The sequence below is a fragment of the Gavia stellata genome, chromosome 17, assembly GCF_030936135.1.
Source record: "Gavia stellata isolate bGavSte3 chromosome 17, bGavSte3.hap2, whole genome shotgun sequence".
Lineage (NCBI taxonomy): Eukaryota > Metazoa > Chordata > Aves > Gaviiformes > Gaviidae > Gavia > Gavia stellata.
Window position 1 is genome coordinate 13,508,034 of NC_082610.1, and position 144,179 is coordinate 13,652,212.

The following is a 144,179-nucleotide window of genomic DNA, read 5'->3' on the forward strand; positions in this document are numbered from 1 at the left end:
CCTTGTCTCCCTCACACTCGTGTATATACAACAGCTTCTTAAGCGTACATGAAATGTCTGTAAAGTATCAAGTGCTTTTGACTCAATGGAAATGTAATAACAAATGTTAATTTCCATTAGTTTTACTCTATAATATGCTGTAAGTTTCAGAATGACTTCTAGATGTAGTTCTTCAGAGTGGAAGGAGTAACTTCACTTGTTCAGGTGCATTCTGGCTATTTTATAAACAACAGCTGCTAGTAAATATATGTGGAAATTTATTTCTGAAGCAATGTATCTCTTAAGAAAATGATAGATAAAACATCATCGTTGGCTGAAGGAAGTGCTGCAGAGAAGAGTTGCCACAAAGGCAAGAAAAAGCCATGGAATACTGATGTTCAAGGATGTGGCGCCGTAAAACCCATCTCCCGCACCAAAGCTGTTTTCCTCCATCTGCACTTTAAAAATCTGAGTAGAAAGCTTTTAAGCATTATATCGCCCACGAACATGTCGTTCCAGTTTTTGTAATGTGAATCAGAGAGTACCAGAGAAGGTGAGATCACGTTTCAAAAAATTTGTAGGTCCCTTCTTGATACTCAAACTATGGCTACATAAAACAATCCTGGTGTTATCCGGAAGTCTGTGTTTGAAAAGATCAGATGAATGAAAAATAGGAAGTGTATTATTTTGCCTTCTATATTAGTTGTTAAAACTAATGGTGTTCCTGAGCATGGAACATTACTAGCGCATTGTTTAACTGAGAAGGAAATCCTGAAGAACAACAAATCCAGTACTGAGGCCTGTATTTTAAATTGGTAAAGATTTGTTTAAAGTCTTATGGTATAAAACACATTAAAACCAGTAACACTCTAGGAATTGTTACTCTAGTGTGGCAGATAGTTGTGTTTAAGTACATAGTATTTATTTTCCCGTTGTTACCGATGTTTAATGAAATGACCAAGCTTCCACATTTTCCTAAATTCTGCTCGAAATCCTACTTTCGCTGCAGATGGTAGAGGGAAGCGGAAGCAAGCCGTGCCTGTAATTCAGCTGCAGCAGTACTTAACGCTGCCTGCCCACGGGTAAGGGCCGCGGTCCCGCGCTGCCCCTGTGCCGTTGCCCGGCCAGCGCGCCGCAGGCGCGGGGAGGGCCCGGCAGGGAGCTGCAGCAGGTAGCTGGTGCGGCGGCAGCAGCCCACGGCCCGGTGTGTCCCCTCTGGAAGCCGCGGGTGACCGGAGAGCTACCGGCGAGCTGTGCCGGCGCTGCGGCGTGAGCGACCACAGGGAACGGCGGAGCGCCGCGCTTCCACACCGCTCACGCTTCAGATACCGCCTGAACCTCCGCCGAGGCGGCAGTCGGCTCGTCCTGACTGGCTGCCGGCGCCCGACTCGCCCGCGGGGCCTCTGCTCGCCTTTAAAATCGCGTTGCTCCCCCCCCCCTCCGCCGAGCCAGGCTCCCCAGCCCCTCACAGCCAGTAACGGGCGCCCTCGCCGCGCGGCCGATCTCGCGAGACTCAGCCCCCGCCCCGGGCGCCTCAGCGAAGCTTCGCGAGAGCTTGGCCCCGCCCGGCCCCCACTTCCGCCCCCGCCGTCCCTTTCCCTGCTCTCGCGAGCGCCGCCCTCTTTCTCTTCTCTCGCGCACGCTGACAAGATGGTGGGTGCCGCCGCCGGGGCTGCGCCGGGCCGGGCCGGGTCGGGTCGGGTCGGGCTGGGGGGCCCGCGGCCGCGGCCTCTCGCTCCCACGGCGGGACGTGGCTGGGGAGTAGCGGGGCGGGGGGGGGGGGGGGGGGAAGGCGCTTCTCCGAGCCCGCGGCCTGCTGAGGGCGCGGCGGGGGAGAGCGGTGCGGGGAGGCCGCTTGGGCCTTCGCTCGGTGGGCCTGGGCCGCCATGGCGCCCGGCTGCGCGGCCGCCGGGGGGACTGCGGCCTCGGAGCAGCGCCGGCCCCGGTGGAGGGCGGGTGGTAGTCCGGCCTCTTGCTGCCCGTTTTGCTCATAGCAGCTTTCCTGCAGCCTTCCAGACTAAGGAAGACCCGGAAGCTGAGAGGACACGTTAGTCACGGCCACGGCCGCGTTGGTGAGTGGAAGGACGGCTGCTGGTGGGCTGAGGCCCTTCAGTGAGTGCGTGCGCGTCGGTACCCCTCCAATACTGAGGGGACGCTGCTGTTTTTCACACGTTGCAGAAAAACGCGACTGGGGGCGCAGGGTCCTGCGCACACTGGGTAGTAGTGAGCCGTACTGAAGGCTGCAGCGTGTGTGGGTGATGCTCGCGCTGGGGGGGCAGATGCCACAGTGATGGGCTGATCAGAAGCCTTGCACATTCTTCTAGTCTTCACTGGATTTGTAACTTGGCTTCAGTAGCGCTCAGGTGATAGGTACTGGTTGTGTGGTATCTTAAGGACACGGCGCAGTGCTGTGTCCCTTGTAACTCTTTGGCCATGCCTCCCTGTGCTTGTCACCCCACTTGTGCTAGCACTGGTGTCTGCTTGTACTCCTGTAAGCTAACCAGCTAACCAGAGGCATGCTACGGTTATTTTTTTTTCTCCTGTAGGGTTAGTTTTTAGTTGGCTCAAGTTGCTGAATTGAGATGAATTCAGAAGAGGGAATAGAATCAGAATAATTGGCTTAAATTGATGTTGAACTTACATCTAAGCTCAAGTATTGTATGTAGTAGTCTTAGTGTAACAAACTTAATTTTTTCTTTTTAGGCAAACACAGGAAACATCCTGGAGGGCGTGGTAATGCTGGTGGTATGCACCATCACAGGATTAACTTTGATAAATAGTAAGCTAACATTTTAAATATATACTAGCAAAATGTATGTTTCTGAAGTAGCAACAACTAACTTTTATATGCGAATAAACAAAATTCCCTGCAGTCCTCTGTGTTTTTTCCTCTAACGTGAAGTGTGGCATTACATTCAACTGATGGGGCCATTTACCCTAAAATCAAAGGCCTTTTCACTTAAACCACGCATCTTTAAGAGTTCAGTGCAGCTTTTGGTAAACTTGACCAAACTTGCCTGTTACAGTGTGGTTCCTGCTTAACAACACACACACAAAATGTTATGTTAAATCCAAACTGCATCCTGTTTAGCTGCATACTGTAAAGGTAAGGGATGTTGTCTTTACTTATTGCCGAGACTAGAGTCACATCTGGATGCTGCCTGTTGTCCTGGTGTGCTAGAGTACTCGGACAGAAACCACTAATCTATATTCACTGGCTGTGACGGTTCTTGACTCAGTCAGTCACCAGGTTAGTGACAGGAGCGCTGAAACTCCTCAGGCAGTGCAGCCCTCCCTGGATTCATGGAGTTGGGGTTGCCCTGGAAATACAGGGCTGGACCAGACTCACCAATGAGCAGGATTGAAAGTATTATGTGACATTTTATTACTTTGTTCAAGAAAAGATGCTTGTTTCAGTGTTGATTTGTAGTCCTCCCTGTTTGGGATGAATTAAAAATATGATCTAATGAGGAATGTGTTTCTTTCACAGTCACCCTGGTTACTTTGGAAAAGTAGGCATGAGACACTATCACTTGAAGAGAAACCAGAAGTTCTGTCCTACTGTCAATTTGGATAAACTGTGGACACTTGTCAGTGAACAGACAAGGCTCAATTATGCAAAAAACGAGGCTGGACTGGCCCCAGTCATTGATGTTGTGCGCTCAGTAAGTTTCTGCTCATGTTCAAACCTGCAGTTCCTGGTCGCTTCACGTGTAACTTAGCTTTCTGTATCCAAGTAGGAAAATGGTGAACTGCAAATAAGCTGCAGTGCTTGAATATTTGTGAACTTCTCAGGACAAATATCTTGGCATATAAGTAGTTACACATGTACTTACGCTGTTACGCTTTTTCCTATAAGAACTTTTTCTCATAGTTGTGTGTGACTGTGGACAGGGACTTCCTTTATTTTGGAAGGTGGTGAAAGATTACTTGTTTAAAATGTTACTGAAAGCATGTATAAAAACATGGCAGAGCTAGCCTCATTTATATAAAGTCACTTCTCTAATACCGAGACTAGAGTCACATCTTAACATGTTTGATTGTCTTGGTGTGCTATAGTTCTCGGACATAAACATCTGATCCCTATTCACTGGCTGCGATGTCTCGTATCTCAGCCAGCCACCGAATCAGTGACACTAACTGGTCTGCCAAGTGGGTATGTTCTGCGTCCCAAATTATGATACCTGTGTTGGCCAGTTATGCCACTTCTTACAAGCAATGATGTCAACGGCTGTAGTATTAATGGACCTTGTGCCATGATTGTCCTTTTAATGTAAAGGACAGGAATGAAATGAGAGGATTGCAGTGGTAGAGAACAGCTATTGCTGCAAAAGCTTCAGTTGTACATTTAAGACATGCAGAAGAGTCCTCTGCTGTGTTCAGAAGTACCAGACTGTCCTACAGGTAAAGAGCACCGACGAGAAGTCATTGGGCAATAGATAGTCTTGGAAGTGCAGCCAACTGCTCTCTGCTTCGTGAAAGTGGGGAAAGGTTGGGGACTTCTTTACCAGATTTCACAGTGTTTTCTGTATATGGAGTGTGGGGAAAAAGAATCCAGCTTCTAAATTAGCTCCATTTTTCTCTGAACAAACGCAACTACACTCAGTCACGCAGGGTATTTTTCTTTCGTTCCTACCAGTTTTATATTGGAGACAGACACTGAATGAGGTCATGGTGATCATGGTTTTGGTTTTAACTGGTGCATGCTAAAAGACAGGTCTGAATGCCTGCAAGCTGATTACAAACACTTAATGGGTTTTTTTAATCTTTCTAGGGCTACTACAAAGTGCTGGGCAAGGGGAAGCTGCCCAAGCAGCCTGTAATTGTGAAAGCAAAGTTCTTCAGTAGAAGAGCAGAGGAGAAGATCAAAGAAGTTGGTGGTGCCTGTGTGCTTGTGGCATAAAAGCCTTTGTTTTATTCAAATTTTTTGAATAAAGGCAATATGTAAAATGTGCTGATTTACAGAATTTTCTGCATTTTTTTTTCCTGACTTGTACAGACACTGTTCACACTAAAGTCTTGTCTGCTTAGTTATTTCTGGCAGTTTTTGATTAGTGGTTTGACTGCTCACTATCTTTTGAAATTGCCTGGCTACAGTGACCAGCATTTGGCACGTACAGGAACCTCATTTTGTCTACGGGGTAGCAAAATAGATAGGTTCTTCCTGTATTTGTGCAGCTCTTTCAGCTGGTGATCTTCTTTACAGCTGTCTGTGAAAAGGTGACTTCATGTTCTATTGATGGAGATTTTTGTACACTAAAGTGACATCTAGGTGAAGTCTGTGGGGATACTGCCTTGGCCTGTTGCTTAAGGACTGAACTAATACAGCAACTGTTCATGAACTTTTGCAATTGATACCCTACTCAAGTATGGTACACAATTCCTGAAGTTACCGTGTGTGGGATAGAAATGGTGCCAGCTAGCTTCAGCCTTCCTTACAGCTAGTATAAAGCAGTGCTACAGCTCTAGAACTGCACTATACGAGTTTCTGATGTACTTGGCTTAAAATGACTGCATAAAATATTGCTTGCTTAGTTGTAACATCAAAATAAGCCAATGCAAGGCTTGACTCTGCATGCTGAATCAGAATCTTTATCTAATTGTAAAAATCAATTACTTAAAGCTACTGAGCTAGCTCTTGTTTTAAGTGTCAGACCAAAAGCATAGAGACACTGTCACTGATTATTTTTTTTTTTTATGGTCACTGCTAGAAGTCTTGAATTATTGCCAATGGTTGAAAATTACTTTCTAGTACATGTGATATGATTTGTGATAAGATCCTAATTAATGAACTCCTAACCTAGTGTTTGGCAATAATTAAATTTAGAGGGCTTTTAGGGTAAAGCTGACATGCCTTGCTTTGATAAAATAGTTCATCTTAGCCAGTGGTACTGCTAGTTGTGAAGAACTGTAACTTAAAAGAACAGTTTGTAAAATACTGAGGTAAGAGTATGGGAACTTTCTCTCCACTGCTGGGACCACTGTCTCCTAATATGCAATGCTATTTATCCACTGCCAAAGCGAAGTAGTTTCAATCCTCAAAAGCAAGTTGTGCAGTACTGCAAAGTAAGGAATGTGGTTACTCTCTCATGTCAGTAACCTGATTGCTGACCAGATCATGAAGACAGTGAAAGGCTCTATTTACACTGAAGCACCCTGTGCACACATGACAACAGGCAAGTGACGCTAGCTCGCTGGCATACGTAGCAGACACCACTCTCAATTCTTTGCTATTTAATGCCTTAATATATTATTTCTTAAGTAATTCTTTCGTATTTTGTATGTCTTACTTTTGAGTACAAAAAGTTCTTTGTGAGAAGCGTGCAGGCCCCACCAGCTCTGGTCTCTGCTCCACTGAAGGCCAGCTTGGGTATTTTGTGTGGGGTTTGGGGTTTTGGCATAGCTGAGCCTCGTCTGTAACGTACAGCACTGCGGCTGGGATAGGACTTGTCCTTCCTTGGTGCCTGCCTGTGCCTTGTGCCGACTCCTGAAATAACGGCCTGGAGGAATAAATCAAACTTTGGTTTTGAGATGGAGCTGTGAATCGAGTTTTGTCTCCGCACAGCCATTTTCCCAGCTGACTGCCAGCAGCGGGGCCGGGGCCGCTCCTGCCACGCCATCCAGCTGTCGGGCACCGCTGGCGCAGCCCAGCCAGCCATCCGTCGGGCTGCCCAGCAAGCGGGGGTGGCTGCCGGGGGGCGCCGTACCGGGGAAGGAGGCGCCGGGAGCGGCCGGCCCTGCCGAGCGCTCCGGGGAGCGGCGCTGGGCCGGCTGGCCCTCGCCATGGCAACGGCGTCCCGCACCCGCCGCCTGGCGGCCCCTCGGGGAGGTCGCTGACGTGCCGCGGCCCCGCTCCGAGCCCAGCCGCTGGGTCCCGCCTTAGTCCCGCCCCCCCAGCTGTCACTCATGGCCGTTGGGCGCGCGGGGGCGGCAGTTGGGCGCGCGGGGGGCGGCCGTTGGGCGCGCGCGCTCCCCTCACAACCACCGCCGCCCTGGAGTCGTGCTGCCTCAGGGTAGCTAGCGGGCGGCACAGCGGGCATCGGCACCGGCAGCGGCGCCGGTGCGGTGCCTGGGTCTCGGTTCTTCGCGCCGGAGGGGTTTTGAGGGGCTCGGGCAGGCTCTGCCGCCCGCTCGCCATTCCGCCGTTTCTGAGGGTAAAACACTGGCGGGGGGTATTTCCCAGGTGTAAGAGGGCTGAGTGACCACAAACAAGCGACATTTACCGGCTTAACGAGAAGCTCCTGTGAGGGCTTACAGGAAACCCTCGGGATGGCTCTCCACGATGTCCGAATAAAGGATTTCCTGTACAAAAACAGGAAAAATGAAGACGCTAAATGAAGATCAACTAACTTCTTAAATGTAAAATGTCTTCCTTTTTATTTGTTTGGGGTTTTTCTTAACTGATAAACATGCTTTGGTAGATGGGGATATTTTTATTTTTATTTGGTGTTTTCTGAATTCTTGGCAACTTACAATACTGCTAATGCAGCAATTATAGACAAAGCTGGTAAAGTTGATGTTACAACATTTGAAAATGCTGTAATGAGCCTCGTGTAGCAACATCCACATGTAATGGAGGGAAGAAGATAAAAAAAAAATCATCTGATCAAATCTGAGAAAAAGGAACACAGGAAATCGAAAGACTTGCATAGCAAGTTTATCCCTAAAATACAGAAATTATAAAGTTATGAGAGTGTGTAATTACAAACAACTCTTGTATGAAACGTATCAATGCTTTACTGGAAGTTCCAGTCCTGTGGTATCTGGATGCTTCCCTGCGATTTGCACTGGGGTGGCCATTGCCTTCCCGAGGCCACGACTGATCTTTTGGTCCTGAGGCAGCCCCCCAGCACAATGCCTTTCCTTTGCCCTCACCTGGGCTGACACACCAACAGCCCAGCACTTTTCTTCCTGTTCCAGGTGCGACACAGCCTGCCAGCTGCCTCCCCAGCTCTTCCTGTCTGCCTTCATCCATTTGTCCTGCGTCCTGCCTCATTACCCTCACCACACATCTCCAAATGCAATTAAGTTTATTTTCTTTGTAATCACTCCTGCTGGACTTGGAGTTTCCCATCACTGTAGGCAAGTGACTGGTAATGTAGCTGCCTGACTGCTGATTTGCATACCTGTCTCAGCAGGAAATTTTAACACTTTTTATCACTCTCATCCTTCCCCCTGCTACAACAAAACTTGTATGTAGTTTCATGTGTTATGCAAAACACATAAATTAAAATGTATGGTAACCCGCTTCTCATTCAGCGGCAGATTTGGCCTTTATGGTGATACAGCACTTCCCAGCATTAGGCTTTGTTTGCACTGATTCTCTGTGCATGGATGCTTTGGTCCTGGGCTGTGGTTTCTCTGTCTAAACAATGTGGTAGTCTAAGACCTCAACTTCCTACTGCAGAAATCACATGTTTTTGTAGGTGCTGGTTTGTCTTAGCAACAGTAGTTGCAAGAAACTAGAGATGGAGCGAGCTGAGAAGCTGTACTGCTCTAATGACATTTGCCTCTGAAAGTTGGTTGATGAAGATGCACTGTAAAAAGTAAGCTCATTTAATAAGCGCTGGTATAATGTTTATTAGTTAAACCACAGGTACAATTAGTACAGCTCATTTCTAGAGGGATCTCTAGTTTTGAAATGACAATCATAAGTTTTAGTGGTAGGTTTGAATTTGTCTAAGTGAATTCAGTAAAGTTAGTGGATATTTACCTATTTTCATTTGTTCCTAGAATGGATCTTGGCTATGAAATATGACGCAGACTTTAACATATGGTCCATTTTTTCCAAAATATTTTAAATAGCAATGACTTCATGATGCAACACTTAAAAAATTTCTGGTTGTGAATTTCTGAAACAGTCGTAATTTTTTTGCATTGTAGAAAAAAAAAAAAAGACCCGCTTACTAACCATCTCCGCTGGAATCTGCCCCGAGACAGAATCCCTCGAGAAAATACATAGCCCTAAGATTAGAGCTGCTGCTCTTCTGTGCTGGGGAAATCTGAAGATCACAGCTGCAAGTTACATACTGCTGGTAGCAAGGCCACCATGCCAAGGCACTGGGCAGCTACATGGGGCTCTGGCCCCAGGAGGTTCAGGTAGCTGGAAGGGTGGTTCCAGGGGAGACGAGCCTGCATTTGCTTTTTCTCCTCTGATGCAACTTGCAGAAGTTTTCCTTTGCAGGCTGTATCTGTCCAACATCTCTCCAAATCTTGGAATCAAGGATGGAACATGAACTGCAAAACTCTCAATTTACCATGGGGAGCTTAGGTTGGCAGGAGGAACACTGTCCTGCTTGTGGGAAGCACAGGTTTGGTCTATCATTTGATCTGTGGTCATTTTGACAGTTGAAATTTGATTACTGCAAAGTGCATTTTATTAAATTTCTATAAAGATTGGCAGAAGATGCTGTACGCTTACCAAGGCAGCTTTCTAACATGCATTGCTGAAATGATGGACGCATGATCAGTTATGCTTATTATTTGCTTTACCTGAAAACTATAAAATATTGAGGTGATATTGTAAAAGCAGTCAGAGAATATCGTAATTTTTATTGCAGTTTCAGTGCTTCTAGCAGGAAATGTACAGCATGTGACAATTCAGCCTGGTAGCAGCTTTGTAAGTAGATCAATAGAACAGATTACTTCAGTTGTTAGAGAAGTTGCAAGTACTATAGAGAGATAGTGGGCTCATGGTTTGTAAACCTTAAACCACACTTTCCTGCACAACAATCTGCAAAGATACTCTTTTTTGTAAAGCAGGTACGTGATTTTCAGCTGCAGGGAACTTCCTCTTTCTTCACTAGGACTAGATAAATGTTGTTTCTGAGAACGTGCATCCCGTTGTTGCCTTCTACTTTGCGCTTGAGCGATCAAGTGTTTTGTCAAGTGAAGGGGTTGTCATGAGCCATTTTGTGAGTCTTCGTGTTTTCGATGTCAAACTTCAGCCAACAGAAATGGAGACCCTGGATCTGTTGAGGAATTGTTTGGTATGCAAATGGGACCTGCGGAGGAGAGACCCCAGAATGCTACCTTGCCTTCATTCCTTCTGCAAGGACTGTCTTCCGGATTTGATTCAAGGCTATAGCTGTATTCCCACTGAGTATGAAGTTCTATATGAAGGTAATATTTAATAATCTCTGGCTTCTGCTCTTTGTATTACAGTATTATAAAAATAGATGGATTGAGAAGTACTTTTTGTAGCCTATTCCTTTACGGTGCTACTTTAAAAGAATGAACTATGAGACTCAGGATTTGTATGGCCAGAGGGTGGATTGGGAACAAGCCTCCTTCATTATGTTTTTCATCCAACAGCAGTGTTTTGAAGAGAACTGACACAATCAAGCAACATTTAACATTTTCCAGAATAGGCTAAGTTTCAGTTACCAAGTGTGACTTTATGACTATTTGATTTGCTTAGCTTAATAAATGAATAAATGCTACAAGGTAGTTTCTAGGCTACATCTTCATCTAATCTTTTGGACATGTTGGACCTTTCTATGGTACCAGTTATGGTGATAGTTTTATTCTTCCTTCTATCCCCCTTCCTTGCATCCCCCCCAACACCAACACAAAATCATCCGGTTCTTTGTTCCTAACAGAGGTCGTAGTAATTGTTATTAGAATATGTGTATTGTGGTGCACTGAAACTCTCCTTTTATCTCATTGTAAATGTGGCTTCTACGATGTGAACCCTTCTGACTGTAGGATATACTGTAACTCACCCTAACAAGCTGGGTAAACTAGTGAAGATGAGATGCATTTTGTGACTGTGGCTTTTGAAATCCTGAAGTTATTTGTACAGTTTTTGGTAGTGATGTTAATAGAAAAAATGCAACTATTTTGGAGTAAGACAGGACTTAGAATACAGTCATTTTAACTGAATGAATCTTAATTGCCATGGGGAAGCATTCCAGACTCATTACTAATTTATAAGAAGAGCAAAGGCATGTAGATTACTTGTATTTTCACAGGCTTTGAACTTTAGATGAGTAAGAGGCATCATTTATTATCTCTTCCATAGCAGATTTTAGAAGCATGTAGGAAGAGAAGATACCTTCCCTGAGGTGCTGGTAATCTGAATTGACGAGATAACATAAACCAGACAAGTTCAGGTTTGAGAACAAATGGAAACAGTGTTAGGAGATCACTGTTGAAAGGCTAGCAAAACACAAAAGATAAAGGAGAAGGGAATAACTTAATGGCAAAGGAGAAAGGCTATTCATGCGTAGGGTACAGACAGAAAAAGACATAAAGGTAGGAGAAGACGACAAAGAGAGCAAAGCAGTCATTTCAAGTAAATGTCTCCTTAAAATTTTTAATGCCCAATCATAGTGGGCTTAAAGTCTGAGGGACCTACTTTATAATAAAATGCTGTGGGAAACAACCACTCCGTTACTTTTTATGTATCCTCATTTGACATCTAAGCCATTTCTCTCTCCTCCTTGTTTCCGTTTGCCAAGTGGAAAAGTGAATTTATACCACTAGGTGATCTTGCATGAAGTGCAGCTAGAGGGTCTCATGAGCTGTTAAAAGATTTAAGTATTTCTTCAAGCTCCTGAGTGGATTGGGAATTATTTGTCTATAGCGAGTTGGAACAAATACTATTTTTATTTCTGTATTCTTGAAGTCTCTCTGTTTACTTCCTCATTCTCTTGTAGATAGGGAATTTCTATGGGAAAGAGCGAGATTAGAGAAAAGAAATAATGAACAGTGATGACTCAGTAAATGAAGTGAGACACCAGGTGCAGAGACTGAGTTAATAAATGAGCAAGGAGAGCAGCAAAACCAAAACATCTGTGTCTCTTACTTAAGTCAATGACTGAAACTGCAACCACCATAGGTCAGCCAGGATAAATTTGTGAAGTCTTCTGATGGCATGATGCTAAACGTTGCTTGTCTCATCTGCACCGATTGCTGAGTTAAGGGTAGTACAACACGAACTCGATTTTCAGTGTTATCTTTAAGTATGATCGCATATAAGTGCCAATGATAAACTGTAAATACAAGTGCTAAACCATTTTAGCTGAGTAAACATGAAATATTGTCTGGTAGAAAAATGTGTTCCTTACTCACTGTGAATTCTTTAAGCAAAGTAGAATGGAAAAAGTGAATGTATTTCTAAGTGAAGTCAATCTGACTTTTGCTACAAAAGTATACTTGAATTTGTGGTTTTCAGTATGCTTTACTGTAAATAGTACTATACTAACATAAAGCTCTTTTCTGGTTTATTGTTGTATTAAGATTGCTGAGAAGATGGAGGTAAGTGGTCCTGATATTTGGTGGGGGTTGATGATGGAAACTTGCTTTTATACCTGTATGTGTTTAAGATGACTCATGAATGAAAGCTCTGAGATAGCCAGCGCTCTTACAGAAAAGCTGCATTCACATCAGAATTTATTCAAAGCTGTGAGAACTGAGAGTTTGGAAGTGAGTGGAAAAATAAAATTATCTTTGCGAGTTTGGCTCCTACCTATGCTTCTTATATGAAGGGTACTTTAAGATTCTCAGTCTTTCTTTGCTTTTTCTGCAGGCCAGTGTCACTTTCCTTTTTTTATTCCCTCTCTTTGTGTAGTGCAGAATCCACATTCTTCTCCTCTGCAAATCTGCATGTTGTGTGCTTCCAGTCCGTTTAGTGCATGGGAAGGAATAATTTTAATGAGAGGGATTGGGTAAGAAAAAGAGAGAGAAAATTCCCCCATATCTTGAGGTGGAAATTTCTCAGATGAGGACTTTCCCAGGCTCCTACCTGTGTGAATTGCCACTCACAATACCATGTGAAAACATACAAAGTTGGTTCTTGCATGCTGCCTTGGCTTCTTGGGTCTGGCTCTTTCTCCCTGAGTTCTGAATACATTCAAAACCAGATTCATCCTGGTTCCTGTCCTTATCCCTCCTTTCTGAATTGGAGGTGGGTGCCAAAATAAATGACCCTTTATCTGCAAATCTTCCTCTCCATAAGATGTTCAATGATTTAAATTGGTTTAGTACTTTAAATATCACCAACATACTAATTTCAAAAGTAGCTAAATGAAGACCAGTGGAGGTGCATTGTTGTGAGAAGTTCATGTTTTTGCAAGACTGTCTCAGCTCGAGGGCTGGCTTTTTTTTTTCCTTTAAAAAAAAATATCACAGGTAATCACTGCTCAAACACAGTTTAGACCCCTTAGAACAAGGCAGATTAGGGAAGATGTACTGGAACACCTTGCAGATTTCTGCTAACTGATATCAAGCCCTGGTATTATTTACATTTTGTGACTGAATTGAGTAATTTGTCTAACCTGTAAGTTACGCTTTATGTTTGTGAAATGTGATTAGTAGTTGCCCAGCTTTGTAAATTGCTTTGGGAAGTGGTAGATTTAATAGTATTGTGTTTTTGTATTGAACTTGTGTGTTGAGCTTTTTTTTCTGAAATGCTGTTTTTTAAATGTGCTTTGCTCTTTCGTGCTTCTTTAGGTTGGATAACAAAAATCACAAAAACTGACTGCATAACTTCTATCCACATTCCGTGCATAAGTCCAAAACCATCTATACTTGCACTATATTAGCTTCCCACATGCCAGGGAGGGTCTGAGATCCCCACGTAAATGCTAAGAAATGTAACAGGGTTATGTATTAGAGAAATGCGAACTGGTCAGATAAAACTAAGAGAAAACAGACTATTAAAGGGAACAAAAGTGACTTCAATTGTTGACAGATGTCGACTTGCTGCATTTTGTTTTTCCAGCTGAAAATATACAGTTCCCTTTAGCTTGTAAGGTAGGTGCTATATATAACCATGGATCCCTAATTGTGAACACTTGTTAGCGAGGCACATCCAAAACTCAGACAAGTGTTGGTCACACTTGCATTTAATGTGTTCAGAGATATCTTCAAGGGGGTTTGTTTCAAGAAAAAGATTGAGCTCTAGGACTTCTTTGGCTCTAGGCTCATTTTCAGTATGACATTTTGGCCTAAGAAGTATGGTGTACTGGCTTAAGGAGACTCCAGTGTCAACACACTTGTGCTTATCTTGTACTAAGTCTGTATGAAAAAAAAAAAAAAGCACATCTACAGAGTTCTTTAAACCATATTTAGGCTTACAGTGGAGTACAGTTTGACCACCTTGGTGTTACAGCTGTTATATCTCCAGGACCCAAATAACCTTGTTTTGATGCAATCGTATAAGGCAAGTGATGCAATGCATCACATCTATTAATTCTGAAGGACAATACCCATTTGCTTTAATTAGATCCACTTAACACCAAATACATGTTTTATTTCTAAAAAGGGAAGTAGAAAGGTAATTCTAAAGAGGAAAACTGTTCATAATCTATATATTTAGTCATCTTAAAATGGATTTAAAGTTACTCAGCCCTTCTCACTCTGTTGTTCAGCTGCTAGATCCAAAAGGCAAGTGAAACAATGGGGGGGGGGTTAGTTATACAAATATGAAGCTGTAGAGTGGGAGGTTGTCTTCAGAACTGTTTCCTATAACCTATAATTGGGTCTCTAAGGAAGTGTAAATTATGCCTGCAGCTTGAGCTGTAGCTAATGCTCTCTGAGAATAATTATTCTGATGGTTGTTGGAAGAAAAAGAGCGTCAGTATAGGTGCAACATGTGCACAGGAAGTATAAATGTGGTGTGTATGATAGCTCCACTGTTTGTTTCTTTATGCTAATCAATTCTCATGATGATAATAGGTTAATTATCTGCCTTGATTTATTTCCGAGACAACCAGCTTGAGGGTTCTTTCTGTTTAAACCTGACCAGACTAGAAGACCTTGAAACAAAACTGTGAGCTGTGGCTTTTGGTGTTCAAAAGGTCTTTGTACTCCGTTTCCATACGTGGTGGAGAGGTTACAGTTTGCACTTTCAGAGATGATTACTGCAAATCATCCACAGCTCTGTCACTTACAAATTAGATTGCTACAATATAGGTGGAGTAAAAACCTGAGAGCACTCAGAAATTGTATTTCTTTCTTTATTTGTGCTTCTACAAAGCAACACTCTGTATGAAGGTCATTACCTTGATGTCTGCTTACTATCCCCTGGGTCTGATGCAGCGTGGCAACTGTCATTAACAGAAATGAAAGTGCTGTGGGATGTGAGAGATCCGACCTGTGGGGAACTAGGGCTTGAACAGTATATGCCAGAACCGTGGTTTTTTCCTGAAAGCTGGTTTTTGGATATCCCAGGTGTGGTGTTGGAGTGTCCAGACTGGGTATCTGTGTCTGACTATTGGATCCCACTGCCTTTGAATTTCCATTTTCCCCAACCAGCTGTCTAGTTACTATTGCTGATGGGAGTGTGAGAGTGGAAATAAACACGTGGCTTATGAAAAAGGGCTGCAAAGCAATTCCGCAAAGTAAACATCCACTGCTGAAGCTCAGAGATGTGTGTATATAAACATAACACACACACAGAGATATGTCCGTGCGCATGTCGCTTTCTAGTGCTGGTGGCTTTTGTAGTGGTGTTCAAGTGCATTAGCCTACTATGGGTGGTAGTTAAAGGACTAGTGGAGTCCTGGAAGGATGTAGGTGTAGGACTATTCCTCCACATCCCTCATGTGATGAAGCTTCATCTGAGTGTGTTCAATACAATGTGGTCTTCAGTGGTTGTTCAGTACTAGCTGATAACTCAAATACACTGAGAATAGCTTATATGTGGTTTATCCTGCATATAATTCTGAAATAGGGTTTTATTCTGCATATCACAATGAAACGGGGCTTAAATTCAACATTAGGGTCCTTGCTAGCCTTTCTAAATTCATGGTCATCTCTTTAGCAGTGAAATGTGATGTCATAAATAATGATTTCAAATGATAAACAGCAGGAGGTAATGAACTTCTAAAAATAATTTATGCAAATGTTCCTACCTCCTTCCTACCAATATAATTTCCATACAAAAATAGAGCATGTCAACAGTTCTCTTAGCTTTTTGCTACTTCTAGAGGTTTTGATAACAATAATGGACTTCATTTGGGCATCACGATTTCACCATGGCTGAATTTGGCTTCTGATCTCTTAATATGTAAACTGTTGTTTGAATCCTGTAATTCCATGTTGAATTGCTATTTAGATCCAGAAATTGCATCATTCTCATGCGTACAAACAGTGAGTCTCTAGGGCTTCTGACTACTCTTCCCTTCACCCACAGTGCTGTAATGATGATATATTTAAATGAGCTGTCTGCAAAGTACAGGTTCTTAAAACAAATTAACAATGTTGTTTAGAGGCAGAGGTAAGGTAGGAAGGCAAGAAAAACATTTAGGGAATGGTCTGCAAAATGTACCATGGGAGTGAATGGCGTTTTAAGACCTGCTGCTACCTGCATCTGGAAAAGTTCTTCTCTTTCCTTCTGCGCACTTGCTCCAGGTTACTCTGAGGACTGAGTGAAGACCCAGACAAGAAGGGAAGTAGGATGCTGCTATTCATTCTCACGATGGGATTTTATTCCACCACTTCAGGAAAAATACAACCAAGGCAAGTTAACAGAGGTCTGAATGAATCTGAGAGGCAAGGGCAAGAAAGAAGGCAAGAGAAAAAAAAAAATGCACCTTGTAGTGTCCCGGTACATCTTTCTGCCCTGCTGATTTGTCAGCATTTCTGGCTGAAGAAAATATAGCCCCAGAAAATAGCCCCAGATAGTCTGTGAAAGGTGTAGCGATTTCAATCTGCAGTACGGCAAAGCCTGATTCCAGGGAGCACATTGTGTGTGCAGTTCTGCTTAATAACTGCACGCTCCCCGACACAAGCGACTTTGCGTGTAGCTCTCTAAGTGACTGTTTATCCAGAGGACAGGTAAGGGGTTTCTAGGAAATTGTACTTTACTGGTGATGTGCACTCTGAGCACAAGCACAGCATATTGCGCTCGCTTTGTATTGTTGAAGTAGCTGCTGCTTGTGGCTATTTGTAAATACGTATGTAAGGTTTCCTTAATTTCAGGGTAATTGCTTCACAAACCATTCTGTAGTGTATTTATTATGCCAAGCTATCATCAGATTCTTTTGGGAATTTATATTGAAAAAGGTTGGGCATTTCCAGGGAGCACAGGTTTTTATTAAATAGAAAAGGAATCAAATAAGAAGCCCAATTAGCTGAACAAGTATGATCTCCGAAGCTACCACATTCAGGGAATCCCTCTTTTAGCAAGATGCAAATCTGTCTCCTGTGCTTTTAATAAAATCTTAAATATAGAATTCAGTATTGGGACAGGCAAGAAGGTGCTTACTGATGAGTCCTCCTACAAGCAGAAGACTACTTCCAATACAGTATTGCCATGGTGTCCCCATTATTTTTCCTGTTAACTGTTACGCTCTTTGTTCTGATTTTTTTATTAAGCTGAAGGCTATACATGTCTTATGTTCATTTCAAGGGAGTTTTAGATTTGAAATAACTATAATTCAGTTACTTGGATATTCGAGACGGACTTTGACGTTTACACAATCAAAGCTGTACTTGATGGTCTAATACAAAGTTCTGACCTCTGTGTGTGCGACTTGCTCCCGGTGTATCTCTGGAACAACACTGATTTCAGTAGCATAACTTGGATCTAAAACCTGGGAAAAAAAATGTCCCATGGCATCCAGGGCATCAATTTAGATATTTCCTAACATTAATCAGCAGTAATGTCACCTACCTCCAAAATCATGACTGTTCCATATTTCTTAATACCACTGTATTTCTCAATATATTTAAGGAGGCTTTTGTGCAGAACTGAAATCCATGCATTTTGTACTTCACTGGTTTGTAACAAATTAGCAGAACTTAAAGTTCACATGAACGCACCTGAGGCCACGAGCATTCCATTAAATATTATTCAGTTGGTATAATTTGATTTAACATTCTGCACTAACTGAATAGTGCTGAAATGTAATAAAATAGTAACTTCAATATTAACTTTTTTTACCTTATGTGGTGTGTAGACAGAAGTTGTCCTTGCTGTGGCAAAGTTCAGAGCACTGCTTTTGTTTCCCAGTAAGCAGCTGTTCCTGGAAATGTTTTGTGCAAGACTGTGTGCTCACCCATGTGGCACGTAGATGAAGGAATAACTGTGAGTCATGCATTTCTTTCTTCAGAAAGTAACCTGTTGATAATTTCCCCTTTGGTCAATTTGTGGCATATTATGTAGTCCCAATATAGAGGTTTTCTCTCTGTATTAGCCAGATCAAGAACTGGCACTGCTTGGGCAATGCGGTTTTGGGAGTAAGAAACTGGTTCAAAGTCTCAAAGGGCTAGAGGCGATTCCCTGTGAAGTCAGTAGGTGGTTTCCTATCGACTGCACTGAGAATTAGAGCGTGTCCTGTGAGACCTGTTTGAAGTAGGTATTTTGCTTCCTAGTTTATCAATCAAAATGTATCTGTCTTTTTATTTCTGCTGCTGTTATAACTGTGTTGCTTTGTAAGGTGCTCACATGGAAACTTGGAAACTGTTTCACCTTCTAGGAATTAGCACTACAATTCACTGATGCTTGTAGTATGCACTATTTATGAGGAGTAGGAGGGCAATGTCTGTATAACACATCTTGTGTTAGGTTCTGCAGTGCTCCTACTGTTTTTACATTTCTATAGAGAACCAAGCTGTTAACGGATATCTAAAAGACACACACAACCATAATTTGGGAGAGCGTGGAGAGGTTTCAGTGTGACTAATATAAAAGAATTCTGTTGTCCTAGAGTGTAACATATGAAGGTGATTAGCTACAAATGTTGTAGGTAAATAAGATACCTTTTCAGCTGCGTTCCTTATATTAAAGATGCAAAGTAGAGGAAGAGTTTAAAAGACTTCTACAGCTTTCTGCCATCATGGGCATCTTTATCAGATGAATTTTAACCTCTTTGTAACTCCTGTCACCAGAACACACTCAAACAAGACTCAAGTTATGCGCTCAGAAGACGAGCAAAGCATTGGCAATTGCTTGCATTCCCTTTCCCTTGGGGTGACTGGTAGCTGAGTAGCACAGGCACCTGCAGATACCACCTGTTCCTTCTCATGTCTACCTGAACACTCAGTGTTGTATGAAATGCACAGTCCAAACAAGTGTGAGGTAGACCATAGTCTGCCACTTGGACCCCCAGTCACAATTCTGTTCTAAATACCACCTCGGAAAATAGTGAACAATGTACTTTTATAAAAAGATTTGGGCTAAAAAAGACCTAAACCTCATGGAAGTGGTTCTTAGTAAGATGTCCTCTTCAAGGGAGATGTAACAGAACTCAAAGTTTCTTCAAAACATTTATGAATGAAAGTGAATGTATTCAGACATCTGACTCTATACTGCGTTTGTCAGAAGTGGTAATGTAGGAAGGGTTTGGGGTTTGTGTGGCTCTGTCAATGTAAAGTGCTGCTGTTAAAATAACAGTAGCCCAGTTCTGAAAATGGGAGACATTCAGGGTTAAAATTGTGCACCTGGCCAGGGACTGCAGGAGCCATGTCCGGAGGGCAGGTAATACTAAGCACCTGATAACTGTCTAATGCAAGAAGTATTAGGCATAGTAAGATTTAATTGATCTACAGGCCACACTCCTCATTAAAAATAATTTTAGTTAAGGAAAAGAACACATTGAACGTTGTCAGTCTAATAGAAAGTTGTCACTGATCTTGCTTTTAAAATCTTGCTTTAAGTGAGTTTGCATCATTTAGTCATGGAAAATACTGCTGTTAGTTATCATAAACAGATCACTTGGCAAGGTGAGCATAGTACTGAAATTACGATCTCAACAGAATGGAAAAACTTAGATAAAAAAAAGATTTGATAAGATAAGGTAAAAATAGACTGACACACTACCACCATCTCTAAAGGACTGGATTCACATCTACAGTAGTTTGCAGAAATATGGTCAGAAACACGCACACTCCTTTTCAAAAAATAGAAGCACTAGACCTTCTAGAAAAATGTAAGTTCTAGCCCAAGAAGTCTTGGAGTGAAATAGCAGAGGTGCAATAATGCAGGTATACAGTTATGGACACCTTCTTGAACTGTTAGTTCTCAGCCCAGGCAAACATTAAGATTCATTACAGTTGGGCTCAGTAACTAATGAAGGTGGAGCCAGGTTTTGCTGCTCGTGCTGCTTGCTTCGCTTTGCTTTGCTTTAGGGGTGATCACGTTTTGCCACCTGTGGATTTGTTGTAATAGATGGTTTACAATTCTGACTTTTATTTGTGAAACTTTTTTTATCCTTTACCTTTATTCTGACTTGTTGCTTCTGCTAGCAGCATGTTACTCCTCTTTCACTTCACTTGGATAGCACACTGCACTGTAAAACTAGTATTAGGCAATGTGTGTTTTATGGTTTGATATACTGCTGGTAGTGTAAAGCTGGTCTAGAAGAACTGTAGCAAGTATCAGAAAGCACAAGTAGATCTGTAACAAGGAAATACAGTTTAAAGGGCAGCTCAGTTTTTATCAAAGCTGTAAGCCCTAATGAATTCATGGGAATTTGGACATGCAGATATCACTGATAAATACTGAAATAAGTCAACTGAACTATACTGTATTTCTAGGGATTTTGGTTTTTTGTTTTTCTTTCCTATGTATTGAACTAGATCTAGCCACAAGTAATTTATGGCTTGAAGAATGCCTTAGTTTCCTGGAACTAAGTGTGTTCGTGTGATGTAAAAAAGACAGCAATACTGAAGTGTGGTTTATATAATTTCCTGGTTCACATGGCTGGTGTGCATTGTTTTATTTGTGGTGGTTTTGTTTTTTTAAAAATTCAGGTATCCTTTCCTGCCCTGTGTGCAAACAGACCTGCTTTGCAAGGGATGTAGTTGAAAATTTCTTTCTCAAGGACTTTCCCACTGGTAATTCAGCTATGGCAAAGGTAAGTGAAAACCACTAAGTTGGGTGCCTTGTGAGTTGTTGAAACACTACCAAATGAACACTTTGAAAACAGAGCAAACTTTGTATTGAACAACAGACTGTCTTACAGTTTGCTTATGCAGCACTGTAATTACTTCACTCCTAGAGATGGATATGCTGCCTTCATAGCACTTTTTAAACTTTATTTGAAGAATGAGTGATTATATATACTTAAAATAGAGTCGATTAAAAAATATTGATACTAGTGGTGTAGGACTGGATCTGTGATGATCAATATATTAGGAAGATACTGAATTTCTCAGATTCCTCATTTGTCCCCTTTCTGCTCTCAACACAAAGTAAACAGAAGCAGGCTATTGGCTGAATGGTTACACCAAGATTACCCATTAGATCCTGTGGGCAATTATAATTTTCTGATTATCTGTTTTAATGGTAAAAAAGGTCACATCATATTTCAGTTTCCCATTGGGGAATGGATGCAAAGGGTAATTGGAAGGCATAGGATTACTACCTTGGCCTTGTGTTGACACTGCACATAGATGGATTTCACTTCTGTTAAATACCCAGTTAACAGGCAGGACTATTCTCACAGATTTTTAGTTGTTACTACTTTGGGTTGCGAGGGAGGGACAGATAAAGGTGTGTATTTCTGCCCCCTGTTACAAAACAATATTCTATTATTTGCATGAGTAAGATTGATTTCAGAATATGGTAGTATTACCTGTATCTGGGAGTTAAAAAGAGGTGAAAACTTGTCAAAACTATTCTGTAATCTGCTGACTGCGTTATCCAAAGTGTGATCCAAAACAAGGGAAGAGTAACAAAGAAGCAGGGATGCTGGACTTCACCTTCTGAACCAGCTCCTGGATCTCAGTCTGTCTCTTTTGCACTTTTGATTCCTAAGTAAACTAGATAGCCACATTGGATATTCAGTTTCAGGGCCTTTGGGTGGAGTGGAACACTTTTTCCATAATGTAGGACAGAAGATACATCTTTTCACTCCTCTTAACTCCTGTAGGGGCAGCAACAATTTGTAGGTCAGTTCTGTCCCATGCGGAAGGCTTGAAACGGCTTTAAAATGTGCAAGTGACTTGCCCAGTGACATCATTGCAAAAAAGTAGGAGGGGATGTACTACTTCTCTGACAGTCATTTCTGTGTTTCATTTTCTCCGTTGTTAAAAAGAAAAGAACATGTAACCTAATACATTGGAGGGTTCTGGGGAAATTAAAAAATTAATGCAAGCAAAATGTGTTGACATCTTCAGGTGTAAGGTGCTTGAAGAGTGCAACATAACTTTCAGACTCTAAAACAGTCTATTCACATGCACTCTTCAAAGAAACAAGAAAATTCATACGATATTGCTGAATGTTTAGAATGCATTTATTATACTGGGATTTCTTAATTACCATTACCTTTCAATGAAAATTTGTGTAGAAAGGAAATTAAATGAGAATATCTGATACCTTCAAAAGCACTAGATTATTTTTTCAAACCTTCTTTAAAAGAAGGTTTTTCTTTTCTGTAATCCCTCAGGAGTCCTAAGAGCAGTTCAGTAAAGCAGATTTCTCACTGGAGCATAGGAGTATCCTAGAGGGACTCGCGAGCCTTCCTCATAGTTTTTGGCTTACTTCCTTTTTATTAACAGTTAAGTCAAGTCATGTACCAGTGAAGGTTGCTTACTGTCTTTTAACCACCATTGCCCCCCCCAAACTAAAGCCACAGTGTCACCATCAGTGATATCAAAAGGAGAAGCACCAGCTCATCCAACTGAGACACAGCTGAACTGCCATAATTTTCTTAATTTACCTCATACGTTCAAATGGGAATCTGTCAAGGCTTGTAACAAAGTGTTTGGAAGCAAGATGTTTCTCAGTGTGTGAGATAGTGAAGCATAAATGATAGAATGTGCTATATACCAGCAGCAGGAGTTTCAAAAATATGCAATTCAGAATCTCTTGCGCAAAAGCCCATTTCCACATCGTGAATAATGTAACTCTGGGAACACTCTATGCTCTGCAACTTAGAAGTAATGTTAACACAGTACAGTGTCAATATAAGTTCTAGACAGACTGACAGCTGAATGGTTACAGGTAAACCTGTGGTTAAGCACTTTTGGTTATTGCAGGCAAGGCAGAGCATCCCTCAACTTTTAACCTGTTCCCTAAGCTGGCCCTTCATGGGTACATTTTAAATTAGGCACTTCTTTTTATATAACAAGCTTTGCTTCCCAGAATAAATACCCTTGCATTTTGGTTATATAAATGAGATTAGGCTTTTTGGTTTAAATTATTACATGTACCTTTTGGAAAACATAAGCAAATGGCTAAAATAGCACAAATACTTCCCTGCCTAGACAATCAAACACATTTAAAAATTTGCTTTGTTGTTTATTGTCAAGAATTGCCCAATCTCTTTGAAAAAGATTGGGAATACTTAGAAACTCTTGAGCAATGGGTCGATAAGAGACCTGTTGTGAAATTCTAGCCCCACTGAAAGGAATGCTAAAATTTAAATTAATTTCAGCAGAACAAGAATTTTTCTTCTTGTGTTGAAGTGAATTAGAACTTGACTCACTTGTGTCTCAGAATTTAGGTGGATATAGATGTTCCACTTAATGTTAAAGCCATGATTTAAAACTAAGATGACCAGTAAAGAACTGTGATTGTTCTTCCTTCAGGCATTCTATTCTCTGAGACACCGTGAAGAGAAACTCTTCTATTAAATTCACCAAGGCTTGCATCAGGGCCTATGTGCTGAGCGCATGCTGCTATATCCTTCTCTTCTTGTTTCCCATCAGAATAGTTGGGATGCAATCGTAACTGAACTGAATTGAAGATAAGCTGATGCCCAGCAGAAAGGACACCATAGGAAGTAATTTTGCCATCGATTATTAGTTGCTTGAGTAGCCCTGAGCAGTAGCAATATTCAGGAACTATGCATAAGTACATTAGGTATATTGTAACCTTGTAGGAAATGTTTGAATTTTATAAACTGATGGCAAAGTTTTTATGCTTTGATGATAAAATTACATCACTATGTTCACGCTGCCCATTAGTACCTATCTGTGGCTATGGTAAGTCAAAAACATTAATATTAGGAATTTTCAAACAAGGTATTTTATGCCTAGTGCAAATCCTTTTTAAAAGAAGTATCATTATAGCTATCTTGAAGTAACTCTTGAGTTCATTCTGGATACCAAAGATCAAATTACACACTTCATTTACATGCTGCTTTATTCATTTCCCCCTTAGTGACACTTCCAGACAGCATGGCCTATATAACAAAGGGCACTTCCTAAATTGTTGAATCAATAGAGATGATGATAGTTAAGGTTTCCAGTTATTCTCATGTTCCCGTGTCTTATGTTTCCAGTTCAACACATGTGATATCAATACATAAATTGAGCTCATTTCTTGTCAGGTCCATAGAGAATAGGAACTGAGTTTTTATTTAATAGTATGTGGCTGTCCCCATATTGTTATCTAAATTGCCTTACCATTGGCATGTTTTATGTGTTTTTCTGACAGTTACACTGTATCAGAGTGGTTCATACAATGCTAAAGCAAATAGAGTAAGCTTTAATTTTAAATAAAGAAATGTCAATTTAGAGTAGCTCTGTTGAAGTTGCTCTGATTTATGTTTATACACATGAAAGCAGACGTGGATTCTGGCCTATAGATTTTTTAGTTTGTTAATAAATAATTAGTAACGGACAGAAATTAATGAATGACACTGAAATAATATGGTAAGAAATTAATGAATGACACTGAAACGATATGGTAAAATGCTTCTGTATAATGTGATTAGAAAGGATATGGTAGTTAGATTAAAAAACTTCTTGATGGGCTATATTTGACTCTTTAACATTTCACGTATTTACTTGGCAACCTAGATTATCTTTTCTGAGGTAGAAAATATATCCATCTGTCTGAATATATATACATACATATATATATATATAAGGTGTACACTCATTTGATGTGGTAAAGCCATCAGTAAGTAGTACAACTCTAACGGAAAGGGATTACAAAGCACACCACTCATTTTCAAAAGTAACTTTTAACCTAACCCTCCTTAACTGAAATCAGAGAAGTCTTATTTCATAGTTTTATGGCTTTTTCAGTTCACAAGAAACAAGTCATTATGATTATTTCTTCTGACTTCACGTGTAACATGGACCCTAGAACTTTGCTGAATAATTCTTGCATCATGTCATAATTATGCTTGATTTTGCTAGAGCAAGGAAAGAGAACAACAATAACCAGACTCTTAAAATCACTCGAATTGCATTAATCTGAGGAAGAAAAATATTAAGTTTACCAATCTGAATCAATCTATTAAAGAACAGTTTGTACAGCTAATTTGTTATCCTTGTATGTAATTGCACTTTTTGTTCTTAGAGCTGCTCCACATGTAAAGAGAAGAGACCTGCTCACAGTCTCTGTACAAGCTGCAATAAGTGGTTATGCAGCTCGTGTACAGAGGAACACAGACATGGCAAGAAAAGTGGAGACCGCTTCCTGTCTGTATCCCTGAAGGGCTGCACAGGTACTGAAGACACACTTTGAAATTTTGTTTCTTCTCATATCAGTTACTCAGTTGAAAAAGGAGCAGTTGCAGGCTCTGTGCCACAGACACTGTGCTCTGTGTGTGTGACTCAGAAGGATATGTATGTGTCAATGAGAGATTATGTAAACTTTTTTTCTATAACTTTAAGCCATTGCCACAATCAGCATTCCACAGTATTTGAAAAATCTTGTGTTTCACAGAGACTATCTTTTCCACATGCCTTTTCAGTCTGCGGAATGATGGGCTATGGTTTGTTAGGCTACAACAGCAACAGGCCTTGCCCTTTCAGTATTTCTGTCCTCTTTTCGGTAATTTCCTTTGGGAAACTACCATAAAGCAATTCCTGTACTTATGGAGAAGGTGCGGGAGGGAGAGTCACAGACAGCAAAAGGCTGTGATCACTGTAGGATGTTCCTTTTCTGGAGTGAAAAACGTTCCTGAGTGTGACCACTATATTGCCATCAGCAAGCTCAAATGAAGCCCACTGGCAAATATGTCTCATCCGTATACAATGATGATCCACAGAAAGGATTATCATCTCGTATTACTGCTCATTATTTTCTTGATTTATATGCCAGAAATCTGCTGAGGAGTATGCTAACCCAAATTTGTGTAAGCAATTGTAACCTAAAATAAGAGTTTTGCAATTTTGTACAATGATTTAAGTTTACACTTTGCTCACATATGAAGTTGTTTGTGCTGCACTATCATTATTCTTCATAAAGAAGTTGAAGGACCAAACAAGGAATAAACATAGGTGTAGTCCACTGATAATTATTTTTTTAATTTTTTTTTTATGATTTTGCTTGTAGAAGCCTATACTTTGGGCTTGCCATAGATGGAGTTCTTTGAAGTCCTGGGTGTTCATATCAAACAGAGTTTGAGGCACTTGAGACATGATACGCCGTTGCCAAGTAGAGTGTAAAAAAAAAAAAAAAAGTCTGTAAGAATAGTAATAATAAAAAAGCACAGATGACATTTAAATGTTTTCTGGGTCTTTTCTAGAGAATAATATAAACTGAAGTCCCCCCCAGTGCCCCCTCAAATGCCCTGACTGGATGGACAATATGTTTTTCTTCTTGAGTTGATTGCAAGATAAGGACTGTGGTTTTGAGACTGTAACTGTTTATAATTTCATTTCACTTTGAGTAGGATTACCAGCTCATGTTGTTGAGAAATAATGGTAAGAAAATATACCTGTGGCTTACTTGTGGTTTTGTGTGTACTATACAAATAAAAAGGTGCAAACACACAAACTGAAATGCTTTCTTATCTTTTTAGTCCTAAATTCTGTGTGCTGAAAAAAAAAAATGAACAAGGAGGTTAGTAGTGTGTATATAGGCTAGATAATCTAAAAAATTATTTTGGGATGTAATCTGTGCTTTTTAATTATTATTATTTATGTATATATTATTTATTTAGGACATAGATATCCCCTCAGGATATTTCAAAGAAAGCAAATGCTAAGATATACTAGAACTCAGGCTGACAATTTTTTTCTCTTTTCTTTTCTGGAAATAAAGCATCCTCTGCTTTCAGATTCAGTAGCCACCTTCAGTCTGTGTATAGTGCTTCTGAACAACAGCCACCTTCTTTGTAGGCCCTTGTAACCATTAAGAGACTCTCTATCCCATTGATCTTGCACCTTTAAGCTGTTCTGTCTTTTGCCATTTGCTTTACAAGGGCCAGACTTTCTCTTGTCATCTGAAAACTGTAAGATCCCCTGGGTCTGAAATGAAGTAAAGTAGAAAAAACCCCCACACTAAACGCATTCAATCCTGTTTATTCCTATTAATTTTGATAAACAATTTCTTCCTTGAATGGCAGAACTAACGGAGCCTGCCTTCACTGGGAAACCTTTCTTTCTGCTTCTTCCTTCATGATACACACCTGATCATCCCCTGCCATGCAGAGCCTGCAGCTCCCTGTCACAGCTCCCCATCCACCTGCCCTGCACATCCTCTTGCTTTCTTCCTGGGCCATTGGCTGCCTGCTGGGTGAGACCCAGCTCACACAGCTGAACAGCTGAGCTGGCTGCCAGACAGCACCCTTAGCCTAGTGACTCCTGAGGTCATGCTACAGACCAGTGTGCCAAATTAATGTGATTTTTGAGAACTTTACCCTTCGTTCATATTTGTATTTAGAAGTTAAGGCCATGAGGAGGAGCAGGACTAGGCTGGGACAGAAGAACGCCATATTGTATAAGAAGAAAATAATTTTAAAGTAGCCAGATTTCTTTTTCCTACTGGCTTGTCCTTTGTGAGTCTGAAGTAAAGGCCCATAAAACGAATGCTGCTGGTAGGGGATTCCCTGTGAGGGCTTCTTGGTATTGGAAATGACTCCATTCTTGTTTGGAAACAGCTTTATTTTATTCACCTCTACAGCATTCTGTAACATCTGGTAGCTTGTGGAGTAGAGTGGTTGTGATAGTTAAATGTCATTGTTTTGAACATGCTTATTGAGAACTGGAATGGAACGGGAAGTTATGGGAGTGGTCTATGGCACAATTGTTCAGCTAAAAACTGTTACTGAACTCCTACATTGAAAACCAGACCTTATTTTTTAAGCATAAAACCAGATAAATAGCACACAGTGGACATCACTTTGATTCACACTCACCACCACCACATTATTTCCCACTAAGTTGTATGGTTGCTCCAGTGTATTCTTCTTAGCTGAACCACTTCTAGAGGAACTGTCAAAAATACCAGTTCTCTCGTGAGTGCCAGACTATTACTGCTGGTTATGAACATGAAGAGATGCTGAGATCTGGTTCACAGATTGGTTAAACTGCACTACTTGCAGTTTTTCACAGACACTGATTTTTCCTAGCAGTGTTAAAAAAAAAAAAAAGGGCAACCCAAGAAAACCCTGAAAACTTTTTGGATCTGTGACCACAAGATGTGAAAATGTTGAAATCTGCTTCTGGAATGAATTTGCTGAGCACTGGAGAACTAGGTGCTGGGAACATGGGCCAAAGCTTTATGACCGGTTAAGCAGCAGTCTTGGAGAAATAATCTCTGAAGAACAAACCTTTCACTGGAGGGCTCTGCATTAGCACTAGGAATAAGTGAACTGTGTTAAGTTCAAAGTTTTGCAGGGCTCTTGAACCGCTTAAAGTCATAAAACCAGAACTTCTTCCTCCTTTAGTCCCAACTTTCTTAAAAGGACATTCAGTATTAGTACAGACTCTTTCCTTGTTAAGTGGAAATCTGTTCTTTTGCCAAAACTATGTTAGAAGTAACTGATCTGGTACTGACATACTATTTATAGGCTAGTGCACAAACTGAATAATTTACTCTTTGCTATACCATCCTTTTCTTTCAGTCTCTCAAGGTTAAGTATGAACCTATAAAATCAAAGTTTGAGTCATTGTGAATTATGCAAGTTGAGGGTGGACTCTTAGCCAAGATGAAATTGCTTTTCCAAAGTTGACATCAACTCGTCAGAGGAACAGAGATTTAAAACTTTCTGTTAATTATTCAAAGATCCACCTGAGATAAAGAAATTACAAGCTGTAGAAAATGGTGACTCAAGTGATGTTAATTCAGAATTTAGGGCAATTGAATTTTCCCCATTCTTCAAATGAGGTTCTTTTCAAGAAGTTAACACGGATAGTTGTGGTCAAGATGTCTGCTCCTAGAAGAAACAGGCTTGTGCTCTTGTTTAGCATCTGATTTGTAAGAATTCAATTTATTTTACTAACTGAAGAGTGTAGGTCTGAGCTGAGTATAAAGTAGGTCAAGAATACCATGGCTCAGTGGCAGTTCTCACTGATATGTCAATTGAATCAGGGAATTACTAGTGGCAGAGGCTGTGGGTCTGTGTTGTAATTAGATAGATAACATTGATTTTTATCCTTAGTTTGCATTTGAGATCTGCTTGTCTCTTAAATCTGACACAGTACTAAAAAGCCCACTGATTTCTCTGGGATGATTGCAATCACCCAAAGGCTAAAGAACCCTTCAGAGAGAGAAAAATGGAGAAATCATTATATAAGATTGTGACTAGGCTTCATTATACTTGGACCTTAAAGACCGCATCTCATTTTAAGTTGGAGTTTAATATGGATAATTTGATCCTGAGTTTTCAGAAAAACAGCTTGCATGCTCTACAGGTGCTGAACACATAGAGGAGCTTTTCCGACTCATGAAAATTGAGATAGTTGTTATGGCCTTTCAATTTTTCTTTTAAGATGTAATATCTGACCCCATAGGGGAAGAATCTATGATCTTTGACATCCATCTTGTTTATGTATTAATTGTACAACCTGCTTGGTTACATATTATCTGCGTTGTCAGCTGCAGGTTTTAATGCAAAAGCGCGTATTTGCAGTACAATCAGAAAAAAATTGCTGTTGAGGTGAATTCACTTTGTACCTTGATAGAAAAAAATATTGGAGTGGGCTAAAAAAACTTCTGACCCAATTTCCTCTTTTAATAATGCTACCTATTAACATTTGATTCAATAATAATAAAAACAATAAACTTTCCTGAAGAATAAAGCTTGATACTGTAGTAAATAATTCATAACAATGTAAACTGTTCCATAAAAATCTTGGCCTAATCTATTCCAAATTGTGTGCCTTCTTGCACATTATGTTAAGAAGGTGGAGGGGAAAGGCAGTTGGACTGGAGGAAGTAAATCAACCATCTTGAAATATTTAGAGTAGATAGCAATCTAAAAAGTAGGAAATTGGGCATATTTTCTTCAGAGCATGGCATGGATTTTCTCCATGTTTTCATTCTCGTTGTCAGCCATCAGATTTTCTTAGCCTTTGTACTTCCATATTGTGCATTTGAAAATAAAGTGACTGAATGAGTATAGCTTGCTGTACTCTGTGTGTCTGTGTTACTGTGATAGTATCACTTTGGAGGCTTGATTCTATAAAGGGCTCCATTTTGCTACAGGATGAGAGCGTAATCCCTGCCATAAGTTAGTTTCTTTAAGTGTTTAGACAAGTAAGATGGGTTTGGTGTTGGAAAACTGAAACATTTTTCTCATTTTATATGAGCAAATAATGATATATAAAAAAGTAATGTTATTATTTCATTTAAAGTTTGTATCAGTAAGTGTTATCGAACGATGATGGTTTTTTTTAATTTCTCATGTGTTGGTAAAGAATAATGGGATAGTGTTTTCGTAGGAATACTTTGAGGATACAATCATGTACTTTTTTTATTGGTCTTGTATATGTCCCTATGTGCTAATAATGTTGATGGTTCTGCGGACAGAGGATTTGAACAGTGACCTGCATAAATCTGTCACTGTACTCTAGCATTGCTTGTGCTTTTTGACCATTTTGAGAAAATAATGTTTTTCACCAGTATTTAATGATGGGTGATCCTTACACTGGTTAATAAAATAAGGCTCTGGAGTCTGCATTTTTTGGGATCCAAGAAAAGAGCTTCCATCTCCCCGCCTTAACTGTTAATGTAGATGTACTTGTGAATGTCTAACTTCAGTGGAAGGGGTTTTGTTTTGCCATGGTTTAGCGTTTTTGGTTTTGGTTTTGGTTTTTTTTGCATTCTTTCATTGACAGTGTTCCTTCTTTCTAAAACAATTGTACCATATCCAGGAAAGAAGGCAAGAATACATTCTACAGGAGCAACACTTCTGCTTTACATATCCACTGTCCATTCTTACCTTTCATCACATTACTCTTTAGAAAATACTTTTAAGAACAGGTTTTAGTGCCTAATATCAATATCCCCCTAGCTGCTGAAGTTTATGTACTGCATTTATGACAAACAGAAGTTTGAAAAACAATTCCCCGTGTAACTTTTTAAGAACAAAGGATTTCCTTGCTTCTGCTGTGACTTCAGGTTTATTTAATATATTTGCTTTTCTACATTTTACAATACAGTTTTGTTGATTGGTTTGCTAGACCAAGGTGTTCAAAGTCATGAGGTGGGTACCCAAAACCATGAGAGATATTTAAAACTCATGAGAATTTAGAGGACAATATGAATTTGATTTGATGACTTGTTTCTGAACCTCTTCGATGTGCTCAGTTTGTAGGATGTATAAGGCCAGGAAAAAAATATAAACAAACCCTGCTTCATATAATTGGATGGTTCCAGGGTCTGGGTCTTTTAGAAATAACATCAAGACTTCCAATAAAATTGTGAGATTTTGGCAACTCTTTTTCTCTTTTTCCTTGTCAATGACACCATTGCTTTATATTCCTCAGCAACTGAAGATGAAGCAAGTGTGCTTTCCTTATTTTGTTCAGTGCACACTCAAGAACCACTCAAGCTCTTCTGTGAGACCTGCGATACCCTTACGTGCCGCAGCTGCCTTCTGACGGAGCACAAGGAACACAGGTATCACACACTGATTGCTTAATCATAATCCTGTCTAAAACTGTAGCTAATTTAGATTTAAGACTGTTCATTTGCATTTCCTGTCAGCTGAAGTTGCAGGCTAGTCCAACCTTAAAAGCCACAGCAAAATCAGTTCAGTTTGTCTTAGGCCCAAGCAGTGTAACACATAGGTTACTGCCCTCACAGAATCACTCACTGCTCTCAGCAGTGTGTACCTTCCCAATTGTATTGTCTGCCCAGATACTATGTATGTGTGCATATAGTTCCTCATGATTATGCTCAAAGGCAGAAGTTGAACTCGATGCTTACTGTGGTTCAAATAGTTCTGTTTGTCTTTATCAAAGACAGCGTGACTGTACAAGACTAGAGTTACCAACTCTTAAGCATTCTGCTTGCCTGTGGAAGTGTGTGAGCCATGTAAGGAATTGTCTATATACAGTGGCACTTTTTGTGAGATGAGCCTGCCTATATAAGGGGCGATAAAGTTTAGCTGTCACAGAGAATATTTGTAGTAGGAAAGAAGCAGGGGACCGTGTCCAGACAGTGTCCAGCTGGTCCCCTGAGCTTACCACTGGTAAGTTGATTACTTATCAACAGAAAAAAACATGCTGTGAGAATTTCCCCTTCTTTCACAGGTTCAGACATCTTGATGAAGCTTTGCAAAATCAGAGAATTATCCTGGAAAATGTCATAACTAAAGTGGAAGAGAAAAAAAATGGGATTCAGGTTTCAGCTAAACAGATTGAAGACAGGTAATTGCTATGCATTTTTTTTCATTAAAGTGGGCCATCAGTAGAAATATTATTTTCACTAAATGTCACTGAAGTAAAGGCAGATGCTGTATTCTTTTCTTGGAGGGTAGGAAATAATAGGAAGATTAAAAATATCAAATCCATGTTTAAGTGGTACTGACAAGTCATGGCATTGTAATACATGATTCCATAGTCCTTGTAAGGCATGTGACAGCTGACTTCAGAGTTAAGATTTCTTTGTATAATCTGTTTCTGAACTAGAATTTGAAAAGATTAGAAATAAAGACTATTTTTGAAATACCTTATTTCTTCAAGAAACCTGAAAACAAGCTGCAAGTCAAGACTAGTATAAAAATGAAAATATTTCATTGTATGAACTGGATTCCAGCTACTGATTATGCATTTGTTAGCTGTTGGATCTCTCTTCTGCATTAATAAAACCATTTCAAACACCTTGAAAAAGTATAAATCTATTTGTACTATTTATACTCTAGTATAAAGTGAAAGTTTTTTGGATATGGCTTCTGTGTGTGTTTGTTGACAAAGAACTTAAGTCTGTTCTTGGCATGACGTTTGAGAGAGTCAATCAGCATTAGCATGTCACACCAGAGGGTAGTGGTCAATGGCTCAGTGTCCAGATGGAGATCAGTGACAAGTGGTGTCCCTCAGGGGTCTGTATTGGGACCAGTACTGCTTAATAGCTTCATCAAGACAGTAGGATTGGGTGCACCTTTGGCAATTTTGCAGAAGACTCCAAGCTGAGTAGTGCAGCTGACATGCCTGACAATGACAGGATGCCACCCAGAGGGACCTGGACAGGCTTGAGAAATGGGCCCATGTGACCCTCATGAGGTTCAACAAGGCCAAGTGCAAGGTCCTGCACCTGGGTCGGGACAACCCCCGGTATCAATACAGGTTGGGGGATGAAGGGATTGAGAGCAGCCCTGCCGAGAAGGACTTGGGGGTACTGGGGGATGAAAAGCTGGACATTCACTGGCAATGTGTGCTCACAGCCCAGAAAGCCAACCCTATCCTGGGCTGCATCGAAAGAAGTGTGGCCAGCAGGTTGAGGGAGGTGATTGTGCCCCTCTACTCCGCTCTGGTGAGACCCCACCTGGAGTACTGCGTCCAGCTGTGGAGTCCTCAGCACAGGAAAGACATGGACCTGTGGAGTGGGTCCAGAGGAGGACCACAAAAATTATCACAGGAATGGAACTCTTCTCCTATGAGGAAAGGCTGCGAGACTTGGGGTTGTTGGAGAAAAGAAGGCTCTGGGAAGACCTTATTGCAGCCTTTCACTACCTAAAGGGGGCTTACAAGAAAGATGGGGACAGACTTTCTAGTAGGGCCTGTAGCGATAGGAGAGGGGGTAATGGTTTTAAACTAAAGGAGGGTAGATTCAGACTAGATATAAGGAAGAAATGTTTTACCATGAGGGTGGTGAAACACTGGAACAGGTAGCCCAGAGAGGTGGTAGGGGCCTCATCCCTGGACACATTCAAGGTCAGGTTGGACGGGGCTCTGAGCAACCTGATCTAGTTGAAGATGTCCCTGCTCATTGCAGGGGGGTTGGACTAGATGACCTTTAAAGGTCCCTTCCAACCCAAACCATTCTATGATTCTATATTTGAAGAGAAGTGTGGGAGAACTTATGGGAAATGGTACAACTTTCATTGGAGTTCTCTCTCAATAGTTAAATCAGTTCTTGTAAGAAATAACTGCTAAGCTCTGAATAAATGACATACCAGTTGGCTCATCCAGGGATATGTATCTCTTACCCATAGGTTGCTTGAAGTAAAACATTTATACAAAAAGGTAGAAAATCAAATAAAAATGGCCAAGATGGTTTTGATGAATGAAATCAATAAACGAACAAACATCCTTCTTGAACAACTTGAAGTAAGTAAGGCTTGTTTCTTTGATACCTTGGGGAATTGAACTGAATTAAATTTAATCCCGTGCCAATGGAAAGAATATAGACTGTAAGAGTTATTGTCCCTTTGCTTATGTTTTCAGATATTTCCTTTCTTTTCTGCAGAATTTTATGGGCAATCAATGGTTGGCAAAGATTCAGGATGAAGTGGCAATATGTTTGCTTATCATGAGTTAACCACATTTTCTAATGCAGTTACAGAGTTGTGTGTTGTAAGAGACAAGAAAGCGGTTCAGGTGCAAATTTGATCCAACTTCTACAGCTTTCTTGGGTTATGTTATTCTGTTAAACCAAGGCCAGAATGATGTAGGTTGTTTGCTCCTGATGAAGTCATTGTTCTTTCTGAATTCAGACATATCTGTGGAATAGAATTTGCTTTTTTTTTTATGATTGGTGGTTTAAAGAGATTCTAAAAAACAGTGTCCCTGCAAATAATGCATAATGTAGTGCCAATGATTGTATGCATTATGTGTGTCTGAAGAGTGAAAACTACATTCTACTGATTCACATTACTAACAGAAAATCACCAGTGAGAGGAAGCAGAAATTGGAGCAGCAACTGCAAGGTGTTGTGGTGTTAAGCAGACAGGTAGAACACGTGCAGAACTTCATCAGTTGGGCAGTATGCAGTAAAAACAGCATCCCATTTCTCTTCAGTAAAGAACTGGTAAGAGCAATACTTATTTTCTCAGTAAATTGAAATTGTGCAGTAAATGTGAGAACTGTTTTAAGGATTTAATGTTTCTCAAATAAAACATTTTTCATGATCTTATAATTGTGAATAGAATCATCATCCTTTGATTTGTCACCAGATTGTATTTCAGATCCAGCGCTTGTTAGAGACAAACTGTAACACAGACATAGGCCCTCCTCTGAAGATCAGATTTACTTGGGATCCCTCCTACTGGACTAAACAACTGTCCAATTTGGGTAAGCAAAATATATTGTTGTTTATTAGGCAAGTGCCTAAAGCTGGACAAGACAGATAGAGACAATATAGTACTTTCCCAAAAGTCCTCTCCTTTTTTGTTTTGACTGCCAGTTTTGCACCTCTTGTCACGTTCTGAAGAAAAGCTAGTATGGCTGAACTTTCCTGGTTTTCCCTCCAGTTGTATCAATTCACCTGTTAAAAGACATTACCTAGAAATACACTCTATATGGTCTTACAAAATCACAATGCAAGAACACAACTACCTGTAGCGTCACTGGCTATCAAACAGCCTTGACTTTGCCCAATGTATTTCAAATTCAGTTCTGTCCCAGCAAGCAATAGCTCTGTACAACACTGTGACTCTGGCAGCCCTGTAAGGAGTACCCTGGGTGAAATAGAGTAGCTGCAGTGGGCCTTGTGCTATTTCCTCTGCCTTAGCCAGAGGCAGCTAGGATCAGTCATGCCCGCGCTCCTCAGATCCTTTACTTTCTTTGTGACCAAGGACCTGAATAGTGCTTGAAACACTTAGAATTAACAGACACAAAGATGTATACTGTGACTTTGTTTCCCGCCAGCTATAAATTTCCCAACTGCAGTGGGTTTTTACGGTAAATTCAGTCTGGTGGGCCGATCAATGGTCTAAACAATTGGTTCTCTTCCCATTTTAAGGTATTTAAAACTAGATGGGGTAAAACACTGTCAAAAGTATTACAGGGAATAAACTTCTCTTGACTAAAAGCATGGACAAGATCAGTTCATAGGTCACTTCTATTTCTAGCTTTTATGATTCTCACCTACATAACATCAATCTCTCTTATTTTTGTCACTTTCACCCTGGAAGCAGTCTTTTGTACCTGTGCTTATGGATGAGAAGGTATGCTCATACTTTAGTAAAAAATGAAAGTATAAACCATATCTTTCAGTTAAAATAAAATAAGTTGAGGTCAATTTTTCAAACCGTTTGCTGTTAATTCAACCATGAGTTCCGCTGACATCAGTGGGAGTTTGGTGTGATTTCAAATTCCTGAAAAATCTTGAAAAATTTGTCTTGAAGATATGTTGAAGGACTGTTTGGCTAGGATATTTGAGTATCGTTTATACTTGAAATGAAGACAAGGAAATGGCCGTCGTTCACAGTTTTTATTGTGTAAATCTCTCAAGATCATAGGAGGGAGTAAATTTTCTGTTTTTTCCAGGAGGTTTCACTATGGAAGGTGGACACATTTCTCACTCAGATGTGCTACTCTGTGGAAATGTACAAGGATTACAGAGCTCCTTGTATCATGGGCACCGTTCAGCAGCATCACAGCTGGAGCCTGAGAATAGCCAGCCACATCAGTTTCCACCTGCAGTTCAGTGTCCTGTGCCTGTGTGTTGCTCACACTGCCTCAGCGTACCTCACCCAAACAAAGCTCAGCCTTCTTACCAAGACATAAACCACCATCAAAATTTTCGACAACCTCCCGAACTGCATCAGCAGCACTTTCCTCTGCAGTACAGCATGCAGCAAGATGACAAAGAGCAAAGGGGTGCCCCCCAGCCTATGAAGCTAACACAGTCTGGGCTGGAACAGCAGTCATGGTCAGAGCCAGAGAACGTGTCCGGGAAGTTGGGAAAGCACTTACCATCCCAGCAGTTGCAGCAGGCTGCACCCCTGAGTTATGCTGTTGTATCACATGAAGCTCAGCAAGTTCACACGAGCCATCCACAGCCATTCCGCACACAGGCTTCTTTGCAGACATCAACTGTGCAAGTGCAACTTGGTCATCTCCAGAAGATAAAATCTAACCACTTGCAGCAGCCACCACAGCAGCAGCAGCTGCCACCAGCATCACCACCGTCAGGTCAGAATGAGAATACCCACAAACAAGTCATCCAGCAGAGCCTGGACATAATGCACCACCAGTTTGAACTGGAGGAGATGAAAAAGGATCTGGAACTTCTACTGCAGGCCCAAGGACAGTCCAGCTTGCAGCTGAATCAAGCCAAGCCACCTCAGCATGTTCAACAGACCATAGTTGGTCAAATCAACTACATAGTGAGGCAGCCAGCCCCAGTTCAGCAACAAATCCAAGATGAAGCACAAGTAAGTTCTCTAAAAGTTCTTTCCTATTGTGTTTAGTCAATGTAAGCTCAGAAATGGGAGACACCTTTAAGATTTCATGTATTTAGTTGAACTTTCTGTTGTTGTCTTGTCTATGTTTTTATTCAGCCGAGGCTTTGTGCCTCATGCAGATTGGGCCAAAATTTTCTGTAAAGTGCTGCATAAACAACCTGGATCCCAAAGATCTGAATCTCTAAATAGACAAGGTGAGCAGCAGGTGGGGGAATAAAAGCATTATCATTCCTCCTTTGTGAATAGGTAACTGGAGGACTGCCGTAGTCTCTCTCTCCATTTCAACTCCTTTTTACTGGAAATTGTAAGGCCCGAGTCCTTGGAAAAAGATTCCCTTTTGATTTTGAATGATTAGTGAAAAAAGAGTGAAGAAAGCTTTTTTTGGTCTGAGAGTTATTTCCCATTCTACTAGTAATTGCTCTTGCTGCTGCATCATGTCCTTTAAGATTTTCATCGGTATTCATACATGCTGTTCTGTTACAGTTTTGTCAGCAGGGCTAATTTCTCCCCTTTTCCTCTGTTGGTAAGAGTCCTGCTTTTGAAAAAGGGACAGTGCTTGGGTGTTGAGCAGCCAAACTACAAGGCAGATAAGGCGCACAATAAGGTGGCTTTGAAACTCATTCAAAACAGTGGGGATTGGAGCGGAAAAGTGGCTGGGACTTCCCATTGTGTAAATTCTGCGGAGTTCCCACCTTGAATAGCTCTCAAAGTGGCTTACCTGTAGGGGCAGACTGCAGGCTTTTGGAATAGCTGTACATTTCAGCAACTTTATTGATTTTTTTTTTTTTTAATTCATTAACGTTTGAGAGAAATCTTTCTCTATTCATTTATCTCTCTACTTAGGGTTACTTTGAACATCTTTGTTGTTTTAAAGTCTTTCAGGTCTTGTCATATTGTGTATGCTGTGAGTTGATGTGAATTTGTTACCATTTTTCTTTCTGAGATTTTGAAAACACAAATTCTTAATTGTGATTTGTAGGTCTGTGAGAGTTCCACTGAACTTGATGCCCAGAAACCTGTAATTCCTCTTGGCAAAAGCGTTAGTCCCTCCCTGTCACAGTCACTAGATGAAGAAGCCAGTGCCAGCAGTCACTCCCCTGAGAGCACATTGCAACAATCAGCTTTCCATCCAGTAAGAAAGGTATAAAGAACTCTTTTTTAAAAAATATTTTAAAGGGAAAACATGATTTGATAATATTGAATATAATATAATATGGCATTGGAATTTGCAATCAGGTTGAAAAAATTAAAATACAGTAAAAGTTGACAAAATGGCTTGTAAATCTTGGAAGACAGTTATACCCTACCCTAGTGCATCTCCCAGTAAGATGCCTACATCCTGTGCTATAGCCAGGATCAGCAATTGTTCTATAAGTTGGTAGTGTTTAGGTCTGGCTGAGATGATTATTAAGCATGAACTGGTAAATAAACAGAAGACCTATTTCTCCACTGAGTAAATTCTGTCCAGTCCCTATCTCTAGGGATTTAACTATCAAGACTTGCTAACTACCATACTAGCAGCAGTTAATTTGGAAAAAAAAAAAAAAAAAAAAGTCAAAAATTCTGATGAAATCAGGCCTGAGAAACATCCTTCGAAACAGTTGCCCTGGAAATAACAACACTAATTATTACTGAAGATGTGGTGTCTGAAAGGGATATAATTCTGTTATACTCCTTCTCCTTGTTTGTGTATAACCAGAGAAATCATAGATTTCTGTACCTCTAGAATATTTCAGCACACAATAGAGCCATGCTTTGATCCTTCCATCTACTGCGAGGCCCTAACTATTGAAGAAGCAGCACAAACAAAACCAGGAGGGCTTATCTTTATCAGTAGATCCTTGCTGGCTCTGGATATCACCTGTGCATTTGAGGCAGAGAAGCTGCCTTTTACCTCTACAATACAGTTTGTTTAAAACACTCCACACAGCACTTCATATTCTGCTTGCTCAAATCTGTTTGGTACTTCTGTGCATGACTCATGTTGTGTATCACGTAGAAGTCTCTCATGGATATTTTTTCTTGTAATTTGTGTGTGAAATATTGTGGAAGAACTTGTCTTTCCTTACTAGCCCCAAAAAGGAATTTATTTTATTCTTCTTTAGTGTGTAGCTTTGTTGACCCAAGATATTTATGATGCAATACCCATTCAGAGAGTTGTTGGAGATCCTTTTGGGAATTGTAGAGACATAGAAAGGTAATGATTACTAAGGTCTGGAAGCAGCATGCAAATCAGATTTGGAAGCCACAAAGAAATCTGCAATTGTTAACTTAATCCTGTAGATGCGATGGAATTTCTGGATCAGGCTGATGGTATCACAACATTCTGAGATGATGCTCTTTGGCTCTCAACTTTCACATGTGGAAGCAGATCTCCCTTAACCTCTGATGACAGCGCACAGGACTGAGGAAAGCTATGTGAATTTTCTAGGATAGGGCTACCTTTACTTTAGGATATGAATGTAAAATTGAAGATGTGTATTTAAGACCTGAGCACATACTTTTCTTGTAATGCAGACACACCCTCAAAGTTATTTGTGAAAATGAACAACGATGCTAACCAACTAGCTTTCAGAGGCTTTTTCTACATGCATGTTGAAGAAGCTGTCCTTTGCCTTCTGGACCTATAAAGGAAGGTAACTCCCAATGGCTTAAACATGAAAATTCAGAAAGAGGGAAGAAAATGTCAGCAGATGTGCAAGAGAGAGACTAGTGTAGTCTGATGGGCAAAGGAGGAGAAAAAAAGGAAGAAGAACTGATTCGTTGCTGTACAAGTTGAGAAGGTGGCAAGAGGAGGATACTCCTAGAAAAAAAAATAAAAATGGAAATTTTTCTAATGGTGCTGAGAAGTGTATGCTCTTGTGCAGAAAGCACAGGTGTCTCTGGTTTTTTACTAGTTTCCTGACACCTCTGCAAGAAATGAGGATATTCAACAGCTACAGTACCCCATCTTTGCTTGTATTTATCTCTTGTAATGAGCTGTTTGGGATGAAGCCATAGTGTACTGACAGCTCTGGCAATGGCTAATTAGAAATGATGAAGGGAAAGAGCACAGTAAGGAAACCCTTGAAATATATTCTTCATGAATGTTTTTTAAACATGTCTGACTGCTTTTGCTGACAATTAGATTAAATGTAGATTTAAATGGGACATCGGTTCCTATTTAAGAACAACGGGATGTGTCTATTCACGCTCATCTCTGTTTCACCTGATTAAATATTTTCACGCTCATCTCCAGACAAAAACTTCTGTATAGGGGTTTGTATTGATCTGTATTCAGAACATTTCATCTCTCTCAAGTTCTTGGAGGACATGGAAAAAGTGAATGTGGAGAAGTATAAAATACTGCACTTGGAAAATATGGTAGAGAAAATGGCTAGAAAAACCTTTTGCTACCTGGAGAAGAACTGTATTCTGCCTTTTGGAGAATAATTGGTGTTGGACTTCTTGGCCTTGTGTTGCAGTTCTGCTGAACTCTGACGGCCTTCATTGTGTGCAGCATTCCTAGTGGAGTAGGTAATTCTCTGGCTGCTGAGATTCTTTCATTAAAGAGAAAGCAGTGTGAACCAGGATGTAGCAAAACTCAGAATTAACTGTTTAGTGATATGTTTGCCAAGATCTGTCAAAAAATAAAAGCTTCCATTAGCCTAGTGGTTTCCTTTATTTTGGAGGGGGGCAAAGCTTGATTGCTCATGTAATTAAACATCTGTGCATTAATTTTGAAACATGTTTGCGGTATGCATTTGATACTATTGACTGATAACTAGATGAATTGTCTGCATATGGCATCATATCTATGTGTGAAGCAATATAGGGCATGTGCTATTAATAGTTTGGGATCACAACATTACGCGTAAACAGAGAAACCACAAGTACGTTATTCAGATCATCCTAGACAAGTGCTAGTGCAGCCGTTACACCACGGTGTGAAGCACTCAAATGCCATGTGAGCGCCTTTGAGTTCAAAGAACGCCTGTTCAAATTATTCTGATGAGTACTGTTCTCTGTCCCTCATCTTTAAAGCTGGTTATTGATAAGCAAAAGTAGAGAAGCAAGGATGAAACACTTCATGCACTTGTAAATTGTCCTCGTGTGTTACATTTCACCATCTATCAGGACAAAAAATAAATCTAGCTTCACTGAGCAGACAGAATTTTGGCTTTCCAGTCATATAAAGTAGGGTTTTCTAGCTGGTATCAATCAGAAACATTGGCATCAAGGCTATTGCTGTCTTAAAGTTCAGAGTAATTCCTGTCTGTGCCCACCTGGTCTGTATGCATGTGTATATTATAGGCTCTAAACATGTAACTTCAGTTATGTGTGGGCTTGTTTTCATTTATTTCATTGGTTTTGGAACATTAATGATGATATTTTGTCTGCCTTTCTGTCTTCCTGTGTATTCCTCTAACTATTCTTTCTCTGTGAATTGAATTTCTTGTGCAGAATAAATGTTTCTATACTTAGACCATTGATTGTTTGATGTAAGTCAAGTACTTCACTTAGCATAACTTTGGGCTTGATTAGCACCTTTTAAGAACGTAACACTAGAAATGGAAGTTTTCAGTCTATGTGCAAAATGGATATAATTTTCTCTTCACACTCCCCTGTCAGTATACTTCACTCATGTAGCCAGGATCTCTGTTTTGGATTGTGGAGTTGTTCCGTCCCCATGCCTATCTAACACCCAGCCTCTCCAGTAAGAATGCCAGCAAGACAGAGGACAAATCTCAGAATAACTTTTGTGATACGTGCACTTTTGTTCTGGGGAATCATGCCAAGCTCTAGCAAACAGATTTTATACAAGCTATTGAATTGCTAAGTTGCAGTGTGAAGGAATGAATACTCAATTAGATTAACAATTTTGTGGAAAGGGTTACCAGCCTTCTGCAATGATATGGTCCTCTTGTTGCTTTTGCATAGTATGACACTGAGTTATTAATTTGCACACAGGACTGGAGAGATCATCTGTTCTGGAGCAGAGGCGAGAATAGTAAGATATTTTTGGACTAATTCTGTTTTCAGGAGTAATAAAGGGTGTACAATCCCTGTTTTGCTTACATGTACCTAATTGTCATTTGTGGCTGTGATGAGCAAGAGGTCTAAAGGCTGTACCTAGCATTCGAAGAAATGTCATAATTACTGTACATCTATAGCACAAATTTGTAGTTTGAGCCTCAGGTACTGCTGCAACACACATCGGCATTGTTGCAGGGCCAGCTGGACATCTCTCCTCCTCAGACTCCATAACTGCACCCCTTTCTCTAGCTAGGAGCAGGGCTTTTACTTCTGGGAGGGAGGATTCCTTGTCTTGTCCAGCTGTTGGGTTGGGTCCTGGGCAGTGGAACACTCTGTACCATCCCCACTCATCCTAAAAACCTAACTGGCTTGGGCACTTGTGGTTCTGCGTTCTGGGACACTGATTGGTTGTGAGTAGGTTGGACAGCATTTGGTTATGTTCCTTAGCAACCTTTGAGGGTTTCTGCTCTTGAGCTATTATTTCACCTTCTGCTTAAAATAAATCTGTGAATATGTCATTCACTGTATTAGTAAATTATTACTGAACAGCTGTATCTGTTCATTTATAGCTGTAGCCAATAGCAGATGCTTAGGAAAGGGTATAAGAAACAGACAAATATAAACTGATCCTTTGATGATACACTCTCCCAGCTTCTGAAAACCAGCACTTTTGGGACTTTCTGAACTGAAGGTTGTACCCAGGCAATTGTGTTTTGCAGCTCTTCATGGACCCTCCTCTGTGAATTTGCCTAATCCATTTTTTGACTCCATTTTAATACTATTGGCCTTCTCAGCATTCTGCAGCAACTGACTTTTGCATTGCATGAGAAGTTCCACTGTTTGCTTACCTTAAGTCTGTTGCCTGATCATTCAGTAGGATGCCTTCTAGTTCTTGTGTTAGGAAAACCAGTGAATAATCACTCTGTATTCACCACCTTCATAACATCCGTATTTTATAGGTCTATATTGAATTTCGTCTCAAACATTTCTTTTTGAAGTTGAAAAGTGATTGCTGGTCCCTCTAGTGTCTTTTTTTTCATGGAAGCCATTCTATACTTTGGTCCTTTATATCTCTGGCCATTTTCCCTATATTTTGTGATTTTGATAAATCCTTTTTGAGACGGGGTGACCAGAAATAGTAATCAAGGTGTGAGCACATGGAAATTTTGTATAGTGCTATAACGCTGATTTTTGTGTTGTTCTTTTTGGTCTGCAGTAAGTCCCAGCTTCTTAGTTCAAGAGCTCAGTTTGTCTCAAGCAGCATGAAGTACCTGAAACAGGGAAATCCTAGAAAGTATTCCATGCCATCCAAGGAGCACTCTTGAGAGCACTCTGAGAGAGGCTTCCGTTTTATTCCAATTATATGGAATGGTGGCATTTCATGCAAGACTAACAGTGACAGTTCATGGTGGAACCTCTCAGCCTCTCCTGGGACTTGATGCATGTGAACTTCTAGGCTCTGCCATGCCGATGCTGCTGTTACTACAGGATTATCAGAGCGAACAGTTGATCTCAGTCTGCTGTAGGTAGCATTCTTGGGTATTTTGCCCCAACACATTTGTCCTAAGCTTTATTAATGACAACTCTTCCATCCTGGTGGCAAGTGCTTAACTAATGGTGTTTTTTTTTTCTTTAAAAGCATGTGAAATTTGTGGGAGGGGGGTTGGGGGGCACAGTACAGGTTTTATTTTTGTTAGTATTCCACTGAGCATGTCGTGATTACTTAGTGACTGAAAGTAATAATTTAATACCTGACCCTAGGTCTGAGCTTGGGACCAGGGTGGGCTTGTTGTTGCTGGGTTTTTTTCTAATTACTCTTAATTTTAGGGGGATTAGAGGTGAAGGAAATAATGATAACACCCTGGAATTTAGGGTCCTGCAAATTCCTAAAGCATCAGAGTATTTTTTGACTTTAAAGAATTGAGCTGCTTACAGCGCAAATGCGTTCATGCTTAATGCAATTAGGTACATTTCCCAGAATGTTAATTTAACAAAACCTTTTCCTTTGGCCTGGAAAAAAGGATAAATAAAACATGATGCTGCTTGCTCCATACATTCTCTTCTTCCTTCTGCTTTAAGCCAGCTCCAGTTTCTTCAGACAAAATGTTAAGGAAGATTTGGATTCTTTTTTCTCATAAAACCAGAAAGGAAATCCTTTCGATTCTATTCTGAAATTGGGAAATACAAATAGGAAGCATGTATAGACTGTGTTATCAGTGCTGCTGTGTGCGGTGAGTTAAACAACTGGATTGGAGTAGTACATTTGTTTAACCTCCTAGCATAATGAGCTGCCAGGGGGATTGCTCCACTTAATAGCAGCCGTTCATTACTCTGCAACCATTTGCAGCGTGTTATTTCTTTTATAGCAAAGAGAATTGGCAGTTCCTAGTTTTAGCTTTCTTTATCTGTGACACTTAATGTCAACAGCCTTGAGACTTGGCCAAAACAATCCTAACAAATCCTAATCCCAGTGTTTCAAGGTAAGTATTTGCTTCTCAGAATTCTTCTGTATTAGTGCTGCATGTTTACACTGGACCTTTTTAAATGCAACAGTGATCAAAGAAATATTTGAACTGAAAAATATGTTTATTTTTTGTTCTCTGAAAGCACTTTGCATGTTCTTTCTTCTTACCTTTCGCTACCATAGCTCTGAAATTTGTGGTAGAAGGCATTTTTGGGTGGTGATGCTGCTGCCATTATATTATAAGGATCATCAGACCAAAATTAATTATGAGACAATGAGAATTCCATTTATAATGACACAGATGTAGTTCGATGTGCCAGGCTGTACATTAAAATGTCAAAAGTTTCAAAATTAACCTAGAGCTGAAGCCAGGCTCTACCCAAGAGCGTAATTAATGCTTGTTGTTGTTCAAAGGGTGCAATGTAAAAGCAATAGAGCTTTTGTAAAGCAGAGATCAATTTTTAAAGGCATCCCATTTGCAAAAACTAGCTGAACTGTCATGGGAAAAGAGAAATTTTTGCTAATGGCAAAAGAAATGATTATTTTAGGGAGTGAATTAATAGGCTATTAATGAGCCTTGTTCCCAGTGCATTGTTCACTTCACACTTGACAGCAGCTCCATGGATCAGAATGGAATGTGTCTGTTCTTAACTGTGAGGTTTAATATTTTGCACTGAAAGATCATAATGTTGCTTCATCATTAAAATAACCACAAAATTAACTTTTGCCCCAAGGGAAAGACAGATGGCAGTTTGATGGCCTCATTATTCTTTTTTCTTTTTAACAAGAGTAAGGTTTTATATTGGCTTATATAATCTACAAAGATCTCTGAAGAAACTGATGTTAGCTAGAAGAGTAAAAAATATATAGCCATGTAATACAATTGAATTTCACCTTTCTAAAAATTTTAGTTATAACGAAGTCTTACACGTATGTCTATTTCTTTTTTTCTGCAGTAGGAGTTGTCCCAGCGACTACTCCCAGTAAGTGAACTTGTGTCACTGAAGCCAGGAGTAATCCTCCCATTGTCTTTGTAGGACTAACATTTTGCCTGTGGTGTATACAGTTACACACAGATGGGTTTTCACAGGGTCAGGTCTCAATACGTAATACATGATGGCACGCTCTTGTAACATAAGTAAAGGAAGATGCATGTAGGGATTAGAAGAAGTGAACAGCCACAAGGACTCCAGTTAACTTGCTATGCAGCTTTGGGTGGTGTGCCTACCACGTGTGTGCCTCAGCATGCTCATTACCAATGGAGCACGGCATTAGGTAGTTCCTATTGACTCAGACAGGATTTTGTGGATGCTTCGTGCTTTTGAGAATCTGACTAAATAAATATTTAACTACCTCACAGGGGCTTAATGCTCACAGTGGACTTTGAAATAAGGGGAAAAGACGAGGCTGATTACAGTCCATCTGTTCAGTTCAAGCACGAATTCTGCATATTTGTTCTATTATCTGTAAGTGATATGAGAACAATTCACATGTTTATTCTGTCATCTGAAAAAGGCTTCTGATAAAAAGAGTGATGGAATGAACAGGAAAATGTGTACTCGATAGGCCACATTTGTCACTGCGTGTGCAGGAACCTGTCACAAGCAAATTATGGCAGCAAATAAACATTTTTGATCTTTGTGGACTTCTTTAGGATGTGTGACCATGAAAGCTAGATTCCTTTCTGACCTACATATATTCCTTTAGTTTGAAACCTAAGCATTCTTAGGAATGCTCTGTCAGGCAGAGCATATGGAAAATTGTGTGTCCACCAATGCATTTCCTCATTTGCTGTGTTCTAGTTTTTAGCTCAAATGTAAGGTAGGAAGAACGTGTTTGACTAGCTTCAGCTGGTTCCAAGAAGTTATTATTGCTCAGACAGCTTAGATTCAGGGACATTCATTTGCCTCAAGAGGAGGAAAATGCAGAGACCCAGTACTCTCTGGGGTGCCTTCCACATGAAAGGACTGTTTAAAACAGACTTACTAGAGCCCTGTGTGGTAGAATGGCACAAGCCTTCCCTAGCACTGCAGAAGAGCTGACCTCTTTCAGTCTCAAATGCAGGCTATTTTGTCTCATTGAATGTAAGTGGTCACTGTTCAGGCAAAGCTCCTGCTGCAAATTGAGGAAAAGTAAATTAAATTACATCCTTAGGTGGAAATTAATGTCTTTGGGCAGTGTTCTCTTAGCACATAGGTGATATGCATTGCAAGCAGAGGAATTCAAGGCTGACTTCTTTGGCATTATGTAGGATTTACATAGGCACAACTGACAGTTCGATTTAGGCTACTGTCTTTACCACTGTTGGATTAAGATGGACAAAGGTATCAAAATCCAAAATGGAGCAACAGTTGAGAAAAATACTAATTAAATCTAGGAAATGGGTCCTGTCTCAGATTCACTTCTAAGTCACAGGCCCCTAGCAGAAGAATAAGTACAACAATGAAATTAAACTCTAATTTAGATGCAATCAACACATTTCTTTTGTCTTGATTTATATTACAATGAGTGCTACTTATTGTACTGTAGTCAAATGAAAAGGATTTATTCATTAAATTATCAAGGGTGGAACACCAATGAACTATGATGAAATAAATGGAAAATTCCATATTCGAATGACACAGATCTGCATACTTCTTACGACTGCTTATATTTGCTTCATATGGACACTAGAAGAGTCCTGATTTCAGTATAGTCACACATTCCTGGATGTAAGGCAGCTTAAGCAAGTCACCTAGATGGGTGGATTTGCTTTGTTTTGCATAACAGTATTTCTGTGGTTTTGACAGTGAGAAATCATGAGACAGTAGAAAATGCATGTTGCTGAGGTTATTTCAGAGACTTTGGTAAATATTCCCATTCTTTGGAAACTGGATATGTACATCCTTTCCTCATTAGTACATGTAGGATGCTTCTGGATTTACACTATGATATTTAAAGTGCAAGTGCCTTAGGTTCTAATGGGGCAGACTCACTAACTAGCATAACGTTTTCAGCATCATTAACAGTAACAATAGTTTAATCCACTTGTGTCAGATCTGAATCTTATTTCTTCTGAATCTTCTTTCTGAATAAAATGATCTGATGACTTTTGAATAAAATGATAAAATTTCTGATCTGAATGTTATTTCTTCTGGAATAACTTAACAGAAGTTAATAGGGTTTATATCAAGGATTGATTTAGTACAATATTCTACGTGCTTAGATTTCCCATTCATTGTAGGGATTTAAAAATCAGGATCCTTTGGACTGATCAAAGGAAGATATTTTTTGTAAATCACAGAAGAGTAACTTAGGTGTCTCCTTTTCCAGTTTTCAATTTTAATGGTGGAAACTCTAAAGCTTTTGGAAATGGTATAAGATTACAATAGATACTTTCAAGCCCTTGTGACACAACTGGTTGATTATGTATAGTTGAAACAGAGTATCTTATCCATTATAGAAAGAATAGTAGCATTTTGCTGCTGAGAAGCTTATTAACATATTGGGTTTTTTTCTTTTTTTCTCTTCCCAGCATTCAGCATCTTTAAGCATTGTGGACTTTTCAAACGGTTTAGAAATGGAATTACCTTCAACAAGGTTATCTAGCTCGGCTGACCCACAGATGCAAGGTGCAGCCGCTCTAACACTTGGCCCATCCACGAATGCCCTTTGTGACTGTGATAGTCCACCAGAGTCGGTGCCCAGCTACAGCTTGGCGTTGGGCAGAGCTCCAAGTGACCTGAGCCCAGGGACTGCCACTGGCCTCACAGCAGGTGATGCACTCCAGGGCAGTACTAAGTGCAAGGTAGGAATCACTGAAACTCCTCTGCTGAAAGGCAATCCACTTTCATTGATAGCAAATGTTATTGTTAGTCAGTCAATCAAAGGCAGCTATTTCAGTAGGTAAAGTTTTCCTTATCTGGTATTTGAAGACTGAGTACAAATTATTTTCTTAAGATGAAAAGAAAGAAAACTAATAATAAAATTTGATTTTTCCCCCCCCCCCTTGAAGCTGGAAAATGAAGACTTCAATACTGTAGATCATCCTCTAGAAAACAGCTTGGCTACTGCTGGGCAAGATGTAGTTAATGAATTAACACTTTCTATGCAAAAAGTGCTGGAAGAACCTATTAATCTTTCAATCAAAAAATCTCAGCATTGCACTTCTTCTGAACTGCTCAGCAACACTTCTTTCCTGCCCATGAATGCCGGAATGAGACAACTAAGAAGCAAAGAAGGTACCAGGCTTTTCATTATTTCATTTAGGTTTTTGGTCTTTCTTTCTTTCTTAGCACGGTGCATTTCAAGCATTGCAAAGCAATATGCTTATTAATGTACGTACACATAAATATGCTCTTCCAACAAGTTTGAAATATTATCAGAGTACTTAATCCAATGGAAAAGCATGTTTGATCTCATTTGTGGAGGAAAAACATGGAAAAGATATGCCTTGAATTTGTAACATCCTTCATCTATGAACCAGAAACGAGCATGTCTGTATGAAGTACCTGGAGTATTAGTTCTCTTAGAAGCACTCCTGTTAATGAGACCTGCAGTTATGGCTACTGAAGAGCTGGTTTGAAGAGTCCAAATCAAATTTAAAAAAAAATTACTTCCGAAATGTGATGGGCCTTCTGCGAAGTCCTTCACATCAGTAGCATAGCAAATTTTTGTTAGGTTAATATATTGCACAGTATGTGCTTTTGCTTGGCTCTGTCTACTGTGGAACATTCCCTTCAGCCAAGGCCTATTTCTTCAGCTTTAATGGAGAATTAGACCTTAACTCTTTTCATGGGCAAATTGCCAGTGTCCTTGTGCTACACTTTAAAGCCTCATTCCTGCAAACTCTAAAAGTCAATGGGACTATTCACGCAAGCAAGGGATTGCAGGATCAAGCTGTTATCCTGTGACTTATGCCAATATTTGGCTGCTTTTTTCTGTAAAAGATGAATTAATATTTCTATCTCTGTGCTGTATTTTTATTCAGAGAATTCTAATTAGTACAAAGGAGGCCTAGTTCAGTGAGCCAAGGATATTTATTTGTCTTCTTTTAGATGTACTATGCCAAATTGTGACAAGTATGCCACAATCATTTGTGTGAAATGTAAGGAGCAGGCGCACCCCTAAAAAGCTGTACTTCAGTCAGGCTTAAGTGTCTCTGAGAGGAGCAGCTTTGTAGTATCTGGTTTGGGTCGTGTGACACTACACACAGAGAGCAGCCCCACCATACAGGATCTCACTATCTATAACAGATGCTACAAATTTGCTCTGTGCAAAGCACAGGTCCTGTTGTGCAAGAGGATCGAAAGACTAGAACGTTGCATTTAATACTGCTTCCTTTTCACAAGGAAGGATCAGGAGTGAGCAATTCCCATCCTGCTCTCACTGTTTAAAGGTGTGCAGTGAGGGGAGACCTGAGGAGATACAGTCACCATATGCAGTGTGCACCAGCGAGAGAGATTAACTCTCTTGCAAAGGCAACGTTATCTTTGCTAGTGGCTCTCAGTAGGACTTGCTGGCTTCAGCAATGCTGTGCTGCCAAACCCCACTGCTTCTGGTATATATCTCCAACGACTCATCCTTTTCTAATATCAAATCTAAACATTTCAAGCTTAATTTACAACAAAATACTTCTTATCCTAGCCCCAAGGGATGTGGTAAAAATTGTACATAATTTCATCATTTTCCATCTTACAGCCACTTTTCTTCTTATCATGGCTTGGGTAAACACCCTCCCCTCCGCTTCTCTTTCCTAGACTAAACAAATCTGATGGTTTCAGTCTCAATTTTTTTAAAACCACCTCATTCCTGCTGTGCTATTCTGGGTTCTCTGCAATTAAGGAGTGCTGCCCACAGCCAAAGGCAGTGCTGCAGCTGAGGCCTCTGGGGTGCCATGCAGAGCCAGGGTATCAATTTCTTGTGTTTTACATTCCTCACTGCTGGTAATACGCTGCAGGATGGCATTCGCCTTTTTTGCAGCAGCAGCATTACGTAGTTGACTTGCATGTAGTGAATGGTTCACATTAACCCTTAGTTCCTTCTACAGAACAGTTCCCTAGTCAGTTATTTTCCTTTGTGATTACATTAATCTGATTCTTCATAAGCATAATCCTTACAGTTATCTCAATTCAGTCTTACTGTTTTAGGAGATTTCTTTATCTGATATATTAAAGATAATTTTTTAATTGTAAACATTCTCCTCAGTGGTTGAAACCCTTCTAGTTTGGTGTTTTCCACAAATTTTATAGGACTGTTATTTCATCAGCCAAGTTGCTGATGGAAATGTTGCTTAATATTAGGATTCCAGCACCACTGGAACATCCTCTGGTTTGACAGTGTGCAACAAGAGCCGCTCCTTCAGCATAGTGTGCAGTTGCCCTTCAGTAATTCTGTCCAGAGCCATGACTACCACCCTTCACCTGAGCAACAATCACAGGTGAATAACACTTTAGAGGTGACGTGAAATGCACCTTTCCTTGTCAGTCGTGATTGTATTGTGTTTCCTGTGGCTGGGAACAACAGATTATCTTATAGGCACATTGCTTTCAAGCCATGGGTTAGGTACCATTGAGACAATCTAGGTTTTCCTTAAAAAAGCATTTTTCCTGGCACTCACTTATCTCCAGATAGCCGTGATATTTGGTTTGTTTTCTTGTTAGTATTGTCTATGTCAAACTAATTCCTAACAAAAGAAAGACTTACTATAAAATTTGTCAGCGGATTGGTATTTACGAGGGCATCCACTGGGGCATTCATCTCTACCCCATCCCATCCCTCAAAAGTTGTTTTGTTACTCTTGTGTCTAGTATCAGTCGAGAGCTACAGTTACTTGCATGCTTATACAATGGATGGTTTTGAATTCGTATGTTTATATGTTACATATGTTGGAGGATAGAAAGGAATCATACAGTGTAGCTTTTGTCCCTCAGTGGCAGATGGGAGACACAATTTCCTTCCTGTTTTCAAGTAACTAGAATTATCCAGAAGCTTCTTAGCATGGAGCAGGAGACCGCAGAGACTTCCTGAGCTTCAGGGGTTCAGACCTCAGTAGGTCTGTTTTTCTCAAGTGAAGGCTGTATAGCAAAGAGGATTAATTATGTTGTTCCATGTATACGGATGAATGTGGCATGGCTGTGTACATATATAATTCCTGGGGAATGTAACCGTTTTGACAAAATATTGTGGAAAGGCTCCTCATATTCAGTACAGAAGCTGTGGTTAAAAGCAAAGAGAAAGACAAAGACTGTATCCTAGAATAGAAAATAGCATACACATTTTCTATACATATAGATGAAATGATTCCATAATTCACTTATGATATCGTATTAAACACGAGTCAGAAGTACATTAATATTGAAGTACTTTCTACCCTAATCTGACTCTGATATTAGAAATATTTTATTCATTTTCTTATCTTCTGTTCCAGATTCCAATAACTGTGAAAAGGAACATTTTGAAATGGATATGAAAAGCAATCAGAATGTCAGGTAACAGAGTCTTTTTTTATACAAAAGCACTGGCCATGAAATTTTATGCATGTATTTAGAAAATTTGTCATACTAAATGATAATGGAGATCTGAAAGTTGTAAAGTATTCTCTTAAACTTGAAAACAACAATTTAAAAGTAGTGAGTTCATGTATTTTTGTTATTCTGTGTAATTTTCCAGAATGAATAAATATTTGCAAACTTATCTCACTTGAACAATTAGAAACTCTTTAGCCCTAATTAAACCTGAAAAATATAATGGGAACAGGATTAACATTATCTCAACAATTTTATAAATTTTTGTTTTCAGCTACTGCTGTGATAATATTTTAAAGTAAAGTTGATGATGTGCTGTGTTCCTGCTTGAAGCCAGCCACACTGAAAAGTATCAAGTACGACTTAAATTGGAATAATTAAAACAATAATATACAGAGCAGGGCGAAGTTTTAGCACAGACATTAGTAATGCATTTACACATATGATTAATTTAAAGTGATTGCATTCACATTTCTTAAAGAATCGGCATGTGAAAAAATGTCCAGATTTTCAGCGTTTAGCCAGCAGTCACAGTTACAAAGGAAAAGGAGCACAAACAATAGCGTGTGAAAAATGTTGAAACTGAGCAGGGAGGAGAATTTTGTGGACTATGACTGCATTTAACCGTGTGTCATTTTGATTGTAGAGCTGGCCCTAAGGAGCAGAAGATCCCCTATGTGCGACTGGAACGTCTAAAAATATGTACATCAGAAGCAGGGGAGCTCCCAGTTTTTAAGCTCCAGCCACAAGACAATGAGCAGGAGGGCAATTTCCTTCTGATAATTGAATGTGGGACCCAGTCTTCAAGTATGTCTATAAAGGTGAGTGGAATTTCCTTGAGGCTTTACTTGCTTTTTCCCCTTTATCTCACTGGCTTGTACCCACAGTTTCTGAAAGTTATTATACACTAAACAAGTCTGCATTCAGACACTTCCGTGGTGGGTTGAAGTCACAGAGAATGCAGTTTTTAGTTTGCTGTGTAGCTCCCTGATACTTCAATTTCTGAGAAGTCTGTCTCTAGGATTGGATAGCTGTAGTGTTTTTGTATTCGAGCAAACAACCTGGCTCGTCTGCCTAGTTACAAATATAGGATAAATAGCTTAAAACTGATCCAAATGCATATCTGTGTGATAGGAACTGATTCCAGAAATCACAGTGTAATAGATTTTTAAAAGCTTTGTATTCTATTGCTTCATTGGAGTCTTGAGTGTGAACTTCTTTCCACAGAAGGAAATGGCAATTTCTGGTGGGAACAAAAAACTATACTCTTTTTTTGGGGGCTGTTTACTGTAAAATTTGCAAATAAGATTCTAAAGTATCCTGTTTCTATCACCTGTGATATGAAATCTATACAGCTCTCTCACAGTGCTATTACATTGTGGTATATGGAGGAAATGATTTGACCAAGGTAACCTGGCCAGCCAGCAGCAGGCATTGGGCTGAACGTGGGCCTGCTGAACCCCAGCGCCCTCTCCAGTAGAGTTCACTGCAGAGAAACCATTTTGTCTGCAGATAACCACTGCTGTTACATACTTACATATGAAAATGATGGTTGTGTGATCCCAGATTTTTCTTCCTTCAAGATAAATAAAGATAGCCCACCTGAAGGACTGAAGTCCAAAGAGCAGAACTCAGAGGACAGGAAATTTCTCATATCCCAGGCTGCAGGACAGACACGATCTCCTGTAGATACTCTGTCTGTTGATCAGAAGCTCAGCAATGGCATCTCCATCATGAAAAAATCTCCAGTTACTCAGGAAGTCAATCCAATTGAAAATGAGGATTTCTGTGCTGTGTGTCTTAATGGAGGAGAACTGTTGTGCTGTGATCACTGCCCCAAGGTCTTCCATCTCTCCTGCCATGTTCCAGCCCTGCTCAGCTTTCCAGTGTGAGTATGTATGACATTTCGCTAATGTGCTCAGTTTCTGCTCACTGCCTTGAGGCAGAATATATCCTCAGGGATGTATGTGTCAACCTTGCACAAGGGCAAGGACTGCATCTCTCACTTACCTTTTTTGTTACTGTTCTTGCAAAGGGAAGAATAGTCTTAAGGACTAGGAACTAGATGAATTATTAACAAGAACTGTTTCCAGCCATGTATGCCCTTTCTGCAGTTAGCTGGCCTGTACAACAAAGGAGGTGGCAGACCTGAGCTTTAAAAAAAATTCTCACGACTTACTGGAGAAAAATAAAATCCTAACTCTCATGTAACATCTGTGGTATAGATGTCAGCTCTTCTCTGCAAGAACAGTGACTAGCACAAGGAAAGGGCAATCAGTTTTCTAGCCAGTTTTATGGGTTTCCCTAAGACACACATTCCCTAGCAACTTGTCACAGATGAATTGTATGTGACAAAGACCCAGAATTAGGTACATGTCCACCTACCAAACTTTGAAAGTGAGGCTGAATAATGTGCATTGCTGGTGGTGTATAATTCTGAATTCTGTTACAAATCATTACCAGGTGGGTAATGATTTTTTTGTGCCAAGCCCAAATAACTGTCTCAGCTGAGAAAAATATGCTGTGAGATACTGGTTTGGAGATTCTGGTTTGTTCTTTCTGTTCAAAAAGCAGGAAATTCTATCTCTTGGCTTTTTATTCTTTTCTCTAATAGCTAAGTCATTATTAAACCTCTAGTTTCAAAACAATGTGAAAACCAAGTTTTCCTTTTAAAATAAACTTCCTAGGCAAAGTTAAATTCTAATGATGTAAATTAATTCCCTTAACTAAAGTTCTGTATTCATAGTTCTTTAATATACCTTCATCTATCGTTATTCAGGCCTGATGTTGCAGACTTTGTATCACTGCCTTCATGAAATTCTTCAAGAGGTTTCTGAAAATGGGTCTACTAGGAAGGACACTTATGACCATGCAGAATTATGTCTATTTTGTTTGGGAACCTGTGTACTAGCACACACTATGACCTTTTCTGACAATGTTGATTTCTTAGATAAATATGTCAATTATCATATGAATTGATAATAAATATAACAATTTTCTAACGGATCTATCTGGTTTTGTCTTATGACCCAACTGTTGGCTATTTTTACTTAATATTTTTTTTAAAAAAACAGCACTTGAATCAATGTAGCTGCACACACTGCTGGGACATGATTTCAAACACTTACTATTTTGTCTTTTTCTTTTCCTCTGTGACAGAAAAAGTGCAATGAGTAAAATCTGAAATTATTACACTTCTAATGAGATTCAAATCTCTTGAAGGACATCTAGTACAATGGGCTTCAGATTGCCTGCTATTGAAATACTAGTTAAGCATGAGACTTGTTTCCAAATACAGTGATTCCTGAGGTTTGTTATTTAACAAGGTTGCTGACAAAATTTGACACAAGTTTTTGGTTTCTTGTTTTGCAGTGGAGAATGGGTGTGCACACTTTGCCGTAATCCAGTCAAGCCGGAGGTAGAATATGACTGTGAAAACACACGCTACAGCCACAGCTATAATGCCCAATATGGCCTTGATGACTATGACCAGAAGGTGGGAATAACTATATATTGTACTATTTAGAAAAGGACATATGATCTCAGTTATGAGGCTTTGCCTCTTCATTGGAAAGGTGATTGTTTTGACTTGGTTGCTACTCAAATGTTTCAGAGAGTAGTAAATACAACAAAAGCATTGTTAGTATTCAGTTATATCATTCTCTTCTATCTAGACATTGCTGTTCATGTTATAGAAAGATGAAACGGGCAGACCTGGAATTTCTTTCTCCTTTGAACAGGGAAGTTGCACTCAGCGGCAAAGCAAGCTTCCCTGAGTCAACTTTGCCTGGCTTTCTGCCACTGAATCTTTTTCCTTTAAGACTTGGCACCTTTTCAGACATCTACTTAGGCCAGTCGCAATGACATTTTTGTGATATAGATGCTTTTTGACTTTCAGTTGGATTGAAGTCATCATACAGTCTTCATATGTACCATTAATCCCCTTGAAGATGACATTCAAGCACTGTTAACTCAGCCTAGATGAAAGTTTATCTTTTTACATCCCCATTACCAGTTTCCTCTACCAAATCTTCCACGAAAAAATTCCTTTTATTAAAGTCCACTTAGTACTCGGTAACCACAAATAAATGTCCTCTGTGTATTGCTGACAGCTGGACAGGGAGGCTAAGGCCACATAGCTAAGTGCGGATGCCGAGCTGGCCCTGCACAAACGAAGCCTAGAATAAGGCACTGGTCTAGTCTGGGCACCATACATAAAGACAGCAATGGTGCTTAAAGCACTGGGGCCCCTTGGCAAGGCCTACAAGCATAGCCACAGCGCTGCTCGAGTTCATCTGTGCTGTTTCCAGACCTGAGCTACTCTATCCACAAAGAGCTGAACATAATTTCTTGACATTGATGCGATCCCTGTTTCTATTGGATTGGGTACAACTGGTGAGAAATAGTTGGGATTTGGGTCTTCATTAGTGAGGGTCTATTTAGAAAATGGAGTTGATTAAAAATTCCATTGCTTGTGAGCAAACATGTCTTATAATGTTTTTGTAGTGCATTTTTTTGCACCAGTGAAAAAACCAAAGACTAGTATAAGTATTTTACAAATTAACGATGATTAAATGATGTTTTCCTACAGTACTACCAACTACATAACTTACATTCATTTGTATGAATGGATATGAAGAGTGTGAAACATTTTCCATTTAACTGTTTCCACACTGTTGCTGATGTTCTTTTAGTCAAGAGCAAAGGAATAGATCTGGAGTGCAGAAAGGAAATAGTGATAACAATGCATTCCCAAGAGTCTGCAGGAAAGATACATGCATAACAAAATGTTTACATAATGTTTCTTTTCTTGCATTTCTTGACTATCCTCACTTTCAAAACTATAAAAATACTATGAGATAAAACACCGCCCAGGTTAGAGTGAAGTGTGACATTTTGCATCAGAAATGCACAGACTACATGAAAACTCCCCTTGCTGTTAGTATGATTGATTAACTAAGGGCAAGAATGAAACTCACTTGTTTTGAACTAAAATGTATTTCAAATTTGGCTTCTACAGAAGTGTGAAAAGCTGGTGCTTTCCCTGTTCTGCAGTAGTATGAGCCTCCCATTCCATGAACCTGTCAGCCCCCTGGTAAGTACTGCACACGCATGGGTCAGAGGGAATCCAAAGAATACTCTGGCACACCTCGTAAGTTTATCCTTTGTCTTCTTGAAAGATATTCATTAGCTTTGTTTCTGAAAGTATTGCTTCCTAGGGAAGAGTAGGTTTTTCCCTCTTGCAAGTGCTTTGACGGTGTCAGGTTGGAGGCAGGTAAATGCTGGCCAACGTTCTCAAGCCAGGTTTGGATGTCAATTTAAGATGCTGGTAGGATACTGGTATATGAGGGGTTCCAGTGATTAAGAAAGTTGACTTGCTGCATACTTGGAGAACGTTGCACTGCCATAAGAGAAGTCTACTTCAGAAATAACCCTGGGCTCCCTCTTTACTGGTGTTTTGCACAAAGGTGGTAATGTGATTATGTTCAGGGGAAGATATAGAGACTGCTGTTTCATCCATGTACTCAACATTTGCAATATTAACTGGCTATTTTAAGGAAGATGTAGATTCACACTGTTGTAACAATAGAACACAATGTGAAACAAGTTGGAGGAGGAAAATGAGAGGGGAAAAAAAGAAGTTTTATGTGAAGGAGTAGCCCAAATAACAATATAAAAAACATTCCACCTAATAAAGCTTGCAATGAACTTATGGAACACATTACCTAACAAGTAGGTTTTGACCCAGAAAGATTTAAGGAGTGGGATATCCTGGTAGCTGGTGCCCATTGAAAAAGACTTTTGTGGAACTCTAAAAAGAGTACATAGTAGCATATTTTTAGCCACTCTTGGCAGACTACTTCCCACAGCATCAGCTGCCAGTATCTCAGCACATTATTTTTATAACTGCTTGGCGGAAATGTTAGCTAACTGTCAATGTTATATATATTATTGATTATGGTTAAATGACGACATTTATGCCTGGGGATAAACTTTAGAAAGTGCAAATAGCAGAGTAGTCTCTGAAGTGTGCTATTTTTAAGATCAATCTTGCAAGCAAATATGTTTTTAATCAAACCAAAAAGCACCCAGGAAGATGATGTGCAAATGTAGGCACCAAAAGACCAGAGCTCTCTTCCTTGATGCAAGGAATCCTCTGCAGTGACTTCTGTCCAAGCTTGGATAGAAGTCACCGGAGAGGAAATGTTTTAATTAAAAAGGTTACATACCTGCATTTTATTCTTATTGTAGGCTCGGCATTATTATCAGATCATCAAAAGGCCAATGGATTTGTCAATCATACGAAAAAAGCTGCAAAAAAAGGACCAGTCCCACTATTCTGCACCTGAGGAACTTGTGACTGACGTGCGTCTCATGTTTTGGAACTGTGCAAAGTTCAATTATGTAGGTTTCTAATATGCATGGGTGGGGGGATACAAACCAGAGGGCTGCTCTCTCAAGCTGTCACATTGGTGTAACTATTGCTTCCATTGACATCAGATATGGGATTGGGATAAACAGAAGTATTAATCAGTTTTACTTTTTGGAAAAGGTACAATTTTTTTTTTTGTAAGCAACAGAAATGGAAATATATATGGATCTGAGAACTTGAGATACATATGGACCTAAAATTAAAGAGGGACATCTTAGTGGGCAACCTTTTGGAGTGATGCTGAGTTTGCTGTGAGAAGGCAGTCATAGCCAGCAAAACAGCTAGGGGAAATTCAGGTGCATAGACATTCCTAAGCAATGGTGACTGCTATTCTTTCTAGTTCACTGCACATCTCTTTTTTCTTAGAGGAGCAGAAACATGTTCCTTAATAGCAGCACCTGGTTTTTACTTACATTGTAAATGCAGAGGGACTGTAGAAAGTGGGCAGGAGACTAATGGAGATGTCTCGCCTTGGTTCTGTCTGCTACGTTAGGGTAGGGTAGTCATTTGATTTTGATCCTTGATGATTTCTGTGTGTGGTAACACTGAATGGTTTTTTATTCTTTTACAGCCAGATTCAGAGGTTGCTGAAGCTGGACGATGCCTAGATGTATTCTTTGAGGGCAAACTGAAGGAGATTTATCCAGATAGGCATTTTCCTTCAATGCAACAAGAAGACTCTGATTCTGAAGAAGTGGAGAGTCAGAATAGCAAAATGACACCCCAAGATTTTCAGTGGCCATCATACGGACAGGAATGCATTCAGCCTAAAAGGAGACGGCGCCATGCTGTAAGATTGCAAAAGCAAAAGCATTTGGTTGCTAAGTGGCCACCCTGCTAATTCTGTTTACAGCTACTGATGGGAAGTTTTGACAGGGCTGTGTGGGAAAACTGTCAAACTTCTGTCGCAGAGATGTGATCAGTTCTACAAGTTTATGTCAAGATCCTCTGAGTGGAATAAAGTGTCAGTTGTGTATAAATGTGTGAGCATGAACAAATGAAGTCTCTCAGGCCACACAGTTATCTTCCTAGCAGAAAACTCTGTCAAGATTTTAAAAAAGACTAAGCCCTCTAGCTATTCACTGTTTGTTTCCTTTGTACACAGGAAAGTGAAAAAAAATAAAAGAATGATGTTTCAGCCAGCTAACAGCCTTCCTCAGGTATGACCTCCTCAAGATATGAGATTTGCTATGAGGAATCCAGCAGCATAACTGACAGCGTTAAGGTGTGTGGGAGGAAAGCAAAGCACTCAGGCTGTTTATTTAAACTCACCTAATCTGCTGACCATATGCCTTATTTCTAGATCTTGTGCATAGATAACAGATCCAAAGTGTTTGAATCTGTCAATATTCAATCTGTTAAATCATGTATATGTTTTGCAGTGTTTACACTGAAGTACATATGTTTTGGTGATAGGTAATGATGATTAATAATAAAAGTAACATGCTAATAATATCTAATACTGCAGTACCATTTTATAATCTGTTCAAATGACATTTCTGTTTTATAGAGCACAGGTAACCATGTAATAATCTTGCAACCTCAGTGTGAATGTTGGTCATGCTTTGTGATAAATACAATGTGTAGTCATAAAAGCCGTAATCCTGTTGTCTTATTCAATGATTTTTCTGGGAGCTCTGCTCAAGGCCTATGAGATACAGGCTAATGTGATTATCTGATTAGCTGTTTCTTTTGAAGCAGAGCATTTTCATTAAATTACAAAAGAACAAGTGCTAATAGTGCTAATACTAGGACTCTGTGTGAGGTGCTTCTGAGTGCATACTGGATACTCTGTTTGCAAGGAATGATTCTTCTGGCATCTAATTCATGCTCGGTAAAGCAGTGTGGGATTTCTTGGGTCTCAAAGGCAGCATTTTTATAAAACCCAAGCCAGTTGTTTTTCTTTAAAGCAGATATTGGAATTCAGTAAATTAACTATGAAGCAAATTACATGGTTATAGAAGTGCCTATAAAATAACATCATATATCCCTGATTTTCTCTTTGCTTATTTCTTGTAGTTGTGATTACCAACAGTGCTAGAAGATGATGATAATGTGTATATGTTGAAGCTCAGACAGAATGAAAGGATGTCTAAGTTTGGTTTGTTTTGGCATTCTTTTTGCTAAATTCCACAATGTATTGGCAGAATACCACCAAGGGCCAGAAGAGCAATTTTAGAGTTCACTTGAACAAAGGATAGCATGTAATTATAAAGCCTGAAGGGGGGGACAGGTAACAAGACATGACACCTGATCAGAGAGTGATGGTTTGCAAGCTGCTTCCCACCTCTTCCAGAAGCAGGTGAGCCAGATCTTTGCGTGGCCAATGCTTTCCTCATGTGTGTAAGGGGCATCTTCCTCCTTGGAGCTCTGCCCAGCAGCGTAAAGCTGGGCTGTGGTCTGGCTCTGGGAGGGAAAAGTTGTTGCAGATCTCAAACACAGTTCAAGTTAATTTTAATTAGGTTCCTGTAAATAAAGATGATATTTTCAGCATAGTTTATATGGGCTATTTGGTCTGGTAACCATGTATGTTATTTTAGATAACACTTTAAAGTAAAGATTTATATATATAAAATAGTAAGACGTGAATGTTATATTCTACTATCTATGTGACTTACTGTTTGCCATTAACTTGGTAGTGAGCTAATATTTTCTTTTCTTTGAAGAAATGAAAATCTGGATATTATAAGCTGACTGGAAAACTGTGAGATGAAGGGACAGCCTTTACATTTTCTATTTGTGAATTCCTATGTGTTTGCTTTCTGTCAAACTCCTGGTCTCAAAACAGTAAGTGTCTTGGCAGAGGGAAATGAGTGCAGGTTTGTAACTTGAATTAATCACCCTTATCTGTGCTACAGGTATCACCTTTTCTCAGTTGGTAATTAATTCCTCCACCAAAGACCTGGCTTTTACCATTAATAGCACAAAAATGATATGCTGTATAGCCTTCATCTAGGGGCAAAGGTAGAAATGGGAGACACTATTGATGACTTCCTCTTTTCCTGGAAGAGCAGAGTCAACAAGAGCCTGCTTCTATTTCTTAAAGGCTGTAAGTTTGTTAACTGTACCATTAGTTTTTGAGAACACCTGTTTAAATTAAATTTATCCAGGGTATATTATGCCTTTATTAAAAATAGAACTGTACTGCTTTGTCATCATATATAAGATATCCTTTGGATGTGTGCTAGCAGGACTCTATGGCTTGAGCACTCTTAAGGCTAATTTTGTTTTTGATTACTTCTCTAAGACATAGTAACAGTTAAAAAAACCAACTCATAAACTTTGTGTCATGTTGGTAAGCAGAACAAAACCTGAACTCATACGTATGACTTCACATGCTTTGTGGACACAAATCTCTGGGTCATCAACTTCACGATCCATTGCATGTCATAAGAACAACATTATGTGTCTTGAACATTGCCTTAAAATTGCTGGCTCATGAAGTTCCTGCTGCTGGACACCATACCACCAGGGCCTGTAAATTCTTGGGGCGTTTGCTCTGTTGAAGTCCAATTGCACACTGGTAACGGCACTGACAGGCATGAAAGGAAGGGTCTCTCTTCTAAAATCTAACAGCGCATGTGGCCCAAAAGAGAAGTGATTGGTTATGTAGTTACTTTTTCTTCTATCACACAGCCTGTTTCACAATCCAGACTGTGTAGGAAAGGAAGCAAGGAGGAACCTCTGAAGTTTTCCACTGGAAGTAAGTATAGCAGAAACAAATGCCAGGAACAGTGTGGAAACCCCAGCAAATGCACTAGGCTCCTGCAAATGCAATGAAAGGCACAATTTTCCCTTTTGTCTTTAGTAAAGAGTTACATGTAGAATGGGAAAATCCTCTTTGTGCTTAAGCAGTTGGAAAAGAGATTAATTACACTTCAGTAATAGGTCTGTTGAAGAAGAAATGACAGCTACAAATTTGACTTTCATTCCCCTACAGACAATTTCAAAGATATACTTCTTGCAGTATCATTACAGCAGAATGGCATTAGCGTTAATACAAACAGGTGTTTAACAATTCAGATTATTGAATGACCGCATGTTTATATGTGTAATGTGCTTTGCTGAACAATAAAATATGTGAAATGTATTTTTGCACATCAATCTGAAATTTTTGCTCTGAGTACATCTGCTTTCAATTAATATATGGATTATATAATATAATTTAACACTTATTAGCTAAATTGTTGGTAACCACTGATGGCAAAGCAGAATGGTTACAAAAGCCGCTGTGCTAACACAGGAGATCAGCTTTCTATTTGTGCTGGAATTTTCAATACCAAGTAGATATTTTGCCTTTTCGTTTTTCAATTAGTGTAAGTTAGTGAGAACCAGACATGCCATGAACAAGTAACAAAAAATATTTGTAGTTCAAATGTATGTATACATTAAAGTGCCAAGGAACATATCACTTACTAGTGAGATGAAAAAACTATTGTAGTGTATTTAATCAGAGGGAATCAGAGAAGATACTTTAAAATTGAAAATGCAAGAAATTGAAGAATTATGGAATAATTTACAAAAAATAGAACAAAAATACTCTATTGGCAAAAAGTCAAGCAGACACTGCAAGTGTTTTTCTATCATTATTGGTTCCTCTCAGTTTGGTTTATGGGAGTATAAAACTATCAGCAGCAACTTTCTGACCTGGAGGCCTGCTGGCTTGAGGGGTATGGAATCCTTCTTTCAGTGTTACAGCTGTGCTGCTCTTCAGACATAATTAAGAGAGAATTTGTAGATAGAGGCAACTTTTTTTATTGTATAAACAGAAAAATGCAGAAAAACTTCTGGGCATGCAATTCCTTCAGGTGTGAAATACAGGCAATAGACTTCAAAGCTAAATACCAGCTGAGTTTCTCTGACTTCAGTTAGATATCAAGGAGATAATCTGAGGGAAAATAAAGATAGACAGTAGTCGTGGACTAAGGAGGCTGCACATCTTTTGAAGCTGTCTTTGTAGATCAAGAGCAAGAAGTGAGAGGTGGTGCGATTGTTTTGTGAGAAACGGTACCCCATTCTCTGTTCCTGTCCTTTAGTAAATGTTTATGAATGTCCGTTTTAGTGTGTAGTTGACATTTTCATGAGAGCATTTAGTAGATTGGTAGCATTTAGTCTACTAAGTAGACTTTTGTAGAAGTTTATATTAGGATATGTAACAGTAGGAACAGGGTATTTGGATGGCTTTGTTGTGAAAAGTGTTTACTGTGGTGGGAATACTTACTGCGGAGATGAGAAATTTCAACGTTCAAATCTGTTGTCAAATTTCTAGCTCCACTTGCTCAATTTTCATTCCAAGTGTCTGAAAAGAGGTTCTTGAAAGATACTTTTCAGATAACTTCTTCCTGCATAGGATATAATTTGTAACGGATTCCCTGTAAATTCTATCTCACAGTATATTTTTGCTATAGAAAAGTCCTTTTTAGGTTAAGGAGATAAGACGTGCAAGCGTTTTTCCCAGAGCAAATAGGGTAGTGTCTGAAGGTCAGGGAGTATTTTGCTGCTTTTGGAGAGTGTTTGAGACGGTTACCAGTTCTATGGAAGTAGCAACACTGATTTATGGTTGTACTGTGGATGTTAGTTTGTAAGTTACTATTCTTGATCTTGATTGTAGCACCTAGGACAATTAGGTCAGTATGGAAGTGTTCCAGAGGCAGTCTGATACTGAGGCAATGTTGTGAAAGTCAGTGAGCGAATCCAGGTTTCCGGTACAGATGATAGAGATGTCACTTTGTTAATTTAGGCATAACATAGATGTTATGTTCCTAGATGGTCCGTGCTGAGATGATGTATCTGTCCTTTATTCCAACATTACTCCCTTACCTGATGCACCTCATTGCTTGGCACATTAGAATGATTTTTTGGCAATGTTTCTCATTAACAGTTGTGAGTTCACTTTAGATGGAAAAAAATAATCTATTTTTATACACTGACATTTGGGCAGGAAATGAAACATACTTCAATATTTTTCCTTATTAGCTTATTAGCCTGCTCTGGCTTCTGATGGAGTTAGTAAAGAGCAGGAATGGTTCTTACATCTCTTATAAATTCAGTACTTTCTCGTTATTCCGTGATATCCTGCTCTAGGAAAATATGTTGGTACTATTTCATTTTTTGTGGCAGAATTCCTAGAGTTTCTTGATGTAGTGCAGGTATGGGACAAACAGGGAAGTCATGAGACGCCTTACAGGAAGTTAACAGTGAAAACATAGTAAAATATTCAAATCAAAGCTAATGTTTGTATTGTACATCTGAAACGGTGAGATTTGCTCCTCTGGATAAATGTTATAGACTTAGCTGATTGCCAGGTCTTGTGCTGACTACCTGCACTGGGCTGAACTTCTCTCTTGGGTGAGCCCTAATAGTGTGTCAAATGTTAATTATACTTGTAGAAACTCATAGAACGTAATCTGGTTTTATACTGGGCCCAGTAAATGTCAGTGTAGAGCAATCATGAAAAAGCAGCAGAACAGTGTTATCTTCAGACTTTGAAAGTAAAACATAAACTGTGTTGTAGTAGGAAAGTTAGGGTATTGGAGTGGTGGGATATTTTACGTAGTTATTTCTGGATCGTATGGTAATTTGTAAGTCAGTGTGTTCATTCTATAAATAATCACATTTTTGCTATTTACTACACTTCTAATGTTTCTTGCAACAGCATTAAAACAGACCTAAATTTAAGTCAAAGAAACAGTTTATGCGTATGTCTATACTATACTGCATAGTCTGTGATGCATAGTGCAACATTTCTGAATTTACAGATCACTGGGCCAAGCTCAGCAGTTCTCTCCTGCAGCTGACCAGCAAATGGAAAACACCCTCTAATAATGAAAATATTAATAGAATGGGATGATAGCTATATGACCAGCAGACTATGCAAAAGGGTTCTGTAAATCACAGAAATGAAACAAAAACCTTATGTTTTATTCTATGATATAATTAAAGAAACAATATAGAGCTTAGATAAAGTGAAAATCAATTCCAAATTCATCCTTACATCCTACCCAAACTCTGTGCTGCGTCTCACACATAATTGTAAATACCTCAGGCATCTGCAGTGCAGTATATTAACACACTCAGGTGGGCTTCAGTTGATGAGAAATAACATTAAAAACTTCAGTGCTTTAAGCAAACACTGGACACTCCTCTCTTTCTTTTTCCCTGTGGTCTCTGAGGGCTTTAGAAACATTGGTAAACTGGCTCTCATTCATGTTTGTGATGTACTTATAAATATTTCCCATTTGTAACTGTGAAAATCAGCATGATAAGCTAATGGAACAAGTGAGCAGCAGAGACGGAAATTGAATATAGCCATCAGACCTGGTTGCAGGATTATCGTCTAGCAGTGTTAAATGAAAGCATTGTGAGACATTTCAGGTTTGGGATGCACAGCTAAAACCATTCTTTATGGAGGGGGGGATTTGGCTCTGGCAGCGTGCTGCAAATGGTGCTTGAGGTTAGCATCTCCAGTCCTGGAGCGGTGCTGAGAATCACAGAAACCTTTTCTTACCTACGGGGAAGTTTTATCTAGTGAAGGGGAACACGGCAATGCTCAGTCCACCGCTGCAAACCTACCACTGCCTTACAGCATGGGAGCAGTCTTAGTAGCCTGGGCAATGCGGATACTATAATGATAATTTGTGGCTGAGTGAGGTTATCTCAGGGATATTACAAACAGGATGGATTTTCTCCAGAGAATTAACCCCATAAAGGCTCCCCAGAAGTAATATTCCATACCATTTGAGAAAAATGAAAGTCTTCATCTTTATTTTTGATCTTTTAAATACCACAAAAATCTTTGCAGTGCCAGCACTATTGATTGGCATGAGTCTGCTGGACAAGGAAATCCCAGCAATGATCTTTTGAAGTGACAGTCTTACTGCTTGGTTGTAGCTCTTGCATCATGTTCAAAACTCTTCCCAGACTGCTAGTGCATCATGCCAGCCTGAGCCCCATCCCATGGGGCCTGTAATCCCCAGGGGCAGGGGAGAGGCATCCTGCTGCGGGCACGTGCTGGAGAGGTGGGAGCGGAGCGCCCTGGAGACATTCAGCCCCTGAGCTGGGAAAAGTGTGGCTCCAGCACACCCTTCGTCTGCTATCTAGATGACTCATATAGCAGAAGGATGTTTAATGGAAGGAGAACACATAATTTCCCTCCTTTCACTGGTCCTAATTAGGAAATACTGTAAATATCTGAGTATATTTATAGCCACAGAACTCAGCCTTCTACTCCTCTGGCTAGAGAAGGGAATATACATGCAGAATTAGTCTGATTCTGCATTTATTGGATTTTACTGCTTCCAAATAATACATGTTCACTTTACAAATAAATTTACATTGGTTACCCCCCCCCTTCCCAGCAGTCAGTCCTATAATGCCCTTCTCATTTTGAGTTCTCCTGCATTATTAATTCAGCAGTTTGTAATTAAATAATAAGTTAATCAAATTGTTCCCTCAAGAGTACCTGTGTAAATGCATTGAAGACTGATCGATTTAACTGAGGTCACTTAGAGATAGTTTAGCCTTCAAACTCACCATTATGAAGGATGAGAAACAAAGAGGAACAGATCTCATGAGGAAAAGGCTCTCTGAGCTGAGGGCAGGAGGACTGTGTCTTTTAACCTTGTACATGTTTTCTTGTAATTCCTGTGGGAAAAAAAAATGGTTCTGGAACCAAACATCCAAAATCACATGGACTTTGGTGTTCATATTACTTTAGCTGTCAAAACTACAGTTCAGATTTTAAAATGTGTCATGATAATTAGCTGCTTTCTCCTTTGTTTTACACTGTCATATCGTATGGGAACAAAAGGAGAATTCCTTTAAGGGAATTAAAGGTGAGTAAACACAGAAGGGTGATACTATGGGGGTGGTGTTGCAGTATTGTTATTGCTGTTTTTGTCAGAGAAGTTAAGTTCTACGTATAACTGTCCCCACTGATTTGAGCAAAACTCTGCAGCTTATATGAAAAGATAAAATGCTTACACAGTTGTAAAGGGGTGGGAGGAAATGAAGGTAACCTTTTTTATTTCTCCTTCAGTTAGCTTTTGCAGCCAAATGGGTGTTCTCTCAGGTTCCTCAAAAGCATTTAGGTACTGGTCACTTCCAGGTGTGGTGGCACAGCCCGGATGGTTCAGTAACCTAAAGGTTTTCCCCAATATTCCCTTTAGACCAAGTGACCCAGCGAGGCAACCTACTCCTCCCTGGTAAGGGGAGATTCACCACCCTGTGGTAAAGCAAGGTAAAGATTTGGCACGCAGGCTGCTAGGCCAACTGTAGGGGAGCAAGCAGAGTTGGTACTTCCAAAACAAGGCAGTTGGCTCCCTCTGCTGATTTGCAGCACGATTTTAGTTGTGTTAAGCAAAGAGCACTCTCCTCCTTTAGGTCCTGGAGGTTCCAGTATCATTGTGCCTTCTGGTTTTAATGTGGTTTCTTTCCCTGTGAAGTAGCTACGAAGCTGTATGTTCCTCTTTAGCTTAAAATCTGTACAGACCTTTACAAAGATTAATACATGTATTTATGACTGAGAATCAAACTGTAATGTAGCAGCTGAGTATAAGCATTTTAGGTAAGACCTCCATAAAATTGTAATTACACCCATCTGTTTCCCTTAAGTATCCAGTAGGAAACAGTTAGCACTTACATATCTCTTGATAGCTCTCTCTCAATCTGGTATTATGGGGAAAGAGGGAAATTGATTTCCCCCTTTACTTTCTAGAAAAAGATAGTGCTTAAATTCAAATATATGAGAAAACCAAGCTGAAAGTGTTTGTCAAAGGAGTTTTATTTGTACATGGATAGTGCCAAAACAGCAGAGTTTTCCAAAAGTTTCTCTAACCCTTATGCACCAATTATGGAAAAGACAGAACAGCCACACTTCTAATAAAGCTGTGGCCATATAAAGAGATATCAACAGTAAACAAACATATATTATTTTTTAAGAATAAGTACCGTTGCATCATAGCTGTTGGATATAAAAAGAGCTTTGTGAATAGCTGTAAACTGAATTCTCATTGAGAAAGATACACAAATAAGTGTTACTTTTATGGGCTGGCTGTTACGTGATTATTTGACCAGATCCTAATTTGGGGTAAACTGGTGAACACTTCAGTGGAGAGCTGTGAAAGGCCAGTTTCCACTGTGGCTGGACTGATGCACTGACTCTGAAATTGATGCTTTTCTATAGCTAAAAAAGGAAGTGACTTGAGACACTATTGGGAAATAAAACCAAAAAAACAAAAAAACCTGGACTGAGAGAACTTGTCTGCTTGTGGGGTTTTTACCACTTATTGGTAACCATTTTAGAGACATTAGTGTTAGGATATTTGATATTGCACACTTTTAAAAGGGTTGCCTGCAAGAATTTGGCAATCTGGGTGCAACCAAGTTACCTAAACCTAAGTTCCTCATGCCTTTTGAAATGTCCTCATGTACCGTAACACTTGGAAGTTAGTGGAGTCCTGGTGATTTTTGAGCTCATTTGAAGGTACTTGAGACTTTCCACAGCCAAATGAAGATGACATGCTCTGTCTCTCCTGTAGATACCTATGTGAAACTGTCATGAACAAATCTTCCATGTGCCATGCATCTATGTGTGCCTTCGTCATTGCACAGACCGATGAGATGGGCTGACCGGGCGCTCCAGCTGTCAGAAGGTTGAACATCGTGACCAGGCGGTACTGTCACTTTGTAGGGCATCTTCTGAATTTGCAGCAGCAGTTTCCCAGAGAGGATCACTTTGAACTTGCAATTGCACCCGCGGTTGTCCCTTGTGTTGAGGTGAGCGTCGCCTCCCGGCTGGCACTCGGCGGGCTGCTGCAGGGTGCGCGGTACCAGTAGATGGAGCTGAAGGACCCCAATCGCTGAAGAGATGGTAAAATTAATACCCAAGCTGCAGGCCAAGATTTTGCCATTTTTATGTGCTGCTACTATTTGCCCTTTGCTATGACATTTTTTTCCCCCTGAATGAACCTGCATTGAGAAATTAATACAAGTGGAGCACTTTACAAGATTTGAGAAGTCAGGTTGTCTAAAAAAATTTAGATAAGCATTTACTGCTGTGTGTCTCTGTCCAAATAATGCTTCCCGAATGTCACCCGTTGTCAGTGACACTGCAGCTCTTAATGTCACGTTGTCACTGTCATGGCAATTAGTTAAAGGTACTGGCACTTGATAAGCTTATTATGCTCTGTACTGTGAAGGAGGTAAAAATTTCTGTGCATCTGTATATGGGCTCTTACTAGAATCACGTTACTGTATGATAAATGACATAATTTTACACCTCTGGTAACTGTTTCCTCTGATGTTGATATTGGGGGGGGGGTGGTGGTGGTATTTTATCTACTGCGTATTTAATACCATTCATATCCGAGACAAAAATAACTTTCTGCAGCCCCTAAGGAGAGAAGCAGGTATACTCACACATCACAAGATAAATATTTAGATAAATAGGAAGGATATCTAAAGCCATATCTAAAGCTTTCCCATGGACTTTCTGTTAGTACACACTTATGCTGGATTCTGTTCAAAGCACAGCTAAGTAGCACAGAGGAGTGAGAGCTTTCTAAAATTCCCCTTTCAGATAAAGAAGTTTAGATGTCACATGTCAAACGCAATGTGACCTCAGGGGTTTCAACCTAGTCCTTAACAGGCATTTCTCACTCTTGAAAAAACGGCTGGCTTTTGAAACAATGCCTCCTTTCAAGAACTTTGGCTTAATATTATGGCATGAAGGTCAAGATTGTCTTCTACTGACTGAGAGGAGCACAGCAGCTTTTACAGTGGTTCCTTTCTTCATATGTGGCTCTTACTTGTACTTAATATTTTGAACTAAAAAATGAAATCTAGCATGAGAAAGTATAATTTTCTGTGTGAGGCTTTTATGTGTTTTGTCTTTTAGCCTCACTATTGTCATGTTGTCATCATGCTGAATGCTTATTCTCTTATTAACTGATGCTCTTTATTTGACAGGACTATTTACTTTTGTTGGTCTTAAGTTTTCTGGCAAGGTACACAGACAATTTCAACTTGAACCTTTCAGTGGAAGGAACACAGAGACAATTCAGCATGTCTCTGTAGAGGCTACCAATGGGATAAACAAACGATGGACCTGTATGAGACTGTGAACAGGCCAGGTCAGCTCAACCCAGACACAATGAAGGTAAATTACAGCACAGGCAGGCGGGGAGCAACCACCAGAAGTCCTGGAAAAGGCTATACTAAAACCTCTCAGATCTGAATAGAGGGATTACTTCTTGTTATAAAAAGAGTCTGCACATTGTATGTGTGCAATTACTTCAGAAGAGCAATACTGCTCTAATTGACCCAAAAAGGCAGTTAGTCAGTCAGACAGCTGGCTGTGGACAATGGGGCAAAACCCCCTGAAAACAGCCCTGCATTAGATTAGATTACATATTTTTGTTATCACCCACCCTGTATGAAGACCTCACGCCCTTAGCCCAGGTGACTGTTGGGTGGCTGTGTGAGCGGGCTTTTGGCCTGCTTTCCTGGAGGCAGGCGAACATGCCAGAAATAATGTACTTGTTTGGCAACTGCGGATCAGAACATCAATCTGCAATGTTGGTATCTTAGAGGAGTCAGAGCTGCTCTTGATTCACACGCCACAGTAGTCAAACAAGCAATTTTTCTTCTGTAGCTGGCGTGTTACATGTGACCTCTTCTACTGGAAGTGGCCTTTCTCAGACGTACCCAAGTCACTCACTGTCGCCTCGGGTTCTGCTTGCTGTGATGTATTTTTTTCTCAGGCTAAAGTCATCTGGAAAGGATGCTTGAAAGGACAGGAGAGAGAGACACAGCTTAAGTAATAGGGCTCTACCCAAACTCTTAGGGATAGCAAATATTGAGGAGTTTAAATATGCTTGTAATCCATTTTTCTTTTTTTTAGATGCCTTTTTGCCTGGGAAGCCTTGTTTTTTATTAAATAAGCCTTTGGGAAAGCTCTCTTAGCATCGGTACTCCTGGTCACAGCTAGCAGGAACAGAACTGGAGGTGCTGTGCCCAAGTTAAAGCAAGATTGTAACTGGGAACTCCACCCCAAGGCTCACTCCATGCAAGGAAAAATTCAACACCTAAACCCTAAAGAAATTCAACCCTAAAGAAAGGACAGCACAAGTGCTCAAATTTTAGCGGGAATGCCTTGAAATTGTACCCAAAGCAGACAGAACTACAGTTTGTCCTTAAATTGTGACAGTAGCCAATTTCACTTGCTTTCAGATTATTCCAGAGCTGACAAATACATACCTATGTCTTTATGTCTAGGAAATTAATAATCTTTCTTCAGGAAAAAATAATGACAACTATGTTGGCATACAAGGAATGCATAATAATTTACCTGGAGTAACGGATTCATCTATTACCTTAGTCCTTACAACCTCATTTACTAAATGGGCGGATATCTGAGGTCTAATATTAAGCTCTGGCAATGTGGCTTATATTTGAATAATGTTTGTTTCAAAGACCTGTTTAATACGGTGATAGCAATAGTTGTGGAGAATGTTTTTAAGTCTGGCTTTTTAAATTTCTCATCTTTAGGACCAGTTCTTACTGAAGTAAATTGGTGGCATCAATGCTGGTTTTGGTACGAGATGCCAGACCAGAAGTCCAGGCAATGGGAAAAAAAAGGCATCTTAAAGATCCTCATTGACTCCATTAGGTTTGACTTGCGTTCAGACATCTGTTAAGATTATACATCTGCTTAAATCCAGTAAGTTAATATAGTAGTTTTCCTTTTTTGCTATAGCTATTCAGCATTCTCTTTGCTTTGCCCCTTTATTTTTTTCTGTATTCAGTTAAGACATTCAAGGTTTAAAACAGCCTACTGCCTGTTCTGAGAGGGCCTCACCGAAACAATTGTCACGCACTGCTTAGCAATGCGGGAATTAGTTTTTTTTTTCCTCCAGGAACCTTATAATACCACATTTTTTTGCCTGGCCTCTGAAAGGTGAACAGGGGTGCATGCCACGTCCCTGGATCAACATGGATCCTCCTCATATACTACAATGGGAGAGGCCGCTGAAGTGAGCCCCTTCCACTCAGCACGAGCTGGGACTGAGTACCTTGTGATACTTGAGGGAGAGTGCAGCAATTTCAGATTCATATTTTTATAATGTATAATGAGCAGAATAAAAGCATTTTTTAAAATAGAACCTTTTTGCTTTGTTTTTTACTGGAGTATCAAATACATTTCAATCAGGTACTTCAGACATTTGTATCTATGAAAGTGAAAAGATAATACTTTTGGCATAGAAAGAATATTGGAAAATTCAGAAAAGAAAATGTACAGTTACTGCTTGAACATAACTTTTAATGCTCTAACCCCCAAAGGTGCTGTCTCTTGAGCTGGGAGCTGACTGGAGGCATAAGCATTGCTATGATGCTGTGCACACACTGGCTTTACTGTCTCTCCAATGGTAGGTAACTTTGGGGAAACAAGTGTAATTAGTTGAAGTACGATTACATGTGATGTTCTTAACATATATTAGAAATACTTATATTTAAGAATATTTTTTTTTTTTCTAAGATAAACATATCTGGGTCTGAGTTAATCTGATGCCAATGATTAAGCTCTTTGTTATAGGGAGGCCAGGCAGTAACTCCTACTGTTCAACTTCTCCAACAGAATTTTATGAGCAGACCAGAATTTATGAATACACAGCGCTGGACCTGGATTCACCTGCAGGATATAGCCCATGGCTACCAAAGAACAACCCAAAACTACAGTGATAAATGGAACGCACTGGTGGGCCAGAGCAGGTGAGCGTGCCTGTTCGTAGCACATCCGAGAGGCAGGCGGGACTGCTCCTGCACTGGGATGGAAACTGGGACAGCTGTGGTTCAGCTACTGCCTGGGCTGGGGTGATGGGGTGTAGCCAGGCAGCAGCAAACCTCTGTGTGGAAGCCTTCAGGGGAATGCTCTGAATTTCGGTGTTAGGGAGGGACAAGCCACTCCATAGGTTTAAAGAAAACTGCAATAACAGACTTAGGAACAAGTTAAATTAAAAAAACCCACAATTGAGTTAAGGGCACCACAAGCTGTGGCACATGCAGAGGGCCAAGGTGGACGTGGGTCCAACCGCCACCCTTGCAGTAGCAATTCTAGCAAACAGCACAGTGCTTTTGCCAATTGTTGAGCAATTACCGGGCCCATCCAGGACAGCGCACGCACCCAGCGCTCATGGGTGCTACTACAGCTCTGACAAAAGCCCCGGGTGCAGAGGATCACCCAGGGCAGTGCGGGGCGGGGGTGGCCACTCTTGGGCCCTGTGTGGCGGGAGAGGGTTCGGTAAGGTGGCTTCTCGACTGCTGCGCGCGGGGTGGCTGAGCCACAGCTTAGGGTCTGACTTTCAGGACGGTGTGTGCCCAGGCAAATGACTGGGGTTAAAAAGGACCATGAGAGTTAGGATTTTTATTTTTTTCCCCCTGAATTAACTGTGGGGGCAGCAGGGTGTAGGTGTGCCAACTCAGCCCCACGGCGGGCAGTGACCTCCGCCCTTTCACCTGCTGGTGGGGCTGCCCAGACCGCCCTTCTGCAGCCCAGCCTTGGTTCGTGACTGCAGAGGTGCCGTCCGAGGGAGGTGGTCGGCTGAAGAAGGATGCCCTCCCTGAGGGAGAAACACCCCGGCCTCCAGCTCTGCTGCCTGCCTGCTGGGAGAGGCTGTGCGGGGCCCTCGCCTTCCTTCCTTCCACCCCTGCGTGAGCGGGCCCCTCGCTCCTGCCAGCCGCTTCTGCGCAGGGTGAGCATGCGCAGCTTGCAGCTCCCCTTGTCATGCAGGAGGTGGTGGATTTTTTGCATGGCTCTCAGCTTATTTATGTGTCAAATGCAATTTATGTGTGTCATGCAATTTAAATGAGTTGAAAAATACAAAGTTAATTTATCTTAAAATGAGTAGATTTTCACTATCTATATTTTTCTGGCTTAGTAGCTGAAGACTTTGGTATTCTCTCCTATTTAACAGTATTTCTGTTTTCATTATGAACTGAATTTGTGATAAAGTACAGGGTTTAATTTTGATATTAAAAGTATTCTTAGGTAACCTGTATTGCCAACTTTCCCCGTTTGCCCATAATAATTCAGTTTATCCAGAGATTACAGAAAAGGTCATCAGGAGTTACTTTACTGAAATACTGCGTATTAGTGATATGAAATGCCAATTTACTAAATCAAGCCATAAATACATCCTTCAACTTTACTGCTACTTTTTTTCCTATTTCCCAATAACGTAGCTTTGTCCTGATTATATTGCAGTACAAACATTCAAATTCTTTGATCAAATCTACTTCATAATTGTGTAGACTGTGATCCTATAAAGCCCTTGCATTCTGTATGTAGAAGCTTTGTCTTGTTTTGTATTATTTATTTAAACACAGAAATAATGCTTTGCAGTCAGTTTATTTTGATATTCTAAAACCAGAAAACAGTGTCCTTGTCAGGGCTAAGGCACAAAGGTTAGCCGCAGAGTCTTGCTTCTGTTGCCATAGCTGTTTTGTGGTTGAGATGTGTGTTTCATTTTCCAGAACTCTGATATTCATAATTCTGGAGAGAAAAAGAAGTCAGCTAATTAAAAGCAAATATTTTGATTTATGTAATAATGTCTTGCAAAAGGTGTACAAGGTAGGATTGCATTTGGGTGTTTGCCAACATTGAAGATGTGGCGGAAACATTGTTCCTCAAAAGTAAGATACTCTTCCTAAAATACGTTATCACCAGAGACATGGAAGATGTGGGGATTTGTGTTGGTATGGCAGTGATTTTAAACCTCCATCTGCCTTCCCTAGACCCTAGTAGCCATTCACTTATTTCATGTTCAGCAGGGCTTAGAAAATGCTTAGAGTGTTTAAAATATTAGGTGGTTTAAAAAAGGTAAACGAAAGTATAATTATTAGGTATAGATAGAATTACAGTAAGAAGTTTTTGAGTGCTTTCCAGGAGGACGCACAAGCTCAGACTTGCCTGATCTGTTTCCACCCATGTCCCTTCACAGTCTTTTTTTCTGATTCATTTGGGAAGCTTCCTTATCGGTGCACTGCTCAGTAAGGGGTATGCCATCTGCATATTATTGTAAATTAGAGGATTCATCCATCTACTATCTTAGATGAGTATGGCTTTCCTGCAGGAATTTGTTAAATTGTACAAATTTAATTCTCATATCCCTTCTGGAATATTGAACAAAACTAATTTTATGACTGCAGGGTTTTAAAGCAGAAGGGGCAGTAAACTAATATAATTAATCATTGTGTCATTGCTACAGAATAATGGACTAATTCTCTTCCTAATTTCCAGTTACTTATCATTTTAAACCTCACAGGAAAAGCAGCACTGTATAGAAAGCAACAAGGAACAACCAATTAAGAAAAAATGTTTTGTTTCATCATCTTAAGCAAGTGTAACAGAACTGAGGAAACTCTGGTTGTGATTTATTAGTTGCATTTGTTCTTTGAGTTTTCACATAGAGTTAGATATTGCACTGAACTGCTTCACATAGAAAAAATAATGATTTTCCCCATATTGACATTCTGTGCATCAAATTTGCATTTTTAAAAAAACACTCAAGTATATAGAATAATTGGCTTGAGTTAAAATGAACAAAACAAGCCATCTGAAACTCTTAGTTAACAATAATTTTTTTTAACATCAAGTGTGAAAAAATTAAAAATTCCTGTAATTACAAAAATTCAATTGTAATCTGACACACTCTCCTAATTCGGGCCACTTAAACTAAATACTTATGTTTTACTTACAAGACTTCAAATATTTACTTCATAGCGGAATTAAACTCTGCCATTACAGGTTGATGAGTACATTCTTTACCAGCTGATCATTTTAAATGTATCTACTACCTGTCACTAGTTTGGGTGTGAAACTGTGGGATCTACTAAATCTTTGCAGGTTCAAGTTTAGACTGGCACAATAAAGACGACCAATACCTCTGATAACTCCCACTGGGATTGGAATTTGGATGCTTTTAGAGTGATTCAGGCCTTTTCAGCTAGAGGCAAGGGGAGAATATCAAGAAGGTGGAAGAGAATGGAAGGGAATGAAGCACTAGGAAAAACTGGCTCGAGATAGGTAAGGAAGGAGCTGGAAAAAAAGCATCACTGATAAGACTGTCTGGAGCCTGTGAAGATGCAGCTGAGTACCAGAAGAAATGAAGGAAAGGCAGAGTGGGAATGCAGGAGGGAACAGGAGGTGCTTGATGGGAACAGAGACTTGAGTTCTGACACACGTGAGAGAAGACTCCATGGGATGGGTAGGACAGAAAGAGAGAGGGCTAGTGATATCTGGCAGGAGTGAACAGAGGAGGAAGATAAATTGGTAGTTCCTGTTGCTGTGCAGAGTTCAGCACCATTTATGGCAGCAAGCTGGAAGGCATTTAAAGGCTGAGCTTTCAACTAAAAAGTCTCATTAAGTAGAGGCTCAGTAACCCTATCAGAAATGTTAGGAGAAAAACAGTAAACAAGGCAGCATTTTTTCCACTGGTTTTCATATAAGTACAGCTAATTGAACTGAACCTAGAGGAAGCACTGACTTGAACCCTTTTTTTTTTTTTCCCCTTGAACAGGAATTCAGCATGAACTGTTTGTTACTTTCAAGTTTTGTTAATCTGGAAAAACTTTAGTCACTGCTAAACCAAATTAGAACCTAACCGAATAATTAACATGTTTGACCCTCTACTTAAATGTAATAAATTCATTATCAGTGTGGGGCAATACTCCTTTCTGCATTCCCCAGCTCAATCCCACATCTCGTTTACCCTGCCCAGATTCCTTCCAGCCTTCTGCTTTGAATCAGGTGGTGCCATAGGTTGTGGAATACCTTCCAGTGGGATGAGTTGGAGAACATTGGTAGGGTTTGGTCTGTGTGAGTAGCATTGCTCAGAGTTCTCTTTTTCCTTATTTCTCTATTACTGCTTCCATTCTCATGACAAACTTCATGAAGGGTGCAGAGGAATGACCTACCTGCCTGTCAGACACTAGGGAGAATATTTCTCCATGTTCTGTTGTACTGCTAAGCCAGCTGTCCTCCGTGCCTAATAGTCAGAGGAGCACTGCTGTGACAAGCCATTTGGAAAAAAAGTAACAGGGATTGTGTGGGTTTTCATCTAGAACTGACATCAGATGTTTAAAACATTTTAAAGAAAATGCTGGGAAATTAATATAGAAATTGCCATGCAACTGTTCATGCCAGTTATGTTGTTAGTAAACTTAAATGCTGTACAAGCAAGCTTTTTGAGTTTGATTTTTATTTTACTCTGTCTGGAGAACATGGTGTCAAATGCCCATTTTTTATTTTAAGAATAGTCTTAAAAGACTTGATTGCCCTTTGATCCTAACGTTGTGTTGAAGGTAGTTCAAAGTTATAAGGAGTTATGTATGCTGTATCTTAATGAAATGCTTGTCTGAAATTGTACCGATAGCCTGCTGTGAAAAAATCAATTTGCCATCAGCAAACTGAATGTACTTGATGCTCAATTCAGTTCACCCAACTATTTCACGTTCTTTCCCTGTAGTAAAACAAAAGGGTCCTGAGAATTAATTACAGTGTTAGCATCTGCTCATGGCAGCTTTGCTGATATACTTAGTCGGATAAGGTAGTTAAGGCGGGAGTGAGATGGAGTGTAAAGTATTTCCCACTACCATTTCTTATGCAAATACTTTTTAAAGGACAGGCCTCTCTGTTGATTCCTGCACATACTTTTCTTTTTGCAGTAGAGTACCCAAATGTGTATAAAATCAGGAAATACTGATCGCTTCCAAATAATTTGTATTATGTCACTTTTTCATGTTTCATATTTCTACAAATATTGCTGGCTGCACAGTGGAGTATTGTTTATCTGAATACTGGTAATAACATTTCTTCCTTTAAAGTAAATTCCAAACTTTTTTGGGATCAGTAGATGAATGAGAAGTTTGCTGAGATTACAGGTTCCTCAGATTCCTGATGTTGATTCTTGTATTAGTGCAATTCCAACCTGCTGTGCCAAGTACACTGTGGAGCAACCTCGAATGCTGGACAAGCATACTTTTGTGTTGTGCAAAATCTCCTTTGACAGTTTCGTCTTCATGAACGTTAAAAAATGTTAGTGTGCTAATATGCCAATCTAAACTGAGGTTTTGTTGTGCTAAATGTAGATTGAGCTGTAGCACAAGCCCACAAAATATTGGTATTTTTAGGATTCTAGTATTCTATAATTTTCTATTTTAATGCATATTCAGGTAAATAAATCTCACTCATTTGAGCTAGAAGAAGGATCAGCTCCTGTACTTTTTGTCTATGCTTTTTCTTTTTCATGAAACATCACAAGGTATAAATTACCTCTCTTGGAATGCCTGAGAAAACATGATCTCTTACACCCAAGAGATTTTCATTATTTGTAAATTCTCTATAATTTCTCTCATGTTGGATTTGAAATGTGTTCATCCATATCACTGTATTTTGGAGAGGATCGTCTTAGGTTTCTGTGGGAGAGTGCCTCAAATTTGGTCTTGTCATGAACAATTGTGATGCCACCAATGGTAGTAGGATTAGTCCTGTTTGAATTGGAGAACAATTTCAGTTCACATAATTATAATAAAAAACCTAAATTTGGTGAAGTAAGAACAGGTTTATTGTCTTCAGTAATCTGAAAGAGGAAAAATAGAACTAGTGGGAGTTCTGAATGTTTTTAATATTTATTGTTTCATATTTTCTGACAAGCTGCAAGCACAAATGGGAAAATTTTGTTTGCATGTCTGAAGGTATAATATATCCTCTAAGCCTTCAGAAAATTAGCATGTGGGCCATTAGTTGCTTGTGGGTTTTGAATGATAAGTTATTATCTGAAGAAATACAATCCAAGGTTTCATTAGATTAAGCTTTTTCTTCTTGAAGACATTTGAATATTCTTTATGATATCATTTGTTAATTTTATTCTTTTCTAGATATATACAAAATTATCATTAATGCTTCAGCTTTTATATTGGATACAATTCTTAATTTCATGACCGTTAGATTGCCATATACCAAATGCTTTTAACCTCTTAAGTCATAAAAGAATTGTTGAAGAAGTGCCTGGCACTGGTCAGGTGCAGTGATAATTAATACTGAAGTGAAAAGAAAAATATCTATATTATTTCATAAACTAATACTCTTATAAAACTGTAGTAACATAGTGTGACATTTAATATGCATGCCTGCATAACTTGTTTCTTCCATCAACTAATATTTAACTAAGGGTTGAAAGAGTGGATCTTTGCTCCCTATTGGCCTGGCAGTTGAAAAGCATTTCTGTATTTTGTAGATATGCTTTATTAGAACATCACATGGCATGAAATTTAAACTCTACGCATGTATAACAGTTTTTGAAAGAGCCTGTGGTTTGCTACTCTTCCAGAGCAAACACATCCTCTAAATAATAACCATTTTGGTGGATACTTTGAATGATTCCTGAGTATGTCTAGAGATAACCCTTGAAAATAAAAGGTGGTCTAAGCAAAATGAAAACACAACTAAACTACCAATAACTCTGGTAATAAAAGAACAGCCTATCTGGACCTCAGAACTGGGCTGCACACCCCCATCCTTTTCTGTTTGTCAAAATGCACTGCAGTTATGCAAACAGGGAGGTAACAAACAGCCTTAGAACTAAGAAATCACTTTTTCTAATACTGGATTAATCATGTGCTTCATCCCCACATCTGAGGGAGAGTAGAATCTGCTAGTTGTGTAGGGAAGTATTACTGAAATTAGCAGTTTACTGAAATCATTGTGCTTTTCTCCCCTCAGTTTGAACATATTTAATTGGCAAATGTCATAAATACACAGTTTATAATGGAAGAGTAATTTTTATTATTTAAGTTTCTTAAACATTTAACATATAAGGACATGTTGTTAGGCAAAATATTTGATCTATTACATATAGAAAATGCTGTTGTCCTTCAGAAAATAGACTTCCTTATATTATTGTTTTACGAAAATGGCTTAATATCATGAAATTTTTTATCTATTACCTTTCTTTTCATCATAAGTAGTTCCCATTGTGTACATGTAGAAAGAGTACACTTAACCTGAAAAAAAATCTTCATACTTTGTAATTACTTTTTAAAAATTATTTATCATTTTATATCTATTTAGAAAGGCCGTCTTAATTAGGAAAAAAGTCTTATATTTCTTTATAAAAATAAGATGGTTATTTATTAGAATTGCTGGTGAGAATGTTTGTGATCCCTTTAGATATGAATAGATACTCAGGTGAATTGAAAACTAGTAGTTTTTATGATTCTTGAATATAGTTTCAAGCAAGATATATGTTTTATATGTTGTTTAGCAGTATTGAGGGGAGGGAAAAATAGAAACATATTTTATCATTCTAGAATTTTATGGCACGTGGTAATTGTTACCTTGAAAATAGTCAGGATACATTTTCACATAAGCTGTAAGACTTCCAAAACTATTTTTTTCTATGTTAGATTTGGTCCAGGAGGTGTACAAAATCTTGTGATCTTCATTCCTTGTATTTATATGAGAAATAATTGTCAGAAAGAAGTACTTTTTTTGAATACTTCAACAAAAAAGAAATAGAAACTTTTATGTAATGTCTTCTGTGCTTTGAATTTCATAAGAAGGGGGTCAATTTGGTAAATTTTTCTTTGGTGTGGGAAAAGCATTCCTGATAGCCTAATATTTCATATAGCTGGGAGGAAAAATTTTAAGTTTTGTACACTGCTTAATTCCTCTAGATGTTGGAATGTTTTCATCTGGAGAAGCAGCATATTTTGTGTCTAACATTTCTCATTACAGATGCTAATTAGCAATAACTAACAAATGATGGTGTTATGCATTAATATCAGAAGAGCATTGAGGCGCTCCAAGAGCAATTGGATCCAACGCTGAGATTGGGGATGCCTGCTCCCAGAAGCTCTCAGCAAAATACCAAATGCATAAATGGTATTGTGACAGCATATAGCTTTGGTTAGAGTAATTTATTTATATATAATTTTAAATATGGAAAGTGAAAGAAGTAGAAGTTGTAACAGAGAATGGTAGGAAGGGAGAATTTATTTAATAAATAATATGTTGTTGCAGGAGCACAGGATATTGATTGCTTCCTTCTTCCTGTGGTCCATTATAGTTGATAGTTTTGGTTAATATTTAGTTAATTTCTACAACAGATGCTGTATTTGTCATGGGATTTGAAAAATGTTGTCTGACCCATAGAGTACATTTCAGCATGTGGATTAGATTGTTTTGTGGATTTTTTTCGAAGTGAGCATCGTTTGTGTGGTTGCCTGTAACTGCATGGAATTGAACTTGATTCAGATAGTCCCAGGTATAAGCTCCAATGAAGGGGTGAGGGGACTATTATCTTTACCCATGTTGACATCAGTAAAATATGGAATATTTTGCTACAAGTAGCTCTATGTGTCAGAAATGTTTCTGTAGTTTATTTTTCAAACCACATCATTGTCCTGATTGACTCTTTACTATACTTCTTTATTTATCTCTGTGGCAAAAAGATTTTTTCTTTCAGCTTTGAAGGGCCTTCATTGCTTGTCTTTCCTTAATCTATGATAGCTATATACCTCACATTGTAAGCCTCGCCTTTTATAGTAGTAGAAGATATTCAAGTCCACCTTAAAATATTTTGGGAGTTTAACTCATGCTTGTAGTTACAAAAAAAAAAAAAAAAAATTCAATAAAGGTCCTCCTGTCAAAGAACACCCTCTCTCTTGACTGTGGCTGGATACATAGGGCAATTGCATACATAACAAAAATCTCATTTCTTCTGTTCTCATACTAGTCCAGCTCATAAATTTGACAGGTGTTTAATTTTTTTTGATAAATTTTCATCAAGTAATTTATATGATTATAAACTCAGACTAACGTTATTATTTATGAGGTTACAGGGCGGCTGCTGGTTTTTTCATGCTCCTGTACCTGCTACCAAAAGACCAACCAAATGGACTTTTCATTTGGTTTTTTGCTTGTTTTTTTGCTGCTTTTCACTGAAACTGTATGTTTTCATCTGCTTCCTTATCCAAGTCTGAAAAGTCTTGATTTGAACTTGTCTCATTTTTCACATGTTTTTAGCATGTAGGTGTAGAAAAGTTATACGTTTTCTTTGTGATGATTTATCTTTTAATCTACTGTCGGCAAAGCCAGAAGTTTAGAGGGAAGGTAGGAAATTATATTAGAACAAGTCTTAAAGAAACCATGACAAGAGGTGCTTATAGTTTATTGGAGGCTATTTCATTGCCACAGGCCAATGCCTGAGATAATTATTTGTGTGAAAGGGCACTTTTTTCCTGCATATCTTATTTCTCTTATACTAGTTTTTTAACTATGGAAACAATTTCATATTCTTTATACAGCAGTCTGTGCAAAATTTCTGAAATAGTTCGTGTTGTTACTGAAAAACTTATAGGGGTCTTCAGATTGAAGAATTTTGGAACAAGTGCGTTAAATTCAATGGTAGGCAACCTTTAAGAAGGAATATAGAAAGTTGTATTGGATGGGCAAAGCAAAGTAACTGTAAGAATTGACTTTTACTCTTGACATTTCTGTTCAGTAAATACAATCTTGCAACAGTGCATATAATTCACATTCCCCTGTTTGTATTCTTAAATTCGGAAAGATTTCTGGTTTTTATGACTTTTCAAATTGCATGTCGATGGCAGTATAAAAATGAATGACATTTAATATAGTAGCACTGAGTTTTCATTTTCAAGAGAGATCTAAGTAAAATGCATGAATGTTATATACTTGGGAAGATCCTAGGAGTGGTTTTCTGTACCCTTTTTCCCCCTTCCAATCTTTGAGAGCCAATCTTTGAAATTATATTTGATGTTTTGAATTTTTTTGCATAAAGTAGTTAGCTTAGCTTGTGTTTGTGTGCATGCAACCATGTGTGTTCCTGTGAACTTTTTATTTAATGTAAAAGAAAAATTGGTACCTTCCCAGATCATGATAACAAAGTATGGAATTAAGGAATACATATATTTGATTATGGCAGAAAACCAAACACAAAAGAACAGCGATGAAAACAAGACAGCAGGGTTAGCATAACTTCTAGAGAGAAAGGCATGTTTGATTGCTTAGCTTTTTCCTCTTCTTAATATAATTACTTTATTTGTGACCTTGCATTAAAATCTGTCTTACTGTTATCTAAGAAATCTTTCTGTAATTTATGATTAATTTTTAATTAGTGCTACCTCCAGTGCATTTTTCACAGACTCAGTAAAATTTGTGATTAGTTGTAATTTTATAATTTGTTTTAAATACATAATGATACAGCTGTTTACCTATGTAATGTACGTACTAGTATGTAACCTCATGCAGTGCAGAATACTTTTTTGGCAGGCACATATTTAGCTGATGTTTGATTTCATTTTTTAATGATAAACTTTATATAACTTTTAAAATTCAGATCTTTGAGTGTAAGTATTGAATGACTGAACTGTTTTGATCAGTATCAGACAGGTGTAAGGCTAGCTTTACAGGTTAAGCTAGCTTTATACATGTTTATAGAGTTTTCACTTTTAAAGCTTTAATACTGAGAGTACCAAGTATTAGTACACAGAATACCAAGAGATCTTCTGCAATCATGTCTAAAGCAATTTGTCTTTTATATTTAGTAGACAAATTGAATTGGAAAAATGTTGAACTGGATGCCATGACTTGCAAATTGATTCCTATCTCAGTGGTAAAATCAGTAAACGTTTGATCTTAAAGTAAGAAATATTGATGATTTCTGAATATAAATTCTAACATGTCTTTGTACAGTGGCCTCCACTTTTCATCTGAGGTTACAGTATTTATAAAGGATAGGTTGATCCTATCTAGGCTATTAAAGAAGGAAAACATAGAATAAAGATGCCACCTTGTGGGTGAGATAAATGATGCAGTAGACGTGATTCAAAATAACTTGTTTACCAAATAGATTCTATGCATTTGTGACTGGTTGCTAGAATTTGAGCTTGTATTTTCTTAAACATTTGCAATTATTTTGGGGGTTTACGTTTGGTATTTTTGTATGAAGTATCTAAGTAACTGCAGTTGGACCATTCTGGTCTTAAGTGTTAAATGACTGCTAAAAATCACACAATGTAATTTAATTCATGCTCCTAATCACCACATAATTTTGGCATCAAATTCAATGTATTTTTCTTCATGTATTGAAGCACAATTTTAATGCAGTCATCCTAACCTGACTGGATAACCAGAATTAATGGTTTTGTAGATATTCCCTGTATGAAAATAGAATAGTGATGTATTCCTATGCTGGAATTCTTCTCACTACTTACCCAGATTAACATGTTACATGTATTAATTTGTCTTTCTTAGCTGCATGTCATGGATTTCTTACAGCAGTCAGTGAAATACCGGGTATCTACAGACCTTTGTGCTATGGTTTTAAATCACCTCTGTCTTGGACAGGTTTATATACGGTGTTCTGGATTTTGAGGACATTATTTCAGGGTTTTTTTCCTCATTCACTGGTAATGACCTCTCATAGCTGCTGTATATGGGTAACACAATGGAGAGAAATGATATCAATACTTAAAAAATATGGACCAGCAGACTGTGACTGAGTCAGCTCATAAGAGCTCTCAAGTGAAGGCAGTAGTGATGCTTGGCATCCATGCCACAGTTCAGCCAGGTACCAGCAATTCTCCACGCAGTTTCAGATAGAAATCTGATTTCTGTTCCTGTCATGAAGTATTGTGTAGTTTTCATGTATTCTGTTTGTACAGTTTCCACAGTGTGAGAAGGGTCTGTGAAGTGCTTCAGGTGAAAGACTCCAGATAAAACCTACATTATTCTTATTCTGGCCATTTTACCTGAATTTACTTATCCTCTTTATTCTTGCATGGGTTCTTGGAGACTCATTCATTTTTGCCTTTTGCTTTGGAAAAAGCTGTGTTTGCTGTTCATCCCAGGTTTATTGCATAAGAATCTCATAACAAACTCTTCAGGATCAGTTAAGCTTGTTGTGGCATCGTGAATCTTTGATGTGACATTGGCATGGGGAACACTTCCCAGTGTTAGAATTTTTTTAGAAGTACTCCTGCAACTACATGCTGCACAAGATCTTTTTTTCATAAGTCATGTTGGGGAGCTTGGAGTTGTATGACCCACACAACTCACAGTTTAAATGTTGTTGCCACGCAGCATGTGCATTTTGTTGTTGATTGAGGGAGTATGCACATGGAAGAGCACCTGAGTTACCCAGATCTCAGATGGGGCAAGAACTAAGCTCATGGGGGTTACCAAGACTGGTGTCAGGTTGTCCTGGAAGCCAGCTGCAAGTCAAAATCCAGCCTCTAGTGGAATCGTCTACCCTGTGTGAGCCCTGGTACTCATCCACCTAGGAAACGGCCCCTTACCTTTGTTCTTTGGATTACATGTCTTGTACTAGTCCACAGGGTTGTTAACTCCTAGGTGTTCAGGTTTTCTTTTAATGAGAATGCTTTTATCATGGTTTTTGAAGAAGATGATGATCTACAAGAAGGAAGAGGTTCATTTTTGCAAATAGCAAAGATAAGCTACATGTGCAACTGAGAATTTGCATTCATCTGCCTCCAGACAAATACTTGCGTTCCCATGACAATGTCTAAGCTGGAGAAGGCTGCTTCAGAGTTCCTGCCTTCTGCTTTGCCCCTTCACATGTTCCAACATGTGCAGAGCAAGACCCAGCCTCTCCCGAAGCATCCATTTCCATAAAAACCTGATGTGTGTAGTGGAAAGCAGCCATGACACTGTCCCGTTCCCAATGCGAAGTACCAAAGAATCAGGGCTTCATGGCACATAGGAGGGAGTACTTGCCCCTCAGTTTGGCCACAGTCTCAGTGGCCTCAGTAGTCTAACTGGCAAATGCATTTTTATTGTAGTAGCTGGTTTTTGTGGTTTTCTGCTGTCCAAATTTCAGAGGTATCCAGAAATATATGATACAACTCTTTTCAACTTAGTCAAATAAATGAAGTACTCTACATTTCCAGTGGACCACAGAGTGACAAATTTGTGCCAAACAGGTAATAGGTCCCTAGCTTGGTGTGTTTATAATCTCAGTGCACAAAGGAAAAAAATCAAGTTCTACATGAACACACAATGTGATAAAGTGGGTCTTGTGACAGCACTTCTAGTATTTCATGGAGCTGGCTAGCCAGACATTTCCTGGAAAGAGGCTGCAATGTTTTGATACTATTTTTCATCTTACAGTCTTCAAATGAGGTCTTATTGGTAGCATTCTTTCAAAGGTTAGTGGATTTTTTTTTCCTTCTGCCTTAGAGATTTTATGCCTCAGACTGTACTCCATTTTGAATGTATCTTATGTGCATCAGTATCTATTGGAAACCAGGCTGCTAAGCTTGATGAGCCTCTAAAGGAAGGGTTAAAAAATTCCAAGCTCAGTCAGAGGGGAAAAAACCAGAAGTTGTTTAAAGCTGCTGTCTTTAGCACAGCTTCAAATAAAATAAATGTAGTACTTGGTCTTCCTGCTTATTTGAAGTATCTATGAGTGACGTAGTGTTCCTTTGGCTTTGGATTCAGTTCTTGCTGATTTGTCTGTAGGTCTCAGAAGGATTGTTAATGTAACCTATATAAACACCTGGGTAGATTTCCTGTTTTCCATGACTACCTTCGGTTCAGATTAGGCAAAGGCAATTTCTGTCCATTTCCTTCTGTATGGACAACTGGAGTAATGTGGATGGGAGTTCTGCTGTGCAGTTGAGCAAGTCATGGCTGGCAATTACTTTCTCCATGTCTGGCATCTCAGATTATTTTGAAAAGGACTGGTTTTACTTCTAGGCAAGAGATGGAGTTAGACCTTCTTTAATTGGTAGCTGGAAAGGTAGTGGAATTCCTGATGCCAGGTCACAGCTCTGAAACCTGCTGCTTGCTCACATGCTGTCACCAGGAACTGCTGAGCAGGCTGCAGGGGCTTTGTAGTAGCACAGGCTCTTCCCTGCGCTGAGTAGGGCTCAGACTGCCAGATGTGCTGTCTCCGGTCTCTCCTGGGGGCTGAATAGTAGTGTGGCTTTTCTTGGCTGATATTGACCATAAAAGGTCAGGTATTTAAAAACTCTATTGCAGCACAGTAAAAAAAAATCCTAGTTTGAAGACGTTTTAGGCTGTTCTCTGTTATGCTTTAAGTTAACTGGTTTGTGTACCCTTAGGAAACAATCAATGACATTAGAATCACCCAATAAGCCAGGTAAATACTCTGGTAATAACTGTCAGATGCAGCTTTTTTGTATATGATTGTGCACATCTTTCTTTTAAGTGTGCCAAGCTCTGCCTTATAATCCCTTGACCTATTATTACTGTGGTGTTTATGTGTATTTAAACACTAACGTAGTGCAAGAAATTAACATTGTATTTACTGGTTCAAAATATATTACTGCAGCTATCTATTCCTAATGTCCTGTAAGAGTGCCTTTGTTTTGAAAGATTTATCTTTCCCATAGCAGCTCAGTATTTGGAACTTAATACTTCTTTGCACCCTGCTCAGAAATTACAGGGTATATGAAACATATTCTGAAATTTGTTCAAACTTTTAAAACTTATTAAGTCTAGAAGAGACAGATTTAAGATTACTGAGGTTTCTGGTTGAAGTACTTCAAGCAGAAATCCATACTTCATTAGGTTTTGTAACATTAGGTGACCTTAATTTTCCAGGTATTTTGCCCTTCAAATTGAAGATAGTATTTTAATACTATTTAAGCCTCTTGAAGAGCCTTGTAATATGATATGCTTAGATTGTGAAACATTTGAACAAAATGAAAGATAAAGAAGTAATTTAGGATTTCGTATTTTTTTATGTATATCAACATAAAGATACACATCAAATAATAAATTGAAACAGGTGATAAAAGGGTTTTTTTGGGGTACTTTCATCAGTGAAGTTATGTGTACATATACTCAGCCATATTTCTTGTATGAAGGTCTGTCTTTGCATTTGATTATTTTAGGCAAAGCCATTCCCAGTGCTCTAAACTTAGGGATTTGTCTCTTACGTTGTGGTGTACTTCAAATAAAATTCTGTCATCTGGACAACAACTGTAGCATCCCATCTCAGGAGATGAAATAGAATTACAGAGCTATACTGACTTGTTGGGGAAAAAGCTGAAGGATTATTTTTAAAAAATCTTGTAGAAAAAGATAGGGGAGAAACAAGTTTTCTTATTAATAAAGGTGATATAGTCTTTCAGTAATGTTAAATATGAGGAAACTAACATTATCAGCAGCTAGCGTTGCGCGCAGCTCCATAATATGTTAGAACTGGACCTAATAAATTACAGCAATAGCTTCTGATGTTTTACCCCCTCTAATGTAATCCTCGAGCAGTCAAATAGCTATGCAGTATGACAGACGCAAAACACATCACTTTCGAAAAATCTCGAAAAAAGTCGGAACAGTATGTAATTGAAGTGTAACGGCGCTTACACTGACTGTGCCATTATATACATTTGTAAGAAGTGTGTCTCTTGATGGTTACCCTAGGCATACGGGTTTTTTTGTCTAAAACCACGTTTTACTTGTATACACCAAAAGTGTCAATTGCTAGGTTTTCTCTAACTGTCTACAACACTGGTTGTTACTACATACTGTAACAACTTAGCATAGATTGCCTTATTTAAAGATTTTCATTATTTGCAGATAAAACCAAAATCTTATTTAATGAAATGTCCTTTTTTGCAGGCTTGTGCACTGATAACTGCCTCGCAGACTATGTGAATGTTACAATGTCGAACAGAATCGCCTGAGATGTAGGTATTAATACTGAGACAATTTTCAGTCACAGCTTCAGGTTGGGTATTCTAGTTACTGAGTATGGGAAGGAATTTAAAACACAACTCAGCAGGCGACAATTAATTACATTTTTCTTGTCTGAACTGTTGGTTTCTTGGTTTTGGCTGACAAACAATGAGATTTTCCTATGTATTTCAATTAGTTGTTTCCCAGTCCCTTGGGCTTAGCTGTATATTTGGTACATATACAGATGTAGCGGTCAGTAGTGGCTACTAAATTTGGCCTTACTGTCTGGTCCAGTTTTGGTGGAGTCAGAATAAATTCTTTTTGCTGACAAGACTTGCAGTTCTGATTTTTAAGCATCGCAGGCTGCCTTGGCACTTGGTGAGTGTGAACATTCACCCTGTATTCCTGCCAAACTTGGAGTAGGACAACTGTGAGTGCAGAAAGGTAGCCAGAAATCTTGAATCAGAGCTGTGAAAAATTAAGTCCCCTTTTGTTTGTGCTTCTGGACTCTATTTTGCCAAAAACTACCAACTTGACCTCTGCTTTGCTAAATTTTGCTAACTAGTAACTGCAAGTAATCTAAAAAAGATTGTTCCAAGTTAATAAAGATTGTGTATTTGCTGATTTTTTTGTTTCAGCTAGAAAGCTGTGAAGTTTCGTGTCTACTTTACTAATTCAGAGTAATTAACCAAGCATCCTAGCACTCTGAAATGCAGAGAGCAAGGATTTAGGAAGATTGCAGAAAGAAAACTGCAATCAAAATATGAAAAGTTTAAAAACATAAACAAATTTTCAACATTGGTGGAGTTAAGGAAAGATCTTTGTCAGATATCTAGAAGTACTGAGTTCATATCATAACATATCAACTTCATCTCTCAGAAGTTTCCTGAGCCAGAATTTTTGTAATCCCATTAGTCTTTATTGAGACAAGCTTTCTCTGAGTTTGGAAGGACGAACCTGTTTTTACATCTGACCATCACTAAGAACTAAATAAATTTGTGGCCACTGTTTCTGCCATTTGCAGAATCACTTCACAGTGTTATGTCAACTGTAAGGGTGGTATCCACAGTGTTGTGATCTCTGGTGGTGTTGCATGGTAAGCACTGTATGGCATTCTTAAGCAAAACCAAATTTTCATGTTCTTCACATTCCACTCACAGAGAAAAATAATTCTTCTGTAAAGTACAGGGCAAGAATGTTTCTCTCTAGCATTTTACAAGCAAAGAACAAAACTTAGTTTTAACTTTGAAGAAATGACATGGTCTTGTCCTTTTAATCGAAAGAAAGGATCCTTTGCCTGTGAAAATTAAATCCTCCACAGTTTGTAGCTGCTCTTCAAACTTGTCAACCTGACAGTGAAATTGTGTAATCTGGTAATGGCATGCCTGAGGCTTATTGCAATTTTTTGGGCAGTGGTATCAGCAGACGATGTGCTCTGTTGATTTTAATCACTTAGGGTTTGATTCTGATCCCACTGACCTGGATGTAAATGCAGAGTAACTTCATTGACTTCACTGGAATTACCGTAAACATCTCAGTGTAAATGAAATCCGAATTTATTTCATTGCAATTATGGTTCCACTATAGGATCTTCAGAAGTCACCAGAAAGGAAGGTATGGATGACTTTTCCCATCTCTTTGTGACAGCTTTCTTATTCAAATAGCATTCGTCTCTGACCAGTTGTTAAAATTGCCTTGTATCTGTCAGTGTGTTTGTACTGACGACTCAAGGTCGTTGTGCTAAATGCACATGCCAGTTGACTTTTCATTGTCTTACAGCCAATTTGAGTTGCTTTAAGGTTCTTGCAGCTTGTCACTAGAATTTCTGTTTATTCATGAGCTTTTGTGCTGACTTTATAGTCAGTTTGAAACTGATATGAATATATTTTAGTGTATCTGGATGGATGGAGTAATTGGACATGTTCTAGAATACCTTTTGGTAAGTGGCCATAAATAAAAACCGTGGAAATGTAGGATCTAATCCTGCAGTCATTTTTTGCACCTCTGATACTCTTAATGGGAGAACTGTATACATAGCAGGGACTAAGGAATTAGGCTTGTACAGAACCAAAGTGTAGCTTGTTCATGGCAGATTTTATAGCACAGATGTCTTCACTGGCACAGATGTGAATGCTTGCTATTTAGTGAAGACTTTTTCTTAACACTGGAAGCTTGCTTTTCAGACTTGTAAGCCGAACTCTCCACAGCAGATCCTTCAGTAGTTTCGGGTTTTGTTTTTTTTAATGTGATAAGACCAGTTAATTTGGTGCTGAGCCTGATGTGCATTTTTCATCCTTTATTTTACTGACCAATGAAAATTAATGGGAATCCCATGCCTATTTGTTACTTGTGGTTCTCAAAATCTCCCATTTCAGTATTTTAAAATTTTGAATAAAAGTTGCTAATCAATGAAGGTTAGAGATAGGTGTTAATAACTACTGACTATTACTCGTAACTAGTAATTAAGTAGTAACTAGTTTCTGTTATCTCTGTTAATAAATTGGTCCACTGTAACTTTAATGCATCCTCAGTGTAATTTAGGCATAATACAGAAATCCTAAACACAACCAAAAGGATAAGAAAGGAGGAGCATGAAAAAAGATAGTATGGGCTGTATTTTTATACCAAAAAATACCTGTTTCTTGTAACATGGTAGTACGGTTTAACTGAACATCTGTCCTAGATTTCACTAAGGTATGGATATGGGGAAATAATTATCTATAAATATTTCTAAAGCCCTGAAACACTGGCATATTTAGAGCTAGACTAACAAACTACTTGAAGTATGTTCAATAGCCAAAGCTACATCACAGTACTTCTAGGTGTTTAAGTTATGCTTAAGATCTCAGTCTGTTGTGCATGGGGAGACATGTCTGCTATGAGTGGTGTTTGTTCTGCAGAAAGGGATGTGTCTTTGGTCCTTTTTGTTCCCAGGGCTTCAGCTGCAGGACAGCCTTGAACCATTCCCGTCAAAGAACTGAGGAAGTCTTCACCTTCCTTTAGCACATGGCCAAACGAGGAGGTACGGTACACACTCTATATGGTCACAACAGAAGAGCTGACGGAGTTTGTCCTGACCCCCGATGAGCCTAAATGTCATGCATGCTCTTCAGGGAGAGGGCAAGATGTGTGCTTGGGTCTGTCACTGATAGGGGGGCTTGTGTTCCCCACAGCCTGCCTATGGGGCTGTGCAGGGCACAGCAGCCGGCTGCTCGGCTCCTGAGGTTGAAAGCACTCCTACAGAAACGCTTTGGGTGCTCTCTGACCATCCGTAGCTGAGCCGCCACCAGGGCAGACTGCACTGGAAACCGATTTGGATTGAGATGCAAGATAACTTTTGAGGTGTATTTTTCCTTGTACAAGTGTGGCAGTTGGGGCATGTGTGAAAGCAGAATTTTAGGCTCGTTCAGACTTCGAGCACCTGCAACACGCAGCAGGGAAGGTCACCCCTACCTTCTGCCTCATTTCCTTTGTGTATCTGGCCCTTAGCAGCTGCAGAGTAAAGCAAACAGATCAGTCTAGAAGAGAAAGTATCTAGAAGTGTTTGACCTAAATGATGGCTTTATCTTTGTTTGTACTGCCAAGTTATTTTTCTTATTTTGTCACTGCAGGAAGGGGTGATAAAGTATCCTAGGGCTTCTAGTCTCTGCACAGACAAAAACTGATGCAATTGCTAAAGCTAGAGCGTAATGCTGTGTAGGAAAGACCTGCCTGTGTGAGTCCCTAGGAAAGTCTCCATGTGCTTTCTAGGAATTCCTGTCTTGCTTTCTAGGAATTCACCCCTTAGCTTTCTAGGCATTTACACTGTACTTTCTAGGAAACCCCACTTTCCACTTTCTAGGTATATTTCCTCATCACTTGCCAGGATTATTTCCCACCTGCTTTCTAGGAATTTTCCTAGAAAAAAGAAGATCTGGGATGTCAGATTCTGATATATAGGCCAAGTAGTTCCTACATTTCAACATCAGAAAGATGAAAGTGGGAATTCCTAGTGTGTGACCATTCTTTATTCACGACGGACACCGTGTTTATTAGTGTATCCACCTTGACCAGTAACAACTAAATATATCGATGTGAGCTCACATGCCCTTTGGATCCCTCACCATTGTAACTTTGATCAAAAGCACCTAAAAATACTTTTGAGTTGGGAAGGAAAAATAACTTCAGATTGCTTTCTGATCATATTGTCAATTCACAATGGAAAAGAAAGCAAGCTGCAAATATGATAGGGAAGTGCTTCTAGGTGCCTAAAGCTGTCATGTAACGTTTCCTCCTCTGCTATTTCCCTGTTTGTATCACATGCATATTATGTTGTACCTATTTATTAAGAACAAAGCAAATATTTGTCTCCTCCTCCTGTACAGCTTTTAATTCTATAAATGTGCATTTGTCATAGTTACCTAGAGTGGTTAAGGCAGATAATTCACTGCTGTAGCATTTGAGATTTTGGGGTTTTATTACCAAAGAATGTCTAACAACTATACTGTGTATTCCAGAGTACTCTCTATTCTTGCTGTATGCTGGGTTCATCTCAGCTACTCTCATTTTTATCTGTCTATAGGGTTGTCTGCCATGCTATCTGTTCATTCTGTAATTGGTTAATTAATACTGTTGTTATAGTTTCTACTTTAAGTGATTAATAAAACATTGCAAAATACTCCGTTAGGTGCACACAGATGTTGTGGTAGGGTTTGCCTGATGTCTTGTCCTGTGGTACTGACACCCATAAGGGTCTGAGGAAGGCCACATGACTCTCAGAAGGTGATTAAAGTGTTGAGAATAGGAAGTCTCAAGCAAAAGCTATTGTAGAAGGAGGGTTTTTTCTTTTTTTTCTATTGGCAGTAGTTTGATTTAAAGCAGCTGTAGGTCCCGCCCTCGGTTATTTATTTATGTATTTATTTTGAATGAATCTTTTAGTAGTAGTACTTTCTTGTGGCTGGACGAAGAGTTCACAAAGATTTTCTGGAAAAGTAATCCCTCTTTTTTCTTGCATAGGCTTATCGATAATGTTAAAAAATGTATCCTTCAGTTTATTGATTTGTCAACAGAAGATTTTACTCAGTTCAGAATTTTTTAAAGCAAAAATTTTGTCCAGAAACAAAATGTAAAATAAATTCAGGATTTTAGTCTTTTTTGTATTTTCAGAATATCTTCAAGAGAACAAAAATATTTCTATGTATCATTAAGCTTATCTCTTCTTTGTGCTAGCTATCACATTTTTTTCCCTGGTAAGTTTCAGAGAATCAAACACTGTAATAATTTTATCATATTACAGTTAAAAATTTCTTAGATGGTAGGAATAAGAGTACTAATATTGTCAGAGACTTAAATATGGAAATAGGGTATTAATCACATTTCATGTAAATTGCAGAATGTAGGCTATCAAGTGAGATTAGAAGCTATCTCTCATTACAAAAGCACTATATCAGAAAAGAACATTCTCTTAAGTAGTTTTTGCCTGCATGTAAGGGTTTTGTACTATTGTTTTCTAATAAGCCATCTGTCATTCAAAAAGTCCTAGATCTAGAGGATAGGGAGGAACCAAAGGGCTTAAGGATGTTCAAATGACATCTGAGTTTATCTCTGAGGTGTATCAGAGGTATCGGAGCAGAGGAGATTTTGCAGAATGCCTACTGAAAATTTGGTCCTTGTTTTCTGCAGAAACACAGGCTGTACACTCTCAGCTTACGCCAATGTTTTCCATTTCCTTGAAATTTGGATCCTTCTTTTATCTCATTTGTCTATCTCGGTCTCGAAAATGCCATCACCCTTGTAGTCTCCATAGACTGAAGCCCCAAATTGCCTGAGATAAGGGGTGCTGCCTTTCGCAGCTGGGCAGGGCAGAAGCTGCTTCAGCGTGGGGAGGAGGCGCTCAGTGAGGGATGACAAGTGTAGGCACTCAAGTCCCTGTCCTGCAGAAGGTGAACCAGTAACAGCAGTTAAAGGTAGTTTTCACTGCCTCACCTATGCTAGCCATCTGGAATGCAAGAACAGCTCCCTTTTATAAAGTTGAGCATCTTCAACTTGACGGTTTTCCAAGAGTTGAAGGTAGTTAATAGTTCCCTAGTTAATCCCCTAGCACTTTCAGGTATTGCTTCTTCTCAGTTCTCCACTGTGGAGGAACTTAGCTCTCGCTTCTTGCCTGAAAATGTTTAGATAAGCATGCTGCCTTCAGTGCTTTTTAACTCCCTCTGAACCTTTTCACGCAGCTTCTTTTTTGAGGAAAGTAGACTTCAAGGAATCATGTGCAGATCAGTAGCTCTCAAGGGGAACTACAAGAATACCCAGAAATACTTGCTTTCATTACCACTGTCTTGGCAGTACTGCTGAAGTATGTCCTCACATGGTGCCAGCTAGAAGCAAAAGTTCATTTTTATTTGACACTCCAGATCAACAGCTTCCCAGGTTTAATGAAGTATTTTGAAATCCTCTAAAAATGTGTTGTATATAATTTGCTTTAAAGGAAAAATCTATTATATTTTTGAACTGTCTGGTGGAAAAAACACTTTTTTCCCATCTCTGAATGCAACCAGCAATCTGTAGATAGACAAGCTGAAGTATCATTTTTTACTATGTTTTTTTGTTTTCTGCAGATCTGCTGACCAAACCAGTATGCTGTGTTACGCCATTCTACTTCCTCATCAGTGCGGCGGACAGCTGTAGTTAGAATACAAGGCTTTTGTGTTCCACCAGCCCCCTCATGTCTCAGGTTTTATTTTGTTTCTTCAAGTAGTGGACACGTTCCTGCCAGTCTCTGTGCTTTTATTTAATTTGGACAAAGCCTATATAAGACTGAACAGATGGCTGAAAACAGTGAGAGGAAGACCATAAAATGTGCCATGTGCTCGGCCTTGTTTGAACCAAGCTATGTTGTATTTTTTTGCCTCCATTGCAACGAAGATCCCATGTGTTCTGGAGGTGCGTTAGCAGAGGCATCCAGCCAAACAGCCAGTGACAGAGAGGATAACAAATTAGCCTCACCTTTTGAGGGGTCCAGCATGTGTGGAGGAGGTAAGCAAACTGGAATTGGACCTATCTTTGCTATGTATTTTTGAAGTTCATATTCAAGAGTAGATATTCCTTCATATTCTACAGTTACTGGTGCTTGTTTCTCTGAAGTAAAGCAAGGATTATATTTCCCAATAAATTCTTTAAAGTATTATATAATAGAGTAAAATCTCTTCTACAGAGAATGTTTTTGAACTCTTGCACCTAATGACAACTTGATGTTATTTTCAATGGTTATAGAAAGTGCTGAGTTCCAAGAAATTCATGAAAACACAGAGGGTTAGTTACGTCAGGTAGGCATGACAGGAATTTCACAGCAGAAGCTTTTCACTGTTTAAAAGAATCCATTCGTTGGAAGACATGTTGAATAAAGTAACTTAAAATGTTGAACTTCTAAAAACCACTTATTTTTTTAGACATTTAGCATTATTGTTTTACCTCAGGGTAATATAATAAATGGGATGAATTACATAATGTTTTGAAATGGTGTAGTGGTTTGTAGTGATATTTATCTGGTGATATCATGCCTTAATTCTTAAGACTGAGTCAATTCATGCAGAAGGTTTGTCTGCGCACCCAATAGATATATTTTCTTACCACTGTATAAACTGATGAAGAAATGCATGCTCTAAAGGGCTTGTTAGTCCTACAAGTAGCCTAACATATGTAGATTATGTTTATAGGCTGTAAACTTATAAATTACTCTAAGGACTTAGATCCGGGTAACTCTGTAGGGAAAAAAATAAAGTTAAAAAGGTAAGTAAAACTCTATTAAATCCATGTCAGAAATAATCAGGTGATACCCAATTAGTTAATCCATCCCATGGTCAGTGAATACATGCTCAGTCTTTTCTGAATTTGGATTATTTGTTGACTGAGCCCCTGAAGAATTGACCTCTGAGGTCACATGCTTTACAGCTCTGTTGAAGAGTACTCTAAGTACAACTAACTTGATTGTTAGAAATACTGGAAATGCACACATTCAGTTGAAGTTAATGAAATTTGCATGTTCATCATATTTTGAAAATCAAGCTTTTGTTTTAGGAGTCAGAGCTTGCATGTGGTGGGCAATTTTCTATTTTTCCTACCACCCCCTGCACCCCTGATGTCTCTTAAATATTGTACTCTTCAGTTATACAATAGTGTGTAAGTGGTAATACTATACTAAGGACAGTAGGTGAAAAAATTTAGGCAGAAGTTGGATTTGAAGTTGATTGTCTTTAATTTCTCCATAGTTCATTCTTATCGATGTACAGAGTCTCTCTTCCTATCATTCCTGCAGGAGTTAACACATTGACGGAGACATATTTATCTTGTATCATAATCCCTTCTTTAATATTGTAGACTTTAAAATTATTTGGTTGAAAACTTTAAAAGCTTTTGTTGGAGGAGTTTGTATTATATGTACATCTGAAAAGAAAATTGAAAAAAGCACTGAAACTGAAATTTCAGAGTAAAATCCATCATTTTGGGTATTAACATAAATGGGTTCCCTTTCAAGTAGCATTTCTACATATACATTTCTTTATATTCATATACATGGGTATAAATTAACTATCACTATAAAATAGTCATATCTGAATATGCAACCAATTATTTGCTTTGTGAATTATGTGGAAAATGTGGTTAGTAGGCGGACACACAAAGTCTCAGCAAGGAAGTTTGAGATGTGTAGCCATAGATATTTGTGATACTGCAAAAGCAGTACCAGATTATATTGGATAGTCACCTTTATTACCCCTAGCAATTGAACTTGCAGTAGTTCTCTAGTTGGTTTTTTTGTTGCTGGCATCTAAACAGTATCCACTTTTAGATCTCATAGGAGTTTTACAAAATACATGAGAATGTTTGATTAAATGACACTCTTTTTATGTGAAACATGCTTGGTTTTTTCAGTATTACATTTAGGGTGTACCACTTTATTAAGAACAGTTTTTAATATATAAATTGTCAATTACAGACAGTTTTTGCAATCCCCAAGCTATAGGCATCATGGAAGGTGTTTTGGGTTTTTTTTGTTTTATTTACCACTAGCATCTATACAGTGACTATCCACTCACTGTCTCAGTATCCGAATTGCTAGCAGAGTTGTCATTATCCCGGGTTGACCAGGGAAGTCAGCGTGTATTGGTTCGACAGTGGATGAGGCAAGCCAAGCATTTCTCTGTGTTTGATTTCCACCCTCTGCAGATTATTCCAGCAGCTGCCACAATTAAGAATTTGCTTCCCCCTCCTGTTCGCTTCACAACCTTTGTAGTACCTCTGGCAAAGACAAAGCGTCCGACTCAGCAAAACACTTTGGAACCAACATAATTTCAGATACCTGAGATAAATACGTGAATATCACAGAATCACTAAGGTGGGAAAAGACCTGTAAGATCATCAAGTCCAACCATCACCCCAACACCACCATGCCCATTAAACCATGTCCCACAATGCCTTGTCCACATGTTCCTTAAACACCTTCAGTGATGGTGACTCCCCCACCTCCCTGGGCAGCCTGTTCCAGTGTTTCACCACTCTCTCAGTAAAGAAATTTTTCCTAATATCCAGCCTAAACCTCACCTGGTGCAACTTGAGGCCGTTTCCTCTTGTCCTATCACTTGTTACTTGGGAGAAGAGACCAACACCCACCTCTCTACAACCCCCTTTCAGGTAACTGTAGAGAGGGATAAGGTCTCCCCTCAGCCTCCTCTTCTCCAGACTGAACAACCCCAGCTCCCTCAGCCGCTCCTCATCAGACTTGTGTTCCAGACCCCTCACCAGCTTCGTCGCCCTTCTCTGGACACGCTCCAGCACCTCAATGTCAATTCGTACGAAACAATGGGGAGACTTCCTAGAAAGCACATGGAAAGTTTCCTAGAAAACACATGGCAAGTTTCCTAGAAAGCACATGGTAAATTCCTGGAAAGCAGAAGAGAGATTTCCTAGCAAATGGAGGGGTTTTCCTGGAAATCATGAGGGTAGTTCCTGGAGAGCAGTGGGGAGGGTTCCTACAATGCAGAGGTGGGATTTCTTAGCAAGCATATGGAAAACTTCCTGGAAAAAGTGAATGGAAAATTTCCTAGAAAGCAGAGCCAGGAGGGGTTTCCTAGAAAACACATGAGAAATTCCTGGAAATCAGTAGGGGGAATGCATAGAAAGCAGAGGGGCATGTTTTTAGAAAGCATTTGGGTGGTGGGAATTTGTGGAAAGCAGGTAGGAAACTGGGAAGCCACACTGGAATTTCCTAGGAAGCACAAGGTAAATTCCCAGAAAGTAGGAACAGAATTCCTAGAAAGTGGAGGGGGATTTCCTAGAAAGCACATAGGGGGAACCACCTGCAGAGCATTGGGGAGACTTCCTGAAAAGGAAAGTGGGAATGCTTAGAAAGTGGAGAGGGTATTCCTGGAAAACACAGGGGGAATCCTAGAAAGTGGAAGGTAGAAAAAGGAGGAGAGCAGGGTGGGGTGTGTGGGGACAACACCTGCAAAGCCAGAAAGCACCCAGAGAATACCTAGAAAGCCAAAGGGCGATACTCTAGAAAGCACACTTGAAATTCCTAGAAAGCTGGGGTGTGAATTCCTATAAAGCAAGGGGGGGAATTTCCAAAAATCATGTGCGAAATTATGGATATGTGGAAGATTTCCTAGAAAGCTGAAGGTTAATGCCTAGAAAGCAGAAGGATATTCCTGGAAAGTAGCGGAGTGTATTCCTAGAAAGAATGACGTAAATTCCTACAAAGCACATTTTGGGGTAGGGATGTGTGCTCCTAGAAAGCAGAAGGGGAATTTCCCAGAAATGTGGGAATTTCATGGAAAGTAAAGAGAGAAATTCCTAGGTAGGAATGATGGAATTCCAGGCAATCCCAAGTGATGGGGTGAGATCATTGAGATGGGTGAGGTGACTGAGACAGGTTGGGTGGTGGAGTCAGGAGTTCCACCTAACCCTGGCAGGAGTCTGGGTACCAGCGACAAAGTCACAGAGTATTTGCTGTAGGTGCTGAATTGTGTTCAGCATGCTCTGTGTACAGGCATTTGCACAGATAAGCAAGTTTCTGAACTTTAATCTTACCACAAATTAGAATTTGTAACTATTTTGTTTCTGAAGTCATGTTCATACTTATGTTGCTGTTCTAAGTCACAACAATGCTAGCAATTTTTTTGCACACTGACCACATTGTTCTTAATATTTCAGAACTGCACCTTACCTGTTAGTCCTCTGGGATTGTGGTTAGTATGGTGATAGCTCAGGGTACTTTGCAAAGTGAAGTAGAAAACTCATATTGAACTCTACAAGTTGCTGAGCTTAAAACTTACAGTAAGCATGCACGAAGACAGTCAGTAGAAAAATCTGTAAATATTTTTGTTGAAAAATCAGATTGCTTCTCTGCTATTAAAAACAACTTTTAAACATACAATTGCAAAGTTTAGTTTTCTTTAAATTAATGAATAAGAAATATATTATGTTAAAACTTTTTTAAAGCTGCAAGGTTTTTTTATGATTATCTGTTTCTTTATTAGATCTATTCTTTGGAAGATAACTAGGACAAGGCAGCTTTGGGGTGGTAACTGAAGTAAAACATAGGACTATGGGCAAAAAATGGGCCACCAACCAAGTTAACAGGAAAAAGGTAAATATCATGTAGATAGGTGATTTTCTTTAAAGTATTCTTAGCTTTCTTGTGATCTGATGATTCTTTTTTTCCAATTTCTGTTTGAGCACCAAGATGTCACAATAGAACCAGAATTTATCTTTTCACCTATGTAGATGTTTATTCTCATTTTCCAGGTATTATTTTCTGTCTTGGTCATTGCCCCTGTAGCAGAAACTAGAAGCAGACGGAGTTTTTAAAATACTCAAATTCTACTGCCTAACCTTGTAAGTTAGGGTACTTACCCCTTCATGAAAGAATAATTGAAAAGATGTTTGCATATTAAATTTCAAACTATCCAAATCTGATCAAAGAATATATGCATTTGAAAGGTGTTTCTTTTTTAAGTATTTATTTTAATTTTCGAAAATAAAGTAAGGTATAAATTAGGAACACAAAGTGTTACTTTCACAAGTCATTGTGAATATAGCGGTACAACTTTATGCCAAATGTTTTGTGGCTGCATGATGAATCTTGAAACTCACAATTTACCAGGTGAAAATTCAGATGCATTATTTTGTTCCTCTTGATATTCTAAACTTTTCAAACTGTTAAATTGGCAATAATAAATTCTTTAAAATTTTCGTTTATTTAACAAATTAGAAAAATACTGTGCTTTGGTCATTGTTAGCACATGGCAGCGGTGGCAATACTGGGTATGATTATGTTTAAATGGGATACCTTCATGTAGGGTAGATTGAATTGTTTCATCTCAGTGATACCACACAAAGAACCATCAAGTTGGTGGTGGGTACTAGTATGCTTGGTGCTCTGTAAAATAATTTTTTGCTCGTTTGTCTAGTTCATACATTTGTGAGATCATGGGTATTAGCTCCACTGAGCTTGCCAGCTTCCAATGTCAATAATTCTATTTTGTTTAACTTCATTGCCCCAACATCTTTATTTTGTGTTCATTTTATATGCTTATTAAACATCACCTATTCTACTTAAGTAAGGTCCTTTTTACTTTTGTTTCATCGGTACGTGATGTGTTTGGACAGTGTGAAAACAGTTGCATACAATCACAACCATTTTCACACTACTCAAACTTGTAGGCTTACATGACATTTCACAGAATTGTGTATTTTAAAATGTAAGATGTTATGGGCCAAATTTATTAGATTAATGGAAAAAATCCTGCAATACAGTAGGATTTACTTGCTAGTCATGTTTCTGAATGTAAGACCTATTAATTCCTTTAATACATCCTATAGCTTTTTTAAAAATAAATTGCTGTTGTTGAAAAAAATACTATTGTTATACTTGTAAAATGTGTTTCCCATCAATAACTAAGGGTTCAAGTTCTGCCATGAAGCTACTTGAATAGGATGTGAGCTTCTTAAAGAGAGTGAGCTATGATCTTATAATACACTTAGAAGAGATTTTTGAGACACCAAAGGTAAGATTTCATTAATTGCTGTGCTGCTGTCGGTAGACTGAAAAACAAACAAAAAAGAGCCATCTCTGTTCCATGGTAACTCATCATATATCTTATTTAACAATTTTCTAATTTGACACCAATCTTACAGCGCTTGACCAAAACATTGTGGAAATATTTGTATTCTATTTTCTCTGAATTCCTGCTAAGCCACTGTTACTGGAAATGCAAACTTGCGGTTCATCAGAGGAAAAAACCTGTTTATGTCAAGGGAAATACCTGACTAAGCCTGCTTTGTTTGCTGGTCTATGATAGGCAGAGACAATTACTACAGCCTAGGTTTTCATTTCTTCCTTCTTCCAATTCTCATATCTTCTTTTTCTTATTTTCTTTTTTTTTTCCTATTCTATTCAGAACTATTGCAACAATAATTAAATACAGTCACCATGAAAATTACAGAGTTGTTTCTTTTCTCTGCTTGTTTGCTGTAGTGGAAAAGTGTATAAGGAAAGTGGTCATCTTGTGTGGTGTGTCCATGGCATTTCTAACAAGGGGATACATCAGCTGATAAGCAGTCTTTCTGTTTTTTTATAGGTGTCTGTTGTTTCAGTAATTGTTATAAAGCCAAAGAATGGTGGAAATCTTATTTTTGAGGTTAAATTACTACTGTTCTGCCTTTAACTTACTGTATTACTTGTGGAAAGGTGTTATCGCTGAGCTGAACAGAAAAGATCTCAGGACTTTCTAATGACAGCACCATATTATAAATATTGCAGTAACACATGTAAAATAATATTTGCTGTAAGCATAGGGGTTTTTTGGGGGGTATTGAATTGGTCAGAAGTCTCATTTGAGTAATGTATTATAGTTTTCATTCCTAGTTGCTGAAAAGTTGCATTTTATATTTTTTCAAATGTTGGTACTTTCTTAGGCTTTCTGTAAAAGCCATTGATGATGCACTGAATGATAGGGGCTTTAAGCTAAATCCATACTTAGTCCTTGTTTTGAAATCATACTATTTTTATACATTTTTTAAATGTATGTGTTTTGAAAGCCTGAGAGTTTGTTGTAGTAAGCACTGGCAATATTTGCGGCAGGACAATTGTCTTTTGTCTTCTGTTCATAAAATACTAAGTGCATTGGGGTTCTAGGTCATCACTGCAGCTGGAGCACTGCTATTAATCATATATATTGTTATTACATTAAAAGAAACGAAACTCAGAAATAACAAAGCCATTACATTCCCTCTTTATTAATATTAACAGATGTATCTTGTAATGGAGCTGTGTGAGGATGGAGAACATAAAAAAAATTCTTTGTAGTAAAGGACATTTTACAGAAAATGAGACAAGGCACATGATTCAGAGTCTTGCTTCAGCAACAGCGTATCTTCACAAAAAGGGTAATTAAGTTCCTCTGTCTCTCCCATATGTTCATTGATTTCGAGTGTTCATACGTTTAACAACAGCTACTGATTGCTAGTCTTACCTATTATTTATTTCATAGTATAAAGATAGTCCAGTAAAGAAAAAGTAAAATATACATGAATGCTTTTTTAGAGCTTTATTTTTTTACAGATGCAATAACTGCTACCATTCTTCTTTTATTTCTCTTTCTGTAGCAGCTGTGGATAATAACATGTAGTATTATTTCCTAACTTGCAACTGCTTTGCATTATAAAATTAATTTTTTTTTAGTTGTTAAGTGTATAGTCTATTACAGGAGGTAAAAAAGCAGAAGTGGATTGTTTCTGATACTTCTTAACAGTATGTGTTGCATTTAGGATTCAGTAAACACCAGCATTTTCATCTAGCACACAGAAGCATTACAGTTCTGCACAGTCCACAACAGAGTTAACCTATCTAGCCAAAAAATGAGAATTGGTAGGTAATGTAGGATTGTGAATAATTCTGAATTTTTTTACACCGAAATTATTAATCTCTCTGTTACAGCATATTACTTCTATAAATCCTTCATTTACCTTTGTTTCCATAGAGATGTATGGGGTTATGGAATGGTACCTTGTTTAGAGCCTTGTTTCTTCTGTGTACTCATTGGAAGGGCAGAATCATCTACTGGTTTTGGATATGAAATTATGTGCAAATTTGATAATTATACAATATAAACCCTACTTTTTTGTTAGATGATGTCAGGTGATCTACTGATATTAAAGACTGAACCAACACGAACTCTTTCCTTTGTTACAGGATTGTGGGGAGGAATGATATTTGAAAATTTGAAATACTTATAGGACTCCCTGGATGAAATGGGGAAGATGCTTTTGGTTAGGCTTCCAGTAATTCAGAATAAAATGCACTGGAATTGCTCAAAGAAATTACTCAATCGAAAGAGTTTAAAACATTTCTGTCAGAGTATCTTCACTGCAACTGATAACATTTTATTTCTTACTCTCTCTTGGCAGATATTGTTCACAGAGAGCTAAAACTGGAAAACATTTTAGTTAAAAGCAGTGACATCGATGAAGCAAATGAAATGAAATTAAACATAAAGGTAAGATGACAATTGTAGCAGTTCTGCTTCAAGAACTGGTTTTAATATCCAGGTATTACTGGGAGACCTGACTTTGATACCTATTAGCAGCTTCTGAAATGAGCTACTAAATGGTGTTATTAGGGAAAAAAATCATTTTGGAAGCTAAGTGCCACTGCTGAAAAAAGCTTTTTTTTTTTTAAATCATAAGTATATTTCTAGGTCAATTAAAAAAAAATCCTTAAAGTAACCATATCTTGTTCATCTAGATCTACATTAGCATAGTCCCAAGCCATTAGTTACAGGAAGCCAGCAGGTGCTGTGAAATGTAATTAATTTTTAAATTAGGAATATTGTCAATTTAATGTAAATCTGTTAGTAATTTAGGAAAAAAGCCTATTTAGACTGTGCCCTTGATTGAAATATAAATACTTTACAGGATCCTTTTGATATTGATAAATGTTTACTACCTAAACACAATGTACCATATGCTTACATCTTCCTTTTATTGGAAAAAAAAAGTCTTTGATGCTTAATAAATCATATGCTAATTACCCATTTCTGATTTGCTGTTTTAGAAGTAGTTACTGTGAAAACATAGGCATCTTCTAAAATAACCTTGTAAAACTGAATTACTGGATCATGAATGGACTGTCTTGGGTAGAAAAAGTCCATGTTGAGAAGTGTTTCAGATGCTGAAGAGTGTGGACAACTTGGTAATTCATGGTGGGAGAAATCCAGCGTGCAGAACTCTATTTGCTATGTTTCTTAAACTGTGTATTTTTATATAATATTATAGTCATGTTAAGAACCATAATCTTGGATTTCCCTATATCCTTCAGTTTGGGGCAGTTTATACCTTTCTTCCTGCAAATGCTAGAGATAGGCAAGACATTGATATAAATCTTCCGGTTTGCCAACCGGCTTTCCACCCTTGTAGTCAGCTCACCACTTCCATCAGTGGAAACCATCACGGCCAGCTATTCCTGTTTCATGGCCTTGCTTTATATATCCATTTGGAAGAGCAACTATCACACTCTATCATCTCTCCCTCAAGGTATGAGTATCTTTCCTGGCCTCCATCTTGTGAATGAGAATGGATCTTTCCCCATTTTCCTTGTTCTCCTGATTTAAGAGGAGACTAACTCCTGAATAACTTTAATGGAAGAGGTGGAAAACAAGGAAGCAACCCCCAAAGTTGGTATGGCTAGTGGCAATAAAAGCAGCTACAGGAAAGGGGAGGTCCATCACGCAGCGTGAAATAAACAGCTAAGAACAACATTTATCTGCTTCAGAGTTTTCAGGCTTGAGGCAGCTGATGTTAAACATGAGGCTAAGGTTCGCACCCTCCTGGTTTTGGCTGTGAGAAATAGTCTTCCTGAATCTTTACGACTTTATGGTTTGGGGCAGGACATGCAGGGAGAATTATGGGAAAAATCCAGACACAGATTCCTCCCAGTGAAAGAACAGAGATTCTTCCATATGATACACTAGTACATGGCACAAGTGTGTACTGGCCCGGGGCTTAGATGAGATTTTGTTTATAAGTATAGATAGACCTTCAGTTTCAAGCCACGTGTAGGTATCAGGACATTCCTTCACAAACTCAGGGATACTGACAGCTTCAGGTTGTCTCACAGACTTTGAGATAAAAAGTGTAAAAATATACTGAAGAAATTGGCTTCTCCACATAAATATTACACCTGAATAAGGTTTTACTATCAGGATAAAACCCCATCTATTAAAAAATATATATAAAATCAGCATGTCTTTGCACCCTTTGAAATGCTTTCCCACATGAGGGATGAAGTCAAAGCCCAAGGGATGGGTCCTAACAACTTCCAGTTTTCGCAGCAAAAAAGACAGAGTTTAAGTAATTTTTTACAAGGAAAGGTGACTCTCCAAAAGGAAACAATCAGGTTTCCAGTTTGCTGTTCGTGGGTATGTGGAGTGTTATGCCTGTATGGAAGATGTTGTGAGTGATTTTTTTTTTATTTTTTTCCTCTCTCATTTTGAATACCAGAGCTCCTCATGGTTTTGTCACATGGGAAAGGAAAGGGAAGAAGGAAGTGAGTTTAGGTAATGATAGGCTATTCTAGGACACCCAAAATGCCTGCAAGGAGGTACTAGAGAACAGGAGCTGCTACCCTCACCCGCCCCCACCTCCCCACCATTTTTTCCCCCATTAACAAAAAAGGTACAGTGGCTGAATTGTAATATCCTGGAATGCTGAAATACTAAATTTGTGACCAAACCTCGCTTATTTCATCATGGTGTACAGCATGACTCTAATATTTTAAGTCAACTTTTCTTACATCCAGGGCTTTGATATTGTGCTGCTTATGGCATGACAATTATTTGAAAGACACAGACTTTTACCTTTGTCTCCTCACAGGTAACTTTTAAACACAACCATAATTTGGCCCCATTTCCCTTCACTAATATCTCAAAAACACAGTGTTGAAAGTGGCAAGGAGGCAGAATGCAATAATCTTATTCCTTCATAACGTGTTAACGAATGTAAAGTCAGGGCAGTAGTTTTTACTCATAGACACTGGTAAGACGAAAAGGAGCAGCTAAGTTTCTTTTCTATTGTTTTAAACCACCAACACTCTGAAAAAAAAAACCCCAAAACTGAAACCAACCAAACAAAACCAAACCACAACACCTAGCTTTGTGGTTAAAACTTTGCCCACTGTAAAGATGTTTTTGAGGGTTGGGAGAGGGTGGACACACAAACATCTGTTTCAGTGAACTCCAGGATCATAACTGGACAAGAGAGAAGTTTCTAAATGTGGGTATATTCTCTCTCCCTCTTAATTTGCTCACTCTACTTCCATGTAGACTAAAATTAATTTGGTTCAACTTAAACCAAATCAAAAATAACACTCTCTGGGTTTTAGTTAAGATTTTCTAGTTTGTCTGGTTCACACCAACAGAACAACAAATAGAAAACTGTCTCCAGAAGTGACATTTTCATTTTGCATCCTCTTTTTCTTAAAGACCAGCTTGAGAGACAGTGGAATCCATATCAGTCTGATGGACAAACACAAATGTATTTGTGCAATATAATATGAGACGCAAATTTCAGTGGGCCAAAGCCACTGACCCACTGAGTGGTTGGCCCTGAAACGCTGCCCTGAAGGCAGAGGGGAAGATCTGCTGCTCAGCTGGGTTTGGAGCCACGCCAGGGATCATCTGTTTCTGGTGGAGATGATGGAGGCACATTTCCAGCCTTTTGTCTTTCCTGCTGCTACATGTCCCGACAGCTGTGAGGAGGAATGGACCCACCGAAAGCATGCTGTAGCCATCAGCTGAGGAGTTGTCCATGTTCATGTGACAGCTTAGGTTTTCATTGAGGTTCTTAACAAGCAGTACTCCGATTTATCAACAACTGGGTTTTATTTAGCTTGACCTTCTAACTTCTCTCTCTGTCCCTCCTTGCCCACAGCAATGTAGCGTCTCCACCATCAGTCTGCTGTAGTTGGGCTTTCCAACCTGCCTTATTCACAGAAAAGGTAAAGCGGTCAGCAGGGATTTGGCCTGTGTCCTTGGAGGATACTTAGTTTAATGTGAGGTTGAATGCCAAGGAAAAAGCTGTTATATCATAAAAAACACTTAGACAGTGGAACAAATTGCCCAGCAAAGTAATTACAGGACAAATATTGGTGGTGTTTGTCACAAACTTGCTTATCTTTATGGAGAATAGGGGAGGAAGAGACTGAAGATCATTATATGAAAGTCTCATTTTTAATGTTTTTTCTCTGACTTCAGCATTTTGACTATAAACAGTAAGTTCTGCACTCAACAAATCATTAAAAAAGTCCATCTTTATTGCTAGCTTTAATACTGTTTTTTTTTCTACTAGGTGGTTGACTTTGGTTTAGCTGTACCAACAGGCTGGTGGTAGTGAAAGCATGTTTCAGTCTATCTGTGGGACTCCTATATACACGGGTAAGTTCAGCACTTCGTTCTTTTTAAGAGCTACAACTCGCTAGCTTCCTTCCAGATCACAGAGAGTCATACAATCTCTAAGTCCCTTCTTTTTCTTTTTTTATTTTCTCACAGGAATTGTCATACTAGCTTAAACTGCCTATATTTCTAATCTCATATCATTATCTCTGAGACCCAAAGCATGAGCTTCAGAGAAAGGTGGAGCTATAACTGATAACAACCTTTCAGTGGGGCTCATCAGATCTTACGCCGCTGCTGTGGAATAAATTTTCCATCATTATAAGAATTTACATTTCATATGCATTTGGCATTATATAAATGTGAGTGTTCATAGTATCTGTTTCTGATGTGCCCATTTTACTAAGTTATAGCTTCTATGCAGCAACGAATTCCACAGATTAACACTGTGTTTGTTCACAGTATGGTGCAACTGTTGGATCCTTGGCAGACTGCTCACAGTCTCTTTCGCTGTGGTCTGTCAGAGATCAGGCCTTCTCCTGAGGATCTGGAGGGGTCAGGTTGCAACAGGTATAGATAGGTATCAGGGCAAGGCAGCTGGCAAGATCCTGATACTTGCTGGTGTTTTAAACATGCTTACTACTTGTTATAGATATGAAAAAACCAGTGAATTTATGTGGCTTGTCCATACGCACTCCGCTTTACATGCCCTTCAGTTTCTTTTGGCTAGTGGTGTCTGGTAAGAGTGATTCCTTATTGTCTTTTATTCATCTGAGATGTCAACACTTACTGTTAAAAATATCCAGACTGGCTGCGAGATCGGCAAGGGACAGCTCTCTCAGCTCTTTCTCTACTGAGCGTAGCCAGGTTCCACAGTGGTCTTGTACCTCCAGCCAGGAAGCACACATCTTCTGAGCTTCTAAGGTTTTTCTGAAGGGAATGATAGAACCATCCTTGACCCAATAGCTGCATAGTTTTTTCTTCCCTTCCCCCAACTTCTTGAAATGGGTCTGGGCTCTTTTGGCAGAGTCATCTTTCACTGTTGGCTACAGACAGAGCAATATGCAGGTTTCATTTCAATTTTGTGTATTCTGAATTTCAATTGTGATTCATTTTCCTTTTCTGAGTTCAACTCTAAGGAAAGGAGGCTAAGGTATGTGCCTTGCAAGCTCAGATTTTGTTTAAGAGCTCAGATTTTGACAGAAAAATGTAATCTCTTCAGCTATTTGTAGCTTTTGTTGAAAGCGTATGGAATCACCATTTTATTTTGGATACTGCCTGTATCAAACAACATTAGGGATGACCTAAGATCTCTTGGAAATAATTGTATTTCATTGAGCTGTTATTCAGTCAGCCTTCATAGGTCTTTTGAGGCATATGTTTCTTGTAGGTAAGCAGAACAGCTGCATAGGTTCTTTACATCCCCTTTTCAGGGACAGGTGATGAGTAGTGCTTTCTGCGTAAGGTTTCTTTTAATAGTCATGGGCTTTACTGTCTGCCTCTACTCGTTCAGTGGACTAAACTGGAGATAAATGGGGCTCTGAAGAAAACAAGCAATGATTTATTTTAAATTAATTCTGCGGTATGTTTGTCTACACGTGTTTCTTCTTTCTCTTGCTATTCTGGAAGTTCAAAACCTCTGAAATTCTTCATTGTTTAAGAACTTAAATAGTATTTAAGGTTGTGCCGTACTTTAAGCCTGCCTTGGAAGGTTCATGGATGCTTAAAGCCTAGACAAGGTTGACAGGAGACGTTACTATCCAAAGAATCTGAAATCAAATGTGTGTGGTTTTTGTAAATTTGCCATTGGTGGCCAGAGGTAGTCAGAGATTCAAAGAGTTGGTTTTAATGCAAGGTAACTAATTCTTTTCAAACTCCTTTCTGCATAAGAGAGATGGAAGAACTCCATACTTCTCAACTGCCCATGGGAAAAGAGGTACAACTGTTGCACACCAGCTGAGGACTGCTGCCAACCACTGCTTGGGTCAGCTGATTGAGGGGATGCTCTCACTCCACTCACTATCCAGTTCCTAAAGAAGACAGGCAAGCAAGTCTCTACAATGAGGACAAACAGCCATTCCAGCTGATTGTACCTCTTCAGAGTGCAAGCAGTGACATGCTGTGTCATGCAGGGAGTCGCCTTATAATCAATACCTGCAGGCTGCATGAAATTAACTCTATGTCTACTACAACAAAGGAAGGTAGCAGTTAGGGAAGATTTTGATGAGATCATAGATGTTGCTGTAGAGGAGTCTGGGTTCTTGTCTGATGATATTCCTTGATGATGCTATACTGTTCATTGTCAGGCACTTCTTTTCTGCTGGTTTTTTTTTTCTCTCTGCTCCCTAGCCCATCAGGTACTCATTACAATCTCTTAGATGATATGCAGAACTACTTCTTATTTTCTCATGAATTTTATCATGCCCTCCATGGAGACAACACTCACTTTGCATTTCCATTCTACATGATGTTGTCTTCAAACTGCCTCAGTCTACCTTGTATTATTGCTAAGTTAAGTTCAGTGCAAGTAACACATTCTGTTTTTACAAGGTCAGCTTTTTCTCTATTGCTGGGTGTTTTTGAAGGCAACAGTGCTGCCTGAATCACAATACCTCCCTCTGGTTATGTAAAGCTAATTTGTAACTTCTGATGTACTGCAGAAATTTTTAGGAACCTCCAGCTAAACAAGGGGATTAAATTCTAAACCATTTTTTTCCTAGAAAAATTCCATCCAAACAATGTGTCTATCCCAGTGTATGATGCTGATTATTATTTGGTTTTGAAATAGAAGTTCAAAAAACCCACAAAAGCAGGTAATTATGACATAGCCTGTCCAAAGGACATGCTTTTCAGGGTTTTTTCTTTGCCTATTTAGGCAATGAATGCTTTGCATTCCATAATATAAAGATTTGTACCCCTTTCTGATTTATACTGCATGCTATAATATACTTCACTTCATTATCTAATATAGCATTCATTTTTTAATTTTATGAAGTTCTTTTCCTCGATGGTATATATACCAGCAACACATTTCACAGCTTGCTTATAACAGACTGAAGAAAAAAATAAAATCCTTTTTTGAGGAAGATAATTAGTCCTTATGACATTTTGATTGATGAAATACTAGTAGTATTAAATACTTCTTTAAGTGAGGGGTTTGCCTGGGATGAAATTACTTTCCGATTTACTAATCATGACAGAAACATAGAGTCTCAACACTGGAAGGGACCTCGAGTCATTTGATTTATTTCTCTGTCCAAAGAAAGAAGCAGCTATACTGAAGTCATTTCTGATGAATATTTGTGTAAAGTGTACTTAAAGACCTCCAGCAACAGAGACTCCGTAATCTTCCCAGGCACTCTATTCTGACGCTTCATTATCCTCCTAGAAATTTTTCCTCCTGTCTACCTTGAACCTTCAGTTTGACAATCAGCTTAAACTTATACCTACAGGCCATGATCTAATCACTTTTTTCATTATAAATTTTCAGTTAACTCACCTGCAGCCACATAATTGCTAGAGCTGACCTAAGGGAGGTGGTGGGAGCCTATGCGTGGGGCTAAAGAAAAGGGTGGAACTGCACTTCATATTTTCAGATTATTAATTCTCGCCTTATCTGTCATGGATATGAAGAACAGGTAGCCACCTTCCTATTTTCAGCAATCTGATATCACACTTCTCCCTTGGTCTCTTGTTCTTTAGACTAAACAGGAAGAATTTTCTCAGTCCTGTCCTGCATTTCTGATCTTTGTGACTGACTTGCCATGCTCCATTTGGTACCTATTATGTTAAAATGGGAGTATCCAAAACAGAGCACAGTATCTAGTTGAAGCCTCACCAGTGCTGGGCTGAGTGGAAGGATTGTTTTGTATGTACTGCAGACCTCAGGCTTGCCTATAAAACGCAGGTGGTGACTGTCTTTTTGTACTTTATTTAAGGACTCTGAAGTCCGCACAAAAGAACAAGAGGTAAATGCTGGGAGTCAGGCCATTGGCCTGTTTTTCACACGGCATATTTAAACAGGCTTCTAACCCAGACAAGGGGAGGAATGTTGGCCTTGGCCTCCTCAGAAAGGGCAGGTGTGCACAATGAGTTTAGTGTTTTACGCTAATCCTGCCTCACAGAGACGTTGTCTGGTAACACTGGAACTGTTAACTCATGTTCAGCTCGTGATTCACAACAGTCCTTGAGCTGCTGCCTGACCAGTTCTTCTTGTGTTTGCATTCTGAGCTTGTCTTTCTATATTCTTACTGTCATTCCTGGCTTGATGTTGTCTTCAGATTTAATAAGTGTGTTTTCTCTTGGATCATCCAGGTCATCAATTATAATGGTATCATGCCTAGGGCAGACACCTACAAAACATCCCCTGATGAAGCCTTCCACTTTGACAATGAATAAGTTACAACTACTTTCTGAGAAGCATTTTTTTAAAGCATGTGTGCATTGTTCCTGTGATATTTTAATGTAGAGAGTATTATGAAAAAAGTTACGTGAAGCAGTATGAAAAGCCTTACTAAAATAGAGATATGTGACATTTAGTGTTCCTCCTCTAACCCCGAAGCCTGTCAACCTGTGCTACATGGAGATTTGTTCCTGACAGGTGCATAATGGCTGTTACTTACCTCTTTGTTTTCTTCTAGGTGCTTATTATTTCCAGTAATTTCCTGGGAATTAAAATTAATGGGACGTATCTGTAATTCTTTGATGCCAGCTTTTTCACCCTCTTACAGATAGATACCATGATTGCCTTTTTCAGTTTTCAGGTATTTTACCTGCCTTCCACTGATAGTTCTTGAACGACTAATAGCTCTGAAAAGTCTTGTCAGTTTTTAAAGTACTCTAAAATGAATTTTATCGGTTATGGCTGATTTTAAAATTTCCAACCTAAGTACTTGCTAACCTTTTGCTTCTCTGTTAAAAACTGAGGTCTTGCCCCTTTGTCATTGATATTGATTGTGCTATCCACTGCTTGCAGTTGACATTTTGGTTAAGATTGATGTAAGAAGATATTAAATACATTTGCCTTCTGAGCATCATCTATCAATTGCATTCTTGGTTGAATACAATACCAGCCTCTTTATTCATTGTCTTCCTACTACTCATATATTTATAGATTATTTCATTTTTAGTTACGTCCCTTGTTAGTTGCTCCTCATTTTTCCTTTCTGATTTTGCCTCTCTGTGCTTATATTTACCTTTTGTTCTTACTTCCATTTTTTGTATGCTCTCTTCTTGTGTGTGAGACTTGTAGAAATTCATTAACCAGATTGGTTTATTAATAAAAAAAAATATTGTGAAGGCAATAGCAATTCCCTGATTCAGTCATTTTTATTTTCTGTAGGATATGTATATAAGGTTATAAACTTGTATAAGTTTGTAAGTTTTCCCAGGATGTAATAGGATGAATTACTGCTGGTTTAAAATGTTCTCAAAATAATTGATTAAAAATGAGGTGACACTGTAGGTTTTGGCCAGTTTGGCAATATTAATGGTAAGAATCTCCTTTAAAGTCTTGTTTTACCAGTTGTGGTATTACCAAACCATTAAGTTAACCATTTTAAGTTCCTTGACATAATAATTAGATATCTGAAGCTTGGTACCTACCTGAAACATAAAAAACTGAGATGACAGTTGAACAAGGTTTTTGATTTGGTGGGACAACACCAAATAAAGTAGTATCTATCAACCTCCTCTTCTGTTGTGTGAAGGTTTTTATCTTCTGTTCCTTACTGGGGCTAAGTATGTCATCCGCATTTATTCTGGAAGTGAAGACCACAGATTTTGCTGTGAACTCACAACCACATCTCCCATGATAAAGTAGATAAAATATCACTAAGGTGGCCCCAAAGTAACATCTTCTTGACATATAACTGAAATACTATAAAGTGATTAGTGAACATATTATAATTTGTGAAGTTTTAGTCTAGGATATAAATAAATAGGTTTGATTTTTTTTTTATTTTAGAGTATTTTGGCATTGATTTTGTTCATTGTATGATGTATTCAAGCTAATCTGTGCAAACAGAGGCTCTTGTGTTTTGCAAAACCCCTGTGTTGTTATGTACTACACTTATATCTGGGAGAAAAAGAAGTTTGTATGGTGTCTTGCAGTACTTCAAGTCAGTGTGTAATGAATACTGCTTTAATAACTTATTGTGGTAGAATACTAAGTTTAATCATACAGCTAATGTCATGATGTCACCACCCCCTTAACAACTAAATGATAAAAGTGAGGACGCATCAGCATGAATTGTTAAGGTCTGTACATTATTCATTTAAACATCTGCTGTTGGTTCCTCTTTACATATGGGAATAAATTATACCACATCAGCACATTCTTCATGCTTTGTGTTTAAGCATTTAAAAGTTTTTTTTTGTATTATTAATACTATTTTTTCTGCTTGGTTGGCAGCTCCTGAAGTTATCATTGCCTATGACTACAGCCAACAGTATGACATTTGGAGCATAGGTGTCATTATGTACATGCTGTAAGTAGCTTGTAAAAGTCATACAAAATGTACAGACCCATTTATAATACAAGTTCTTACAATTTTGCACTGAAATAAAAAATAAACCTGTGTGCTAAACCTTCACAAAAGACTGAACTGTAATTGCTTGTGCATAAACATTACAAATTTCTATGCAAAATAAAGTAAACGATACAGTTCAGTTTTAAAAATTGAGTATTTGATTTTTATAATCCTGAAATAACAGAATATTACAGAATATTGCAGTGAAACACCATAAAACTAAACTGAGAGTTTAGGCCTCTCTTTTCCATATGTTGTTTGGATCTATATGATGAGATCTATAAAATGAGAACTGAGATAGATAGATCTATATGATCTATATGAGAACTAAGTTACTGATTTACAGATTATTGGTCAAATCCTCAAATAGATTGCACAAACCATGCAAGCAGGGTAAGGGCTTTTCTTCTCCACCTCTGCCTGTGGTAACTCTGTAACTGAGATGTTTGAGGGCTGCCAGGTCTCCCCATACACATTATCTGTCCTTTGAAAGATTATTAGTCTGCTGTTATTAGAGGAAGAAATGGAATTTTACATTTGTAAGAGTACGTGCATATTTTTATTGAAGTCTTTCATCATTTGTAACATTTGTCTTAGTTACAAAATAATAATTCCTCTCTGAAGAATCTTATCCTGCCTATACTAGCTAAATAATATAAAAAGGTACTCTGGTAATTAAAAATAAATTGTAGCAAAGCACATAAATTACCATTCATATGATGCAACTAAAATGTCACATTGTACGCAGAGACTTTCTTTCTTTCATAATGTATTTGCATGGGTTTTTTTCCCCACTTTCAGTCTTTTTCTTCTCTCAGTTGCCCCAGATGATGCTTTAATGCCAATGTTTCAGAACATTACCACTTGCTGTTTCATTTGTTGTTGTTACTTCTGTCCTGTGATTGTTTTACTTTTGTTGCATACAGCTGAGTTCTTTTGTAAATTAAGACTTTGTACATGAGCATGCAGACACAGGACATAGTTTCAAAACCTCCTGTTTTCTGGATTTTCTTTGTTTGGTTTTTCTTCCCACTTTGTTTTGGTTCCTTGATTTCTTTTCTGTACAATTAGCTCACTTCTCTTCTTGTGTCAGCATGACAAAGTGTTTGTAGCTTTATTGCCTTTTTTTTTTTTATTTCTAAAATCCATGTGTACTTTTTATGCTGATACAGAATGAGTTTTATTGTTGTACTTCATGATATTAATGTTTGCATCATGGTAGTAGGATTTGCACAACATAATACAATAGAATATATTACAAAATGGTTGGTAGAAATTGGATGGTTTGACTGGCTAATAAGAATCCAGAGCAATGTCTGCAATCAGCACAATTCACAGCTCAGAACTTGTAAAATTCAAAGCAGTGAACTGTGTTGATTGCAGCCGGAGCTTAGAACTTCTGACCTTCTTCCTTAATTAGCAATATAAATATTTTTTTAAATTAGCATTTTGTAATAACAAGGGTGTCAGAACAAAGTAACATTAATTCACCCCTTGTTGTGTTGACTACACAAGAATGAAAATATTGTGTATGAATTAATAGAATACAATTCACACTTCTTTTTATTGCTTAATTTGAAAATAGTAATACAAAAGCCGTAAGATCATCTTCTGATTTTAATTCTGTTTTTGCAAATTACTTTTCTTCCCACCCTGAATAATAGCTTGTGCTCCTGGTGCTCCTTTAATGGGCTTAAAGATACTGTTAGAGCCATTATTGCTGCCATCACAACTTTGACCCTTCTAGGCTACAGCTAATGCCTCCCTGGTAATTTGCTAGCTGCCCGAGCTCTTTTTGCAGTGCAGATGGCATGCTCCATCTTGGTACCAAGGGTATTATTGCCATGACAGGCTCAGTCTCTACCTATATGGGGAGCATAAGCCCTGAGGTGACTCATGAACTCTGTTTTCATGAATGTTAATGCACAGGGTTGCCTCTGCATAATGGGGCAATGCCAGCGTGATGGATTTTTATATGTAATTTAAACTGAGGTGTACTTTATGCTTTCCATTTCATTTCTATTTTAACATATACTAATAGAAGCATACACAATAGTAACCAACAAAAAGAAAATCCATTAAAATACAAAAGTATGGCAGCACATTGAAAGAGTAGACTAGCAAGAGTCCTGCTGCCTGTCACACTCCGAGAGTATGGCCCATATGCTGCTCTCTAATAGGAAAGGGTCAGGGGCTTCTTTCTCCTGTGCAATCTATGCTATTGGGATTTCTTGCTCGTTCTTCCAAGTGTGCTCAGAGACTCTGGCCCCTGCAATAGTTCTTGAAAACCTTTGTGCAGCTAAAGATGTCTAGGATGCCTAATAAATTACTTCCTGCATTGCAGCAATAAGAAACCTATTAAGAAAATGTGGTACTCTTTGCTCCTTTCTAAAGGCACAGAAAATTTCTTCACAGATTTTCAAGGTTCCATGTGATACATTTCACCTACTTGATTTCTTTAGCTGAAGTTATCTGTTGTCTGTCACTGCCTTAGTCTGGAGAGAATTTAGTCCTATCTGTGAATAACAGAAAAACAGGCATTGTCACCAGCCAATACTTAGAGTATTGTGTCCTGAAATGAACGCATCCTTCCCATTTTCTGTTTTTGAAATTGAGTTCCATGTGGATTTAAGTCCTGAGGGAGATTGGGAAGGAGAACTGGATAAAAGAAAACAGCAATTTTTGTTGAAGACATTTTGAGATTAAAAGTTTTGGGGGAAAATGCACTAAAATATTAATTTTGTCTTTTACCTTAAAATTAGAAGTTAAAGCCATGTGAATGAAACTCCAGAATATTTTACTTTTATATAAAGTGACAGGCATCCTTCACTAGGATGTGACAATTGCATTTTCAGTAGCTACTTCTGTGTTTTGGGAGTAGAACTAAAAACATAATTTGATGCAAATAATTTATTTGATGAAGTTAGCTTCTCTTTGTTTTAGATGGCCACAAATAGTTGTATTAATTTCTTGAAAGTATTTGTTATGTAATTTTTGCATGTCAGTTGTACATGAATAGTATGATGTAAAATCTATTAGAAATTTAATCTGTCTTTATTAGTTTTGATTGAAAACACAGATCACATGATATGTTTTTTCATTTGTTATGTGATTAGTAGAACACAGATCAATATTTACTTTCAAAGTATATTCTCTAATAAACATTTATAGTTGATATTTCTGGTTAATACTTCTGTTGGTAAACAGTAATAGTCACAGAAACCAAATACAGAGCAAGTTTAAACACTGGGTTTGATATTAACACAGGTTTTTTTAGGAATGCATTTGTTTTAGTTTCATATATATTACCTTTTTTTATTGTTACCACATCATTAAGTATACAACTGGCATAATGGAAGCAGATGATACAGAAAGAGTAAATTGAATTTAGACATTCAGATACCACATTTACTCAAATATTTTACTCAAAATAACAAGAAATAGATACAGGGCAAGAATGCAGCCAAGGTCTATTTTTATGAACCTATGTACTCTTAATACATACACTTACGGGTATGTCAATTTTTTTCTGAGATTTCTGATATCTTTGCTTTTTTATTATCCTATATCTACCGATACCTTAGTTTAGATTAGGACAAATAAGGCAATGTTAACACTATGTAGCTAAAGGAGGTACAGCTTGATACCAGAACAAAAAATGAAAAATTAAAAATTATGTTTTGTTATGTCATAGTATTTTCTGCTTTATGTTTTTGTTCTGAAAAATAAATCTTTTGTAGCAGTAAAAGGATATTATATACTTCTGTATTTTTCTATGAATCACACTTGCTTTGATTTACTGCTATTCAATGAAGAATAGCAACCTGGACTGAGAATTGAACACATTTCATAGATAGTAAGAGTTTGGAACTGAGTTTATCACATTTTGAACAGCAGTACACTTGACTTCAGGGACACAAACAACCACTGTGTATGACAAAATGAACTTCTTATATAAAATAAGGCTACAGAATAAAATGTATCCACTAATTCTTATACTAAGTCAGTGACCTGTGTTTGATCCAAAACCTGCTTTTTAGAAAGACAGCCGATTGGGACTTACACGTCTAAACTGAGAGTGGTCTGGTTTGTCTTGTTGCTGTTGTTTCAGTCCTTGTGATTGTTATTAACTCAGTGGAGTTTTAGCTCACTTGTCTAAAAACAGAGGGGCATGAATTAATGATACATTAATAATACATTACTGAAATGTAGTGGTTGCTGGAACAGAATTGTTGAATTGTTTAATGGGAAATATTACTTTGACATGAAATCAAAAGAAATGGTAAGTATAAAGTGTTTGCAGTAAAGAAAATTTCTGTGATGGATATACTGCACATGGTGGCAACAGATTAGCTTTCAGTTAGCCAACTGATTTGGATGGGTGAGTTACAGAATAGCAAAATACTGTATTTTCAGTTTAATTTTTTCTAGCTTCTACCTTCAGTTGTTGTATCTTGTTAAACCTTTGGCTGCTACTTTAAAAATCCATATAATATCAATTATCTTTTCCTTATGTGGATACCTAGTGACCAAGATTAAATCACGTTTTAACCTTATAACCTTTATCCTTTAAATCTCTGAAAGGCACATTTTTCAGAACTTGAGTCACTTTTGTAGAGTTCATCTGAAGCTTTCCCAGTCCTGTGAACTTTCTAATTTCACAGTGATCCCACAATAAATAGTTTTTGCCTCACCAGTGAAAAATAGTAGGTATCCATTCACCGACCCTAATTTTCTTACACCTTTTATAGCAAGCTTAGAAGAAAAGCTTTTTGAACTAATAAGAAAGGGAGACCTGTGCTTTAAAAATCCCATCTGGGAAACAGTAAGTGAGGCTGGTAAGTACACAATGCTCTCACAAAATAAATGCTGACAGTATTGCAATGAATTCCACAAATGTAGTAGTTTTGATCTTTTTTTTTTGCTTTTAAGCAGTATGCATTTTCTGAAAAGAGAAATTGTTGTTAAAAAATAAATCGACATAAATGATATCATGAACTAATTTCATAGCATTGTAAGTAAAATATTCTCTGCTGAATTAAAGCACTCAGTTGAAAATGCACCGAGTTGTTGTTAGCAGAAATGAGATATATCAAGTTGTGGGGTTTTTTCCTAGCAAAATAAGTATTGATACTACTTCTGAAAGTCTATCCTGCTCACCAAATTGCAGCTAATTAATTACTTGATAAGCAGTGGATAACAGTTTTGAGGAGGTGTCATTTCTTCACCTTGTGTTCTACCTCTTACTTATTCGGTATGTACAGATGCTGTATTGCCTCAATGGAACCCAGTAGGGTAGAAAATTTAACAACACACAACCTAAGCAATAGAACACTTGTAGGGGCCTTATCCAAAGCTTCCAAATCCATTAACATGTTTTGCTTGTAACCCATGGGCTTCTGATAAGCCCATTAACTAGGAGAAGCTTTACACTGTGTTCCTTACCCAAACCAACTTTACCTGATTTCCCATATGTTTTGACATAATATGGAAGTATGGGTTCAGGTCAGGTTTAATTAATTCTCACAACATTCCTGTTACTATAATAAAAGTTGTTTGGGGTTTTTTTGTTTGGTTTTGGTTTTGTTTTGTTGACATAAATTATTTATTTTGTATAAGGATCTAAGAACACCAGAATGGTCATACAAGGTGACGTCAAAGGTCTTTCTCACTTCATCACCAGTGGCCAAGGATAGATGCTTAGAGGATAGGAACAGGAAAAGCATTCAGTACTGGAGAATGATACCAGCCTTCAGTCACTTGTTGCTCAGGGTTTCCTGAACCAAGAGAGAATGGTGGTAATAAAGCTCAGTTGACTTTTTTTCCCACTGATTTGTCCAAATATTTTTAAACTCATGTAGAAATTTACCTGTGGCAAAGAATTCCCCAGCTTCAGTAGGCAGACTATGAAGGTGAGTCCCCCTTGTTGTTCTGTACCTTCTGCCTTCCACCTGCATGTTCTCTTTGAAGCCCCCAGTTGTCTTATTTGCATTCTCCTATGCTGCTTATGGTTTTCATATGTATTACATATTGCAGTGTTCAAAGTGATAGTTAAATGTTTTGCCATTTCTAGTAAAAACCTTAGGTTTTTAGAGGAATATAAAGAGAAGAAACAGGAGCTTTAAGTGACGCTATACAGAATTCTTTAACAAATGCTCATTAAGATGTCCTAACACAGCCTGGTTTTCAGAACTACCGAGCACCTGTGGCTCCCATCTTACTTCAGTGGGAGTTGCGGATACTCAGTACCATTGAAAATCAGGACACCAGTTTCTACTTCATGCTTGTGCCTTCACAGCCTTTGTGATTTTACAATAGCCAGATGGGGAACATGAAAGTGCATTATCATGTAGAGAATTGTGCGTGTAAAAAAATTAACCCCTTGGTGCCATGTGACACGTGAGCTTCTGCATAGGAGTAAATGCATTTGGCACCACAGTCTCCCACCAGGAAATCCCTGCCATCTGTACCAAAAATTTATGAAGTCACAAGTCATTCTGTATGATTAAAACTGGCATTTCAAACGTAGGTGAAGCAATTTTATATTCCAGAACAATACTTTAACAATAAAAATTTTAATTTAAAAGCTACCATGTACTTGTAGCTAAACAAATGACCTCAAGCTCAATTCAAGTTGGTGGATCCCTCTGGAGGTTTATGTGTTGTCAGTTTAAGACCATATATAGTTTTGGCTGGGGGCTATGCAAAGGGCTGATGATTAATTATTTACGAGAAATACTAATTAATGCAATTCCGTTACTAGTTTTGATTATTCTGATCCTTATACCAGTTAAAACTTTTCCAGACACATCTAACTTTTTACATCTACTAAAAAGTAAGAGCAAAAAAGGTGACAGGATAGCAGAATATTGTAAAGTTTCTAAGACAGACAAAGATTGTATTACCACTGTGTGCTGTTTCTGCATAATCTGCAGGAGTATATTACTTATATACTGAGTATAATATTCATGAAATATAGAGTAAATCTTATTTTGCAATAAATATTTTTATGGATACATATATTTTGATTTCATACTGTAATTTCCAATTACTTTAACCTAGAGTTTTAACCTATTTATTTTTTTTCTTCCTAATATTCTATATTGTATGGACTGTGATATATTTTAACTATAAGAATACTCTACCTCCTTTTCTTCACTGCCCACTAGAAGAATTTGATACGTTCTTATGTCTGATTTAACGGAAGGTGCTGTTTCCTTTCAGGTAGTAAGGTTGGTTTTTACTTCTTTCCTCTCCTTTACTGATTTTTGATTTTCTCAGAAGAGCTTTTGAGCACATTGAAGGTGAGCTCTGGTTTAGAATTCTGTGTTATTGCTGTGATTTTTGGTGAAATTTACAAGTATGTGAGTCTGCTTGACTGAAGAGTAAAAGCAAGACCCTAAATATAAGATTATGCGTACAGCATGTGAGATTTCTTGTTTCTTTTGGTGGCAAATTGACTTTTACAAGCAAATGAAATGACTAAAGCCCAAATTCTCTGGTGCCTGATTTACAATCCCAGTTCAGCAAAAAGCACATATGTGCGTTCCTGGTCTGCAAATTATTTAGGCATGTTTCCAAAGTTATGCGAGGACTTGAAAAATTTGATCCAATGAAGGACTGAGATGCCTAATGATTCTGAGAAGAAATCTGCTTAGAGCTCTTGCCTTAACAAAGCTGCCTCTCACTTTCCCATCTTAAATTTTCTCAGCTATCCGGAGTTGGATCTTTTTGTGCACCTAGACCTCCCTCCCTTGGCAGCACTGGGCGGTTCAGAGCTGAGTTACAGATTAGGATTTAGAAACTCACATGGCAGTCAGTGCTTCGACTTCTCTGCCTGCAGACAGAACTCATGAGTTTCCTGACAGAATGCAGTAAAAATCACAGCTTTCTTTTAGTGACTGGCAGAGATACAGCTTTTTGCGGGACAGCCTGGTTGTCAGACTACTTGCTGAAGATGCAGGAGACCCAGGCTCGATACACAGTGTAAACTTGCCTAGAGGCAAAGGGTTGTGCTGGGTGAGAGCACGGCATTGCTTTTTCTTCCCTTGACTGAAGTGATGACATCCAGGTTGGGTGGCTTAAGAGAGGATCACTTTCTGTGATTCTGTAGAGCAGGAATTTGACAAGGATGATAGGGGCTAAAATATGGACTACACAAGTGGATTTAATACACATACACCTTCACTCTGCACAAAATATGGAACTTGAAACCACTTCAATGTTTTTGCTACCAGCAAAATAATGCATTCTGCTGTCGTATCTCAATAAAATAAATAGCAGTTGCACTCCATGGTATTTTTCTAATACACAAGTTCCCTTTTGTTTATATTATCTGTAATTACTTGTTGGTTTATCACTATCCTTGTAAGTCTACTCCATCTTAGTTATCTCATGTTTATATTTTCCATTTCTGTGAATTAGTCTCCTTTTTTAATTGATGGTTGTACTCAAGATTTCTCTGAATTAAGTCAAAAGCTTCGTCTCTAGCTTTCTTCCATCCAGAAAAATTAAGAAATCAGGCAAGACGGTTGCTCCTTTCTGCCTTGTCCATAGTTACATCGGTTTTGTTTTTAAACTCTAAGACCCTTCTGTATGCATCAAGGCTTTTCTCTGGCTCTGTCAACTTTCCTCATGCTATCAGAATAATTTTTAGTATTGCCAGACATCTTTTTCTTCCACTTACTGTGTATTGTACCTAATTTGAAGGTTGTTCTGTTTAGTTCTACAACATTTTAATTGCTTCAGTGGTATGCTTATTGGATTCTGAATGTCTGATAATGAATCAAGAATTTAACAATTTTGTTTCCTGCCCTCAGTTTACTGGTGTTACCTAAAAACTTCCCCTCCCCCCCCCAATACTGTAACTGAATTTTTGTTCCCTAAAATCTAAATCTAAAATACTTCAGACTAATGCTTTGAACAGCTCTTGAAAATGATCACTTCAACCTGTCCTTCTCCTTGGTGTTTTTAAATTGGTGTACGTGCCATTGAGATTAGCAGAATAAAGGTGCTCATTAGGCTTGAAATCTTGTACGTTAGATGTGTTCATGGAGAAAATACTTTATTGTATTTTTCATAAGTAAGTAGTTGGATATCTCTGCATTTTTGTCTTGAATCCTGCTAAAGTTTTGCTTCCTAAAAATTGAGCAGAAAAAAAGTTGAAATGGAAACAAAAGAAACAGAAACAACATAGTCTGTCAGCTAGTAAACCTCCACTCCTTTTACCCACAGTTGGCACCAGGTGCTGGTGAATTAAACTCAACAGGTGTTCAAATGAGCCAACACAGATAATCAACTTAAATGGTCCTATTTTCTTAAAAACTCTCAGGAAATAAATTCCCTCTTCTCTTTTATGTGGCATACAATTATCTGGCACTCTGTAAGGCCTAGATCTTTTAGAAAGGCCTAAACTCAGCCTCTGATTTTGTGGGTGCAGTTCCCTGCACATTACATATTTAACTACATAATTGTTCACGCAAAGGAGGTAGTTAAAATGTGTGTCATCAGTTATGTCCACAGTTGTCGTAATTGCAGATGTAAATCTGCACCTGCAAGAGATGAGGTTGTTTTGCAAAATCGAAATTTAACCTTTCTAGTGGATATGAGTGTTCATTCCTTGATCATTTGGTACATCTGTGTACGTAGCTATCTATTTCAAACAAAGGAAATACTTTCTAAATACCAGTCGTCAAGTAAAAGAAAACAAATAGGAGTTTGAAGTAAGAATTGCTAGTCTAATAAGACGGGGGAAAGAGCTCTAAAAAAAGTCTCGTCTGTGACCTCTTTCCTCTGTTGGATCCACTGTGTGACCTCAGAAAAAGCCATTATAATTAAATTTTCTGTGTTGTAGTTTACCAGTCTGTACAATGCAGATAAAAAAACTACCAGGTAACTATATATCATTAATTAATATTAGAAAAAAAAAAATCCCTGCTGTTACTGAAGTGCTCTAAGAGCATCAGAAGATTGGTAGTATTAATGCAAAATATTATCCCTTAAAAATAAGTAACAGGACAACTCTAGTTTTCAGAGTTGTGTATAAAGTTTGATTATAATATGCACTTGCCTTTCTCTCCAAACTTTCAGATACGTAATTGCCAGATTTACTGAATGGCCAAAGGAGTCAAACCAAAATTATTTCAGATCATTCAGTGTGAGCTGTGGGGACAGAAGCCCGAGCAGTCTCAGAAAAATTGTTCCTTTTGGACCCATAAATCATTGCACTACCCATTCCAGATGAGGCTAAGTCAAATGGGAGTGCTGTCTAGGCACCTTCATTTGCTCAGTAATGTAAAAAAAATACTGATGGATACAGAAACAGGGAGAAGTGAAACAGGGGCAGTGAAATATCTTAGAGACATTCTCTAACTCTTTGTGTTTTCTTGTTGTTGCTTTTGTAGAAAGAGCCAAAATTCTTTTGCAAATTTTTGGGATCCATAGTTGAAGGAGTTCTGGGGAAAAAATCATCTGCTTCCCTCCTGACTGTAGTAAGGAGGATAGTAGCAGCAGTGCTTGCAGGGTTGTGCTTGCAAAAGATGACCAGCATTTGGAAAACATTTTTTTTTGTGTCTGACTGTGTCTTAAAGTGCATGGCTTAAAACAAATAGGGCCATTACTCTGGTGTTATGTTTTTAATAATAGTTCCTAGATTTGTTGAAGTCGAACTTTAATAAAATTTACTGTTATGTCTAGGGTGAAACACATGTTGTCCAGAGACCATGTCTTGGAGTTAATGAAGGAATGGAATAATAATCTAGACATTGGTGAGGTATGCAGTATAGAAGAATGAAATAACCTTGCTACTACATGTCAACAGGATGAAACCAGTGAAGCACAAGAAAGCTCTACCAGTAGCAATAGTAACATAGAACTTGATGCAGAAATTGAAACAGAGAATGGGGGCAACAAACCCTTCACACCAGCAAAACAGGTAAGGTTTACTTGTTGTAATACACAACAAAGTAAATGATAAGTAGAATTGAGAGTGAATTAGGAAATGTTGAGTGTGACCTAGTGCAGAGAAAAATTGCTGATGTCTGGTGAAATTTTAATGTAGTGTAAGAATAGAAATAAATACTAGGATATAAGGTGAACTCTCCAGCGCACAGTTCTCATGTAAGTACTGTGCACTATAAGAAACCATTTTGATTTAAATACCAAGTCCATAACAGGTAATGTCTCCTGTTCATTCTCTTCAAGTGCAGGGAGTATGTGTATGTATGGGGTGGGAGGGGGGAGGAGGAATGCAGCAGAAAAACGTAGGATCTTAAAATAACGATATTTAGGGGCATTGAAGAGGAATCTTTCACAAGACAGACAATTTTTTTGTACATACGCTCTCTAAATAATGTAAGTAACCATCTTGTGATGCTATCTCCAGAGGGGGGAAAAGAAAAAAGAAAAAAAAAAGGAAATAATTGCTCATAAACAACAAATGTATAAACCCCCAATTAATACTGAAGTCCAAGGTTCAACATTTAGGATAGCCATTTGATTTCTTCAGATGATTGCCCAAGATACTGAATTTTCTTTCATAGTGCCTCTCTCGATCCTTCAGCTGAAGCCAGGAAAAACCATAATGCAAATACTAAGGATTCTGCATTAGCTGTGACCTCTAAGGCGCTCAGATTTATCAGTCACAAGGTAGCTTGCTGTGCTGCAGTCTGAAAGCATCATTGTTACGTTGGATGGTTTCTGCTTTCAAAGAGGCTACTTAGCAAAGAATGAGCTCTTGATATGGAGTAATAATGCATATTTATTACAGCTGAATATTCTTGTATGAACTAAAAGTGAGGGGTCTATATGCAAAAAAGGATTTAAATACCCTTTATACGCCAAAATAAAAGTTCTAGAAATTCTGCTTCATGCCACCCTCACTGGAGATATGGAAACTGCTATCCTTACTTCCAGGCTCCATGGCACCTAAGACTTTGTCTGCTGAGCGTGCCGAGAAATGTCTGGTCTTGGTCTTTGGCCTAGGCCCTTCTGAAGAGCTAGGTCAGGGAGTGGTTCTGGAATGTCTTAGGGGATAGGATTTACAAAAAACATTGAAAACTACTCTTTCTCAGAAACAGGTCCTGAGGTGTTGGGGGTGGTGATGGTAGTGTTACTGCTCTTTTTTATGGCAGCCTAGGCATGGAATACAAGCTGCAGGAGACTTCAGACTCCTCTGCTTTCTGAGCCCACTGCCTGAAGGCAGTTCCTTTCTCATGAAGGGAGGACTTTTCTGTCATTTCTTATCATTTCATATCTCCTTTCACATCATTCATCGCTATCACTCAAAGAACCCCAGCGGTCCTTCCACAGATAGAGGGCAAATGCTGCGTTTTGGATTCCACTGTATGGACCATATATGCTCAAATTATTTGTGTCAATGCCTGTGTTGGAATTTGCTTATATTCCCCTTCTCTTCCTCCTTCTTTCCCACACAAGATAAAAGGCAGGACTTGGCACAAATATTTTAAATAGTGATAGGGAAAAAAATAAAACAAACAACATTTCCATACCCAAAGTGCAGCACTGCTGTATGGAGATGATTGCTCCTGCTACTAAGTCATCAGTTGATCACCATGCCTAGCAGACTTACATGAGATGCCTCCGCAAGAGACCTGTTGCCTTCCAAATCAACTAAATAGGAAGTCATAGCAAAATAGACAAAACCCTAGAATGTAAGAAATGACTTACTGGGTGACATCATCTAGGTCAGTACTCTCTCTGACGGTGACAACAGGAAATGCTATTTAGGGAGAATATACAAGCCTGGATATTTCCTCCCATGTAGTACCCTGGCATCCAGAATTATCCTTAGGGTTGTTAGAAGAGACATCTCAAACTAATCCTTTTAGTATTCATTATGGACCTGTTGTTAATGAATATATCTGATTCCTTTTTTGACTATGCTGATACCATGTGCCTCTGCAGCTGCCCATGACTGCAAGATCCAGTCATGCACTATTTACTGAGTAAAGAAATATTTTTGTCTTAAACTGATCTACTTAGTTCATCAGATGGCCCTTATTTCTAGAAGTACAGGATGCGGTGAATAGCTCACATTCTGTCATATCCTTCCTCAGTCACCTTCCCACCAAACTGAAAAGCCCCAGACTTTTTATTCTCTTCTCATATCCAGCTGCTCTATCACTTTGATTATTTTAATCGCCATTCTCTGTACCTTTTCTAACTCCACCATGTCCTTGAGATGTGGAGAACAGAACCGTGTACAGTGCTAAAGATGCAGAGGCACCAAGGTTATATATATATCAGGAAAATGGTATGCATTGTCGTCTTCTCAATACCATCGCAGTAATGTCAAATGTATTTGGCTTTCTGGATACCACCACTTGTCCAGCCACTGATGCCAGACAGCCCTCAGTGATGGCTCCAAGATTGCTTTCCTGAATTGTGACTGTAACTGCCAGTTTGAGTTGAACATCATGTGGAGCTGCTTTGGATTATTTTTCCCTAAGTGTATCACTTTACTTCTTTGCCCTCTCTCTGTTTTTACCTTTTTTCTTTTTTTCTTCTTTTCTGAAGTCTGTTTCTCTGTGTTCTGCAAGGAAAAAGAAATATGGTTTCACCCAAGGGTAAAAGCGTGTGTAGAGTATATCCAGGAGCTTAGCCGTGTAAGAATTTTAGTGATGATAAACATACAGATGTTGTCACTTATCTGGACTGCTCTTTTCCCCCAAATAGAGCCATGTTCAGAATTACGTCATTGATGCTAGTTCTTTAGGGTTTGTTTAAGCTTCCAGAGTGTATCAGCTGATTGCTTCAGCCCCTTCAGTCTTGTTTCATAGATTGGCAAGAAAAAAAGTAGCACACCTGTTTTACCAAATGCAACACTTGGAAGGAAGAATACAACCATCAAGACTTGCAGTGTTGTGAGTACCTTATCAAAAGCCCTTGCTAACATTTTATTGAAAATTTGTTTAAATTGAGAGATAAAGTAATGTGTAATTAAAACCCGCCTGTTTCATATTTCCCTGGTAAAATAGTATTTTGCATTCAGGTAGGAAACACAATGCAGAGGAACCAGTATTTCCCTTTGAGATGACCAGGTTTTAGCCAGTTGGGTTTCTACCTGTATTTTTAGGAGCATGATTTTAAGCTTTAAAAATATTAGACTACTTCATATGTTAGTATGAGTATTATTTGTATTATTTGTGTTAGCAGGAGTATTTAGAGAATGATACTTTTGAAAGCCAAGAAATTGTTGTCATTGTACTGAAGCAAAATGCTTAGCTTTTCAGTAAGTATAAATTGTTATTATGGTTATTACTAAAATCACTGATTCTTATCAATTAAAGATCTGTACCAAGGAATATTCAGCTGCTTTGCTACCTTTGTCTTGTTTTCTGAAGAGATAAATCTTACAGTAAAAGTTGGACTTTGTCCAGTGAAGACGATTGAACCTATCTTGGCTGAATTTTAACCACGAAACAGACCACAGAAAGAGATACCAAAGATATCATTTTTATGAGAGATGAAGATACAATTCTCATTTTTGTAAGATGAAGATACAATTTTAAATTGTGTTTGAATATTGTGATGAGTTAATATCTGTGATTTTGATTCAGAAGCCTAGTTAGTGAAGATAAAAATCAAGAAAATAGTCATATACAGTTGTTAAAGCAAGAAAGTTCTGCCTCAGAAAGATTGGATTTAAAATTTGAAGGTAAGAAACTTGTCTCATACTTGTCTACTGTAGGAGAGATTAAAAATTATCTGTTATAACGCAGCTCTTTTATTTCTGCATGACCTTATTTTTACATATTTTATGATATCTAGTACAGCAGAGTTACACTAGAATAGTATTTTGTAATTGTTCTCTGTTGCACTACCTTGTTCATATCTGTGTTCTTCCCACCTTTTTAGTGAGTTTATAAAGTTGTAGTCTTTATTTTAATTTTTTTTAAATTGTAGTCTCCTGCAGGTAGGTCAGTATCTCCAGTATCAAGTTTGAAGTGGAATCAGGATTTCAAAAAAAAGAAGGGAGAATTGGACAAGTGCTCGGTGCCTTCCACCCAGGAACTGGGAAATAAAAGCCTACTGAAGGCTGCTGTCTCACTCAGAACCAAAAAGAAATCATAGGACATCCATCAACTCTGAACAACTTAAGAGTAAACAACTATTACTTGTGCAAAAATGAGCAGACTGTATAAAGATGGACAAATATATCCTGAAGTGTTTGTCTCTTTCCTGAACCCTTTAATCAGAAAGCTTTAGCTTTCCTTTAGCCCTGAAGAAAATCTAACAGCAGTGTGAACTCCTAACCTGTAAGAGGACATTCACTGATAGTATTTTTATCAGAGTACAAACTACAGAATTGTCTAAAAATGTATGTAATTTATTTGTTCTATACTAATAGGCACCATGCCAGGTAGGCAGTTTGCTTTCGCAAATCCATTTTGCTGTGTTTTGCTTGCATTCTCTTTCTTTACTTTTGTCAGAAACATTTAGGGGGGAAAAAAAGAGGCCAGAACCTGTAATAGGGATTCCTAATAACTGCATGCTTTACACTCTGAGAATATTCTAGGAAATTGCTTATACATTTGCTTGAGGCATTATAGCACAAGTGCTTAAGTCTATGGAATTTGTTACTGCTATTTTAGGTTGCTGTCAATTGCTTATTTTTAAGCAGAACTTATTTTAAGCTTGACAAATAGGAAATGTATTTTTAAGTACAATGGAATTGCTATGGTTCTCACTACTGAATTTCTGGTGTGTTGATTAAATTCTTTAAATAAAACAGGTGTTAGAGTAATGGCTTTTACAAGTTAATTAATCTTCATTTTCAAAAGGATGAGCTACCATTAAGCTTAGGTTTATTATATGTATGAGTAAATTGCAATGTGATTTACTGTTCCAAAGACAAGGCCATTCTCTAAGGACAGGTCTTACCAGTAGACTGGCATTATGGTGTATGATATAAGCAAAATATACACACTCATGGTTGGTTCAAAACATTTCCTTAAATAGATGTATGTTCTGTGTTATGGCTTATTTAAGCAATTCTGCTGAGAATATCAGTCTGAGGAGACACCACCTACTTAAATATCTTCTGATCTCCATAATAATCTTGAAATTCCTCTTAAAGGCATTGCACCCTTGATTTTATTTAGGTATGAAGTTTTTCTATTACAGGCCAAAATCTCTCTGTACATACATGAAAACTTGGAGAGATCTTATTTACAGTAAACTAAGTAAGAACTTTTTGACATCATATAATATTAAAAGGGTAATATATCATTCTAATTCTCACTGAAGAACATAGCTGTCTGTGTATAATCAGGCACCTTTTTTGGGAGTATTAATCTTCTAGTTTCCGTTTTTCAGATGAGATCAAAGTCAAGTCTGTTGAGGAGCTGCGCACAGAAGGCGTGTTCTACAAAACGCAGGGAGTGCAAGAAAGTCACAGATTTCTATACTTCTCTGACAGAATTCAGTAAGAATTTAACTGTAAGCAGGAAGTTGTCCTTTCTCTCTCTTTTTGTTGTGCACTCACACAGTAGCGAAGTCGACTTCACATATGAGCTCTAATAGTCACACTGTTTTTATTTGATGTGGTTCAAATCTTTTACAAAGTCCAGACTGCTTTCTGGTTCTCATGACACCAAAATGTTAGGTCAGATTGTGGCCTGAATAACTATCTCCTCGGCTATTAACCAACACTGCTCATTCTTTTCATTTAGTGAGACAGTCCTTGAAGGGCATGTCTGGACTCACTATTTAAACAGTGGCTGCATCATTAGCCACCCTCATGGCAGTCCTACCTGATCACCGGAGTTGATAGCAGTAAACTTCTTTCCCTGATGGGGCACAGTATTGAGGGTGCTGGTATTCTGCTATCAGACTCACTTTTTTGTAACACAGATAAAATTTTCAGAAGCCCAGCAGACATGCTGACATTTTCTACCACCCCTGCTCTTTTGAACCAAAGCAGCTCGAAAATGCACTACTTCATATCAAAGGGTTATGTCATTTTTACAGCACTAGCAGGACACAGTAAGTATAATTTACCTTTAGAGAGTGAGCTATTTACTTGTCGAGGGTACATTCTCCTATCCTGAGGTATTAAATAATTTCCCAGATCTGTTGATCTTAAGATATTTTGGTTAGACCCCACCTTTTGTGTCTGGCTTCTCAACAGACTTGACTTTGATCTCACCTGTTCTAATTTCATTCTCCTTTCCTCTTTCCTCTGCACTCCTGGATTTGTTTTGTATGTTGTTCTGTTTTGCCTAGGTACATTTCTGTTTCCACAGCTCCTCATGCTTTTTGCCACAGACAAGATGTATGGCCTATGTTGCTCTATGTAAGTCTCATGTATGTCCAGTGTTGTCCTGACATATCAGTGCATTTTGATGATGTACAGTGGAGGGCTGTGGGACTCATATGAAAGAGGGCAGCAGCCTGTCAGATCCACAGCTTGTAACCCGTCTCCTGCCCAAAGCTGAGTTGTGTCAGGGAAAGAAGGGGTTGAGGAATTAGGATACAGGCTGGATGTATCTGAGAGGCGATATTACGAGACTGCTTGTGGATGGGAGCAGCTGGGAGATGCCAAGTGGTCAAGCTTGTGTTGGAATTGCAGAAGAGTAGAACATCATCTTCCCAAAGGCTGGAGAAGAAACTTTCATTATGTCAGTGACTCCTAGCATTAAACCTCTTGTTAAACAAAACAGAGCTCTTACAATAAGCTTCATGCATTTTCCCTTTTTCTTCCTTATCTTCTTTTTTTCTTTATGCCTTTTTTTCACTCCTTTTCAATACCTACATTTTCTCTGCTGATTTTTTTCATTTGTCAAAAGATTTTTTTCCTTCTTCCTCAAATCTCTTTCTCGTTTCCTCTTTTGATGTAGCTTTTCTCTGTGTTTCCCTTTTAACCCTCAGAGCTTACTTTGGTCTCTTCACTGTATTTGCTACATGGAGGAGAGCTATTGAAAAATTAAAAGTAGATTGCATGGGAATTTCTTATTTCTCCTTTTCCTCTAGAGGCCCGTTTCTCTTCCCTCTTATTTCTATGAAGCTTACCACCCTCAAATGCTTCCTTCCTCTATCTCCAAATCATTTCACTCATCTTTCCCTCTCTCGCTCTGCCCTTCCACTTCATCTTCCCCTTCACTTACTGCTGCTTGATATTTAACTTCTCAAGTAGGGTGAGAATTCGTGGTAGCATTCAGATTACCATGCTGTGGATAAATATTCTGATCTGTATCTCGGCTTTACTGACAAACACTAACTTTCCGACTGCATCTATACTGGCTTTTTGTTCCATTTCTTTGTGTTATACACTCAGTAACAGTAGCTAGGTTGGCAGTATTAACTGTTACAGCCACATTATAACCACAGTCTTGTATAACCCATTACAGATCAGGTCTGTATGACATTGTAATTTAAATAACGGTTGCTGGCAGCCTATCTCTGCTTGTTCTCCTATTATTACAACCACCAGTAGAGCTGTTCTACTGGGAAATTTCAAGTGTAGACAAAGCTTTAATCAACGGTAATCTGATCCTTTAAAAATGCAACACCAATTCATTTATTTCTCATTTCACATATGAAATTTTAATAGGTACAATCACCCTTAAGGATGTTTCAAATATTAACATTATGCACAATTACAAAACAGAATCTTTTTTCTGTATGAAATTATCAGCATCTTTGAACTAAGTAAGTAGTTTTCTGTGCAGACATCAGGTTTACTATCAATCAGAAACTTATTAACAGCTGTGTTAGCCCTAATTAAGTGCAGAGCAATGGCAGACTTTTTAATTAAGTCTTATTTTCCTAAGAGGAGACTGGTGGGTTTTTTTTCCCTTCTCTTCCCCACCTCCATCCTTATTTACTGTGTAAAGCCTGCTTTAAAAATAACTGGGACACAAGATGGGGCCATTGACACAGGGCCAAGACACCAGGAAATATTTCCCTTACAGAATGTCTATGTGATTATACTGACCATATTTTATGCCTTTGGCTTTGTAAAATAACTCCAAATCTTTTAACTTTTCTGCAGTGTTTTTCATTTGGATTTCTTTTTTAGTTGTCTTGTCTGAAGTGTATTTCCTGTATTGTCAGTGTCAGCAGAAGTATTGTTGAAATTCATTTTAGTGTGTAAGTTCATATGAGAGAAAGTGGAGATGCATGACATCGTATGCACCAAAAAAAGGTCCTTGTTCCCCGAATAGACCTCTGGATGTGTACTAAAATGAATGAAGTACTTTGTTGTTATGAGAAAGAATGGGCCTCGCAGGTAAGTTGAAATTTAGAAGTCTCTACAAGTGTTTGATTTTCTTAGTCCTGAGCAGTGCCAAGTGGTATATGTGTACTTTTGAACGAGGGAGAGAAGTACTCTGAAAAATCTCTTGATTTGCACTTTCTACCTGGCACTATTTAAACCGGAGATCTTCTCGAACCACAAACAATTTCTGGATTGTTACTTTGCTCAGAGGATAAGCAGTGTGTGCCACGTAAGAGGGCAGACTACTCTCTTACTGCTCTTGACAGAGTATTGTCAAGCATTAATATTTTTATTTACCATTACACGTATAAAAATACCTTTACCTGAGTGGTGTTCAGTTTCTATTTTAATCTTAGAGACAAGATGACTCGAGGCAAATCCTGACCTTGATGCGCTGACATCCAGTGACTCCAGTGAAATGCTGACAATTTACATGGGGTGAGGATCTGTTCCTTGCAGTTTAAAGAGAGGGTGGTGTCAGACAGTCTCTTGTTTGGATCACCACATGAGATGAATTTAAGGGTTGACTTCTCAAACCAAACCCAGAGCTCCTTTGGGTTTGCCTTTGTACTTCTTAAGCAACAGACTGGTTTCCTTTGAGCAACATGTTCAGCAGGAAGAACTTAACATGTTCCTGGAAAAAAGTGCTCCAAAGGTGCTTTAAGCCAAACCCCCCCCCCAAAAAAAAAAAAAAAAGGAGGGGGGAATCAAGGCATTGGCCAGCAAGTTTAAAAGGAGCAGTAGATCACTGGACCCTAAAAGCCATAAAAACTCATGGTGTTGCCTAGCTAGCTGTAACACTGTGAGCTCCGAGGAGCAGGAATGGTCATTTTCTAAGGGTTTACAGAGCACTTGTTGCAACCTGAGGTGGCTTGAGCCTAAGGCACTGGTGTAATATAAGCACTGAGGTCAGTAAAATCATAGTAACAGTTGTGGTGGCTAGCAATGGCTTTAAAATGCTATGTCTCAATACGGCAGTAAATCCAAGTCTAGATATAGCAGCTCTTCATTTATGGGCACACAGGTATGTCCTAACTGTCTGTAATATATAGTATGATGGAAATTAAAAGGGCAACACTGTTTAACTCCTGCTTTGAGAAGCAAACTAGTTATTTTTTTGCAGCTACACCTATTGTGTGTTTTCTGTGTTGTTTCCAGCACGGATTCTGGGTTTGTATATTTAGGAGTTTCTGTTTAGTAATCTGTATGTAGTACACTCTGGTTCATTACAATTGGAGGGGTTAATGAATGACTATTGTTTATACGTTGTCTGTATTTTAAAGCTTAATCCATATTTGAGTCTAACCCCAGCTTTGTTTCCAGGGAGAAAACAATGGAGATAATGTGCAGGCATATCTAAAAAGAGAATAGGGTTTTTTTATAATGGTTATGGATCATTTTTATACTTATGTTATCTTGAATACATTGGACCTATATGCTTCAGGAGTGTCCAAGTTTGATCACTTTTGTTCTCTTGCTTTAATAAAAAGCAGAATTAGCTCATGAATATCTTCTGCTTCTGCTCTCTGTCTCTCATCCACTTATATTGGGTTCATATTCATAGTGTAGGAAATGTTTATGTCCTCTGAAGATTAAATAAAAAATGCCATTTTACTTCTTTTGATGGCAATAGCAATGATAGGTTAAGGTGGGATCCTTGACATCCGAACAGGATCCTCCAAGGTGCTCTGGACAAGGTAGCTGCTTGTGACCAAACCTGTGCTAGCAGCTGGTGTTTGGTAAGGAGTGCTGGAGTAACCAGTGTGGCAGGAAGGACTTTTTTGGAAGAAGGACTGGAGTTTTCACGAGAGTATGGCTTTCAAGGTAGCACCCTCTTCCTGGGTTTGTCTCCTATTTGGTTTAACTGTGGCCTTGGAAGGGGTTTTTTAAAAACAGCTAGTACTGTAAGATTCCTGAAGTTTCTGGCCCTTTTCCATCTAAAATACCTGCTTTACAAAGGTGGAAGTTTGTTGTGGTAACTCCTAGATAGCTAAGAGCTCTACAACACTCAGCTTGGGCTACTCTCCTATGTCCAGTGAGGAGTTTTAGCTGTTAGAGTTACTTTGCTTTTCTGTCCCATTTAAACATATTAAGGAGCACTATAAATGATGCAGTGTTTATCCGAATAACTACAGTTTTCTGGCAAAATTTGAATTTAGTGTAGAATCAAGGTTTAATTAAAATATGTTCTAAAAGTGAATTTTTCATGTTGATACTGTGAAGAAGTGCAGCATAGCTTATCATGCCCATGCTTATAACTTGCATGAAAAACAGAAAAGTATTGTGCAAACATTACTACATCCCGGTTCAGAGTCTGCAGATAAAAGATGGTGATTAAAAAAACAATTAGTTTCTTCCCATAAGTAAGTGGTTTGCTAATTATCTGTAAAGATACAAGGATAGGGCAGTCATAATCTAAGTGTGACTGTCCGTTAAAGAATACATTAGGGAGTTGTTGGAGGTTTCTTGGCATTAACTAGGAAATGTTTTGGAAAAGATGGTGCATCACTACATACTGTCAAAGAAAAGGAGACTGTGGGGTGAAAGAGCAGGAAGAGAAAACAGCAGCACAAGGGTGACTGCTGTTATAGGCATCTGATAAAGAAAAAAGGCTGCACCTATCCGGAATGAGGCAAGTCAGCAAGAACATCTTTGAAAGACATAAAAGGACTCTCATCTCCCTTTTCTCCCTTTATTTATTCAGTGAATTTCAGTGCTTGCAGAAAGCACCTGGCTGACAGCTCTGTACCTGGTAGTCCTTGGTTTATTCCCAGCAGGGTATACAGTACAGACATCTACAGCACCAGTTTCCCCTGTTTGCTCTCCTAATGGGTAATGTAGAGTATGCTTTTATTTCCAAAGTGTGTTCAGTCACGGGCCTGTCTGCCCACTTCTGCAGTGGTGTGGGTACAGGCTGGGGTGTCTAGCAGACTTGGAGGCTGGACTAAAATGAGGCAGCTAATGCTGTTACTGCCCCAGCCATCGTACCCACCCTTTGGCGGATGTGGCCACCCCTGAGGCAGTGATGTCTAATCCACTCGTGAATCAATTATTGAACTGTCGCATTTTTCAGCCTGGCCTATTAAATTAAACTGACATCAGTCTCATCTCACAAAGACATTAGATAGTGATGAATTTCAGGTACTGTTAACCTGGTTTTGAATTGGCCAGCTAGAGACAGACAGATTCATTTTTCATTCCAGCTGCCAGAACCACTGTCACGTCCTATCTTGCTGTTGTGGCTTGCTGATCAATGGGTTGCCTTCTTTGCTAACTCTTGAGAGGGGGCAATTTCATAAGGAGAAAGGGAGAATAAGAAAACAAGAAAGGTGAAAACCTGGGGTTTTTTTCTGTCTTTGTTAGAATTGTGAGGAAGAGAGTGCATATGTAAACAGTGAGATTGGCTGGCTGGTTAAAAAAGCTTCACTGGAAGAAAAAGCACGATACTGCCTATATGGACTTAAAAAGGCACTGCATGGAATTAATGCAATTCATGTTAGGGGAGCTTACATCTGTGGAAAAATTGAAAAGAAATATTTCATACTGCCTACAGTATTGCTGTATAACTACAGGTACCTGTAGTACACCTACCGTGTATAGGCCTTGCTTGCTCTTTGCTGTACTTCCATTCATTGGGTGCACCTGCTAAGGAAGTGGTGGAAATGCTTTTACTGCAGCTTGTTAAAAGGTGGAAGGTCCTCAGACTGCTCTGAGCTGAACCTGCACAGGTTTGGCTTTGTTTGTACTTGTTCCCTTCCTGGATTCTGGTTTTATTGGTAACTGAAATAAAACAAAAAGGTGTTCAAACGGAGGTTGACTGCTCCTACAGTTTATCCTGTTTTCTCTGTGCAGGACTTAGGGGGAATTGGTAAGTGTCTGCATGCTTCATTTTGCCTCCTCATGGCAAGATGGAGCCATGGGAGACCTGTTACATACAGCCATGAATGGCCAGAAGGGCAGCGCCCTGGTTCGCAAAGTGGGATGCTGACCTGTGCCAGTGCCCTGGAAAGCCTGTGTTTGTAAGCGCACTTCTCTTTGGAGGCACTTCTCTTTCTCACAGTGAAGGGAAAAAAAAAAATCAACAAGGAAATCCTGGCAGATATTTCCTGCCTGATGGAGCTGTGGATTCATTACTATTAATAGAACTCTTAATTGACTACTCTAGAGCAGCTATAAAAATTGATCAGATGCATATGAGGAAATAAACATGGGTCAGGCTGTAGTGGTGCAATGATATGAATTTGATAACCTATTAGGACATTTTTGTGTCTAACAAAGGTTTTTTTAAATAAACATTAAACACTTAACCCAAATTCTGCCCTCCAGCACTTTTTCAGTCTAATGCATGTATAATGAAAGCAAATATTTGGTGTAGCAAAAGAATCCCATTTTTTAAATCTCATTCCTGTATATTTTCAAGAGGTTATATTACTTGACATGTAAAACATCTACGAATTTTAAGTGAGGCCAGATTAGTAAAGCTCTATAGTTGGTCTTTCATCTTAATGTGACCAAGAATGTCCTCTAGCTCACTCTATTTACTAAGAAATTAAAAAATAGCAAATTGCACATCATTGCACGCCATATGTCCATTCCTCTCCTGGGCTCTGCTCTACAGCAATGTTAATTGACTTGCCTAAATCCTCTTCTCCTGAGTTGTGACCACTCCTGGTGAAACAATCAACAATGCTGCTGAGCAGAATAGGGAATGAAAAACCAAAGCATAACATTGAGCCATATTAAGAATAAATTCATTTCTGCAAAATGAAGATAAAAATGAAGTACTGACATATAACCTCTGCTTTCAAAGGTAGAATCTTCAGTTTTAGGTGCTCACTTGAAAAGCTGAGTTTTCAGCCTCTGCTTTGCTTGGAAGTCAGAGACTTTTTAAAGGCACTTTACCTCGAGGAAACAAAATCATTAGTGAGTAGAAAGTGTAGACTGTTAGACACATTTGTTTCTGCTTTAGTAGATTTTGAATAAGGCACAAAAAATTTAAAAAAAACTCAAGAGGTATTAAATAATGACCATATATTCTTATATTGGGCAAATGAGTTATTTAATAAATCTGTATGTAATAGGTGAATTGGATTAGATTACACTGAACAGAAATAACAAGGACCATAAGCTTGCAGTACGTTAATGAACTTACTTTTTACCTTTTCACTCTGGTGTTCAGAGAACATACATTAAAACACAAGCTTTGTCTTCCATGCTAACACACGGTATTTAGATGAGGACATCACCCCAGCTTCACCTGCCGTAGCACAGCACTGAGGAACGCTGAGGAGCGCACCTGAGTGCAGGAGGCAGCTGAAGCCAGTTTTCACCACAGCCTGTTGGCATGGGTGGGTGCTGGGAGCCGCCCCGGTTGTCCCGGGCTCCTTGCCCAGCCCATAAAGAGGTGTGAGGGAGCTCTCATCCTCCTCGGGCCTTCTCCTTGTCTGGGCTCGGCTAGCAGGGCTAAGCACGGCTGCGGGAAGGAGAGAGGAACCGCCCGGAAGAGGGACCCGAGCGTGGCTGGAGCCTACAGCGCTGGAGCGGCCTGCGCTCACCTGGGCAGCTTCCCCGGGCAGCTTCCCCTCTGGCCCCGCCTGCGGCCCCGCCGTCTGCAGAGCGCTCGGCGCCCCGCCGGCCGGGGAGCGCGCCCGCAGGTAACTACCGAGCCTTCCTCCCTCTGCTCGCCTTTGGGGGTGTCCGCCTCGCTGTTGCTCAGCGCACTTCATCCGAACCTGATGCTGACCGTGGGGTCTTCCAGTTTCTCAGCAGCTTTCCTGCGTTGCCACCACTGTTAAGCTTTATGCAGGTTTCCTGGTGTCGTGATAGAGGTGTACTGTCCCTTTTCTGGTTTGAAGACTGCTGAGGCACGCTAAGGAGGGAAAGAAAATCTTGCGCTGTGCACCCACTAGTCTGTAGAACCTTTCATGTGCGTGTAACTCCTGCTGCTGTAGCACCTGGGAGCACCCACCCCGCGCACTTGTAATGGCTGATGAACAAGTACTGCTGAGAAAAAAAAAAATAGAGATGCAACCAACTCTCTTACCAAACTTTTTTCTTTCTTTTTATCTTAGATAATGTCATTAGGCCAGAATTGCCTGCACTTTCCTTTTTACACGTGTGTTTTTTTTTTTTTTTTACAAAAACCAAAATACTAGGTTTTGGGGATGCAGAGAAAATGCTGCAAATATGAAATCTGAAAAGACTCTGAAATGAAAAAGCAAATATAATGAGTATGATTTTATTATCTTTAATAATCTGATCATTTTCTCTAGCAGTTTCATAATTTTTGACCCCTCAAAGCTGGCAATGCACAAAAATGGAGCACAATTACAGCAGGCTTATTCCAGATTTCCTTCATACTGTTGTTTCTTCAGTGATACTACAAAATAGCTATGAAGTTACAATTTTAATAGCACTTTTTTCTAGGTATGGTCAATCTATCTTTTTATTATGACAAGTTATTTTAAACTACTTAGTATTCAGGATATTTGCAGTTGCAATGAACAAGTTCATTTAAACACCAAATCAATCAGTATTTTCACTAGAGAGAAATTTTTAAGTACCAATTAAGAATGAAAAAGCAATCTACATCCTCTAATACAATATTAATGTACTGAGAGGGGCGATCCCCACTGCATGAGGGAAAAATGCAGCTGTGCATATGCTTAAGAAAGGGGTTTTTTTCTGTCTCTTGGAATAATTTAATGAATAAAAAGTGGTTCTTTTATTACTACTAATGAACGGAAATCCCATCAAATTGCAAGGCATCAACACAGGACATTACTCTCAAACTAAAAGTGCAGTAGATTATCCCAGTGATAATGGAGGCTATGAGCACTTTGTGCGATGGATGGACTGTACTTGTCCTGCTATGGTATGCTGTTACCTTTCAGCAGTGCATAGATCACAGTTAAGAGTTATGCTAGGTGCTTAATTCTCTTATTCTCTGTTGAAATATCAACCTATCCGCTCATAATAAGACAGTTAAAAAAAATAAATTACAGGGGCACAGGGGAAATCATGTCCCTTAGGTCGACCGGGATGTGCAATGATCTGCTGAGGGGCGTGGCAGCAGTCTTGCTGGTGAAATAACTTAGACCTATGTCGATCAAGCAATCGGACGCATAACGGTGGGAAGGATCTTACTCTGGTGCTGTGGCCTAGTGGCCATATTCTCCTCTGGTATCTCCAGTCTGGGTTTTCTTTGCTTTGAAATAAGGGGAGCGGCACATGAAATGGCCTTGGGGAGGGCAGCTGAGCTCTTTACAGGAATGAGCCTCGGATGGGGGTACCCTGTTTAGGTGGGGATTTAGGTTGCACGGAAAAAGGATTTTACAAGCCTCCAACAACTGGAGGGCCAGGTCAGGAGACATTTACTGAAAAAGAAGGAACTGGTGCTTTAACCAAAGGAGGTTTTATCACCTTGACTTAGATAACTTTGTTTCATCTTAAAAACTGCTTGGTTCTTTAGCGGTTGATCTGCCAGGGATGTTGCTGAACAATAAGGTGACAACCTCACCCTATCAAAATGACATAAAATACATTTTCTTTTAAGTTGTGTTTGAACTTGTCTTACCATAAAGATATTTTCAGAGCACGGGCACCTTGGGGAACATCTGAAAATGTGAAAAGGGAAGGGGAAAAAAACCAAAACAAAACCAAAACCCCGAACCTGAAGTTGAATTGTTGAACTAAAGATTGACTAGTCTCTCCAAGGATTTCATTAGTGACTTTCCTGTGAAACAGTTTCAGAAGCCTATTTACAACAGTTTTGGTTTTCTTATTCTAGTGACTTTCTTGCATTAATTTGTATAAATGCTTTTTTTCCTGTGATATTTCTGTAAGTGTTATCTAAACATACAATTTAAAGGACAGTTGGTCTAACTATTTTAAGACAGTATCTCTATGAAATAGATTACATTTTTTTAGGACAGCAAAAGATATGTAATCTCATTCTGATTATCTGGGAAAAAAAGTACTTATTATTCATAAACACAGAAGAATTTGTGCATATAAAACTAGAGCCAGTGAAGTTAGCTTGATTTACACATGTTAGAATTCAATCCAGTTTGTTCTTAAAATACTCCTTTTGCAGTTCTTGCATGGCGAATATGTAAGTAACACAGTACAGCTTCTGCTCCCTTGCTGGGTTATAAATAGTTTATAAATTAGGCATTTAGTATGCATTTTTTAATAAATCATCACTTGTCCTGAAATTCAGGATGCTTTGATCTGTGCATGTTTTCGCAAATACATAGCACCTTTAGGATGACCCCACTGGTAATAGCAAACTGCATGGAGGCCTTTTCATAAGAATATTTGAAGTTTTTACTGTTTGGTCGGCAGCAGCCTTGGCTGTATGCCATATCACTCTCTCACCATGCACCACCGAGTGAGTGTTGTTGGAGATACCACAAAACCAGGCTCAAAGTTACTATGCAGAGGATAAAAACACCTTTGTGGGATATTGCCATGATAATTCCAGCCTCACAAGGTAAAGCTATGTATAAAAGATCTCTTCAAAAGCGACTAGGGAATGCAGTAATTGGGGAAGTAAGTGGAGTCATGTGGGAAAATATTTGTACCAGCTGACTCTTTTCCAGCACTGCGGATGTTACATTAAAGAGCTAATGTGTAAGTTAATGCTGCCTGAGGCAGGATTAACTTCTAATGTGTAGGGATTGAAGATTGCTAATGGCCTAGCTAGCATGAAAACCTGCTTGTGTGGGAAGGTGACTTACCGTACTTGCATCTGTTATCTGGCCAGTGCTAAGTTTGTTATGCTGAGCACTTGCCACCAAATTGCCACCACCTGCCTGTCCAACTCCTGAGTGGGCACAAGGTGTGTCACAGGATCAGCCAGATCCAAGGCAGGTTAGAGTCGTGCCGCAGGTGGTGCGATTTGTGTGTGAGGCCAAATCAATGTGTATGACTGATGGCCTTCCTGATGTCTGTCTCTCTTGAGCTGCTGGTGCAAAAGAGCTCGTGCTAGTTTTCCTGGACCAGACCAGTAGCTGTTGTTGGTCAGTGAATCCCAATGAAAATGGCAAAGATTTGCACTGGCTGGGGATGTGGTGCTTCTGTTTAGGAGATCCACTTTGCTGTGCTGAAGCTTTTCAGTATGAGAGAAGGTGTGTTCTTGTGTTGATAGAGGACATCTGTTGGGATGGTAAATGTCAGGACTTATGGAGATAAGAGGATGCCCTCTTCCAGGCCTGGCCCCAGCTCTCAGTCCTCTCCTCTGTTGTGGTGGGGTGGCTGGGGTCTCTGTGGTACACCCCAAGTATTGGGTGGAGGTAGCTTCCTATGGGAGCCTGTTCCCCTCTGCCCCTCTCCAGTTCAGGTGTGAGGAAATGGGCTTGCAACGTTGCTTCACACAAGCAGCGAGGTAGATGCAGTGTGGGTGGCAA

General features: G+C 38.8%; 3 protein-coding genes and 2 non-coding genes across 5 annotated transcripts; all 5 read left to right on the forward strand.

Annotated features, from left to right (window-relative positions):
• The first annotated feature begins 288 nt into the window (after positions 1-288).
• Positions 289-4,946, forward strand: RPL27A (ribosomal protein L27a). Its single transcript, XM_059826112.1, has 5 exons — positions 289-393; positions 1,943-2,051; positions 2,683-2,758; positions 3,470-3,644; positions 4,754-4,946. The coding sequence occupies exons 1-5, from the start codon at positions 289-291 to the stop codon at positions 4,880-4,882; spliced, it is 594 nt and encodes a 197-aa protein (XP_059682095.1). The 3' UTR covers positions 4,883-4,946.
• On the forward strand, positions 3,111-3,242 carry LOC132318567 (small nucleolar RNA SNORA3/SNORA45 family). The gene has a single exon (XR_009484342.1). It is a non-coding gene; the product is annotated as a small nucleolar RNA SNORA3/SNORA45 family (small nucleolar RNA).
• LOC132318568 (small nucleolar RNA SNORA3/SNORA45 family) lies at positions 3,987-4,118 on the forward strand. Its single transcript, XR_009484343.1, has one exon. It is a non-coding gene; the product is annotated as a small nucleolar RNA SNORA3/SNORA45 family (small nucleolar RNA).
• Positions 4,947-9,881: 4,935 nt separating the features above from the next.
• On the forward strand, positions 9,882-59,996 carry TRIM66 (tripartite motif containing 66). The gene is made up of 20 exons (XM_059825998.1): positions 9,882-10,101; positions 20,683-20,786; positions 25,187-25,334; positions 31,549-31,681; positions 32,317-32,433; positions 34,218-34,332; positions 34,886-35,032; positions 35,178-35,295; positions 36,493-37,382; positions 38,392-38,553; positions 48,407-48,679; positions 48,887-49,112; positions 52,301-52,361; positions 53,044-53,218; positions 53,981-54,285; positions 55,770-55,893; positions 57,418-57,492; positions 58,650-58,802; positions 59,402-59,615; positions 59,932-59,996. The coding sequence occupies exons 1-20, from the start codon at positions 9,882-9,884 to the stop codon at positions 59,994-59,996; spliced, it is 3,825 nt and encodes a 1,274-aa protein (XP_059681981.1).
• Positions 59,997-70,930: 10,934 nt separating this feature from the next.
• STK33 (serine/threonine kinase 33) lies at positions 70,931-115,491 on the forward strand. The gene is given in 10 exon segments (XM_059826113.1): positions 70,931-70,987; positions 98,621-98,864; positions 101,089-101,198; positions 102,514-102,618; positions 103,863-103,898; positions 103,900-103,999; positions 105,020-105,108; positions 108,956-108,990; positions 108,992-109,041; positions 115,412-115,491. Coding segments are annotated over 10 exon segments (906 nt in total).
• Positions 115,492-144,179: the final 28,688 nt, after the last annotated feature.

Coding starts and splice junctions, on each gene's coding strand:
- RPL27A (XM_059826112.1), top strand. CDS start 289: ATGATAGATAAAACATCATCGTTGGCTGAAGGAAGTGCTGCAGAGAAG. Junction 394..1,942: donor ATGTTCAAGGATGTGGCGCC/GTAAAACCCATC, acceptor GGCGGGTGGTAG/TCCGGCCTCTTGCTGCCCGT. Junction 2,052..2,682: donor TCACGGCCACGGCCGCGTTG/GTGAGTGGAAGG, acceptor TTTTCTTTTTAG/GCAAACACAGGAAACATCCT.
- TRIM66 (XM_059825998.1), top strand. CDS start 9,882: ATGAGCCATTTTGTGAGTCTTCGTGTTTTCGATGTCAAACTTCAGCCA. Junction 52,362..53,043: donor AAAAGCAATCAGAATGTCAG/GTAACAGAGTCT, acceptor TTTTGATTGTAG/AGCTGGCCCTAAGGAGCAGA. Junction 55,894..57,417: donor TTGATGACTATGACCAGAAG/GTGGGAATAACT, acceptor TGGCTTCTACAG/AAGTGTGAAAAGCTGGTGCT.